Raw genomic sequence first — 124717 nt, 5'->3', positions numbered from 1 at the left:
ATTAATAAGAATCAATGTAAAAATATGCTAAGGTTACGAGATCCATTCTTGGATTCCAAATTATGGTTATAACAATTCTCTCATATTTGTACTAAACATTTATTTTGCCAGCTAGTTATTATGTCATTTAATTCTTAACTAACTATTAGTGTGATAAATATGGGATCAAGTACCTAATGTGCTAAAATTATATTGAAGTGTCAACATTATGTCAAAATATTATATAAATCTGAAGAGATTTAGATTTATAAATTAATGTGACATAAAAGAAACCAATAAATAAGAAAAATACAAACTAATAAAATAAACTTTAAAACTCACTTGAGAGAGTAATTAATTCAATAATTTAAACTTTTGAACTTCACACTCCACCTCAGCTTAGAAAATTAACAACTAATATTGAAAAACAAAACACTCATTTTATTTTAATAAACTTCTAAAATATATTATAAGAGAATGAACTACATAAAAGAATAATATTTTTCTAAGGCTCAATCTCAACTACCAAACTTCTCTTGCCCCCCCCCCCTCCCAAATTCTCTCTCCTTGCCTTTTGTAAGCAATGAACACATCTGTTTATTTTTATTATTATTTATTATTTTATTTTTTAATATATATTTACATAGAGAAGTATGATGGTCAAGTGGCAAAATGACCACCTAACCATCTTGAGCATGTTTTCTCACTTTCTTTATTTTTTATTTTTTATTAATTACATCTCTTTAATAATACATTCTAAATTGCTCCAGCAATTTTATTTTTTTTTTGTTCCAGCTTTCTGTTCCAATTCCCTCTTTATTTTTGAAATATTTACAATACAAAAATTAACATATTGCAAATTAATTTTAACATAAAAATTTATTAGGGGAGCATTAACATAATTTAAGAATAACGGGTGCATTAATCAATATTGTAAATAAAAAAACTGATAATTTTAGACTTATTAAATATACATTTTTTAATGTCAATCACTCACCCTCATATAACGATTCTACTATTTATAGGTTGCTGGTCCCATATCAACAAGAGCTGCACTAAATTAGTATATGAATAGTCATAACAATCAGAGTTTGAGAGTGTAACTACTTGAGGTTTGTGGTTGTGATTGAGTTTGAGATTGAGTTTCATTCACTGCTCCCTCATACAAAACCAAATGACAAGTACTCAAAGTTGCATTTGTTCAAAGATATTATTTTTAAATTTAAAAATAAAGTTAACACAAGGAAATTGTTATATGAGATAAGCTTGAAGGATTTGACATTTTACTATGCCCCAAGATGTTACAGTTAGTGCACTGACCGTTGCATTCTGCTTTCTTTTCCTAGTGAACTCATTGGGTTCTTTATTTCTTGTCATTTTTTGAGTCTACACCTTGAACTAGCAATTTAGTGGTTCAATCTCCGAGTCTTCAGTAATAGGCCATATTTTTTTATTAGGCAAAGGCTTTGTTGATTCAGAGTAAATGTCAATATATGCCCAAACTGTGAGATGTGGATTTATATAATCAAAAGATCATTCATGTCACATTACAATACGTTGTATGACACGTTTGCAACATGTCCTCATTAATTTGGTAGGCCCCATAATCATGAATCTTTCTTTTCAAAACAACCATAAATTTTTCATATGTCTCATCATCTAAAACCGCAAGATCATAATCATCAGCCTCAACACCTTGCATGTTCTTCCTTCTTACCTATTCACATTCAATTTCTTCTTGATGTTTAGAGGAAGTTTTCCATTCCATGTCCTTGCCTTCTTTAATATCTTTCGCAAGCTCCTTATCACTTTCACTCTAATGTACTCCATCAAAGTAAGTATTAGGCTGCGCCTAAACTCTTTCAATCAACCATTTCATAACTTTTGTCATATTATTAGTCACATAATCAAACTTAGGAAGACTGTTAAAAACTTACTTGGCCTATATGTCTTGTCAATTTTTGTCAATATTTGTATGCTTCTTTTTTTTTCCTCTTTAATATTTTTCATGTAATTATTGAAATCATCTTCATATGTTGTTCTTATTACTAACCAAAACAATGTTCTAAACATTAGTTCAAGCCATTTGCCTTTCACATTGCCAATGCATGCATAACATAGTACCTGCTACAACTACCTAGTAGTCGACTCAGACCAGAATTCCATTAAGCCTGCAAATATGCCTTTTTGTGTAGCTGTCATGAATGTAACAAGGCTGTTGTTTTCAATACCACGCCACTTCATCAAAATGCTCAAGAACCACCTCTCCTTCTGTTCTCTGTTTCTCAATGATGCAAACAACGATAAGGGAAAACACTATTGCGTAGCTTCTGACAACAATACTCCACTATAAGGGCCTGTCAAGTGACATCCATCAGCACCAATGAACCACTTACAACCATTGATGAACCCATGCTCCAAAACTGGAAAACTAAACATGAATCTCATGAATCTTAACTTATTAGTTTTTTCTTCATTAATATATTGTAGCTTCACAAGTAATCATGTATTTGTTTAATTCAAAATGGCTTCATAGTTCATTAAGATACAACAACCTTTTGAACTAGATTGTAATTTGACAACACATCATCTTCCTCAAACAACTCATTGTTCGTATTATCTGGGTATCTCCCTCATCAACATTTTGTACATCACCATTAACATTTTGTTCAACAAGTTATTCATCGTGTTTTTTGTCAACAATATCATTATCATTCGACCAAAATACTTCATCTTCTTTAAACTATAGTTTTACGGATAATTGACTATCAAAATTACAACCACATAAATTATAATATAGATATTTTATATTTTACAAGAGATTGATTTTTTTATATGTTTAAGAGGCTATTGTCATGTCTCCTATATAAGTTTAACAGAAATGAAAAAATAAATAAATTGAATTCTAAATTGCAACCATATTAAACCCTTTTTTAACTCTTTCCAATTTTACCATAACTCAATTTGAATCATTGTTTATCCATGAATTAAAAATGTATACAAATATAAAGAAAAGAAAATGCAATTTCTTAAAACCCCCAAATCAATTGAGACACAAATGTTACATTTTACTTACCTTTAACAAATTAATTGTGAATCCTTTTGGATCTCTTTTTTGACCCCAAGTTCGTTTGCTCACTATTTTAATTTATGTCCTTTCTTCAAAGTTATGTATTTATGTTGACGAAAAGACTATTAGACCCCTAACTTTTAGAGGAAGAGACAAAAAAATCTTTATCATTAAAAAAAAAACATTCATATCCTTATTTCATGACGGTTCCCATTTATTTTAATTGAAAATATATTTTCAATTACCAATTACCAATTGTTCTTTAAAGACAATTTAAAGCCTTTTTTAACATCAAAATCTCCTTTGCAAATGCTTAAGCAGTGCCCATGTCATTTCTATCGATAGCTTCTTTAATTGATTTTTGCACATTTTTCTCCTCTATAATTAATTTTTGCTAAACTCTCAATTGTTGTTGGTTTGGTTTTGGCTTCAACATACCCTTCACCTCATACATCTCTTGATCAAACTCTTATTTAACAAAATCTCTCAATCTCGGGATGAAGAGTAATAAAATTTCAAGGAAAAAAATGAAAGATTAAAAAATTGAAATAAAAAAATCAAATAGAATTTTCCTCAAGTTCAAAGCAGCTTGTGTTTGTTTTCCTTAATTCTCACTTTTTTCCAATAAAAATAAATGAAAGTTCTTCTTGTTCACCTAAGTGCTACTGTGGCTTAAGCAAGGGCTTGCTGCTTTGGGCAGCCAAGCCATAATTGTTTATGAGCAAAGTCAATAAGCCACCACTTTTACTCAAAAGACTTATCAACTTCATGAAAGGAAAGATTTAATAAACCAATATATTGGCTTGTATGCTAGAGGGGCATAATAGTAATTATAAGTTAAAAATACATTTTCAGTTAAAATAAATAGAATCAGTCGAGAAATTAGGGCTTGAATATCTTTTTTAAAATGTAAAGGAGATTTTTGTCCATTTCCTTAAATGTTTGGGGTTTAACCGTCTTTTTCCCTTTTATATTTTACGCGGTGAATAGATTAATTATATGTTTACATTTTGGATTCGGATTCTGAAGTGGGAAATTCTCATAATCAATTATTTACTTTTCTTTAGAGTGGAAAGACTAGGAGTCTCACATCGTGAGTCTCACTCATTTTTTTAGTAGGAGTAGTGGAGATTTCACTCCCACGTTCAATTCCAAAAATTCCCTTAACAAGTCTAAAAAATTACAATCTTACCATATATAAAATGGGCCAAAATTTTTTAATTTTAAAAAATTAAAATAAATTTAATAGAAATGTTTAACTTACATCAGTAAAAATACTAATAATTATTATTATTTTAAATAATTAAAATTAACAATAAAAATAAATAAGTTACTGTACAAATATAATTTCTTTTTATTTTCTAATTAAAAGTTACCTATTTTTTATATAATGGTAAAACTATAATTTTTAGCAATTTACTTCTAATTTAAGACAAAAAAAAACACATAATTAGTATTTTGATTGACAATCCACACTCTTCTTCTGGTATAAATAAACATGCTACTCTTACTTCTACTCCACTCTTATAATCCCAGAATTTCCACTACTCAAGGTTCTCACTCCCATTCAAAAAGTAACCATAGGATAATTCTAAATGTTCATAATGAAGGGAAAAAAAATGTTAGGGTAAGTTTAAGTTTTTTGAGTTTTATTATAGTAGAGAAGAAAAAAAGCCAAAAGGTGGGTTTTCATTTTTTGTTTTCTCGACTCAAACCCAAAAGCCAAAGGCATGTGTGTTATTTGATAATTTTAGATTTTCCACTAATTTTTTGACACATGTTGAGCTTTAATATGAAATCTAATGCAACGCACCAGTCAAACCATATTAAAGTTGTAAGTCAACAAAAGTAAAAAAAGTATCAAAATATACTTCTAACAGAAGGAGGTGTTAACATACATTCTTCAAATGGAAGGAGTCTGTGACTATCTCGACAAACTTTAGGGTGTTAGTGGCTTTTTCCCTTTCTTAATGTAAAATATTGAGTTCTAATTGGAACACTTGTCATAATGTAATTGCTCATTAAGTCCATTTCATTAATCATGATTATAACTTTGGTGATTACAGACTTTTGATGTGTGGCATAGGGCATGACAATCATGACCGCCGCACCCACAAGATTATCTATCATCGTTACGGTTTACAAAAGTAATTATTACTATTTTTGCCCATTGCGGGGGCAGGGGTGGAAATAAGGGCCCGATTAGGTTGGTATGTATTATTACTATTATCATGTGTGACCTATCATCAACCACCATGTGTTAAAATTTTATTATCTAATAGTGAAAATGTTAATTATTAAAATTGGTAATTGAAAGATACGTCAAATACCAAATCACTTCAAATGCAATTTTTATTTCCTAAGTATAACATTGATTTTTGTACCTTTTAATACAACTATCATAATCGGCACAAAAAACAAAAAAAAAAAAAAATTGTAGGTAACATAGATGACACTTTGGTTACTTTGATGTACCGGCTCACCCGAGGTGTTGGGCTCGTCCGACTTCCTGAGGTCATTTCTGGGCTTCTTGTTAGCTTATGCTAGGTCCTTCTTGTTTCTCCTTGAGGCCCAAGCACTTAAAAATCTTTTCAATTTACACTTTTTCCCCGGAACCGTGAATTTACAAGTTAAAATTTTACGACCTTCAAGTCTTCTCCCTGATGGCAGCGAATCCAGAATTGGCAGCCAGTCGATAACAGTCAGAAAGCAGATTCGGGAATCGAAGCAATCATTAGAGCAAGAGTGATGAAAAAATGGGGCAACAAGTGAACCTGACGTCCTGATGTGTTAAATAAGTATCTACATATTAATTTTTATAGAGCAAGCTTCCTTTTGTTCCAGTGTTATATTATTTTATTACACGAGAACGGGTTAGATTTCCACGTTGCCACTCGTCGAGTTCAATGTAAACAATGAACAAATTAGCTTCAAGGAATAGCAGGACAAATTATGCCACTTTAAATCCTCTCCGTTGATACAATTAGATGGAGAAACAGGAAAAAGAAATGAAAAAAACTTTAGATGAGTCTCTTCCATTCATTTGTTAGGAGGAGCTCCAGTTAAGTTAAAAAAAAGTACAAATTAAACCGTCGCCATATCTCATAAGCCTTGCAGAAAAGTGATGACTGGATAAATTGACATGTGAAGGGAATTTCATAGCACCACTTTTGCGGCATCATCATCAAATGGCAGATGGAATGACAGTAATGTGTTTCAGAGGCTGCGATACATCTGTGCCTCCAGCATGCAGCACAAACTCAGCCGGTGAGAATGAGGTTCCATGGCAGACACAGACAATGCTGACCTCCGTTTTCGTATATCTGTACAGAAACCCATTAATGGTTTTCCCATTGGGACCATTCCCTGTTGTTGAAACACATGGCATATGAGGAAGGGAAGGTGTATTTTGACTCTGAATTTGCGGTTTGGGAGGCTTGCCCACGTCCTTCTTCGATTCTTTTGATCCAGTGGGGGACAGATTTTCGGTAGTTGAGACAGGATTCTGAGAAGAGGCTCCATGAAGTTCTGTTGCAACTTCTTCCTTAGGTTTAGCCGGGCTGCAGTCCACCGCATTTGATAGAGCCGTTTGCTGCACAAAGTTTGTGGTACAGTTTGTAGGTGGGCTGCATTGGGCATCCTTAGATGATGTCTTTGGCTTGCCACTGTTTGAGGGACAATTTGTCATTTCGTCATAAACTTGAGCAGTCTTCCTGTGTGGGGATGTACTGTGTTCAGATTGGCCCTTCGTATCATCTGCCTTCGAATTTTGCAATTTCAATTGCTCTGGTGGAGAGTGACTTGAATGGCTTCTCGTATCACTACTGCCGCCACCTGAAAATATTAGCAAACAATCACTAGTCTTGGTTTCGAAGGTTGAGTTCTTCCAATTTGCAGCAAAGATCAGTTTGAAATATAGAGGTATAGAAACCTTGGTGAATCAGCTCATCTAAAAGCTGAATATAAATCCTTAGCAGTAATTCAAAGAAGAACTAACATCTTTGAAAAAAAGTAGTCTCCACTCTCCACTCCACAGTTAACCAGCATCTTAAGCTGGTTTGACGTGCATGGTTTGATCAAGTCCGCTTTATGACTCAAAAAAGTCTAAGAGGGAAGGAGGGGAGGCAAAAAAACTAACGTAAAAAAACTAAAATCAATATTCATCAAAGGCAGCACTATCAGCGTTGCAATCTAGATAGTGGGAGGGAAAGAAGTTCAGACCAGCTTACAGAGATAAGCTGTCATGGATGAAATTGAATCGTGGATGACATCTTGAACATATGGTTGCAACATTCAAATAATCATCCCTAAATAAAGCCACTCTTGCAGCAATATAAATGCCTCAGAACCTAAGTGCACAGATGGAAAATTTAATATCCAGTTTCTGCATATTACACAAATGCTTACGTATTCTCCTTTACATTTACAGCTCTTATGGGACGGCGAGTAAGAAAGGAAAATCCCCGTATCTGTGATGGCTGAGGGACAGAAGGGACAATGTTAGCCATAGCCCCTTCCAGATCACTTTCATTTATATCGGCTGTGATGTAATAAAGTATTAATTTTAAAATTCTACTGGAAAAACAGCACCACACAAACCAAGGCCATAGCCTAAATGCTACATTGTTTATAACTTATAAATTATAACAACGGAGATCTCAGATAAAAATATTTAATAAAGAAAAAATTGGGAGATCAAGATTGGTGTGGTAATCATCTCCAAAAGTTAAATTTCCTCATTTTCTGAGATCTTGGACTCAATTGATATCCCATTAAGAAATAATGCCTTCATTTTATTTAGAACACGAGAAATGCAGTCGAGTAATTCTTTTGGCACCAAATTAATAATTTATATCATCAAAGAATACATATAGTGATTGAAATAACGAAACAAGCATACCCAGTTTGAGGAATATCAAATCTTGAATATTTACATTTACCAGGTCCCGCTAATCGAGAGCCAGACAACTGTGTAAAGTCTAAAATTTTCTACCTTCTCAGTTTTCAGTTTCACAATTCAAAATGTTTTCCATTTTTCACGTGATTCTCGATTAGTGGGATTTACAAATGATATGAACGTCAAGGGTCCATCTAGATAGCATTTATTTGGGGGAAAAAAATTAAAACCAAAGAATGAATGAAAAATAAAAGGGAGAAGAAGCAACAGTTATCACAGATAAAAGAATGTACCTTCATGAGAAGAGCTTCTGTAATCCGAAACCGCAGAGGAACCGGGCGATCCATTGGACCCTGCTTTCCAACTATTCTGGTCGGAAGCACACCCATTACCCATATTGCGACCCGACTCCTGACCCGACTGAAAGGGCCTAAAACTCCGATTCACCACCGACTGCACCTGATAATTCCCAACACCTTCACCACCAGCGGGCCAGCACGGCACGACATTCAGACAAGGATACTGAAACCCATTTGCAAACTGCACGTACTGTAACGGCGGATACGGGTACATAACCGGACAGACTGTAGAATTGAAACCAACATTTTGTTCTACAGTTAAATTCAAATTCACATTTTTCATCTCCATATTGCTTCTGGGCCCCCTTTCTCCTTCTTCTTCGTCTTCTACTCTACTTTTCTTGCACTCTCGCTGTTGCTCTTTAGTTTCAAGCTCTGGTGATTTTAACCACATCTTGTTATCGAGGCCGACTCCATAGCCACTGCTATTAATATTGTTACATGATATTGTTCTTTTCTTTTGCTGTTTTTCTAGTCGTTTCCTCCTCGCTTCCAGTCTCCGTAACGCCTCAAACTCTCGCTTGCTTTCAACCTGAAGACGATCACTATTATTATGATGACTTTCTCTCAGATCTGAACCGGGTGGTTCGTTCTTCGTCATCGCGTGACTCGGGTTCTGCCTCTCCGACCTTTGAAAACCGCCGCCTATCGACAACCCTAACTCAAGCTCGATCTCTTCTTCCCGTTTTACCCCTATCATTTCAGAATTTTTCTCCATTCAACGACACATAAGCTTCCAGCTATAGCTTCATAATGATGCACGATATCCTAGTGTTATGTAACGTCTTAAAAGTTGAAATGTCCCCGATTCTATGAGGAGAGAAAATTTGAGAGACAAACCAGGGGAAGGAAAGAAGAAACAACGCCACGTGGCGAGATGGGAGAAGTCGAAAGGAACGGTGGTTGACACGTAACAGATACCATGCGGGGATATCTTAAGCGCTTTCAACGTAAAGCTGCTGGTTTAAAACAACTGTTTGCAAACGTTAATGACTTTTTTTAATCCGTCAAATTTAGCGGGAAAGCGCTTTTGGTGTTTTGTTAAACTCAGATGAATCATCAAACATGCTCCTTCAAATTAAAAAACGAAAAGTCCATCGAAGATGCCTGTCTGCTGTTTCCACGTGTCGCCTTTGCATGAAGACCGAAGAAATTATACACCTGTTTGTTTCTGGTATCGTTAATAACAGTACGGGTGTCTCTAGTATACGGACACGTGTTTTAGATCTTCCCTGTCCCCTCAAATCTCGACCATCGTTTCCTCTTTACGAAATTGCAGGCAGAGAAGGCTACGTATCGGCATTAGGTGCTGACACGTGTTCGGCAGTATGGTGGAAGTGGGCCCGAGTGCCCGTGCGCAGGTTGGTCTGAATCAAACACGTGGCTGGAACTGATTGTATCACAGCTCAGCAAAATCAAGTTGCTTTGCGTCTTTTCAGATATTAACGTGAACGTGTCGAGTTGTCCGTATCCTGGGGTTAAGGTAATACGTGGAACCAGCGGTGTGGATAAGGAGGCTGAGTGGTCTTTAGGGGAACGGACACGTGGAGATAATTTACGGGAAGGTAAGCGATTAGAGGATCAGGTTGGGCCCGACTAGACCGCGGCCTTTGAAAGTCTTGCGACTAAATGGAAACTGGAACGACGCATGGAAGACACGTGTTTTTGTTGAATAAGTTTAACAGAGGATCACGAGGTGCGGGAAGCCGGAAGAGTCTAATAGAGAAAATTAACCCTGCATGATGATTGCACATGTGGGCTCCACGTTTAAGTTCTCTGGGATAGCCTCATCGAACATCTTTTTGGATTTTTGTCATTAACGTCTGTTAAATTGAAGTTAAAGTTTTATTAATATAATTTTTTATTTATATGATCAAATTTTTATTATATATATATATTTTTTTAATTTTATTTAAATTATTATTTAAATTTTATATTTATTATATATTTTTTATTTTATTTTATAATTATAATTATAATTATAATTATAATTTTTTTCCACAATAACTGTAGTTTAAAAATTATAGCATCTCAATGCAAAATAAAACTTAGGTGGGCTTATTTCACATTTTCTTTACCTTTTGAATAATGATATAGCCACAAACTCTTGTACAAATTTATTTTGTACAAACTGATGTGGCGTTAATTCATTAGTTGAATTAAATATCTCTTGGCCCACATGATTTATTTATATTATTTTATATTTTCATTCAACTAATGAATTAATAACACATCAGTTTGTACAATATAAGTTTGTACAAGAGTTTGTGGTTGTATCATCACTCTTACATTTTCCCCATAACTTTTTAAATAAAGATTATTTAAGTAAATAATAAATTTAAATTATTAATAAAAGTTTTTATTAAAAATTATAAAAAAGTATTTTAATTAAAAATTTTAAAAGTTATGTTATAAAAAATAAAAAATAAAATAATTAATAGGTATTTTACATAATTTAACCTTTGTAAAAATTTCTCAAATCTTTACTTTCGAAGCCCTAAAATTCAAATCCTTTTGCTAGGCAAAATAACTTATTTAATCTCAAAAACTCTACTCAGTACTTATTTTGACATAGCCAGTGGCGAAGCTAGCACTATTTTTTGGGGTGGGCTAGATTTTTTTTAAATTCAATTACTTCCCAAAAAAAATTTATATATAAATGAAATTATTAAAATACAATAGACAAGTAAAAAATTAATAATAAAACTATAAAAGTACAATGTAAATAAAAAAACACTATCAACGAAATTTTATCCGATTCTTCAAAAAAAAGAAAAACTCATATATTATCGTATCTGAATTATATTGTGTTCGATACTAATGTATTAGAGAATTATTAATTATGCGGGTGCAGCAAAGGCTGACCGTCGATCATGAGATGGCAACTTGATGACTTGAACAACTGAGTTTTGGGAAATTTAGACTTTGGATAATTGGATCAATTAGTTAGGGATTTGAGTGAGTTTTTCAATTTAGAGAAAATAGATATTGACTCTAATTATTAGTTATATTTTTATATTTTACTATATATTTTTTTAAAAGAGTAAATTTATAATTAATTATTTTTTTTTCAAGAAACTAACCTGGGCTACAGCCCTGGTTAGCCTTCTTCGTAGCTTCGCCCCTGGACACAGCTTATCTAGTAGTCATAAGTGCTTATTTAATCTCATAAACTCTTATCAAAATTTTTATTATTATTTGAATGTTTTTTAAGTAAAGTTTTTGAAGATTAAATAAGTTGTTTTGAATTTACTAGCAAAAACTCAAATTTTGGGCTGAAAAGCTTTTTTTAATATTAAAATATTTAAAATATATTTTACTTATCTAACAATTTTATTTTATTCTTTTCATAACATAACTTTAAAAAAATTTCTATTAAAATAATTTTATAATTTTTAATAAAAACTTTCATTCACAACCAAACAACTAAAATATTTTAGGTAAAAACTCTACTTATAAAGCTCTATTAATAAAAGATCTATTTAAATAAATTATATTTGATAAGCTATATCAAATAAAGCAATGAAATAAAACTAAATACCAAAAATTTAAAAAGAACTTTTGAGATAAAATAATTGCATATAATTATTAAATAAACCATACTGAACATACGTTAAGTTGGGTACAAATACAATTTCTCATCTTTTGTTTTAAAAAAAAATTACCATCTAGAATATAACGAAAGTTGTTGCTTCATGACCAATGGTGAAGGTGAACCAATATTTTAGTTCAATGGAGACTATGGTACGTTTGTAAGAATGGATTAGACTGGATTAGCTCTTATAATTAGATTGGATTACATTGTATAACATAGTATTATTTTTTGTTTGGTATAATATCATACATAACCATGTTAAGTTTAATTTAATGAATCTAAAATAACTATTTAAATAATATATCATTTTTTAATCATATTACTATTTGTTAAATTTGATATTTAAGTATCAATATTAGGTAAATAAATAGTTGAATAATTTTTTAAGTTCAATATATTTCATAGTAGTTAAAATAAATGACTGAATTAAAATTTTGTATTAATAGTAAATTTAGATTATACAATACGCAGTCCTATCGAAACCCATGTGAAAATAGAAATTAATAATTTTATAAATGTTGGACAAAAATTTAAGCTAATTTATGAGTTTTTATAGCCGAAGATAACTCTAAATTAGACTAAACTTTTTTTCACTTTCAAATTAGTCTAATCTCACCTTATCCAACATTCGTTGCCTATAATTCAGAAATCATAAACTTGAATAAAACTGTTGCATAAAATCAGTATAATTTATAGGGCAAAGGATGAGAACTCTAATAGAAAAACCATAAATTTAGTAGGTCATAATACAAAATCTAGAACAATAAGACGGTCGAACATAAAATATACAAAAAAATGAAAAAGGTTGGGAAAATTTCAATTGGCATCTTATTGTTTCTGATAATTTTTCTTTAGCTTATCGCTGTATAAATTCTTATGCCTAGACCATGACTAACTATTTCGTAGCGACTTCTTATATTTTAGTTCAACAGTGTCATCATGCCTGAGCTGATTGCTCTTAATTAAAATAATTAGGAGAAAGTCATAAGAGATAAAACAAGGTATTTTGCGAATTTTACAAATGTTGTGTAAATCTCTACTTAGATGCGAGCCGTAACAAAATGTTTTGGCAATGAATTTTGCTACCGTTGATTTCTATTTCAAATGGTTTTACTAAAAAAATGATTAAAAGAGTTTAGTTTTTCATACCCCTCTAAAATTCTTATAAAATAAAATCCCATTTTTGTAAGCATAATTTTATTACTAGTTGAGATTATGTTAAAGGACAAATTAAATTAAAATGTCTTTACACTCAATTATAAAGCCTACTATATTTAAATTTTAACATATTATTATATAATTAATTTTTATAAAATTGAATTTAATTAGAAATCTATGAAGAAATAAATTCTCTATCAATTGATATTTATTATGAAAAAATATATTGAAAATTTAATTAATTTATTCTTAGATGATATTTGAATTTAATTAAAACTCTATTTTTTTTAATGTAAAAATGAAAATATATTAAACTGAAAAGTGAAGAGTTACAAAAGTATAATCAAAACTCTATTGTGTCTTACTAGAGTTTGATAAGAGTATTCATAAGATCATTTAAAGATCTTGTGTGTGTGTGTTTTATTAATATCGTATGAGTAGGACTAAATTTAATTATTTTCAAAAAATATATATATATATATATCACCAGAGCGAAGTATAAAAAATCACCAGCCCTTAATGTAGAATTAGAATTATTGATTTTCCACAGGATCAAGAGATTCATAAAGCATTAAGGGCTGCAAAAGCAAGTGTAGGATTTAAAAATAGAGATAAGTTTGCGACGCTTCTGTCAAAGGTTTTGTGGATATAAATTAATCGTTCATTCAGTCCTCATGAGCCATGAAAAGATGGTCATCTACTTTTCTAACGTAACCCAGACCGTTTATAAAGCCAGAAGCACTAGCAAGATTAAAATTTAAACTGCAAAATTAGGACGAAATGCCCCTTAACTGCTGCCCCAAACTTTGAACTAAAATTGAAAACAAGTGATCTAATGGTACATCACTGCATTTTAGTTACCTTCTCAAGAAACGGAAAATCAAAAATTTAAACAGGCATCCGCATGAGAAGTTGGCCTTCCTTTAAACTGCAAAATCAAGGATGGATAATTATGAACGAAAACCAAAATACACACTGTGCAAGGATTATATAGAAACCGAAAAAGAAAAATTAAGGGTATATACCTTTTGATGTAATAGTAACAAAAGTCAGCCAAGATGAATGTCTGAACCATTTCCGCAAGAAAAGCTGCTGGAAACCAGAGGTATCCGTGACCAAGTAAAAACAGATACCTCCCTCTTGTCTCAATAAGCTGCATATGAATCACAATGCATTGTGTTCTTAGAAATAGATTATCACAAGGAAAATTAAAAAAGGTTTATATATTGTTTTAGAAACTAACCTGCAAAATCCAATGAGCAAAGGACAAGAATCGAGCAACACCCAAGGCAAATACATAATGGGATGTAAATGGTTCAATCATCTGAAATCATGTAACAAGAACAGCACCAAGTTACTAAGTGTAACACAAACAGTTGCTAAATTTAGTGGTGAGCAAAAGTGCAGGAGATTATACTTTAGCATTCTGCATCAGTCGAAGTTGAGGCAGCACTGAAACAGATTCTACGTACACACAAAATGCCCACAGGATCCCGCTCAAGTTTATGAGTCGATTATAAGGGTGGACTATGAAAGCAAGGATAGCACTAGGCACCGCCTGTCATCAAGTTTGAAGAGAACTTGATTACTGCGATAAACTTATTTCATATATACACTCTTTGTCAAAGAGTTCGAGTTAATAACGATTGTTGTTCTTTTCCAAGCAGGCGGATGCAGAGCATACTACATAAAATTGAACCATCAATGTTGATAGTAATAAAATAATATTACGTTTACACTTAAAACATACCTCAACTCCTCAAGTATATAACACACATTAAGAATCCAAGATAGCTTTCATTATTATAAATGCATCATTATTAAAGAGAAAGTCACATTGAGATCAACACAATAGAAGATACCCAGACAACTTTCAAACAGGTAAATCAGCAACTCAAAAATTATGGTAAATGATAACACATAGTATCTCCTATTAAAAATTTTATTGAATTTATAGACAAAGGATAGGTTCTTTAGCATCAGTTGCTTTTGTTTGTTTCACACACAGCCAACTTATGGATTCACATCTGGAACATAGTCACACAAAGCTTAGTGAAAAAGACATATTATTTGACACTTTTTTCCCAATGAAATTCTTTGAACAGTTTTCAAACAAAATTTAGATAAATGGATCATGATATGACAATAAAACAATGCACATACTATGTAGTATATAGGAAAGTTATCTAGCTCCTTGATGTAGGTTGACTTCAACTTGAACCGTATCATATATATAACCCAAGCAGTGGACGCGAGGGTTGCAAAATCTAGCACGGTGTGAATATCAGCCTCCATAACTATGCTGCAGACCAATCTCAGAGCTAGGAACATAGCTGTGAGTTCTTGAGTCTTTAGCGAAAGACCTGATCAAAAAGACAAAGAAAACTGATAATTGAAAAGCCCATATTGACATTGTGATATTGCCAATTGAAACTTTAATCATGGGAAAGGTATTATCTCCTATTACTGCATCATCAAAATTATGATTCTACTTGTCATAAATGAAATTATCAAGATTTTATTCTGATGAGTCCAAAGATTTAGGATTGAAAGAAATTGATCATGGGATTTCACTTCAAATGATCCATGACCGGTAAAAATCAAAACTATGGATCTGTGCAATTGCTCTATTAGTCTTATACATACTACCAAGGAAGAACTAAGAACTGTTTTTTTTTTTTGGTTAATGTGTTGAACTATTTGAACCTCTTCAAGCAAAAAGCTTCGTGCCAATGCAGAGGATCCTACCAGTCATATTATGTAAAGGAGCCTAACAGAGTAACAGGTCTATGTAATCATTTATTTTCAATGAAAATTGAATGTAAAAATGTTGCCTTTACCAAGAATATGTTCATGGACTTGAGTTCCTAATCTAAACTCTCATTAGCCCCAAAATCCAGTCATCTACATACGAGACAACAATTAAATATTCTTAAAACCCTAATTCAGCAATCTGAAACTAAATTTCATGTTGACTAATGCATCTATTTTATTTTTACATATTTTCTTCATAAAGTTGTACCTTTTTCAGTGTGTGCACAGTTCGGTTTTGTTCGTTGGTTCGCATTCAAAAATATATATATATATTTAGAAAGGTTTGCATCGATGGGACCCAATAACCATCAAACATTAGCCCCTATTATTTATTATTCAAACTCGGGCAACCCCAGATGCGAAACATGGGCACATGTGTTTTGCTAAAAAGTATAACTGAAGCAAGAAAAGTAATCAATTTCGAGAAAAAAAAATCAAAATTCTAAATAATTGTAAACATAAAAGAAAAAAAGAATTAAAGGGGAAAATATTGATGTATATGATAATACCAGAACAGGTATTCTTGGTGGTGAGCTTGTAAATCAAGACCATGATCCCAGCAGCATGAATGGCTTCAGATGCAACGAAGAAATAATCATGATTTTTAACAAAAAGTTTCATGGCCACCAAAGAGCACACGGTAAAAACCACAGCCAGGCAGCTCTTCACCTTCGTCGGCTGCCTCATCAGCCATATTAGCACCGCATTCACAGGCGATTTCCCCCTCCTCGTCCCCATTTTCCTCTTCCTTTTTTCTTCTTCTAACGAGAGAAAAACTGATGATATTGGGATAACGATAAATTTAAAAACAACAATTAAATATTTATTTTGTGATATGCGTTTTGATAAAGATGGCGACGACGGAAGGGCCGTTTCGTAGAGACACGAAGGGTGCATGCAGTTGGTGAAGTGGCGTTTAATTTGCTTCCATGTTAGGTACCAATAATAGTTTGCCACGTGTATAATTTTTCTTGGGACACAGCAGATATGATCCCGAAGTAGGTGCTTTCCCCGTTTGGTAATGTTCGATTGGCACATTTACTGTTTATTAATTTGAATATGTGGGCCTGTTGACTTTTCGATGACTTTTCTTTGTTTTTCTTCTTGTTAGAGCTGATGTTGGCCTGCATGGCTGTGCTTTCAATGTACACCGTTAGATCTCTAATCAACGGTCATATGGATAAATTAATTATCACTGGCTGTAGAGATTGTACAACATTGATGGTCAACATTGGGGTCGTTGAGTGGGGTCATATATGGAATAAAACTTCCATTTGCCTTGACGGGGCATTAATTAGAGGGAAATTTATAAAATTGGCCATAAAATTTTTGTATTTTTTAACTTTAATTCCCTAAAGTTTTTTCTATCATAATTAGTCAAACACCTTATTTTTTGACTAGATTACCCTCATCATTTTCATCAAATTTACAAAGACATGCCACTTTTTTAGTTCCAGCACAACTAAATATGGATCTTCCTCAACAACTTAACAAACATTCATCACTCTCGATAAATCAATGGCATAATTGAATATATAATCATCAATGGGAGAGCTTCTTAAAATTAGTTTATGCTCTTATACAATGTAAACCTTTAATCTATTGATTTTATCAACTAAGTTCGAAATTAAAGTGGGTTTTGTTGCAAATGTTGTTATTTTTCATTCATAAAACAATGTGATTTGTTAAAGTACTTAGTTTGAGTTGAGAAATGAAGAAAAATCATTGAAAATACAGAAAAATCGGGCAAAAAACGAAGTTCAGAACAAGTGAGACAGGCAAGTGGGACAGGTGCATGTCTCACATAAACGTACTGCATTTATGTGCGACAGGCACTTGTCCCACTGCCTGTCGTACATAAATTCATGGATTTTATGGAGTACATGATTTTGGATTTGATTTGTCTCGTCATAAGCTTCGAAACGGTATATTATACGCCTAAAACGAACACATGTAGTTCAAGTTATAGCTTTCGAAACATATATGAAATTTAGTGAGACATGCAAGTGGGACAGGTGCATGTCTCACTAAATTTCATATATGTTTCGAAAGCTATAATTTGAGCTACATGTGTCCGTTTTAGGCGTATAATATACCATTTCGAAGCTTATGACGAGACAAATCAAATCTAAAATCATGTACTCCATAAAATCCATGAATTTATGTGCGACAGCCAGTGGGACAGGTGCCTGTCGCACATAAATGTAGTGCGTTTATGTGAGACATGCACATGTCCTACTTGCCTGTCTCACTTGTTCTGAACTTCTTTTTTGCCCGATTTTTCTGTATTTTCAATTATTTTTTTAATTTTTCAACTCAAACTAAGTACTTTAACAAATCACATTGTTTTATGAATGAAAAATAACAACATTTGCAACAAAACCCACTTTAATTTCGAACTTAGTTGATAAAATCAATAGATTAAAGGTTTACATTGTGTAAGAGTATAAACTAATTTTAAGAAGCTCTCCCATTGATGATTATATATTCAAATATGCCATTGATTTATCGAGAGTGATGAAGTTTTTTGAGAGTGATGAATGTTTGTTAAGTTGTTGAGGAAGATTCGTATTTAGTTGTGCTGGAATTGAAAAAGTGGCATGCCTTTGTAAATTTGATGAAAGTGATGAGGGTAATCTAGTCCAAAAATAGGGTGTTTGTCTAGTTATGATAGAAAAAACTTTGAAGGGTTAAAGTTGAAAAACGCAAAAATTTTATGGCCATTTTTATAAATTTCCCTTAATTAGATGTAACGTTTTAGATTTTATTTCATGAAAATTGATAATCGTTGTGTATCACATGTTACGAAATCACGTCCTTTTGGTTGTTATTTGAACAAAAAAAAAATGTAGTTTTCATAGTAATTTTGTCTTTCTTTCGTTCGGGTGTGATGGACGATCAAATATAAATGCCTTAGGATAATACTACGCATTTTAAAATTTTATCTCAATAAATAAGACATGGGATTTTAAATTAAATGATGATATATGTAATGTGACATTTATCGGATAATTGATAATTTTTCACTAGTTTAGTTTAGAATAGTTTGATAATATTGCAATTTTCAATATAATTGTTATTTACTGTACTGTAAAAATAATCATCTGTAAAGATAATCAGTTAAATATTTGATAAATTTTATTTTTAAAATTCAATGAATTTAAAAGCAGTTGTATATATTTAGTAAATTTTACACTTAAACTAATGTAAAAATATAAATGACTAAAAGAAATATATTGTTGAATACAATCTATTTGCACATTCATAAATATGTATATAAAATATTTTTATTGTGTATATATAATAATTGATAACTAAAATAAATATTTTAATATCATTAATTTCATTTTTATTTTATTATTCCAACATAATTGGTAATAATATTATCTCTTTAGACTTAATAATTTTATTTTTTATTAAATTAGTGATATTATCTTACCATCTATTTGATCAATGTTATATCATTCAGAATGAAATTTTAAAATATATGTCTAAAACTACTCTTTAATAACGATATTGAGTACTAAATGAACAGTCAGGAATTCAGAGCTAGGCACTTACATCTTAGACAATCAAGCTCCAATGTTCATTAATTGGATCTTCTTACAAAATGGCAAAAAACAGTATTGTGAAAGCTCTCTATAATTATATTATTGGACCAATTAATTTTATCACTACAAGGAGGTTATAACTTAGTATAGGTTTATTACTTAGACTTAATTATCCTTAATGCAAGTAATATAAATAAGAATGCATTAATAACTAATTAATGGAGCATGTCAATTCCATAAAACTCTAAACATGCTTGAAAAGTTAGAAATATTTTGACTGACATTAATAAAAAGGTGTTCATATTAACAAGTTATTATGTACCTACACGTTCAAAGATGTAGTAACAATTTAAAAAATAAATCATTATCTCAAAAAAAATTTAGAAAAATATTTTATTCTATATTAAACTTTTAATGTAGCAATTTAAAAAATAAATCATCATCTCAAAAAACTTTAGAAAAATATTTTATTCTCTATTAAACTTTTAATATGGCACATGTATTTTTGTAATATACATATTATTATTATTATTATGTGGAGACAAGTTATTTAAAATATAATTTTTATAACTTATTACAATTTAAATTTTATTTCTATTTGTAATTAGCCCAAATTAAAACTATAATTTTTTTTTATGATTAAACAAAGATTTTACTCATGTAAAATATTGCTGGAGAGAAATTTTACTGTACTTTTGGAGTTTTGGTTTCTATCATGCGGACGAAAGTTAACCATACTACCGTTGCGTGGTTCACATGTTATGAAAAGTTACAGTCGCCTTAAAGTCATCGTCTGTTTTGACATTTTGTGCCATTTCATTCTTGACGATTGACTTTGGTTCACATTGACAAGTCCTCTTGAAAACGACACGAGACCTCGTGGATCACAACATGATTTCTTGTATAAAACTTAAGTTGCAACTCGTTTGATCCAAAAAGGACAAAGTTATGGTCCCTTTGCGATTGTCGTAATGTATCTGGCTCCTTCTTTATTTCAAGCAATTAGAAATTTCATTAAAACAAGTAGTCAACAAGCGTTACAGCGACACAATAGTAGAACTTTGATAAATTTTTTAATACTTTGAGATGGTACTCATACAATAAAGCAAATACTACTGGAATATGTATATATTTATTTTGAAGAACAATCGTGTAATTAATAGTTATGTAAAACTTAATTACATATGTTATACATATATTAATTAATTATATTATTTTCTATCTAACTTCTTATAATAATAAAATAATTAATTCATAATCAATAAGCGCATAGATTAGTTGATATGAGATTGTTATATTTTAACTAAGGTCTTTGGTTCGAGATTTGATAATGCAGTTACGTTAAATACTTGTTGGAATAGTTTTGTCTCCCGGCTCGAATTTAGATTAGTTAGGGATACTAAATGATTTAATACAAAAAAAAAGTAAATGATTCATAGACATAAGGGTGATTTAGTATGCTGGCCGAGAGAGAGGGGGGGGGGGGGGGGTTCTTAATCGTTTCAACCTATTGGACGTAAATCACATATGAATCGGATTTCCATTCTTTCAAATGGATCGAGTCCATATTATTTTTTAAAAAGAAAAGTTTTATTATATTTTGTTGTCTTTAGACTGAGATACGTACATCCGTCGCAAACTCCAGGCAGTTAGGGCACAACTTGACATTAGTCAAGCAGCTTCATAAATTTTCAAACATAAAAAAAAAAAAAAAAAAAAACTTCAGAGGCGTTGATAAAGATCATCAGAAAGGCGCGGTTTGATGACAACTTCAAGAGGGTTCAATTTAGGCAAGGCAATGCCCAAGCCTTCCTGCATGTCAACGGGTATACCCCCTACGGTTGCCAAATCAAACCCCTGAAGAATCCGAGCAAGCGTTAATTGAACAATCTGCAAGCCAGATGTCATTCCAGGGCACGATCTTCTTCCGAAGCTGAACGGAATATACTCAAAATGTTGAGTGTTGACATCAACATCAGCATGAGTTGTCAGAAACCTTTCTGGTCTGAACTCGCACGGATTTTCCCACATCCGAGGGTCTCTGTGCAGCTTCCATATGTTCACGATCAAACGCGTGCCTTTCGGGACATGATAGCCACCAATTTCACAATCTTCCATGGCTTCCCGAATTCCTGTTACAGGACCCGGTGGGTAAATCCGTAGAGTTTCTTTGACAATGGCTCGAAGGTATTTTAGGTTCTTCATATCTGACTCGTTTACCCATCTATCTCTTCCAACATGGACGTCCAACTCTTCCTGTGCCTTCTTTAGCTCTTTCGGGTGATTGAGTAACAAAGACAGTGTCCAAATTATTCCGAGATATGTGCTTTCTGAGCCTGTAAATATTAGAATCTACGGAATAATTTTGATTAGTTGTATGAGTTTCCGTCTCAATTGTTTACCATTGAATAATTATCATTTATGACTAGAAAACAGAAAATTATACAATCAAACTTACAAGAGCTGTTGCTTTGATGACAGTATCCCTCGTATGACCACTCATCACAGTATTGTCTTCAATTTTCGATAGCAACACGTCCATGAAGTCACGTTCACCACTGTTACCTTCACCCTGTAATTTTCTCTGGGCATGTTCTTCAAGCCAGTTGCCGATCACGTCGTCAATTTTCTTTGCAGTCCTCCGCATAGAGCCTATGTGACCCTGAAAATCAATCCATTCAAGCCACGGTATGGCATCTCCCAAAACAAAAACCCCTGTCAGATACGTAGCTTCTTTTATGGCTCTATTGATACGCCATCCCTCGCTGCCTTGTTCACCAAATTCTCTAGCTGAAAATCTCTTTCCGGCTATCAGTTGTAGGCTTATATTGAAAGTCAGTTGTTCTATTAACTTGCTGATCACCACCTTCGCAGGATTGAATGCGTTTTCTGAGCAAAGTGAGTACAAGTCTTTGATGAAAGTGTCAACTTCTGAGTAGCGAACGTGCTTTAGCAATTCAAGCCGGTGACCGGAGAGCAGATCTGTGGTGGCTATTTTGCGAATATCACGCCAGTACTGGCCGTAGGGAGCAAGCGCAAAAACGGCGTTGTCGTAACCCAAGTACTTGCCTGCTGCTATACTTGGCCTTGTGGCCAAAACTCTGTCATTGGTAGTGAAGCAATCCTTCACAATTTCCCAACTGCTCACAATCAACGTTGGATGCTTGCCGAGCCTGAGGGAGTAGATGGGGCCATATTTGTCAGCAATGGCTCCGAGTATTTTGCAAACAGGTTCTTCGGCAATCAGAAGAGGCAAATGGCCGATGAGTGGCCATGCCCCAAATGGTTCGGGGGCTGTATTTTTCTTGCTTTTGTTTTTGGATTTTGCTACGATTCCCCATAAGATATAAAGAATCAGCAAAGCTAAGAGCTCCAAAATTGCTAGCTTGAAAGAAATAAAATCCATGGTGGTTTGGGGAGAGTATTGTGGCAAAGCTACATATGACTTGCACTACTATTTATAATAGATTTTGAGTTATTAGGTAGGCGTCAGTCAAATAATACTTTACATATTTCCTTATTTTATTTGTGAGGTGGAGATTTCGTGAAGCATATTAAAAAAAAAGAATTTGGTTACGTTGAAACCGATCTAAGATAGAAAACGCATTAAAATCTACGCGATTAAATTTATAATTTATTTTTTATTATTTATCACTTTATATATGTGTGGTTGTGATTTGTGTTATATTTTAAAGCAGCTCTAAGATAATGATTACCTAAAAAAAAGAAAAATTATTCATTGTCCACCCGTTTTTTCATCATTTTTTTAAAAATACACAATTTTTTTTTTACAGCGCTTCGCCCAAAGTTAATATTTTTTTCATTAGTCCACTTTCGTTATAACACAGTTAGAACTTTGCTGACATCATAAGGGTAAAATTATCATTTCACAATGATACAGTGGTGGATAGGTGCAAAATAATATAACTTTAAGTGAAGTTCAGCAAAAAAAAAAAAAATTAAGAATAATGCATTTTTGAAAAAATACAAAAAAAAGTGGTAGGTAGATAATTTATCTTTTATATTTGTGAGTAAAAAAATTATTTATACAATATTCCGTTAGTTTTCAAAACCGTCTCTAAATGAAAGTGGACAAGTAAAAAAATATATAACTTAAGATAGATTTTAGTAAAAAAAAATTATATATTTTTTAAAAAATTAAAAAAAACAAGTGGTACATAGATAATTTTCCAAAAAAATATCTTAGGCTATGGCTGTTGCGCAGATGAAATCATTTCTGTGGTAAAAAACGATTTGTTTTCTTCCAAGGCGGTTGTTGAAAGATCTGCTGTATGTCCATACTTCGTTGGTTTAGATTAGAGATTTTTTTTTTTTTTTTGGCCAAATTAATTTTATTATGCTTCGGAATTTGTGGTCTTGAAGGTTTGTTGGTCCACTTGCAATGAATAGATTATCTCATGGTTCGGCAGAGTAGAGAAAATCGAATAAAATGTGATGTTATGCTGTTTTAACATGTTTAACGAGCTAAATCTCATAATTATTGCACTTATAGGAGTTTACTGAATTTGTTGAAATTAGATCAACATTATTTCTAAGTAGCAATTTAAAAGGATAATCTATTAAAAATAAAAGTTAACAAATAAAGAGTGGGTGACTATTAAACTGGAATACTCTTTAAGATTTTTCTTGCTTTTTCTTCCTTCGGTTATTTCTTTCCCACTGTATAAACTAAACTGTGATCAATTAATATGCTCGTTGTTCAAAATAGCACTACTCTTAAAAAGTAAAATTCAAAAAAAAAAAAACACTGAATTACCATCGTATATAAGGTTTGAAAATTCAATTCCATTTATAGTAGGCTATTTTGAAATTAATTAAATAAGGCAAACAAACTAAGATAACCCAAAAAAAAAAGAAAAAAAAAACTCAAATACAATAGCTAAATAAGACAAACTCAGCTGGCATGGAAAGTCAAAATTGAAAAATACTTCAAGAGTTATAATTGCACATTAGTCGCCTTCACTTAGAAAAAAAAAAAAGAGTTTGTTTGTGATAACCCACTAATGTGCACATTAGTCGCATTAGTCGTTTATTATCATTTTAAACGATCATTTACATGAATAGCAATAACCTTTTGAGAAATTGAATTACGTAAATGAACATTTAATGATTGTTTAGTTCTTAGCAAAAAAGACACGTAATCAAGGTCCATTCGCATGGGAAAAAAAGTGTCGATAATTAATGTTGGATGGAAAAAATGTATTATGATAATTATATCTATGAAATGGATGCAAGATGAAAATATTTTATTTAATTTTACTGTGTTGTACTTAAGAGTAAATTACACAATAGGTAATTTAGTAATAATATTTTTTTATTAAAAAGTGAGTATATTAAGTACTTAAGTGAGTTCAACTAATCTTACTTATATATTAAAACAATTTTAGTGATAAATTCAATCATCAATAGACCTTAAATTGAAAAGAAAGTAAAATAAAGAGAGAGATTTAATTGATTTATTCTAATATAAAATTTTCAAAAATAACATTGATTTTTTTGCAATTATATTTTGATGCTGGTTGTGTTTACACTTTAAAGCCAAAGATCGTACGGTGTAATTACTCAAAACTCTTAAATAGATACAGACCAAGTTAAAACCCGCATCACTATCGAGTATGAAAGTGAGAAATGGCTATGATTGTGAACATGTGGCAGGCGACATTTTGGTGGGGCCATGGATCTATCCTGCGAACTGAAAATTGATGAAATTGAAGGATCATCTCAAGTATGGATCTTCTGGTAGTGGCTGGTGAAGCCCCAGCTGTCAAATTGGATCATCGAGTTATATTTGTGTCGTATTAATTTTGTATCGTGTTAAATTTAATAATTATGTCAAACACGATTTATTTAATAATCATGTCAAAATATTGAGATCTAAATCTGGTACAAAAAATAAACGAATTACCCAATAACTCGCTTAATAATTATATGTTTAATATTAAACACACACACTCACAAATATATTGATATTATAAATTATACATATGTACCAAAATATTACACATTTTATACTATTGAAGTTTTAATTATATATATGTAAATAATATGATATATCAATATTATAAAATATACATGTCTACTAACATTTTACATATTTATACTATTAGAGACTTAGAGTTCTAAATCTAAATAAAATTTTATAAATTAAATATTATATATGCTCATCCTTAAAAAAAATAGATAATCACATCCAATATTTGAGTTTTGATGATAAAAACCTACAAATTAATTTTGAATAAAAAATATAATATTTTCATTGATCAAGAATAAAAAATGGATTAAAAATTTTAACACTAACCCAACACAGAAAAAAATTGTGTCAACCAAAATCCAACTCATTTAATAATCATGTTAAATTTGACAACTCATACCTATTTATTCATGTCGTGTTAAATTTTACTAGCTCTATGTGGAGCGACGTGAGTTTTGGTAGTGTGTGGTTATCTTTAATTTGTGACCATGGAATTTATTAGAAAGAGTAGGACTATTGGCACCCCTCCAAAATTCTTCTGAAACCCCTTTTTCAATAATGCTAAGCTTAATGCCAAAAATACCCTTATTCTAAATAAACACATTTAGTTTGTGAATCTTTTAATTTTCTATTATTTTCTCCCTCCTCACAAATAAACTTTTATGGTGATAAATTTCTTGATAAAAATCAATTAATTAAATAAAATATCTATAAAATTATGATGTAAAAATTTTATTATGAGCCTTAAAAAAAGGTAGATAATTTTTTCAGAATGTGTTTTGTTTATTATCAATAGATTATCTTAGTAATTGAAGAACAATTTATAGAGAATTTGAGAAAAAAAATTATATGTGTGAGTTTGATAGAAGAGAAAATACAAAAACTTTTTTTTTAAGAGAGAAAATATAAAAGTTTAAAGTGAGAGTATTTGTCCTTAAATGTAATTGTAATAGAAGAGAGTTTTAAAAGGATTTTAGAAGGGTGCCAATAATCCCAACTCTATTAGAAAATGTTATTAATTAATGGGTTACGTTAGTTTCATGGGGTGGTGGTGCCCAACCCCTACTTCAAACGAGATTTGTTAAAAAAAAAGAAAAGAAAAGAAATGTTATTAATCAATGGACAGTCACCATTTTTGACCATATGTATAGAAAAAAAAAAAAAAAGAGACCAAATGTGACAGTGAGAACAAATTGAAGAAATTCTAATTAGATTGATATTTATAATATTTAGGAATGACTTAATTAATTTGTATTCTAGTTTAATTAGGTTTTCTATTTAGAGTTTCATTAATTAGGCCTAGCTTATTTGAGTTGTATTCCTCTAATCTAGATATATGTCTTATTAAAATAGATTTTTCTATTCAAATTAAGATAAATCTTAATTAATATAGATACGAATTTTTTGTAGCTTTCTACAAATGAACTTTGATTGCGTGTCTTTTGAATTACGTGTATTATCATTTAGTTCTTAGCGAAAAAGATCGTTCACTTAGAAAAATGTTATTGCGCATTAGTCGCCTTCACATTAGTTCTTTCTGATAATACACGTAAATGATCGTTTAAAATGATGAAATCTTCAAATGCATCGAAAAAGATCCTCAGCGAGGCGAGGTTTTATGATAACTTCAAGAGGGTTCGATTTGGGCAGGGCAAGGCCCAAACCAATCTGCATACCAACAGGTGTGCCCCCCACGGTTGCCAAATCAAACCCCTGAAGAATCCGAGCAAGCGTTAATTGAACAATCTGTAAGCCAGATGTCATTCCAGGGCACGATCTTCTTCCAAAGCTGAACGGAATATACTCAAAATGTTGAGTGTTGACATCAACATCAGCATGAGTTGTCAGAAACCTTTCTGGTCTGAACTCGCACGGATTTTCCCACATCCGAGGGTCTCTGTGCAGCTTCCATATGTTCACGATCAAACGCGTGCCTTTCGGGACATGATAGCCACCAATTTCACAATCTTCCATGGCTTCCCGAATTCCTGTTACAGGACCAGGTGGGTAAATCCGTAGAGTTTCTTTGACAATGGCTCGAAGGTATTTTAGGTTCTTCATATCTGACTCGTTTACCCATCTGTCTCTTCCAACATGGACGTCCAACTCTTCCTGTGCCTTCTTCAGCTCTTTCGGGTGGTTCAACAACAGGGACAGCGTCCAAATTATTCCAAGATACGTGCTTTCTGAGCCTGTGAGGATTAAAATCTGCAAATATGTGTACGGATTCAGTTATTGTTGCTGACAAGCAGAGAAAATTATAAAGTCAAACTTACTAGAGCTGTTGCTTTGACGACAATATCACGTGTATGTCCGCCCATCACAGCATCTTCTTGCAGTTTTGAAAGCAACACGTCTATGAGGTCACCTTTACCATTATGGCCTTCGCCCTGTAATTTTTTTTGAAGATGTTCTTTAAGCCAGTTGCCGATCACATCGTCAATTTCCTTAGCAGTACTCTTCATAGATCCCACATGACCCTGAAAGTCAATCGATTCAAGCCATGGTATGGCATCTCCCAAGACGAAAACCCCGAATAGGTGCGTTGCTTCTTTTATTGCTCTGTTGATACGCCAAGCCTCGCTGCCTTGTTCCTCATAATCTTTAGCTGAAAATCGCTTCCCAGCTATCAGTTTCAGGCTTATATTGAAAGTTAACTGCTCGATTAACTTGCTGATCACCACCTTCGCAGGATTGAATGCGTTTTCTGAGCAAAGTGAGTACAAATCTTTGATGAAAGTGTCAACTTCAGAGTAGCGAACGTGCTTCAGCAATTCAAGCCGGTGACTTGAGAGAAGCTCTGTGGTGGCTATTTTGCGAATATCACGCCAGTACTGACTGTAGGGAGCAAGTGCAAAAATGGCGTTGTCATAACCCATATACTTGCCTGCTACAATTTTTGCCCTTGTAGCCAGAATTCTGTCATTGGTAGTGAAGCAATCCTTCACAATTTCCCAACCGCTCACAATCAATATGGGATGCTTGCCAAGTCTAAGAGAATAGATGGGCCCATATTTATCGGCCAATGCTCCAAGTATTTTGCAAATTGGTTCTTGGCCATTTAGCAGAGGCAAATGGCCGATGAGTGGCCATGCCCCAGATGGCTCGGGGGCAGTATTTTTCTCTCTTTTGTTTATAGATTTTGCTATGATTCTCCAAAAACAATAGACAATTAGCAGAGATAAGAGCTCAAAAATTGCTGGGGTGAAAGAAGTAGAATCCATGGTGATTTTGCATGGGATTTGCAGTCCTATTTATAGTCGAGTTTATAGTTCAAGCTTCACCTTTCACTCTGGAAACAAATTTTGGCACCTAACATTTAGTTTTGTAGTTTTCAAATAAAAGTTGACAACAACAATAAATATGATTTTCAAATTATAATATTTTTAATAAAAATAATAAAGATGTTATAGATTTTTCGTCGTACAAATATAAGATGAAATTAATTTAACTTTTAAATCACAATAATAAATATTTATCAAACACCTTAGGTTTAAACTCAACCACAAAATTAAGCATTACCTTAAAAATTCAATATGTGGCTAAAATTAATCTAAAATTACAAAATTACTTCAAAATCCAACGTGACAACTTTGCGTATTATTATTTTTCACTGGTACTATACCTTCTTATAGTTTAAAACTAGTTGAATCATTTTATTTTTTATTCATTAGATAGTTAGAAATCAATAATCTTTTGTTTTTTTTAATTTCAGTAGTTGTTCAAAATATCAAATTAGTAGATTCAGAAAAGATGAAAATAACCCCAAAAATTAATAAGGAAAACACTTGACTGATCCGATGATTTTTCCTTTTGTCAAAATCTTTACATGCTAGCATTTTTTTTTTTTGTTTAATAATTTCCTACTTGTTAGATACTTTATTAAGGTGTATGAAAGGAGGAGTTATTATTATTATTATTTGGTTTCAAAATTTTTGAGTTGTCGGTGATGAAGAAGGGGCTTACGTTTGGAGTTTTGGAGTTAAGAGACGTCTGCGATTTTTTAATGTTCAAAAGATGTCTTGTATTTAAAGGCCAGTTAAGAAATTTTATTAATGAGGACATCTTAGCCGTAGAATCTTTTAAATACGACGACGTGTCATAATCGCATTAAAAGCTTTTAAAAAAATTATGTAGTGCATCCCTGCCTGACCTCACGTTATCAGTCAGATTCTTGTTTTATTTGTGAGTGATGAAGCCGTCTAGGCGTCTACTACTGCCTCGTGCCTCCTCGTGTTTCATGCTGGTAAGTTGAAATGTCAAAATACGAACAGCATGTTTAAGATGAGAAATACTTTGGATAAGGTCGATCACACATTAGAGTTTAGAGACGCTGACGGATGTTTTTATAATACTACATAGTTCCACGATAAAAATAATTGTCACGTTTTAACACCCCAAATTTAATGAGTTCAGTTGCCAACGACGTCGTAATCTATCAACTCAAGCCTAATGGGTTTTATTTAAAAATATTACATTTACGTAAGTCATATATTAAATACAAATAGTACAAGTTTTCTTTAGATAATTTGATCATTTTATGTTATAATAGTAAAATAATTAATTAAATTTTATATTAAAAGGTGGATCATTCGAACTTACTAAAATATTCTTGAAACTCGTTTACTTATTGTACCCACTATCAAAATTTAAAAATTAAATTTATACTCTACACACTCCCGTGACCCGCCTGAAGACCAAAACTAACTTCTAAAACTAATTTCCTATAATAATAATAATAATTTTTAAATAAACTCATTACAATTATTTACAAACCCATTAACCAAGAACATGAAATCGAAATGTTATTTATGATATGTTGAATTGACTTACTTGATTTCTGTGATTATTATTTTAGCTGACAAACAAAAATTGATTCAAATGCCCAAATAAAAATGGCTTCAAACAAAAAAAATTCATTCAATTATAGAAGTTGAAGAAATATTAGGAACAAAGTTTTCTCTCGTCAACATTTCTCTTTCTCATAAACTTGTGTGTGCAAAACTTTCTTCCTCAAAGTTTTAATTTTCGCCATTCAAATTACAGGAAAAAAGAAATTCTTTGTATGTAGAAGTTGATTAGTCAAGTTCGGATGTAGCCTTGATTGCGATTGTCTTGGATTTATTTTTGTAGGCAAATTTTGGCGGAAAAAGGATAAAGGGTCAGATTGGGAATGTTGTAACTTTAAAAATAATTATTGTTAATTGTGCTATAAAAATAATCAGCTGTGAAGAGAATCAGTTAAGTGTTTGGTAAATTTTATTTTCAGAATTACTGTGAGTTTTGAAAGCAGTTATGAATATTTGATAAATTTTACTGTTAAAGTGCTGAAAGAAAACAAATGACTAAAATGTACATAACATAAGATAAAATTTACTTATGCACATAAAAACATGTACATATAATATTTTTAATTGTGTATTATAAAAGTTTTTACTAAAAATCAAATTTATAATATACTGATTTTTTTATCTTAAAACGTTTGATAATTAAATTTATAATATAGTGAAACAAATTAAATAATAATTCGACCAACAAATTGATGTTAATAAATTCATATTGATGAATTATAATATGAATTATAATATAAATTTATTATAATATTGATTTTGTTTCCAATTTGAATAAGGATAATTTTGGGTTTAGATAATAATTTTAAGGATATTTATGAAATTGTATTAAATGATAAAATTGATTATCAAAATCAGAATCTAAAAGCTATTCCTTCCTAGTCACATTCCACCTACCTGGTTGATTAAGTTCCTGGTCGTTTAATAAACTTTTGTTTCCTTAAAAAAAAAAAATACCCCTTCCTAACTTTTCAAAATCAGTTGTAGAATGAGTTGGTTTTGACGAAAGTGATTTTGAAATTTTTTTACTAAATACTAAAATTAACTTTTAAATTTTCAAAATCATTTGTAAGACTCCCATAAGCAATTTCAAACAGGTCCAAAGTATTATTAAAATTCCGTAATTTTTATGGAAAAAAGTGTAGATAATTAATGTTGGATGGAAAAGATGTATTATGATAATTATATGTATGAAATGGATGCAAGATAAAAATATTTTATTTAACTCTACTGTGTTGTACTTAACAATAAATTACCACAATGGGTAATTTAGTAATAATTTTTTTTTGTTAAAAAATGAGTATATTCAATATTTCAGTGAGTTCAACTAACCTTACTTTTATAATAAAATAATTTTAGTGATCAAATTCAATCATCAATATACCTTAAGTTGAAAAAAATAAATAAAAAGAGAGATTCAATTAATTTAGGGAAATTATCAGTCATATACCCTTAAATGACACCAATATTAAACGTGCTACAACACTTTTCAAGTGTATCACTCGTATATCCTAAGTTGACAAAACACTTCTGTCGTCCACCAATCCGTTAACTGCCGTTTGCGATCCCTGACACCATAAGAGTAATCTAGTCTTTTTAAAAAAACGACATGTCATCCCATTTACATAGTAAAAAACAACATGTCATATGATATATTTTGATAAAAATGACATGTCATCATATTTATCAGATAATTGTTAATAATTGCTAAAAAAAAAGCTACTTTACAACAGAATATACTCCTCCAAAATTTAACCTAAATTATTGAAGATCTACTCCTCAAAACTCAAACTTGAATTTTTTATGGTATAATATGTATAATTGTAAATAATATGTTGTTAATAATTTTTTATGGTATAAGATGAATATTTTTTATGGATAATTGTTAATAATATGTACCATTAATAATTCATATTTTTTAATAAAAAAATGTATTGTTAATGAAAAAATAAAAAAATTGTGTACTGAAAATTTACATTAATTTTCAAGGTAAATTTTTTTTTACCTCATTTTGAGTTTAAAGGGTAAAATAGTTATTTTGCTCAAATTCTGTTAAGTTCTCAATGGTAGTAAACGGAAAGGTAGACGCCAGAATTCTTTTGTCAACTTAGGGTATACGAGTGATATAAGCGAAAAGTGTTGTAGCACGTTTGATACTAGTGTCATTTAAAGATATATGACTGATAATTTCTTATTAATTTATTATAATTTAAAATTTTTAAAAATAACAGAGAGATTTTGTAATCATGCCTTGATGCGGGTTGTGTTTACACTTTAATGCCAAAGATCGTGCCGTGTAAAAACTCAAAACTATTAAATACATTCGGACCAAGTTAAAACCCGCGTCGTTATCGAGTACGGAAGCGAGAAATGGCTATGATTGTGAACACGAGGCCGGCAACATTTTGGTGGGGCCATGGATCTATCCCGCGAACTGACAAATTGATGAAATTGAAGGATCTTCTGGTATTGGGTGGTGGGCCGACGTGAGTTTCGGCAGTGCGTGGTTGGATTCAGCCGTGGTACCATATAACTGTGGTACCATAACTTTGTCCTAATTAACGGGTAACGTGGGTTTCACATGTTGGTCTGTTTGGTGGTGCCCACCCCTACTTCAAACGAGAAAATGTTGTTTGTTCCAAAAAAAAAATGTTATTAATTAAAGGACAAATTGCCATTTTTTTCACCATATGTATAGAAATGGCAAGAGACCAAATGTATTGCAAAATTTTAAATTTTACAATAAAATTTCAATAAATAAATGTTTGATAAATGAATAGTCTTAATTAAATAATAAAATGTTTCGGTCTTAATTTGGATCAGTGCGCCAAACTAATAATTTTACTTAATGTGTAAGATAAAAAATTTTTAAATCCTTTAGGGCCCAACAAAAATATAAATTAATAATTAAAAAATGCAATCATTAAAAATATAAAATTCACAAGCTTCAAGATTTTTTTGTTACAAATTAAATTATCTAAATTCAAAGTTTTAAAATTACCATTTTGTTTGTGTTGTAAATATTTTTAACTTTTTACCATGAACATGGAGGAAAAATAGTATTTTCCCAAATTATTAATTGGTCCAAAGAATATGATCACATCATCGTCATACTTTCATTTGTTCGTCTAGCGTTATTAGTATCATAGAAAAGATCTCTCTGACCTTATTCTTTAAACAATAAAGAGCTCGACGATAAAATGGAAATATAATAAACTAGCTCAAAAATCGGTGGCCTGAAAGAAGTAGAATCCATGGAGATTTTGCATGGGATTTGCAAATCCTATTTATAGTCGAGTTTATTGTTCAAGCTTCACCATTCACTCTGGAGTCAAATTTTGGCACCGACATTTAGACTGGAGGTAATTTTTTTTTAAAAAAAAAAATTATAGTTGTCAAATAAAAGTTGACAACAACAGTAAATATGATTTTTTAATTATAATTTTAACCAAAATAATAAAGTTGTTATAAATTTTTATTATATAAACATAAAATAAAATCAATTTAACTTTCAAATCACAATAACGAATGTTTATCAAACACTTTAGGTTTAGATTCGACCACAAAATCAAACATTACCTTAAAAATATTTAATATGCGGCTAAGATTATCCCAAAATTATAATATTACTTCAAAATTTGACGTGACAACTTTGCGTATTATCATTTTTCACTGATATTATACCTTCTTACTTTTCAAAACTAGTTGAATCATTTTATTTTTTATTCATTAGATAGCTAGAAATCATTACTCTTCTTTCTAATTTCAGTACTTGTTCAAGATATCAAATTAGCAGATTCAGAAAAGATGAAAATAAACCCAAAAATTAATAAGGACTGATCCGGTGATTTTACCTTTTTCAAAATCTTTACATGCTAGTATTTTTGTGATTATTATTTTCCTACTTGTTAGATACTTTATTAAGGTGTATAAAAGCAAGAGTTATTATTATTATTATTTTTTTAGGTTACAAAATTTTTGAGTTGTCAGTGATGAAGAAGCGGTTTGGAGTTTTGGAGTTGAGAGACGTTTGCGATTTGGAATGTTGAAAACGATGTGTTCTATTTAAAGGCTGGTTAAGAAATCTTAGCCGTAGAATATTGTAAATACCACGTGTCATAATCGCATTAGAAGCTAAAAAATAATTATGTTGGGAGATAATTCTTTTTACGTCCCTGATCTTTCGTTATCAGTTAGTCAGATTCTTTGTTTTAATTGAGAGTGATGACTGATGAAGCCGTCTACTACTGCCTCGTGAGTCGTGCCTCCTCGTGTTTCATGAAATCTGGCTAGAATCTTAGGGTTGGTCTTGTTTTTTTTTTTTGTCGAGTTTTTTATTTTGTTTTATAGAACAAGAATTATTAGTTTTTGATAAAAATAAAAATATGTTTAGTAGTAGCTTATTTTTAAACTAATGTCTGAAAATGAAAACTGTAAAAATACTTTTGGTAGTTTGTACGAAAAAATAATAATAATGAAGACTTATTTGGTATATATTTGTTAAAAAATCATATTTCAATAATTACATTATAATAATATATGTCTCTATTTTAATGTTTTAAAAATAAAAATTTAGTCAAAATTTAAGAAAAATATCATCCATTGATTTTGTAAAGTTTCTAAGTTTTGAAAAAAATTAATTTTGTATTTAAATGATTTATGAGAATTTTAAAACTTATTTCTAATTTTTAAATACATAATTTTCCTATATTAATAATAATTTTTAAATAACCTCATTACAATTATTTACTAACCCATTAACCAAGAACATGAAATCAAAATGTTATTTATGATATGTTGAATTGACTTACTTGATTTTTGTGATTATTATTTTAGCTGACAAACAAAAATTGATTCAAATGCGCAAAAAAACAAAAAAAAATTTCATTCAATTATAGAAGTTGGAGAAATATTAGGAACAAAGCTTTCTCTTGTCAACATTTCTCTTTCTCAAAAACTTGTGTATGCAAAACTTTCTTTCTTAAAGTTTTAATTTTCGCCACTCAAACTACAGGAAAAAGAAATTCATTGTATGTAGAAGTTGATCAATCAAGTTCGGATGTAGCCTTGATTGCGATTGTCTTGGATTTATTTTTGTAGACAAATTTTGGTGGAAAAAGGATAAAAAGTATTATTAAAATTCCCTAATTTTTATGAAAAAAAGTATTGATAATTAATGTTGGATGGAAAAGATGTTTTACGATAATTATATGTATGAAACGGATTCAAGATAAAAATATTTTATTTAACTCTTCTGTGTTGTACTTAACAGCAAATTACCACAATGGGTAATTTAGTAATAATTTTTTTTTGTTAAAAAGTAAGTATATTAAGTATTTCGGTGAGTTAAATTAACCTTACTTTTATATTAAAACAATTTTACTGATCAAATTCAATCATCAATAGACTTTAAGTTAAAAAAAAAAAAAGAGAGAGAGAGATTTAATTGACTTATTATAATTTAAAATTTTCAAAAATAACATAGATTTTTTGTAATTATATCTTGATGCTGGTTGTGTTTACGCTTTAAGGCCAAAGATCGTACAGTGTAATAAGGTTGGCAGCGGTAACTTAAAAGCGACAATAGTAAAGTGTTTGTTAAACAATAACTGTTGTAGTTTAAAAGTTGTATTGATATGATTTTTCACTTGTATGATGAAAAATTTATTATATCTTTAATAATTTTGTCAAAATTATTATTTAAAAATTGTATTTACTATATACTATTAATTTTTATTTTATGGTTACAATTTCTTTCATGTTGCTTTTAATTTACAACACCTCAATCCCAAACAAACTCTAAATACATACGGACCAAGTTAAAACCCGCATCATTACTGAGTAATGGCTATGATTGTGAACATGATGTATGTTAGGAAATTGAACTTCCTCCCAAGATCACTCCAAACAATTTATCAAGCAACAAATTAATAGAAAAAATTAAATGGAGAATACACCTATCACACAACACAAGATTTACGTGTAAAACTCTAAATCCGGAGAAAAACCACGGCCGTTGTCACAAGACAACCAGAGAAAAATATTCACTATGTGGAAAATTATTACAACCACTCTCAGAAATAATTTTCTCTCACCCAAACCCCAAATACATAATCCTGAGAAATATCTCTTAACAAAGTAAACTCGTAATACCCATATTGAGGAGCCAAATGCTCTTTCAATATAACTACATGTTTAAGAATATTTCTCTCTCTTAATTTCTCACTAAAACTTGGATTCTTTCTCTGGGATTTTGGATGCCAAGCTCTCAAATGAGAGCTTCCTTTTATAGGCAAGATTTTGCCTAAAATCAAGCCAATTTTTCAACATTCAATAGCCACCATTTCAATAGTTTTGACCACTTCCAATTGCTTATCAAACTTCTCGACTATCTCCAAATTGAATTCAAATGATATCTTCTAAATTGACTTTTCAACTCTTTTTTTTTTAATCAATTTTCAACAATCTCCACCTTAATTAAAAAAAAAATTCATAACTAATGTTACAAAGCACTGTCTTCACCAACAGTCATAATTCTCAACATAGAGAATTATCATACTCCACCATAAAGAGTATACCACTTAGAATTAACCATTCTAAGATTATTTTTTCCCAGCACATGTCGAACATATCTGCTGAAAATTATGGTGCAATTCTCATGCTTAGTTTCCCTGAGAATTCTTCAGCCATGACATAACTTTTCCATCACACACCTTGCATTTAACCAAGCCAATGCCTGCGTGCAAACTTGTGGACCTCGCTGATCATAACATGTTCTCTTTCATGGCAACTTGGAGATCTACATACCAAAAAAACTAACCCAGTCTCCTATCAAAAGGAAACTCACCGTCTGCGAGAATATCGGTATCTCCTTTACTGATTCTGGAGTAATTTGCCGAACCCACTCCGCCTTCTTGACAATTTTCTTGAGGTGCCAAAATTGTCCACACCTTCAAATATTTCTGCATACCAGATTGGATACACCTTTGACTTGAATTCTCCACAAGCCAATAAAATCATTCTCCCATTAATTTTTCAACAACATCAAACTTCAACCAAGTTTGAAAAACACCAGCTGCTGACATATTTGCTTCCTATTCTCTTCACCACAGATTATTTGGATTGGCTCCCACTGCTTCACGTGAACAATACCATATACGTGAATAGTACCCCGACACCAAAACTTCAATCAATGGCTCTGATACCACTGTTAGGAAATTGAACTTCCTCCCAAGATCACTCCAAGCAATTTATCAAGCAACAAATTAATAGAAAAAATTAAATGGAGAATACATCAATCACACAACACAAGATTTACGTGGAAAACTCCAAATCCGGAGAAAAACCACGGCCGTTGTCACAAGACAACCAGAGAAAAATATTCACTATGTGGAAAATTATTACAACAACTCTCAGAAATAATTTTCTCTCACCCAAGCCCCAAATACATAATCCTGAGAAATATCTCTTAACAAAGTAAACCCGTAATACCCATATTTAGGAGCCAAATGCTCCTTCAATATAACTACATGCTTAAGAATATTTCTCTCTCTTAATTTCTCACCAAAACTTGGATTCTTTCTCTGGGATTTTGGATGCCAAGCTCTCAAATGAGAACTTCCTTTTATAGGCAAGATTTTGCCTAAAATCAAGCCAATTTTTCAACATTCAATAGCCACCATTTCAATAGTTTTGACCACTTCCAATTGCTTATCAAACTTCTCGACTATCTCCAAATTGAATTCAAATGATATCTTCCAAATTGACTTTTCAATTCTTTTTTTTTTTTAATCAATTTTCAACAATCTCCACCTTAATTAAAAAAAAAATTCATAACTAATGTTACAAAGTACTGTCTTCACCAACAGTCATAATTCTCAACATAGAGAATTATCATACTCCACCATAAAGAGTATACCACTTAGAATTAACCATTCTAAGATTATTTTTTCCCGGCACATGTCGAACATATCCGCTGAAAATTATGGTGCAATTCTCATGCTTGGTTTCCCTGAGAATTCTTCAGCTATGACATAACTTTTCCATCATACACCTTGCATTTATACCAAGCCAATGCCTGCGTGCAAACTTGTGGACCTCGCTGATCATAACATGTTCTATTTCATGGCAACTTGGAGATCTACATACCAAAAGAACTAACCCAGTCTCCTATCAAAAGGAAACTCACTATCTGCGAGAATATCGGTATCTCCTTTACTGATTCTGGAGTAATTTGCCGAACCCACTCCGCCTTCTTGACAATTTTCTTGAGGTGCCAAAATTGTCCACACCTTCAAATATTTCTGCATACCAGATTGGATACACCTTTGACTTGAATTCTCCACAAGCCAATAAAATCATTCTCCCATTAATTTTTCAACAACATCAAACTTCAACCAAGTTTGAAAAACACCAACTGCTGACATATTTGCTTCCTATTCTCTTCACCACAGATTATTTGGATTGGCTCCCACTGCTTCACGTGAACAGTACCGTATACGTGAATAGTACCCCGACACCAAAACTTCAATCAATGGCTCTGATACCACTGTTAGGAAATTGAACTTCCTCCCAAGATCACTCCAAGCAATTTATCAAGCAACAAATTAATAGAAAAAATTAAATAGAGAATACACCAATCACACAACACAAGATTTACGTGGAAAACTCCAAATCCGGAGAAAAACCACGGCCGTTGTCACAAGACAACCAGAGAAAAATATTCACTATGTGGAAAATTATTACAACAACTCTCAGAAATAATTTTCTCTCACCCAAGCCCCAAATATATAATCCTGAGAAATATCTCTTAACAAAGTAAACCCGTAATACCCATATTGAGGAGCCAAATGCTCCTTCAATATAACTACATGCTTAAGAATATTTCTCTCTCTTAATTTCTCACCAAAACTTGGATTCTTTCTCTGGGATTTTGGATGCCAAGCTCTCAAATGAGAGCTTCCTTTTATAGGCAAGATTTTGCCTAAAATCAAGCCAATTTTTCAACATTCAATAGCCACCATTTCAATAGTTTTGACCACTTCCAATTGCTTATCAAACTTCTCGACTATCTCCAAATTGAATTCAAATGATATCTTCCAAATTGACTTTTCAACTCTTTTTTTTATAATCAATTTTCAACAATGTAGGCGACATTATGATGGGGCCTAATTTGGATCAATGTGCTAAATTAATAATTTCGCTTAATTTTTAAGATAATATTTTTAAAAAAATTCTTGAGGGCCCAACAAAAATATTAACTAATAAGTAGTAAAATACAATCATTTAAAATATAAAATTCACACCCTTAAAGATTTTTTTGTTACAGATTAAATTATCTAAGGGTGCACTTGGTATTGAAGTGCTGCAGATTTTAAGTTACAGCTGATGTGAAAAAAAGTTGTAATTATGAAATAAAAGTTAATAATATGTAATAAATATAAATTTTAATTAATAATTTTGATAAAATTATTAAAGATATAATAATTTTTTCATCATATAAGTGAAAAATCATATTGATATATCTTTTAAGTTACAGCAGTTAGTGTTTACCAAACACTTTAGTGCTGTAATTTTTAAGGTACAGTTGCCTAACCTTAATTCCACACGCACCCTAAATTCAAAGTTTTAAAAATACCATTTTGTTTGTGTTGTAAATATTTTTAACTTTTTGCCATCAAGATGTTAGAAAAATGGCAATTTTCCCTAATTATGAATTGGTTTAGAGAATATGATCACATCATCGTCATACCTTCATTTGTTCATATAGCGTTATTAGTATCATAGAAAAGATCTCTTTGTCCTTATTCTTTAAACAATAAAGAGCTGGATTTTCAAACATATACAAAAACTACAAAAGCTTAGACCAAGATCCTTGGAAAACCACTGTAATAATAATAATAATAATAGTACTACAATGGAGGTCGAAGATAAAATGGAAATATAATAACTAGTTCAAAATGGCTCAACTGCTTTTTTGGTTGCCATTAGATCTTTTTCTAATTGTCAAGCAAAAAAATTAGAAAAACACTTTGAATTCTGCCAACTTTAAAAATGGATACTTAAGCATAGTCTTTCCCGCAGCTCTTATCTTGCTTCAGGATATTTACAGCACGAGGGCCAGGATCCTATGTTTCACGTATAGATTTTATTTTTCTTCGGTTGTTTCACGTATATATGTGAGTAAATTAGACATACACAGCCTATTTGCCGCGATATCTTAAAAAATTTTCCCCCTAGAGTTTGTAGTTCACTCGTTCTCCCAAGTGCAGATTTAACCTTTTAAAGAAGTTAGGCAGCTGCCTAAAACTCCACTTTAAATGAAGATATCAACTTGAATTTAGGTTAGTTGAGGAGGACTATGATCATGTTTAAGATTGGGGTGCTGTAATTTTTAAGTTACAATTGCTGTAAAAAATAATAATAACTATGAAACAAAAGTTAATAATATGTAGTACATATAAATTTTACATAATAATTTTAATAATTATTAAACATATAATAGATTTTTCATTATACAAGTCAAAAATTATATCAATATAGCTTCCAATATATAACAATTAGCGTTTACCAAATACTTTAATACTGTATCTTTTAAGATACAACTATTCAATTTCAATTTCAAACGCATCCTATATTGTGTTTGATGTGCTACTAGAATTGATTTAGGTTTGTCCTAATAAATTTCTCCCTGTATATATCAATAGATTTTTGTATGGTAATAATATCAGTTTCCTTAAAATGAAAAAAAAAATTAAGAAAATGGAGTTTCATTTACATAATTGATAATATGACCCATGATTGAAGTTATGACCGTGAATGGACGCCCAATGCTACGCCTTAGGGCCAAGCACTACGGAGCTCCGTTACAAAATTTGGGCCAACGAATTTAAAGCCCAAATTTCTTCCATAGTTTGATCGCATCACGGCCTTTAACAAAACTAGGCCAACCTTGTGGTTGGTTATGCCTTGATGGGCAGTTGGGCACAAGAACTGAAGTACGAGTCTCGCTCCTATAGATGAATGAGAAAGTTACATATATTATCAATTTGTAATTTGTAAAAATAATAATAATAATAATTTTATGTTTTCCCATGATATTAACCAGCTATGTATGAAACAAGTTTCACATGATATTATTTTATTAAAATAACAAAAAGTGTCAAAAGATGTCATAGCTCAATTGCTAGAGTGCACATGTTGTCTCGTCTGTTGGTTTCTCTGATAATTTGTTTACATACACGATATTATTATTTCATTTGAAACTAATCAATGAAAGTTTGATTTGTCTTTTTATAACCAAGGAGAGAATTAGAAACTTAAATTAGGTCACATTGAAATGGATTAAATGGTCAATTTGGTAATATTATAATTAAAGATGGCCAGTGGGCCAAACGACACGTATCCATACAACACGGCACGACAAAAGCACATTTCGGTGGAGCACGCGGTGCGGCACGACACGCACGTGAGCTGGATCGGGCTTAGAATCTTAGGCACGCAAGCCTTAAAAGTATGATACAATTAGAGATGGGCTAAACACGGTACGATAAAAAAAAAACCCACAATAAGCACATTTTATTTTTTAATAAAAGTAAACTTAAAATTTTATAATTTTACAAATTAACTTCAAATTGAATTTTTTTAAATTCATTTAATTCCTAGTTTAAAAAAATACTATAATTGATTTATATTTATAATTTATTAAATAAATAATTGATATCATAATTTTAATGAATAAAATTATAAATATCATGATTTTATAAATATACATTAATATTATTGTACACTATGGTTTATGACTCTGTTCAAGTCCAAGTTAACAATTAAGTTGACCCTTAAAAAAAAATTATTATTATTATTATTATTGTTGTTGTTAAGTATTAAAACTATGAGGTCAAACTTAGTAATAAATATTACATTCTCTTATATTATTAGTTTATTATTATTGAATATGGATTGGGTTTTGAATTTTTTATTTTATTAAATTTAAATAAAGGCATAGACCCCAAAAAAAGTACACATACTTGAAAGAAGTACACCAACAATTAGGCATGTGCTCTTAAAAAATAAAAAATAAAAGTTTAGTGAGCCTTTTTTTTCTTAGGCACGGCATGAGCATGAGCACGCGTGGGCCTTATTTTGATAGGCTGGCCAGTACAGCTTAATGATCATCTCTAATTGTAGTTTTTAAAATAATTATTGTTAGTTGTTTTGTCGAAATAATCAAGTTGTGATGAGAATCAGTTAAACGTTTGTTAAAATTTATTTTAAAAGTACTGTGAATGTTAAAACAATTGTATGTATTTGATAAATTTTACTGTGAACTCGGTATTTTAATAAAATTTATTTATACATTTAGAAATATGTATATAAAATATTTTTTTATTGTGGATATATAATAATATTTTATATTATTAATTTTTTATTTTCGTTATCTCGATATAATTGGTAATAATTTAATAAAAGTGATTTTTTAAAAAATTATTAAATACCGAAATTAACTTTTAATTTTTATAAAAATCATTTTTTACTCTTTAAAAAACAATTGCAAACGGGTCCTAAAATTAAACTATGCGAAATTCAACCGACCATCGAAAAAGGAGCCACCGCATGTAAGAAATTTCATAAGTGATTCAATGTTTGTATAATACGATGATTACATATACGACCTGGATTCGGCATCGAAGTTAGTTTAGTTAAAGAAATCAAATTCCAATAAGGGGGAAGCTGATTGACTGATATCATCATACCGGCAACGTGGCAATATGATAGCCAGTCGTATAGTCCGCGCGTGTAACTTCTAGAAGAGAAGAAACACGTGGGTAGGGATGGTAATGGGGAGGGGAGGGGAGGAACCAATCTCCCCGTACCCATTCCGATATTTTGCGTATGTCCTCGTTCCCTCTCCATTATCGTCAAAATTATTTAAGAGAATCTTCATCCTCTCTCCGAATAATAACAAAGGATCCCCGAGGGTCTCCGATCCCCAAATAACTAATACATTTTTTTGTTTTCAATTTTGAGTTAATCATATTAAAATAAAAAATTCAAATAAAAGTAAAATTCGAAATATATCTTACATTAATATCCATTACAAAAGTCACATACATTAAATTAGTAAGTAATGCAGCATGCAAGGAATACAAACTATCATGAACAAATTAATAGCCTAATACAAAATTGTTACAAATAAAATCAAATTTAGATTCAAAATTAACTTTTCAATGGTGGCGTGGGCACTTTATAAATGTGAACTATTCTCTTTACAACACAATAGTTAAGTCGAAGTAAATCAAGAGCAAATGTTAGATTAGATTAGATATTAAAATTGTGATTTGCTGTGGGCAATTATAACATCTAAAAATAAATAAAAAATAGATTTAAGATAAATAAAAAATAAATTTAAGTTTAAAATATTTAATGAATATTAAAATGAAAACAACAGTTTTGGGCTAATAGAATCTGTCCGGTCTTTTTAATGTCTTGAATAAAAATTTAGGACTTTAATTAGTTAATTAGGCCTAAAAGTTTAATAATATAAATATTTTAATATTTTTTATTTTTACCAGTACTTATAATTTTATAATTCAAACTTTATTATTTATTTACTAGTAATTTTAAAAAATAAAAATTAAATTAAAAATTAAAATGGGGAAATTGGTAGGGGGTGGAGATTCCATCCCATCCCCGTCCTCTCCCTGAATAAGAAATTGGGTATAAAATTATTTTCATACCCTCCCCGAATGAGAAAAATCTCCGAAAATATCCGTGTCCGTGGGGATTTTTGCCATCCTGGCGGTGCGATATTTCTCTAAATACTTAAAGTGAACACAACTCTATTGCTAACATTTTATTTATTTATTTATTTCTTTTCTTTCCAAAGCAAATTCTCTACTTTCTTAATTTGAAAGTTGCCGAATCTTCTAATGGACAATGGATCTTAACGACAGGGAAAAGTCTTTGGGTCCATGTTTAGTTGGGGGTAGAGGGGACGTTGGAAAGGAATCTTCTCGTCTTGTATTGTCCGTATTATGTTTGGTTTCAAACTTTGAATATTGAGCTACAAAATAACGATGATCTTCGAGATCGCCAGATCGGTGAGGTTTCCACGGTCAATTTCTGGGCCAACAACCCTCATCTCTTGCCCACTTTTGAAGGCCCATATTTCCTTTAGCTGCTCAACTATAAGTTACTAAATTTGAAAACCTAAAAGGAGAGAAGGGACATGAGACGTCTAATAAGGTTTGGTTTGGTTTGGTTTTGTTTGGTTTTGTTACATAATGTGTGTTAATAAATGTACGTACATCCGTAATATTTTAAGAATAGATATACAATTTTTTCCCCTTTAATCTGTGTTATTAAATTCAATGTTATATAATGTAAATTTTTTATTATTTCTTTTAAGAAATTGATATTGTAGTTGTGTAAGTTTTGAAAAATACAGAGTTTGATAATATATTCAATTTTATTTTTTTTGTACATAAGGACTCCTCAAAGAGAGATAAGAAAAAATAAAATAAGGATAAACAACTCCGTACATATCATGAAGGACAATATAATTAATAAAAACCACAAGAGGGCTAAAAACGTGTACCCAAAATCTTTAGATAATCATAAAAGGATAGATTTAAGAATTCAAGTTGGACACAACTCTACTTTCCAACCAATATCCAGCTTTTACGGTCCCAAATGAGAAAACATTAATGCACGCACTCTTCACGATTTTAATTCTTTCATCGCTTTTAGTTAAGTGTAACACATATTTTGATTCATTCTTATCTCTTACAATGTGAAATTCCAATTTGCCGATGAAAAATAGAAATCAAATTTCGGTTTATGTAAAAGTCTGCATGATTAATTAACGCGTATGCTTGATTAATTCTCATAGCCCTCAGCGCTGGCACCTTCCCAATTTCTAGTAATTATCTATTCGTGAATTGTGACGTGCGTCAGCATCGAATCAACTCTGATGAAATACCAAATTGGGTCGGTGTCACCAATCTCGTAACATTCTAATCAGCCATTTGACTAACCCTTTAGGTCCCCTAACTACTAACCTGTCACACGTTCAACTCATGCTACCCCAATTTAGATCCTTCTTAGCCTATATATCTAGCTAGCAACTAAGGAAAAAAAAAAAAAATACTCGCGTCGAAAGTTGAGATATTATATCCAATGTAATTTCATATTTTATAATTAGCGTAATATTAATTTTATCACCAAATAGATGAATATTAACCTTCAACGTGTGTTATTTTACTATTCAAAAGAGCATGGCAATAAAATAATATCTAACATATTCAAATCAATCAATCCCTCACCGAGTCGAAATCTTTTACTAGAATGAAAATAAAAAATAACACCTCGATCTTTTTTTAAATTATATTTATCAATTAAGTCTTTAATAAATGTATATATATAATATAGAGTAAATGACGCTTCAGTTGTTTTTAATTGTATTTATAGTTTTTTTTTAAGAAGTAATTGTGTTTATAGTTTTTTTTTAATACTGATTAATCATCATATTACTGCTATTATAGTTACAACTGCTATTATAGTTACAACTGCTATTATAGCAGATATATTATACTGATATTTACAATCAGAAATACATGATTGAGACTTATATTATTACATTGAATTCTGTGAAGTACATGCCCAGACAAATAATCTCTTACAGAAGAGGGATGCCCATACTCCACTCGTATTGCACGAGGGAGAGGAAATTTTTGAAATATTAAACAAATAAGCACGTTAGCCCCCACAAAAGTATTTGTGGGGGCTTGAACCGCTGCCCTCACAATGCTTGTGAGGGCAGCAGCCCACCACTCTGACCAAGGCCGAAGTGGCAATTGTGTTTATAGTTAGGTCTTTAGTCTTTTACTTTTATTCTCCCATTTGTGACGGTGTTAGCGGCGGCAAACTCGTAACATTTTAATAACTCATTTGACAAACAATTTAGGTCCCGTAAGTTGTCACAATTACGATTCATGCTACTCCAATTTAGAACCTTCCTGGCTGTCTAGCTAGCTACTAAATCCAACTGGATTTTCAAACGAATCAAACCATTATAGTTAAACCAGAAATTCTCGTTTCATCTACCTGGCATCAAAGTTACCTTGATTTATAAAATAAATGTCTAAATAAAAAATAACAAGCACGCGCGTTGAAGGTTGGGGGTATTGAACCCAATGCAGCATCGTAAAGCCTTATTAAAAAAAAAAAAAAAAAAAAAAAACTCATTTATGATTTTTGGAACAATGATACTCTTAATAATATATTATTTAGTTTTGATTTGAGTCTAACTATTATTATATATAGTTCATATATATCGATTCGTGAAATTTTATAATTGATCTAATAAATGAATGACACCTCAATTGAAATTTAAATATTAAAATATCTAATATTATTGACTTATTGCTACTCGAAAGGACATAACAATAAAATAACATTTCACATATTCAAATCAAACAATCTCTTACATGTTGAAATCCTATACTAAATTTTAAAATGGAAAACAACACTTTGGTCCCTCCCCCTTTTTTTCAAATTGTATTTATCATTTAAGTCTTTAGAATATAGAAAACGACAGTTCGTTTTTTTTTTCAAATTGTATTTATCAGTTAGTTCTTTAATTTTTTTAGTATCTTATTTTATATTTAGTGTTAAAATTATAATAGAAAAACAAGAATAAATACAATGTTTTAACAAATAAATAATGTTTTAATTTACAAATATCTCTGATAATTGTTTTTCTAAAAAATTATTAGTCATCCACTTAAAAATTACGTTGTCATAAAAAATATTATTAAAGTTTGAATTTGTTTGATTTTCCATATATTATTTATAAGAGTGATGAGACGGTCACAAACTGTTATATAAACTTATTTTGTACAACTGATTTGGTATTAACTCATTAGTTGAATAAAAATACAAAATAATAAAAACAAATTATGTGAATCAAAAGCTATTTAATCCAACCAATTTAATCATGTAACATCAGTTTGTACAAAAAAAAATTGTACAAAAGTTTATAACTATATTATTAATCTCGAATGTACCAATTATTCACAAAAAAGATAGAATCACTATTACACAATAGAGTGATGATACAACTACAAACTCTTATACAAACTTATCATTTACAAACTGATGTGATATTTTATTGGTTGAATGAAAATATAAAATAATAGAAATAAATCATGTGGGCCAATAAATATTTAATTCAACTAATGAATTAATGTATGTCACATCAGTTTGTATAATAGTTTGTGGCTATATCATTACTCTACAAAAATAACTCTATTATAATTTGTGCTTGATAACAAGCTAAACTTAAGATAACTTCGGGTGATGATTTTTTTAAATTTTAAATAAATAATTTAAATTTACTATTCAGTGATATACTTTTTTCTATGTTATTATTTAATGAGTATTCAAAAAAAAATTATTGGTTAGGACTTAAGAGATAAAAATAATATTTAATGGAGACTAAAATATTTATTCTCCAAAATGAAAAATATATACAGTATCTGAAATGCACTCATAGAAACTTCCATCCCTAATTTGATTTGTACCAGTCATTGCTGGTTTGTCAACCCGTAGATATCTTATTGTCCGACTCGTGGGTTTCTACTTTTCAACTTGTTAAAATCCATTACCATCACTTGTCTCCATCACAAGAATAGAAGCTTCAACTTCGATCCACGCTTCTTTTGATTATATAAACATTTCAAAATTGAAGATTGATGACAGCAAAACAAGCGCATCACTCAGAAGCAAAAAAATGAGTCACGGAATAGTCTCACCTGCAGCCCAATCAAATTTCCTAAACCACTCCAAATCCAGCATCCCAATCGCGAGCTCCATGCTTGCCGAAGCTTCTTCTTGTCTCAGCTTCAATCCCCATCTCCCAAAACTAAGCTTTTCTCTGAAAACTCAATCTGGGTCCTTGAGAAGAGGACCAATCAAGGCCTCTGCTCAGAGCTTGTCTGCCGCAACAGAGAGTTTCTATGACTTGTTGGGCATTCCTCAAAGCGTGACGCCGAGAGAAATCAAGCAAGCTTACAAGCACCTTGTGCTGAAATACCATCCTGACGTGTCACCTCCAGAACGCATAGACGAGAACACTAAGAGGTTCATTCGGTTACAAGAAGCTTACGAGACCTTGTCCGACCCCAATACAAGAGCTTTATATGACAATCATTTGGCCACCGGTTCATTCATAGCTTTTTCATCTGGGAAACCGTCCCGTTACAAGGAGGTACATATTTCTTGTTCTTGCTTTCCCGAATTATGTTCTCTTGAACTTCGGATTGATCGTCTGGGTTGTGCTCATCTTTTAAAATTTTTTATTAATGTGGGTGTCACTTTGTTGATCTCAATTCCAGGGTCTGGATGATTACGGGACTTGGAGGATCCGATGGCAGTCTCAACTGACAGAGCTGAAGAGAAGGAGCATGAATAAGGATTCAAGGGACCATATGTCGTGGGGATCTAGAATCCGCCGGAGCCATAGAAGCAAAACAACAGCTGACGATCTTGACAGAAGCTCGACTATAAAAGTCTGATGTTATAATTAGCTCATCTCGTATTACAGTATAGCTAAGCTAGAAGAATATGCTCATTATGTGTACATTATTAATTTGAATGCCAAATCCAATGAAAATCAGAGTTCAAGTCTTGTTTTACGTAATGTTCAATACATGATTAACTATCATGCTACAAAAATAGATGAATCATTTTCCACAGTGTTGTAGAATCATCATATGAACAGGAGAAACAAGAATGATGGCTTCAAAGCTCAAATGATGGACTGGTGAGGACTCTTTCGAATATTAAGAAGAGTTTGTTTGCCTAACTGATGTGCGAAGTCATTAATTATTTCAACAGAACCTGGACAATTCTACATTCCAACCAACAACCATGGAAAGCGTTCTGAATCTTTAATACATATAAAAGACTTTCCGCCAATGGTTTTGAGAGTTAGGACAAAACAAAAACGTTTTTTGCTTCCCAAATCCCAAAGAATGTTCAGTTGCTTTACACTTTTAACAAGTTGTAGCATTCTTTATGGGGCCAGGCTTGTCCTAACCATGGTTGCTGATTTGCTTGTTCCCAGCTATAGGCTAAAATATAATTGAACCTTCAAATCCAAATATTTTAAGCCAGCCGAACGCATCTTAATTATAATTAAACGCATCATTTTCAAAGGAGGTGTGATTAATTTTGGGTTGGCTGACACAGACTTGTTTCTTTTTTTTTTTTTTTTTTTTTTTTGCCCCTTCTAGAAAATCTAGTAACCTAAATTAGCCTTATCGCGTCTCAATTCTCATCCTTTTTAACATACGCGTAACGAAGGTCTGCGCCCACTTGACGTTGACGACAAGTGGATTTAATTACTTTATATTCTCGTTGAAAACAATCCACTTGACGGTAATACCGGTATGTTTTCTTTCACTTTCGGTCCGAATGTCTAGAACAATTCAATTATACATTATGTTTTCTTTGGAGTCATTACTAATTTGGCCCAAGCAACGTCCGTGCCGCGCCCTAGCCAGACCATGTCAACGACATAAATTAGCAATTCATTAAAATATATTTAGGAGCGACCACTTGTGCTCTATGAATATACCTAGAACACAGCTATGTTTTAATACATTATTTTATCACAAAAATGCATATAAAATAAAATTAGAGATGTGCATGGGTTTTTATTTTGTCACAAAAATAGAGCGATGACAATGGGGTGAGGTAGGGGTGGGGAGGCCTACCCAATTTCTCACCCCATTAAAAATTTTGTCTCTATTTATCACCTCATTCCCTAATAAATTTAGTGGGGGTGGGGACAATCCTCATTTACATATTTTATAGTAGGCATAGATAAATGATTTCAGTAAATTAAAAATTAAATAAAATCATTACCGTATTATAAAGTATTTAAATTATTTAAAAAATTCTTCAAAAGGCTGAAACAATATCTTGAAATAATTTCAAAACTAAAAAAATATTTGAAGAGAGCAGCACCTTGAGAGAGAAAAGAAAACATAACAATGTTTTAGAATTGAATAAGAATTATAATGTAAGATTTTCTTTTAGTTATAAGTTATTTATATTAGGTAAAAATAAAAAGAAAAATTATTAACCAACATTGCAATTGATAAAACAAAAATTATTGAACAAAAATTAAAAAAATTCATATGTAATGGGGATTGAGGTGGAGAGTACAAAACTAAACTCACCCCATTAAGAATTTTGGGATTATTTTTCTTTCATTCTCCTCCTTATTTTCCAAAAATTATTTAAAATTTACTTCATTTGGGATAGGCCCCATGGGGCTCGGAATTCATAGAGGATTTTGTTATCCTACAAAAATGCATGTGAAATAAAATTATGGGCGGGCATAAGTTAGGTTGGATCGAATTTATAAAAAAATCCAACTTAACTCACTATTGATTGGATAAAAAATCAATTTAGCCCAACTAAAATAAATAATTGTAACCCTTAAAATAAAGTATTAACAATGACAATTTATTACCACTAAGTTAATAAAATACTATTGTTATTAGCCTTGGTAGAAAAGACAAGACCTTCACATGGGGACCTAAGAAAGAACTTAATAGTAAAAGGAAAAAGACAAGGCAATTTGTATTTTTTAAAAATATAAATTAAAAATTCCTATGTTATTGATGATTCAAAATACTTAAAATTATAACACTAAAATCTCTTTCTCTCTCTTTTTTTTAGAGAAGTATTAAACTCTCTCTTAAGTCTTAATTAATTAAGAGAGTGCTTCAATTAGAGAAACTATTACTGAAAAATTAAATATGTAAACTTTTATTTACTTATATTTATTTTAAAATAGACTTTTTCTTCAACTCATTACAAGTTATACAATAATTAAAAAAATAATTAAAAACTATTTGAAAGCCTAGCACGTCCACAGGCCAGCCCTGATGCTTTCTCTGGGCTTGGACCGCGCTTGGAAATTTGCCCATCCACAATTACTATTGACGCTCATCTAAGACACCTGTTCTATGTAGTTGAAAGATATTCAACGGATTCTTGCAGGTCGGATTGAGGATTTCGTTGACTGCTGGCAGGACCCAACTCGATTAGTTACCCTCCCTATCGCTGAAGACATTCATACAACAAGGCTAATGAGGCAACCAACGTACAGGCGCAAACTTTATGGGCCTCAGCCAGGCCCATTAGCGGAAGGGAAATCTGGAAAAGGAAAAGCACTTAAGACTTAGGAAATTAAACGCAGAAGAACTCAAAAAGATTATTCCAATTCCGGCAAAGGTGGGGTGAAAAAATGGCTGCCAATTTCTGGACATCGTCGCACTAGTAAGTTTCAGCTTATAATTATATCAAACAAATTGTTTCAGAATCAAATTCGTAAAAATTGATTTTGTTATGATGGTGGTTTTTATGGATTCAGCAAACAGCTTCTGGACCAAGAAGACGTGGATGTGGCGCAACCTCTTGACAGAGAAAAGGGCATCACTGTTGAAGATTACAAGCTCATTAAGATGCAGATGTCCAACTGTATGCTCTCTCTCTCTCTCTGTGTGTCTGTGTGTGTGTTTGGATTTCTTATTTTGTTGGGTTTTAATTTAATCGCCAAAATTTTATTTAAAAAAAACAATCAAGAAGTTGAGCATCAGTAGTAAATTGTTTTTGAAACGAGCAGGGTTTTGGTGTGTAATCATGATTGCAATTTTGTTGTCATAGGAGTGTTCCAGAAAATCGATAGATTTTGTACCATGTTAATTGAGCTAAGCCTGTTGTTATTTACTCAACTAGCTGATACTTGTGTGTTAATTGTATTTTTTTTTTCCTTCCAGATATATCGAAATTGGCCCAACATGTCAAAGTGAGGCAAAGGTTTGACCTCATTCTCCTGATAACCCTTGCTTTCACTATTTATAGGAAAATATTATAGCGAGGGAAATAATAATCGATATATTGAATAACATCGCAGAGATATTCTTGTTCTCCAAACTTTTTGTTTACACAATGAGATGGTATTGATAGGTCCATGTTCATTTTTATACAAGGAACTTGGGCTAGTGAGTAGGGCTCAATGAGCTAATTCTTTGAGAATCTTGTTCGTTTAAAATTTGATATGATATTAATCTTACATCGTTAAACTTTCTTAATATCTCTGATGTCGATCTTTCAGGGTTGTAGCCACTGCAGTTACATATATGAGACGCTGTTACACCAGGTATATTACATGATCTTCTGATAGAGCGAGATAGAAGAGCACGGTTAGCAACCAGATACTTGTGACTCATGGCTTAACTGATATATATTGGTTCTATTCTGAGTCATCCTCATTTTTTTTCCCTCATTTATTAATCATTCCCTAACCTGCACAGAGGCTGCTTAAGGCAATTTTATGCCCCACACAAAATTTGAAACTTGGCCTTGCCATATATTCTAAAGGAATTGAAATTGCCTTTTTATATTCAAATTTGTGCTTTATTACAAATAGTCGTTACTCAAAATCAATTGCAAGCATTTTAGTTTTATCATGAACACTAATATAATAGGAATGATATAAATTTCAAACCATAATAGATGCATAAAAGTTGGAAATGAAAAAGAGTAAAATTTGAAAATGAACTTGCAAATGGTGATCATAGATATTATTGGGAGAATAGAAGGGAGGAGACTAGGGTTAAAGAAATAGTTAGGAGGAAAGAAATAAGTTTTTGTCTTAATTTTTGAAAGGGATAAGAGAAATTTAGCAAAAGCATCCAATTACTAAAATTACCTTCAACTTCAAAGATTTTATAAACAAAAATTAATAAATGAAAAAAGTTTTGACTCTTTATCATAGAGCACAAATATTTGACGAGATTGTAAAGAATATATTTTCATTAAATGCTTGTTAATCGGGTGCCTTAACTCAACAGGGGCTCGGCTCGGCTTCTTCACCTTGTCATTTCCGACAGTTGTACTGATGTGGGAAAATTGGACTATTAATTAGCTAGTCTGTTTTTCCTGCTTGCTTTTCTTAGTCTTTGATTCCTCTCTATCTCTGTTTGAGTAGCCATAATATCAAGCCAAATGTGGATTATCTCTTGCTAACCAAAACTTCCTTTTGTTCTTTAGAAAGAGTATGACAGAATATGATCCCCATCTTGTTGCTCCAACCTGCTTGTACTTGGCATCAAAAGCAGAAGAAAGCACAGTGCAGGCCCGACTTCTTGTTTTTTACATTAAAAAAATATGTAATTTCTTGCTTCTGGACTCAATAGATCACATTGTATTCCTCTAAAAATCTGGTTGCTTGGATTCTATATTCTTTTAACAAGTGCTGATTGTCTGCCACTTTTAATTTGCAGATTCTGATGAAAAGTATCGTTACGAAGTCAAGGATATACTTGAAATGGAAATGAAGATTTTAGAAGCTCTTAACTATTACTTAGTTGTATTCCATCCTTACCGTTCACTTGTGCAGTAAGCACTTTTTTTTTGGTAAAAAAAAAAAAAAATTGCATTTAATGTGCTCTCTTGTTTGCTTTTTCATTTTTGCTAATTGTTTGCACAAGACTATTTTTATGCATGAGTGATGAAAAGAGAGAAGAGAAAAATATTTTTTTTGGGGAAAGGTATGCCCTCATTTTTTGTCATATGACATTACTGTATTTGCCCTGGACCTTACTAACATATCTCTGTTAAGTTCAAGTGAGGTCGTTGTGTTCCTTGAAAACTATCTGGATATTTTTTGACTGGATGTGTATGATGTATTAACCTTAGTGCCCATAAGGTTCTTTTGTGATGTCTTCCAGTAAATCTTATCACTTTTTGGCTGTATTTAACTATCTTCTTAAGGGAATATCTTTATTTTGTTAATAGCAATATTTCTTCTCTTCTATGTTGCTAGGTTTTTGCAGGACGCTGGCATGAATGATATAAATATGACCCATTTATCTTGGTAAGAGTCTAAGATAACCTTTTCCAGCTGTTTTTCATGAACATGGGATACATGTCAACATTCTTGTTCTCATTCTTTGATTTTGAAATAGCTATGTTTCCTTTTTATCTTTTTTTTAAAAAAAGAGTAATAGTAGTAGTAATAATAATAATGATGATTAATATGTTACCTTAAGCAGTATCAATTGCATTTCTCAGAATTGACAGGTTCTCCCGTTTTCTGTTCCGTGTTTGGTAAGGGTGAGCAAATTTGGGTTCAGATCAACCAGATCGGTTTTCAGGATAATCGGGTTAGGAAAAAAGTTATCCGAACTTGTAATTTGATATGATCTGATCCTAATAGGATTAGATAAAAAATTTCAAGCAATTTTTCTTTTTAGATTGTGTAACCTGATTGGATTTTCAGCCAATCACAAACCGATCTGACCAGGTTGGATGGATTCCTACCCAATCGGGTTGAGGGGTTCATCTGCATCTGATCTGAACCTGAATTTTTTGGGTCGGGCTGGGTCGGATTGTTTGCCCACCCCAAAATATAGGTAGGTTTTCAAGATTGCTAGATCCAAGTTCCTGCTGTAGTGTAAAAAAATTAGTTGAAAGATAACCTTTTAGCTTGCAAAAGATGATCCTATATGGTTTGTTTATGCAAATTACAAAATGGTTAATTTAGGAGAATTCTGGTAAAATGATTAGTTTTATCCATCTTTCTCACAATACCTGGGGAAGGCGGTTCAGACTTCATGTGGCTAAAGACATTCATTTGAATGATGACAACTGGAGATGATCTGTGATAGCATTCTGAATATAAAGTGCTTGAGAGATGTCTTTTCTTGGTGTTAGTGCTCAGCCATTTTTTTTTCTTTGCTTTTTTGGTGTGTCAGATTTTTTTTGCAGTTAATGAATACAAGAATGCACTAACCCTGACATATTAAACAGGGGAATTCTGAACGACACATATAAGATGGACCTTATTCTTGTACATCCTCCACATTTGATTGCTTTGGCTTGCATATATATTGCCAGTGTATATAGAGAAAAAGATAACACCGCATGGTTTGAAGAGCTTCGTGTTGATATGAATGTGGTGAGTTTCTAAGCTAAAACTTTTTTCCTTTTCCTTATTAAAACTCTATAATAATTGAATCTTTATTAAAACCTAAGTAGCTTTCTGTTTGGTGATAATAACTAGTCAGAGAGAAGCTAATTAGGAATGATTTTCTTAAAAAGTGTTATTTTATGAGCACTCTGAAACAAGATATGGACTTGAAAGCGATATGTTCTTACAAGGGCTTTATTTAGGGGTGGGCAAACCCAACCCAACCCAATGGACCCAACCCAATGCAATCCAACTCAATTTAATTTTGACTGGTTGAGTGAATTATTATGGGTTAATTAGGTCAATTTTTTCAAATCCAATTAATAATTGGTTTTCTTTTTTTTTTGGGGGGGGGGGGGGGTGGGTTAATTTAAGATAGTTGGTTTTTTAGTTTTCTTTATCGAATACTAGATTGTGATTATAATTTTCATGTTATAATATATTTATATTTGATTTCAGTAAGTTTCAATTGAGGTTTCATATCTTTTCCTTTATGTAATTTTTAATTTTGATTTAACCTTCAAATCGTTAACCCAACTTGATGATCTAAGGATTGGGTTGAACATGTGTATTTAATTAGATTTGGTTGACTTCATTTCAATTCATTCTATAATGGGTTGGGTTGGGTTTTCACAAACCGTGTCCAACCCAACTCAGGCCCACCCCTACTTTATTATCTGTTACACAAGGGATAAATGAGATTTTGTGAACATTTTTCTTTTGGTTTTTAAGTATTCCTTCCTTCCTTCATCAACCCCTGTTTGGTGCTTATAGTCATTAAGATGGAACAAACACAATTGCATAGTTCTTCATAAAGCTCTCAGAATTTTGTAGGGTTCCATATGGCTTGCTTTTACAGTATACGAAAACATACATGGTGTGACGTACTAGTGTATGCTATTTAAATATTCAAAAGAATAAAAGAATTATTTGAACAAAGCATTGGGGCAATGTTACGTCTATTATAAACCCTGAACCTAATAAGCATTCCTTTTTGTTATACGTACTGCATGCAATCATGCATGACTGCTATGAAGTTTTCTTGCTATCACTATTATAATCTATTGTTCATAAAATTTTTAATGGGGCAATTTTACTGGAGTTTAAACTAATGTTAATGTATGTTTTGGCAGGTGAAAAACATCTCAATGGAGATATTAGATTTTTATGAAAACCAAAGACTGGTTAGTGAGGAGAGAATAAACGCTGCCTTCGGCAAATTGGCTTTGAAGACTTAAATGACTAGGTGACTCTGCTGCTTTGCTAGATACCACCCTCTGTGTTGTATCCAAAATAGGGATGATTGATTAATATGAAGTATCTGGTCGTGGTGTAGGCAATCGTAAAATCATCAATCCTTTGATTCTCTAATCCTTTGAGCACAGCTATACGCTCCTGGTACAGGTGGCATTTTCCATAAGGCAGTCATATCATATATGAGGAACAGTTAATGTAGTTAAAATTAGTGTTAATAAACTTTTATAACCTTTTATAATCTGCCTGAAACGGGAATTTGTACTGGCAATGTGTTTTCTTTCTAAATTGATTTATTCGAGAAACTGCGTGCCTCATTTGTATATGCACATAATTGTTCGGTAAACTTTAACTTTTACCTTCCAGCAGCTAGGCAGCTAGCTATCAACTGTTCTGTTGTACAGATGTGGGTTCAAAGTCAGCACACCACAATCTCAAGGAGAAAACTATGGTGCAACGGTGGTATCGTGCCATTGTTGTACCCAGCCGTTGAATTCTAATGGATCCATCCATCCAAGTGGATCCAACGGCTGAATACAACAGTAACACGGTACCACCATTGCATTGTAGCTGGACCCCAATCTCAAACATCAAACCCTCTGGGTTAGATGACAGAACCCACCCACAGACCCAAATAAATAAGGCCAATCAATAATTCTGAAATGTGCTAAAGGGACCTGACTTGGGAAATCGAGGTACTTCTGGGGTTGAAAACAAGATTTTTTTAATGATTGCAAAATTAAACATGAGATGCATTGATGATCTCTATAATTGAAAAAATATATTACCTTCGGCTGAACCACTGCCAAATTTTGCTACACTTAACAACTATAACTTCATTTTGCACTGTAAACTCTGAAGTAAAACTGGGATGTCTTAAAGTTGCACATTATTTTCACCAACCTTGTCAAAATCCAATATTCCAATTCCTTTTTATGAGTCTCCAATAGTATTTCAATTCAATTTGTTTTCATCTTAGTTTCCTCATCGTTAAACAATATGATAGCTGATAGCATCAACTAGATAACTTGGAAAGTACACCAATGGAAAACAACAGACGCCAAAGATAACTCATTTCAGTAAGACAAATAAGTTCTACATTTGTGTGTGATACAGAATAAATGCATGTATCTACGCTATCCTTTGCGTTTGATTCCCATTAACTACCTGAACATAACTGCAGAAACAGTGGTGCAAGAGATTGATATAAGAAGATTCAAATAAATGACATATCGAAGAAAAAAAAATCTAGCTCTAAAGAACGTGAACACAACAGAATTACTCTCAATAAAAGAGGATAATCTGTGAAATAAAGTCAAGCAAATTCTATTTTTATATGGCATGTACTTATCCTCCAATCTTGAATGCTTGTAAGGTTGTGTTTATTTGTTGGAGTGGGAGTGAGGAGTGTGGATTCCTCCCACTCCAGTGTTTACTTGCTTAAAATGACCACAGATTGGGAATCCCACTCCGTGGGCCCCACTCATTTTTGGAGTGGGGAGTGGGAGTGGGACTCCCATTGGGGGAGGTGGGAGTGGGAATCCACTCCCACCTCTCCCATTTTTACCCTTTAATTTAATTTAATTTAATATTTTATAATTAATAAAATAAAATAAATAATATTTATTTGAATAATAATATTATATTTAACTAAATAATAATTTACATTGATTCTAAGTTAAAATTGTTTTAAAATAATACTATTAAATTAATAGAGAATTAATAAATATAATATTATTATATTTATTTTAAAAATAATAGTACTATATTTATTTAATATTAATAATAATAAATAATTTATTCTAAGAAAATATTAATTTTGTACTAAATAATATTATATTATTATTTTATATAATAATAATAAATTTAATATAATTATATTAAATAAAATAAAATAAGGTTTCATTTTATATTAAAATTAATAATTTATTGTTCATAATTAAGAATATTAATAATTATAATAAATTTATAAATATAATAAAATAAATATTATTCATTAAATATATTTTTTATTAGTTTTGTAATTAAAAACTATAATTCTTTAAATAAGAATAAAATTATAATTTGAAACTATTTACTCCCAATCCAAGACAAAGTAAACACATAAATTGGATTCTGATCTCTATTTCATGCTTCTATTCTAGTGTAAGTAAACAACATACTCCCACTCCCATTCCACACTCCTAATCCAAGGATTTCCACTCCTCAGGATTCCCACTCTAATCCAAAAAGTAAACGCAGCATAAATCTTAGACTGTTAATTGAGCATTTCCATCTCCTCCATTCATTCTGCTATTTCCCTTTAGTCTGCTTTTTCTCTGTGAGACAAGTAGATACAATCAGAGACAAAATTTCCAAGTACATAACATGGATAAGAAGAGAAGTAAGAGTAAGGGACCTAATTTTCTCTTAGCTTCAGATTTTGCAAAGAACTCTCTCCATTCATCGGTTAGAACAAAGATAGGCTCATCATCATCTTCCTCTGCCTCCTCTAAACCCCAGTGCTCCTGCTCTTGCAACATATTCCTATTCATCAAGCAAGACAACATAAAATAAAGGAAACAGAGCCCCAAAAAATTGAAAATAACAAAGCGGAATAAGTGCATTCATGTAATAGACAACAAACCAAAGGCTTCATTAAAATTCCCAAGTAACAAACTACATTACTTGAAGAAGGTAGACCTCTAAGTGCATGGCATAACTCAAAAAGAAGATTTTGTTTCTGCATGATGGCACTCCAAGAATCATAATGACACTAATATCCATGATTTTAGTATCGTCTAAAATCAAATAGAACAAAGTATCTGCATTGCAAGAGCAGTACAATTAGCCTTCTTTTGACTCCTTTGACATAATGGCATCAACCAAATTGGGCCTAATCCAAAGGAATATCAGAAACTGACTGCTCCATCCATTGGCAGTTAGCAAGTAAGATATTGAAATTGAATGGAATCTGAGTTTACTAGACCTAATGCTTGTAACCTCACCGAGCGGAAATTAAGCTAAACACCAAAGAGTAAAGTAACCAAAAGTTCATTACTTCCCCTGAATTACAATCCCAGAATGAACAAAAGAAGCAAGCAAGTTGAAGCAGGCTTACTGAGAGTCATCATCTGTAGCATCTTTGAAAAGGGTAGCCTCATCATTTTGCAATGGAGGTGGAGCAGCACCCACGAGTTGTGAATTTGGAGGAGCAAAGCTCGCGCTTGCAAGCCCATGACGGTTTAAGTGGTTGTGAGGATGATGATGATGGTGTTGATTGTGGTGCCGGCAGAGGAACAAGTGATGGTGGTGGGGAAAGACAATCAAGGGATGGTGATGGTGATGGTGGTGGTGCAGCGAGCACGATGTCCACGGCCTTGCGCTGCTTCTGCCCGAAGGCTCCATTAACGGCGCAATACTTTTTCTGCTCTGTTGCCTTTAGGGTTTATATAAAGCCCAAACATCATCGGGCCGGCCCATGACTTCAGGGACACTGGCATACACACGCGTACACATTTTTAATACATGAATTTCCACAAAATTATTTATTTGTTTTTTTTCCTTAAAAATCTTTTCTGAATAATCCAAGCTGTGTCTTCACAATTTTTAAAAATGATTACTTTTATCTCATTGTTTAATTAATGAATGTCACTTCATTTATAATTAGAAAAATTGACATAGTATTTAAAAAATATAACACTACTCAAATTTTATATATCAATATCATCTTACTAACACAATAATCCTAAAATTGTTGATGTTGGGTTTGCGATTTCGAGTATGAGTTTCCCAGACTTCAATCTAAACTTTGAGTCTTGCTAATGGATGTAACCAAGCATGGTTCTTACTTGATTGAATTGAATAGACCAATATAAAATACTATTATGATCGCATTTGGCGAATTTAAAAAAAAAAAATACTCGAAACACTCAACATCAAATCGACAACATGCAAATTGCAACCATTGGCCTCTTCTTCTACTTACTTTATGAATGCTGAGGAATGAGTTTGGTTCCTTTTGAAAAAATTAAAAAAAATAATAATAATGAAATCTTGTGTTGGTTCATTCATGCCTACTCGAGAGTCAAAAGACTCAACTCATTTTGGTTGGTGGAAATAACATTGATCGAGATTTTCACACCCTTTAGCCGCCTGCTCCATCGCAATCGTTAGCTTCTCACTTCCCATTTTAGGCTTACTTTTTGCGATTCGTCCGTCTGGTACACCCCCCCCCCCCCCTCCCCCCTCCTTCGGCCCTTCGTCTTGGCAGCGGCAAAAGGAAAAATAGTAATCAAAGGCGTATTTGTTACAGTACTAACAAATTTCATAGCAAATAACAATGACCCAACAAAATTAATGATCCATCTTAGTGGTTAGATTGATTAAACAAACTATTGACAATCTCTTGCTCTAATGACCCTGTTATATCTTATTCCATCTTCGTGTTAAAACAAGGACAAACTTGAGTAGGTGAGTCAATGATGTAGTACAATTTATTATGTATTTGTATCTTGTAGTCTATAGATAGTTAGTATTTATTGTAAAATATAAGTTATCTACTTTTAAAAATTATTTATATAATAAAATCATAAAGATATTTTCAATCTACAGAAATTATAAAATAACATTATTTTGGCAAAATTATTAAAAAAAGGACTTAAACTAGATTATATATTTATAAATAATGGGCTGAAGTAGCAAGTAAACAAATTTTCTCCTCATTCTATTTAGAAGTTAGGAGATTGCATGTATTATTTATAGAGATCTCCTATGTTACATTTAATGTATATGTAACATAAACCCACATACAGCAACAGTACCTATCGATGAGATCTACTATTGTTGCTGTGTGTGCGCTAAGTTATGTTAACAAGTGTGGTAGGTCTAACACTGGTCTTATTTGTATGGCCTAACAAGTGTGGCAAGTGAAAAGTTTAGGGTGGCCAAAGATGAAGACCTTTAAAGAATAGTCAAACCAAAAAATAAAACTAAAAATAAACTTAACTTAGCACTGGTCTTATTTGTATGGCCTAACAAGTGTGGTTGGTGTTTAGGGTGGCCAAAGATGAAGACCTTTAAAGAATAGTCAAACCAAAAAATAAAAACTAAAAGAAAGGTGCAGTAAAGCATAATGTATATGGAAAATGCACCAACCAAAGCATCTTAGATCCAGGAAGTGCGGGTCTATTTTTCCAATGGGAAATTTTCATTTTAGCCCATTTGTATTAACATTATTCAATCCGCCTTCATCTTCAAGCTTTAGAAAATAATAACACATCCCATCAGTTGGCAATTTTTGTTGATTACAACCGTTTGACTGATTTTATCTAAAACGAATTAAGGGGTGGCTGAAGTATTATCGTTAGGGTCCAACTATCTTAAAACCACTTTAAGGTATCATATTTTTTTATAACCATACAATCAAAGTTATAATAAATTTTTTATTATTTAACATTTTTTGTGTGTAACTAAAATTTGTATTCCACTATATATTAGCTCCAACGCAGGCATAGCCTTATCATTATATCAGAGGTAAAATTAAAATATTTCATTTCTCAACTGGTAATGAGAGGCTGACATTTGGGTCCAAATACGTTCAAACACGATGGGAGACTGATATCGAATCAAACTAGTTAGGTATAGAAAATTTACAAGAATAACCTTAAAACTTTTGTAATTTTTAAATTTAACCCACCTAATTTTTTTTCTATCATAACTAGCCAAATACCCTATTTTTGGACTAAATTATCCTCACCGCTTTCATCAAATTTACTAATGCATGCCACTCGATAAAGTCCAACACAACTATAATGCTCTCAACCTTAAACAACTTAACAAACTTTCATCACTCTCAATAAATCAATAAATTTCATCAAACAAATATTGGATAATTGAAGATATAATTATCAATTAGAGAGCTTCTTAAAGTTAGTTTATACTCTTACACAATATAAACCTTTAATCTATTGATTTTATCAATTAAGTTTGAAATTAAAGTGGGTTTTGTTACAAATGTTGTTATTTTTCATTCATAAAAATAATGTGATTTGTTAAAGTATTTAGTTTGAGTTGAGAAATGAAGAAAAATCATTGAAAACACAGAAAATTTGGGCAAAAAAGAAACACAGAACGTCTCACCAAATTTAGTGAGACAGACAGTGGGATAGGTGCTTGTCTCACTAAATTTCAGATATTTTTCGAAAGCCATAACTTAGGCTACATGTGTCTGTTTTAGGCATATAATATACCGTTTCGAAACTTATGACGAGACAAATCAAATACAAAATTATATACTCCATGAAACCAGTGAATTTATATGCGACAGACACCTGCCCCTACTGCCTGTCTCACTAAATTTGGTGAGACATGCAGTAGGATAGGTGCCTATCGCACATAAACTCAGTGCGTTTATGTGAGACATGCACATGTCCTACTGCATGCCTCACTCATAATGAATTTCTTTTTTTGCTCGATTTTTCTGTATTTTCTATAATTTTTCTTTATTTATCAACTCAAACTAAGTATTTTAAGAAATCACATTATTTTATGAATGAAAAATAACAACATTTGCAACAAAACTCACTTTAATTTCGAATTAAGTTGATAAAATCAATAGATTGAAGGTTTATATTGTGTAAGAGTATAAACTAACTTTAAGAAGCTCTCCAATTGATAATTATATCTTCAATTATGCAATATTTATTTGATGAAATTTATTGATTTATTGAGAGTGATGAAAGTTTGTTAAGTTGTTTAGGGTTGAGAGCATTATAGTTATGTTGGATTTTATCAAGTTGCATATATTTATAAATTTGATGAAAATGATAGGGGTAATTTAATCTAAAAATAAGATGTTTAACTAGTTATGATAAAAAAAAATTAAATAAGTTAAATTTAAAAATTATAAAAATTTTAAGGCTATTCTTATAAATTTTCCGTTAGGTAGGAATCAACCACCTCCTTTCAGACACAGAGATCTCGCCCTCTCCCTACATGGCTACACCTACCACCTAGGCTGCCATACTACGTGTGGGTCCCATTCCTTTTTGCAACACGATGTCGTATTCTAGAGTGAGGAAACACGAAAAACAAAATCGCCCAATAAATAAAATGACAGGAGGGAGGAACCCTGCCTACGGCCAGTATCCACACATTCCAATAATCAACGGCAGCCCTACGTATCCTCTTTCTTTTCCCTTACCCTCTCCCTCTACTGCTTCTGCTTGCTATCTCTTCACATCTCTCTTCTTCTCGCTGTTCTTATTGTCTCTGGCTACCTCTTCTTTTCTTTTTTCCTCTCTCTCCCCTTTTTTTCTTAATTGACAGTTTTACAAAAATTTGATTTTTTATTTTTTGTGTGTGTTCCAGAACCAATCTCTTTTCGAGTTTCCAATATCAAAGTTGTTTTGTGTGTACTTTTTTGGGTTTTTGTTTGGTTTGTTTATCTGGGTTGTTGTTATTTTGTGTGTCTCTCAATCAAATGGGCGCTTTGGATGAGGGACATTTCGATTTGGAGCTTGAGAATGGAGTGAAACTGAGTAGCCTTGAGCTTGGCTTTGAGCAAGAACCAGACGCGCTCGCTATTGAGGATGCCGTCAAAGTTCTCTTGCAAGGATTAGGTGAAGATATTAATAGAGAAGGCATCAAGAAGACTCCTCATCGCGTTGCCAAAGCTCTTCGTGAAGGAACCAAAGGTGCTTACCATTGCCTCCCTTTTTTTTTTTAACAGTTTATTATTTTAATTTGGTTAATTGATTGTTTTGGGGTTTTACTTGGGAGATTTTGTTTTGTAGGGATCGTCATTTTTTTTTAACATTATTTAGTTTTGTGGCGTGGTATTTACTAATCTGTGCAGGGCAAAGTCATCAATGGTTTTAACGTTTTGCGTATTACTATATTTTCATGCTTACTTTCTATTCATTAACTAATAGAGGCATCAATCTGGTTGTTTTTAGTTCCTTTCGTCACTACATGTGCTGGTTTGGTTTCTGGGGTCCTTTTCATTGTGTTTGGTGGGTAGCTGAGCCTGAACAAACGGCTTTGTACTTGCCAAATCCTGGGATTGCCCTGTGTGACTTTCTTAAATGAAAGCTAGCTTTTACAGTATTTTTGCTTTTTGCCTCACGATTGCATTTGCATCATCTAAACAGGGCATACTGCATTCATATAGACACTTCCTGATATCTCTGTGTTTTCCTTCCAGTGAATGCGTTGGTTGTTTTCCATTGTTATGTTGTCCTCTTGTGAAATGCATCTATAACTAGTTGCTAATAAATGTATTTGTCTACATGAGTCTAATGTGGGCCAAGGTGGTATGAACCTTAATGTTATTGAGTAATCCTAGCCTAGCTTTTGCCTATACGCTAATTTATAGGACATTATGGCCATGAATGCATTATTAGCTTCCAACTCATCTGCACACCAAAATTTGTTAGGCAATTAGGAGGATCTGGTCATGTAGAACTGATTTACGGTGCCCAAAAGTTGGTAAAGGATGCTCTATTAGTACATTCAAACATCATATTGGTCAGTTTGGATTCTTTATATGGCTGGCTGGGAATTAAATATTATTCAACTTTGAATAAGTAGAAGCCTTCAACAGTTGGATAAGTGGGGAATGCTAGGGTGAACCAGAGAAGTTTGGGTGGAACCGGATCTAAATGTTGGCTAGGTAAGCCTCCTGTAGTAAGAGGAGTAGTTATGAACCCTGTAGACCCCCTAGACCCCCCCCCCCTCCCGGGATGGGCCTTCATTCTTTCGTAATATGTGATACTAATAACTTTATGATCTTTTTTCCTCTAATATTTTCTGTTTCTTTCTGTATCTTCATTGCCTATTGCTTATTATTGATTAAGGCATTTTTGATATCTGTTTCAGGTTACACACAAAATGTAAAAGACATTGTTGAAGGTGCTTTGTTCCCTGAAGCAGGTGTGGATCATGGAATTGGTCATGCCGGAGGAGCAGGTGGGCTCGTGATTGTTCGAGATCTTGACCTCTTCTCATACTGCCAGTCTTGTTTGCTTCCTTTCCAGGTTAAGTTTCATGTAGGCTATGTGCCAGCTGGTCAACGAGTTTTGGGACTAAGCAAGTTCTCCAGAGTTGCTGAAGTCTTTTCAAAACGACTCCAAAACCCACAGCGTCTAGCAGATGAAGTGTGTTCGGCTTTGCAACATGGTATCAAGCCGGCAGGTGTTGCTGTCATACTTCAATGCTCACACCTTCATTTCCCAAATCTGGAGTCAGCCTTTCTTGACCCGAACCACCAAGGATGGGTAAAGGCACTGGTTTCTTCAGGTGCAGGAGTTTTTGAAAATGAAAATGCAGATATTTGGAGTGATCTTTTGAGTCTTCTTAGATTCAGAGGCATAAATGTGGATAAAACTCATATCAAAGACTATGCTGAACGATGTTGGTGTCCTTCTATGTCTTCCTCAAGTTCTAAACATTCTTCCAAGATAGAATCAGCTAATCAAGGAATGGTTGCTGCAGTTGTTTCAATTCTCAGATCGCTTGGGGAAGATCCATTGAGGGAAGAACTTTTAGGAACTCCTAGACGGTTTGTGAAGTGGTTGATGAACTTTGAGAACTCTATTATAGATATGAAGTTGAATGGCTTTGCTTTCGGTAGAATGGATCTTCTTAAGCCCAATGGAGAAGTCAGCCGTAGTAATGAACATATACATTCTGAGCTTAACTTGTCATTCTGGTCCCAATGCGAGCATCACTTACTTCCGTTTCACGGTGTCGTGCATATTGGATACTTCTGTGCTGAGGGACTTAATCCAATTGGAAAGTCACTTTTACAGTCAATAGTACATTTTTATGGTTTCAAGCTCCAAGTACAGGAAAGGCTGAACAGGCAGATTGCTGAGACTGTTTCATCGCTCTTGGGTGGGGATGTAATAGTCGTCGTGGAGGCAAGTCACACCTGTATGATCGCCAGAGGGATTGAGAAGTTTGGAAGTAGCACAGCTACAATTGCTGTGCTGGGTCGATTTTCAACCGACCATTCTGCCAGGGCAATGTTCTTGCAGAATATTCCAAAAACTATATTCGATGGATGATAATTGAAACGGCCGATCAATTTATCTTCTAGAAGAGATCAATTTATCTTCTAGAAGAAATAGTAGATTCTATTATTTCTTTGGCATTCTTGATGGTAACTATATCTGCAGTGATTCAAGCATGAGGGGAATAAGATAAGATAGACCTGTCAGGATTGGGACTGAAGGCAAACTGCTTTGCTCAAGTTTCGTACCAATGGAGCTGCAGTTTTGCGTCGGTCACAGTTTTACGATAATCAAGGGCCCAAAATCACCTTTCTTTGGTTCAACTTCGGCTTATTCGTCTGTAATGGAAAATTTCAAGGGCATTTCATTTGTGTCCTTCATATTTTGTCGTCTCTATTTTTCCTACTCCAAAAATGTTACTGATATTGGAAAATCTGAGAACATTTACTTCATTCCTCCCATTGATACAAAGAAAGAAGAAAGGTAAAAATTTCTCGGTCGGTTATTAGCATTCTCACAACTCTAGTCTCAGCCATTTTATAATGCATTTAATTTTGACCGATAAAGCTATGTAAACTCTTGGAGCGCGGCTGTTTTATTTCCCGCATTTCGTCTGGAAACAATATACAAGTTTTAACGACTGAGAATTGCTATTACCCTTGTACCAATCCAACTCTTATTTTACAAATGCTGGCAGTGGGGCAACAATCTAAATGAAAATGGCAGTCAGTAGTATATGCAAAATCAAAAGGTAAGACGAGGTCTAACTCCAATATGCAATTTAAGTCAGAAGGTTCTGAGGCACAGAGAAATTAGTACTGTGCATAATCTCATTGTGTTCCATTTAAAGACGATTCACTGTTACATCTAGCGTATCACTTCAGCTGCAATAGCACAAAAGTTGTGCAACAATGATTACCATAGACTCAGTATGGATAATGAGGCACCTTAAATAATAAAAGAAAAGCATTTGCATCAATGGGGTCAATCAGATTGTTTCTATATCTGATGTGATTCAAACCTTAACCATAAGCTAATAACAATCCTAGTCTAACCACAAATGCCGGATAGCACGCCAATCAACATTACTGTTTGATTTCGGGATACAGTGGGCATTCAAATGTTGCATTTTGAATGCTATAATGGCAATACCCAGGACTAGTAACAGATTTAAGAATGCCATTACAGAGACTCTAAAACCCTGCACATAAATAGCTGTAGTCAGCTCACTCTTAATTAAACAAAACATTAAACTAAACTAAAAAAAGCAGAGAACCGAAGTCTGTCACAAGCAATTACTCAAATCCTAAAAAGCAGGTTGAACTTTTGATGTCATTTATTATAAGGATATTACATTATGATCGATAAACCATCAGAATAACATCACTTACCAGGCATTAATTCACACAATCAACAACACAAAGTTTCAGACTGCTTATATAACTAGATTTTTATGCCCTCTAAGATTTCACTTTATTACAGTTTGCAAAACTCAAAGGATTGATTAACAGGAATAATCTAGGACATTGGATTTCCTAAGAACTTAAAAAAAAAAGGTTTTTATGTCCCCTCCTTAGCTGTAATTTTTATTTTCTTCGATCTATTCGCCTAGTTCTGCCTAGGTTTAAATAAAAGAAACGATAAAGGAGGAGGAGGTGGGGTGCATGGTAAGTACATGTATTTTAAGGGCACTTATAATCAAGAGGTGGGGTGCCATTTCAACTGGAAGATATATGCAAGAAAGAAAAGTTTGCAACTCTAATTCCATTTCTTGTGTGCTTATAATCAGAAGACAATGAAAATACTAAGACCTAGAAGTTCAACAAAGCCATTAAGCAGCTAAATCTTTGCAAGAAAGACTAAACCTTGTTCCTCGCGCAGCTTTTACAAGATAGATTTCTATCGGCATGTTCAAGGCAGTAGCGCAACATATCAACTATTATCAGCTCGTTTTCTGGATCAGAGCTTTCTGCAAGCAAAAGGAGATGGAACTTATGGTTTATACCCCCGCCTTATAATCATGAAAAAAAAAAAAGACAAAAAAGCCCAATAGATAAATTATGAGAGCAATAAAAGGATCAAAATAACTTGATGCGGATCACCTGGAATGTCGAATATTTGTTTTGCAGGTGGTATACCCAGAAGCTCTCCCAGATAAGTACGGATGCGAGCACGGTCAGTGAGTGAAAGTAAATCACCATGTGTGACAACAACAACAGGTTTATCATCTGAAACAGAAGGAGAAGAAATCGCCATGAAAAGGTAAATAAGAAGTTATCATAGAAGTGTGCAAAGAGAAAATGTACAAGGAGATTGTAACAGATGTCATATCTAGAATAATATATTATGCTTAAAAAGCAATGTTATTCCACCTTTTCACAAGAACTCCATCAATAAACAAATAGATAAAAATAAAGAGACTAATACCTCTGAATGACAAATATGGGCAATTGAAAGTTGTAGCAACAATCTGGTTATACTGCTTCTCTACATCACTGTCACCTTCCATGGATTTCAGAACTGCTAGTCCATCGACAACAAATATGACAAAATTAACCTTCCTAATCACACTCGGTTCACAACCAATCTTGTGAGCTTTGCACCTCATTCTGTTCCTTAAGCTTGAACTATCTGACCTTCTGAAAAGCACGTCACAGGATTGAACTAATTTAAACAATGTAGATTTTGGGCCTCCGCAACCCAACCCACCCAACAAAAGGAAAAAGCTCTCTGCAGTTGCAAAATCATACCTGATAACAAGTTCCCCGTGACGAACACCTTCCATAATCCAAAGCTTTATCATATTAATATTATCAGATGCGTCATCAGACAAACTGCGGGTATCGTAAAGAGAGAAGGAGTTTGAACCTCTTGGCATCGTGTATTCCTGAAGGAAGTAGGTTCCATCTCCAACAGATGAATTATCTTGCATTAAAAGAAAACACAGGGTAAACATTTTAGTGAAATGACTGCAAAAAGTCTGTCACCACACTCTTCCAAGTGAAAATTGCGCTCATTCCACCACATCATACTTCAAATCTGAAAAGCAAAAGTCAAAGCTACATGTACATGTTACTTGAGCTCTTTCTGATGCGAACTTGTCGTTTTCAAAAGCCTTGGAAATTCTATTGACCAGACTGCTTTTGCCAGAACCTTTTGGACCAATTAAAAGGAGGGATGTTGTCTTTGGCACATCATAATCGCTCAATGTCATGCCTCCTACATTCTCAATCCATGCCCCAGGGGTATAGCTGTCAATATAAAATTACACATCGATTCAAGCACAGCATAAAATCAATTGCCACATAAGCCTTGTACAACAAAATATTACTGCTTAAATAAAGCAGTTTAAGCTAACCCGACTCCTGTTCGAATCTGTGAAATAGTAAAATGCACGCATTCTTATCAGTAAGTACCTCAAAATTTTGTTCTTTGCATCTGTCAAGCTGCCAATTCGGGTCCGCAATTGATCATAACTCTGCAAGACCTCCCTAAAAACAGCATCTCTCCTCCGCTGATCCACCAGAGAATCCCAAGAATCTCGACTTCCCTCATCATCACCACTATTCATGCTTAAATTATTATTATTATTATTACTATTATTCCTAACCCAGTTCACAAAAATAACAATAATACTAGTACTAATAATAATAACAAAAAAAAAAAAACACCACAATCAAATTAAATTTAGTAATAAGATGATGGGAAAGACATAATAAGAATGTTAAAATACCTGAGCAGAGGGATATCAAAGTCATCAACGGGAGAAATTATTTCCTCTCCTTCTAAAGCAGGGACATATTAGAACCATGTGAGTTTAATTACCAAGATTTTTTTTTGGTGGGGGGAGGGGAAGTGAATTAATTTAATTTAATTAATACAGAGAGGGAAGGGATCATGTACCAGGAGTGAAGAAACGAGAGGTAGTTTTCTCGCCACCCATGTTTGATGTTTAGCTATGCTTGTTTTAGTTAATTTTGCCTGCTCTTCTCTTTCAGTTTTATTTATCAACGGGGTGAGAGAGATGAGAAAATAATAATAAAGCAATTGTCTTTTTTCTTGTCAGTTAAGCTTCGAGAGAGAGTTGAGTGTTAATGGGACTGCTGACTCTGCACCACGTCCAGGTGGAGCCTTTCAAAGTCACTTGAAAGCTCGTGCAGGGTGCCAACTCTAATCGTCAGGCTCAGGTGAGTCCTGTTATGGAACTCACTATTTTGCTTTCTTTTTCTTTTTCTTTTTTTAAAAATTAGATTTTGACTTGATTCCCCAGACCCACTTGCACTGCTAAATGGCAGAGCCTTAATCATCAAAGCATCCAAACTGCTGAAAGTCAAGTAGTTAGCGTGTTTTTGTAACAGCGGATGACGACTTTCAATGCCTTCAGGGTTAAATGAAATTTGTCAAAAGATTCGACTGTGTAATTAAGATTAACCCGTTCCTTTTTTTTTTTTTTTAAATTAAGGTGTTATAATTATAAAACAGTTATTGTAAAAAAAAATTCTAAAATTCTAAAATAAAAAATTAATAATATATAATAAATATAAATTTTAAATAATAATTTTGATAAAATTATTAAATATATAATAAAATTTTCATCATAAAAAAATAATATCAATATAACTTTTAAACTACAACAGTTAATGCTCAGTAAATACTTTAATATTGTAACTTCTAAAATACAACAGCTCAATCTCGATTCTAAACACACCTGATATAGGATAATAACATTGATTTACTATTTATCAAAATTATTACTTGACAATATATCATTTGCAAATGAATTTTCCATGTAAAGTTAATCTTTCTACTTGGTGGTTACTTACATATTAGGTTTGTGATTTTCTTTAACCAAAAAAAAAAAAAAAAAGAGGAGGAATTGACATGATTAAAAGATGGGCACATTTACATAAAAATTTAGAATATTCCTAGCGTTTAAATCCCGCAAGAAGACATCTCAGTTAGCCGCCAGACGATAACATTCTGTGGGATGCCACAGAAGCATACCATGAATCTGAACACTTTGGCAGTAACGTGCCGTCTTCGTTTACTGCTCTCCAGACCCCCATGCACTAAAAACACGGATATATTACAATGAATTTCCGCAGTTCAGTATAATAGATACAGGCCCATACAAAATTCTCTTTTTAAGTTCTCCTGCACATCCTTCCAAAAGAATCACCAGAATATCTACCAAAGCATACTTAAATGACTACTAAACTCTCTTCCCTTCCGCCTTCTAATATAAATTTTACGTATATCATCTTTACAATATACAAATCAAAATTGTTTGCGGAACAAATACCAGAAAAAAAAAGGGGGAAAAAATCCTATGTTTCTCATTTCTATAGACTTTAGTCTAACTATTTTTAGCTCTAAGCTAACAAAAAATGACTCCTAACCAGTACCATATCGGTATTCTCAATTAACACATCCCTTCCTCTCTCTCTCTCTTTCTCTGTGTTGTGAGTATCTCTCTCCAGTTCATTTTGGAGATGTTCTTTCAATAACACCCAATGAGGGTTCTCACACAAAGCACAAACAGTGATAAAAATCACTCTTTTAACAGTCCCGAAATAATGAAAACTCAGTGCCCTTTAAAGTCCTGAAAGCAGAGTCTGATGCCAAACATAATAGTTCCAGGACAAGGTAAATTAAACACCATTAGTAATGACTGCAACAGAGATTTGACCACCGCAACGAAAAGCAAATGCAGTAATAAATCGATGATCTCTGGACCCAGGCATGCCTTCGTGGAAGGTCAGTTTAGTTACGGTAACAGCTGATTGGAGATGATAATGGAAGGGAAACTAATAACAATCCAGTGTTCTTTAGAAAGGGATGACATACGGCAGAACTGTTACATCAGCAGACTCTATCTGCAGAGCTTCCGCCCACACTTGTGTCCCACCGACCTCGGGAGAACCCACTTTGGGCTTCTTTGACTGCACGCAGTCACTGTTAAACAGCCACTCTTGGTTGTTGCAATCATCAAAACAATCCTCCAATTTGGGTACAGAAAGAATCTGATTCAAATACTTGGAATCAGGATGTGGTGGCTTAACTGATGCTTCACCATTCTCAATAATTCTTGCTTTAGTTAACAAAGGCCCAGAAGAGCATACAATTGGTTTTTGAACTTCCATCAAACCATTACTCTTGTGTTCCTTCATATCCACTTTACGACTATGAACTCCCCCCTGCCCCTTAGATTCAAGGTGGCCAGCAGTATGGCACGGTTCCAATTTCCTTCCATTTTCCATGACTTGGTGGGAGGATGAGACAGGTCTCGGCAATTTATTAGGCCTAATTCCATTGTCTGTCACAAAGTTGAAAGAATAAGCTACAAAAATAAAAATAGCTGACAAAAAGCTACGTATTTACATTAAACATCTTATCCCGGACAAAGGCAGAGATGAAAATTTTATGACAAGGTTCTTACCAAATTATGATGTGAGAAAAATTTCACCTTAACAAAATTTTCAAAATTCAATCATACCACTTATATCCCCAAAAAATACAGGGATTAAGCACTGGACCATCCAAGTAGTAAAAAGGGTTTGTGGTTAACATAAATTTGTGTTTCCAATCACCAGATAGATATAGAGGTGCTGCAGCATGATCATTGTACGATACAGGAAAGGACTCACCATGTGAAATTCCATTTATCTCAAGCTCCTTACGTTTGCCAAGATTTCCCTCACCAGCAGGATTGTTGCTGCTCGTCTTTAAAACATCTAACGGTTTTGTATTGCAAGAATTCAGGAAGCCTTTGCCATTGTTTTTCAATTTTGTACTGCTATCTTTCAACTTCGGACTGCTGTCTTTCAGTTTAATCTGGTCTTTATTTGTTTCAGTTACCTCCTTCGCTTTCTCCTCCTTTTTCTTTTCCTTATCCCTGTTTTTGTCTTTTGATCTGCTTTTGTTCTCCCGGTCTCTATCCTTCTGTTTACTATCCATATTATCGTTTTCCTTGTGTCTATTTTTATCTTTCTCCACCTTCTTCCCAAAATCATTCTTCTCCACTGGTTTAGCAATTCCTTGAAATCTTTTTTGATCCACACTGGGAAATCCTGGGACAATTGCATTTCCAGAACTTCTAACCTCGACGTGGTTCCTTTGCCCATTGACTTTCCTATCATTAGCTTCCTCTTTTTCTTCCAAACGACTGCCAATACTATGCTCCACTGTCCTCCCTGGCAATTCACCTCTTCTTGGATCTGTAACAATAATCTTCTGACCAATTTGGCTTCCTGTTGCTCTATCATCGTTCCTGATTCTCCTAGCCAAATCCTGCACATACTTGGAACCACTGTTCTCAGAATTTTGCAAGCTGCTTGGACCAAGCTTATCTCCATTGTTGCACCCTGGCTGCCCTCCAATTCTCTTCGCATCTGAGGTTTGGTTCTTATCTTTTTCCTTATCCGTATCTTTCTTGTCTTTGTGCTTCTCCTTTCGATCCTTCTTATCGCTATGTTTTTCTTTACTTCCCTCTTTATCTTTGTTCTTTTTTTCTTTACTACCTTCTCTCTTGTCCTTATCTTTCTTATCTTTCTTATCCTTTTTATGCTTTTTCTCCTTGTGCTTTTCCTGAATATGACATTTCAATTGTAGAAAAATATAAGCAAGCAATAATGGAAGAAAATAAATAAAATTATCTCAGGTGGATGGAGAAAAGATGAAGGAAATAGGCTATCCAAACACCATAGAGAAAAATTCCAAATATTGTTTGTCAAGACTGATATGTCACCTGATTGATAAAATTCATCGTCTCTACTTAAGTCTTTCATTTTTTTAACTTATAAGTTTAGTAAGTGAGGAATATATAGTCTTTCCACTTACTTGATAAACAAGATACTTCAAACAACAGAAGGAAAGCAGTCATTAAAATTTAAAAGAAGGAACATAATTTTCTCCTTTTTGGCAGCTGCCATTAAACTGCTTGGTTTTCCAAACGTACATGAATTACAACGAAATGAATAGGAAAATAAATGAAAAATTCATTTTCATTTTTAATACTCCAGAGAACATAATACTAATCAATATACAGTCAAACAATTTAGTATGGAGCCAGGGAGGAACCAAGCTTACATTATCCTCAAATCTAATAAACATAGGAGTTTGACTAAAAGCTCAGCAACAGCAGACCATTGAGTCCATATGTATTTTATTCAAAATAAACACACACACACACATGCACACACAAAAGAAAGTCAAATACCAAAAATGTCACATTAACAATAATAATAATTTTTGAAAAAAAAAAACAACAATGTAAGCTTCATACACAGAAAGGGCAGAAGAGAGAGCAAATGACTGAAGATTTGAAAGATAATTGGGATCATTATCGTAACACTTGAGTTTCATTTGTTATTATGAATATCTATAACACTAGCATGAACAGGTAGAGATACAAGTAGCTATAACAGAAATTTTTTATTAGGCTCAGTGATGCTTGTGGCAGTATGATAGTTTACATCATTACTGTCATTATTTGGAAGAATACAAGACATACATAGACAGAGTTGTGCTTCGTGTTAATAAACTTCTAGTTTTAGTGCCTTAATTTTTATCTAATCCTCAATTTCATTTTCTTTTACTTTTAAAACATATTTTACGCATTTATTATTCTCTTGTGGCAACTTTTTCCTTACCAAACAGACCATGCTTGAAGTAAATGATGTGAAATGGTTTTTATGAATCTAAAGCAACATTAGATTTATGTCACCGCTGTTTGTTATAGTTGCATATCCATTAAATTATATCAACATTGTTTGTTAATACTACATACCCTACATTTGGAGTTTCTTAATCGTCAAGCATACAGGATTCAATTATAGAGAACCATGTCCTATGCCTATAAAGATGCTCGTACTCATATAACAAAACATCCTACGTTTAGGAAGCCCCCATGTCATGTCATTTATGGGAGGAACATATGCGCCTAGCACATAAAAAAATGGCAAGCCATCAAAAGAGCTTCTCACCTTTTTATCTTTTAAATACATCAAATCACATTATGTATACCATAATTTTCTTAAAAAATTGGGCTTGATCTGCAATGAGTAAATGGACAACAAAGAAATTGCATTTTCAGAGTAAAATCTCAGAAAATATATGGAAAAAATGTATGTTGGTTTATTAGTTTAGAAGTCTGTCTTCATGTAGTACCACAACTTTAATATGCGTAAAGTGTGACAAAACAATGGATTTTAAAAGGAAAAAACTCATACGTGTATTTTACGATATCAAAGCATATATCAATTGCTATATCATTATTGATTTCTCTGCAACTGAATTGCACAAGACTTTGAGAGTAAACAGCATCAATATCAATCCAGGAAACAAGATCAATATCAAACCCACAACTTCATCTAATCTAACTCATGTTTGTTTATGAGCGAGAGAGAGAGAGGGAGGGAGGAGAATTACAAAGATGGACCAGATATCCACATCACATTAGCCTTAAAGTCATTGTTTATCATAGTAGGCTATTGTGTGACATTATAAAAAGACAGTCTCCTAGGATTTCTATAAATGTCCCAGGCCAAAAGAAACGGAGCTCCTTTTCTGAATAAACTGCTCCATGTTTACCCCCCTCACATAGACACAACTCTCCATATGGCCCCAATTGTGTTAGGGTGAGAAATTCATCAAACAAGTGTTCCACCATAATCTCAAAGTTCAATGAAGTGTACATGTGTAAGGGGGCAGGTCTAACCATATAATAGAAGGGGAAGAAGAAGCATTCAAAAATTCGAAGAGTTTGTGCCATGAGATTTGTAGTACAAACATACACTTCCTTCTTCCTTCATAAATGGACATGTCCATTGGGTGTATCAAACCTGACACATATCCCACAACCGGGTGATCATACCCATGAGCAAGAGAGCATTTTATGAATGTTTAAACCGGCAGCATAAAACTTAGTTTGAGTTAGTGAAAAGATTTGCCAGAAAAGCAGTAAATATGCAAAGTAAGGGCAGTTTTGTGCTACAGCTCAGTCCTAGCATCCTCCTCAATTGAACCATCTAACATAACTCTGATGGTTTTGCTAAGACTTCTCTAACTACATCACCATCTTGCCCAAAATTGAAAAATGTTAACCAGGATTCACCAGTCAAAATACATCATAACAAATATTTTAACAGGAAAAATCGATGTAGGAAACTACTTTGTATACCGTTAACCCTAACATAGTACTGTAAGTCTATGCTTTCAGGACACAAGATCATTCCCCCTAAGCTGTTTCAACAACTTTCTCCTCTATATAATTTTTAATTGTTCAGCATACATGCCCTAGAAAGCTGCAAAAGAGTTGCAAGGTTTTCCCAAATTCAGCCATACATCTATTTTTGTATCTCAGGTCAAAAGTAACTTGATAACAAACTCTAAACCAAGTCCAATGATTAGCAATTGCCAGAGCCCCATATAAATGAAAAAAGCACAGAGAGTACCAGACAAGCAAAGCAAGATCCCACTGAAACAAGCATAAGCATGCTAGCAGTGGTGATTAACTGAAAAGATAATATATAAACCTTTGTTAGCAAGTCTGTATCTTCAATTCTGGCCTTCTTTTCATATCCTGGAGGCGGAAATGGAAAGCAGCGAGACATTGCATGTACTCCTTGAAACAGCAAAGTGGGATCCTTCCACCAACCAAAAAGCTTCTTTTAGCTTCCAGTATGTTTGTTCCAACACAGGAACAGACCAGAGACTATGCCCTTGCCCATGCACCATGTCCTTGCAATCATTTCCAGCTTGAAAATCACTTCATGGTCATCCAAAGCCACCTCCCAGACAAAAAATCCTGATACCCAGCAATTAGAATATTCTCTTATTTACATTCAAATCCTACGAATTGCAAAATGATAACAAAAAATTTGCAGGGAACTAAGAGTACCCACAACGCTCAAATGCTTAACTCACTCCTACAACCACTGAACTAACACAAATGCGGCCAGATAATCCAAGTTCCACCCCAAAAGATTTGTTGACAAGAGAAGAAGTCCCAATACAATTTGAAAATTTCCGTGTTAAACTCTAAGCCAAAAGGGGTATCACCACCTGCTCATCAGCAAAAACTAACTGAAATCAGGAGAATTTCCTTATTACAATGATCAAAAACTCATAACACGATACCAAAATACACCATAACCTTAAACTTGCAATCAAGAAATCTCCAGTTCCTTGATTCCTCCTGGTTTGTTCTCAAAAGCAATTCTCAAAATAATCCCTTTCACAGATTCAATGTGAAGCTTTAAAGCAATCAACTGATCCCAATACCTCAAAACTCAAGATAATATACTTAAAAAGGAAAGCTATACAATCCAATCCTCAGTTTCTATGTACACTGTGTATTCTTCTTATGATCATAACCCTAATAGTACAAAAACTGCAATTAGGGTTGATTGAAGTAAGGATCCCACCAAACCCTAGATAAATCAAAGCAACAAAAATACGTCAACAAAACCGCCCACTTAACTCAGTTTTAATTCTTCAAAGAGAAAGCCTGAATCTTCTGGAGAAAAACGATTAAACCCACGAAAGCAAACCTTTGATAACGAAACGTTACAAAATTATCCACCAAATTGAAGTGAAAACATGAAAGATAAATTATGGGTTTTAGGAATTTTATTAAGTAAAACACAAAGTAGAGAGTTTTAATTAGAGAAGATTGCAAGATCTTCAAAGTAAATAAGAATATAATTTTAATAAATAAATAAAAAACAGTGTCTGGTTTTTGTATTGGCTGGTGCCTGTACAGACACCTCTCTCTCTCTCTCTATATATATATATATATCTAAAAACTTGATTTTGATTGAGGGGTTTCGGTTTTCGAAAGCTGATCGATGTTATGTTCTATTGAGATCTCTGCTTGCTTCAATGGAAGGAAGTCTTAAGAAAATGGGTTCGTTTTTGGGGTTTCTCCTTTGTTCTTAGAAAGGGAACTTCGCTCTCCTGTCAATTAATTGATAGAAAAAAGGAAGAAAAAAAATTATATACACCCCAGCAAAGGGTAGAGAAGTTATAAAAAGGTTTGTCAAATGGTATTTATAAGAGAGTGAGAGTAGAAACGTGTCATTAAGAAGCATCCAGACCCATCACTTTACAAATTTGCACATTACATAACCTTAGACAATAAGAGAATATAAGATAGAATAATTCACAACTCCCCAGTCCACACCAACACTATCACCATCTTCTGTTTCTAAATTTTAATTTCACTTGTCTTCGATACCGTTCTTGCTTGGTTGCCTGATGTTGTGGACCGCCCAAGTTGTTAGCTTAAATATCCATACTTTCAGGTCAAAAACTTAAGATCAAGAGTGTTAACTTAGCTTGATTGTAGAATTTTTTAGCTAACTCTAGCACATCTCAAGTTTGTACATATTTAGAATTCTCTACACAATTTTAGTACATGTAAATATTTAGATATTTAGGTAAGTTGGTAGAATTCTCTATAACTCTAGAGCTTTGCAAGCCTTTTTATAAATAGGGCATGGCATTTGTCATTTGAGCATCAAGCTTAGAGCAAGCAACTCGAGCTCTCTTGTAATCTTTCTTACGAGTAGTACAATTTCTCTTATTCGGCACCATTACTCTCTTCTCTCTAACTCTTTCAAAAACCTTCAGGCTTAACTAGTCGAGAGACTCAAAGACTTACTTAGCAACTTTCGGCAAGAGTTATCTAAGTGCCGCACGGATTCGTTGCGCAAAACACCCATCCCGTGACACTGAGTACACTTAGCTATAAAATATAAAATACAAGCAAATCTTGTTCGTGTGTTAATTTTTTGAGTGAGTAAATTAGATGATAAATTTTATAATTTATAAGATTATTTGTTGAATTAATTATCTTTTGTCTCGTCAGTCGTCACTTATATTAAAATTTTTTAATGTTATGTTGACCGTGTTTTTTAAGATATCAATCAAGTAATTCACAAAAAGTCAAATTGAATTTTGTGCTGTTAATCAAATTAAAATTCTTTGTATAAATTGCGTTTGATGATCAAATTACCGGATATCAATTCGTGGTATTAAACATGAAGTAAATGCATTGATCACGCGTTAATTAGACAGTGCAGTAATGCATGTCACCACAAAAAAAAAAAAAAATTGATTTCTATTACATTGCGGTCTTTAAAATGTTATTTGTAGAAGATCAATAAATAAGATGTTATTAATTATGCAATACAAGATGTGCATGTAATTTGGCTCATCAAATGGACCAAATAGATTTATCGATAGAATGAGAAGAAGCACTGATTGTCTATAAAAGGGGTAGTGGAAGAGAAGAAAAAGAGGGGAGAAAAGAAATGGAAGACAAAGGAGAAAATAATATCTTTTCTTTCTTGTGCAGTTAATTTTCTTGTAATATATTTTAGAAATTTGTTAAATTAAATGAGTTTTTATTTATCAATTTGAGTGGCTAATTTCCTAAACTAAAGTAAAAGGTAAAACTCAAAAATTTAAATTATGAAAGTGATTACTCTCTCGAGTAAGCTTATAGTTTATTATTTCACTTATATATTTACAAGTTATATTAGTCACTAATTATTTTCATTTCATTTTGATCTGTAGATCTGGATCCATCTAGTATTTAGACCTAATGTCGGCACATTATTATGGCTATGAAGCAATATGTACTTTATCCCTATTTTTATCCATAAGTGGTTAATTAATAATTAAGCAATATGATAATTAAATAAATATAAAATATAATATGAGAGAGTATTATAACTATAATTTGAATACTAAGAGTAGATCTTGTAATCTTAGGATTTTTTAAACGTATAATTTCTTTTTTTACAAATTAATTTTATTTAATAATTGATTACTAGATTCTTAGATTTCCTGTGATTCTACCTGTGACTCACTTGGCTATATTACAAATAAACACTCTTTTACTTGAGCGTAATTAACAGTTTTGAGTCATGTCATTTATTTAATGTAATTTAGAATTAAATAAAATTTATTCACTGGCCCATTTGATTTTACTGTTATGTTATCTATTTTTATACAAAAATTATCTAATTACAGATTATAATAAATGTAACTTAAGAAAATTCAATAATATAATTTTGGGTGAATTTAATTTTTTTCTGACAGGCTTCAATTTGACAATAATTTTTCTAAAATAAATGACATGCATGGCATGGGACAAATGGCTTTGCATCGATATAAGTACAAAAGAGTGCGGTATGTCAATCTGGTTAGCAATTTTAATCTCAACCAAAATTTTGTAAATAAAAATATCAAATAAATAATAAATAAAGATAGAACTAATTACACAACATAAGAATTTAGTTGTATAAGTCTATATCGGAGAAAAACCACGTCTACCAAAGACGACGAAAGAAAAATTTATTATGTAAAAAATTATTACAATCATTCTAGTATTTTTCATTTCTCACACTCAATAACACCCAATCTCTTAACAGACCTATCATTTCTCTCACACTAGAAACTGTCTATTTGCACAAAAGTGATTGTTGTGTTATAAAAATAAGTAAATCTAACCTCCCTATATATAGTGATTATTTCTTATATGAGAAGTTTTTCTTTTCTTATACTAGTTATATTCCTCCTTGAATAAATTAATTATTAAATAAGAAAAGCCTAGAAAATATCATAAATTAAGATTTACAAATCCTCATTAAAAAAAGGAGAAATATTTTTCCAACACATTGTACACCACATAATCAACTGTTCTAAATCTATGTGATTATTTTGTTTTATAAAATAAAAACTCTCTCTATTCTATTTTATGAAATAAGAGTGCATATTACCTTTTTCCTATATATTGTTTAAAAACAGACAAAAGGGAAATTGTCTCCAGAAATAGCCAGGAGGTCCTACCCAAAATTTAATTTTTAAAATTTTTAATAAATAATTAAATTTAATTTGAGTTATTTTAATGAAGAAAAATTTATACGGGAAAAAACACATCATCTCACCATATTGAAATAGTATATCCAGCATTGCCACTTACTCTCATCGGTATAATATCCGAAATAAACCGGTACTACTACGAGTACAGCTGAACCGCCCATATCAGCTTCTTTCATCAGCAACGAATTTCTTGCTTACGTGGGTAAAAAGGTGGTGGACGATTAGAAGAAATTAGTTTCTAAAGCTGCCTTTAACAAGAGTCCTGGCATTTAACAAGTTCAATTGACTCCGTCAGAGGACCACAAATTAAATAGTTAAATTGAGATTATCTTTTTTTTTAAAAAAATAAAAATAAAATTAGGATCTCACCACGAGACCCATTGTACCTGCTGTCAAGTCCTTAATGGCGGGGGGGTGGACCCCCTCTTCCCTAGCTAATATGAGCGACCATGACCAAAATTTCGTTGACCACATTGTGAAGTATTATCGAAAGAATCAACTTGTCCTTTTAATAAATGAATGCAGCCCTAAATTTGTGAATTGTGATAGCGGGTCACTTTATTGAGTAATAATAAATTAATAATGTTTAGTTAAAAAAACTTTTAATTCAATTTAGGGGCTCAATTCCTGTAACTGTTTGCGAGCAGTATTTTTTTTCCTTGATTTCTCATAGAGGAGGTTTGGGCTGTAGTTAAAAGGAAAATTAACAGTTGGATCCGCCCATGTCTACAGGTAAAACTTTGTATACTAAATAATTGTAAAATAAAGTAATTCCTAACCTTGGAAAAAGTTTCTCACAAGAAACCTGATGGCAACTGCAGTTATATTGCTTTTTCCTAGGAAATAATGATTGTAAATTGAGAATACAATGGCCGGAAAAAAAAAAAAAACAAGAAATTTCCAATTAGAAAATGTGGATAATACAGAATTTTCCTATGCTACTTAGTAATTGCTTTCCAGTAGCTCCATAACAAAAATTACTATGTAGCCAGAACAAATACAACCAAGGGATAATCTGGTGTACTAAAAATTTTCCACAACAAAATTGGGAATAAGGCAACCATGCTTTAAGAGACCAGGGTTGGATTTGAGTAAACATTGCCATTCAGTAATCCCTGTATGATCTCACATTTCCATGTGAAAGATGGTACAATTCAAAGTCAGAAAATGACCAGGGCAAACAACACCAGTCAGGCAACAGTCAAAGAACAACTACCTGCATTTTAGCAACTTTATACCTGTCAGGAACATAATTGTATGACCTAATCCCCTAGTTTGAATATTGCCATAGAAATGAGAGTTGAATGTCAAGAGTTCCCAGATTGGGTCAACTTCACGTACAACAGATACTCAACAAATTTGTTGAACCAACGAATTTACTGTACTTTTAAAAAAGAGATTCGAGTATTTTCTTCTTTCTAATGTTTATTGTCCAAAAGATGTTTGGAAGGTGAGAGTCAGATATCAAGTGATGAGCATGGAACTACACTCTATGCCATACCATAATTTTAAGACAATTTGAAAACAATCAATAGAAGATTTTACCTTGCCATGACTATCTATCATAAACCCCGGCGGCATTCCAACTGCTTGGTATTCTCTAGCAATACCTGTATAACAAATGAGTTAATGATTCCAACTATTCCTATGAATAGCTGGTATGACTTTAAAGCAGCTAACCATGAAGCATGCAGTAGATACTATTTGGAATGGTTAAAACACAAAGGTTATTCTAAATTTAATCACAAGGCAAAGACCAACTATATCAACAGCTATCAGCAAAAATTTTCTTACTTCTCGAATGTAATTTGCCACTGCCTTACAGCCTTCAATTGCAAGTTGCATGACATCTTCAAAGGTATTTGTGGGTAACTTGGCATCCATCTGGCCGAATAAGCATCATAAATAAGATGTCTATGACTGAAAAATGAGACTAAATAATAGGAAAATAGTGCTTTCTTTTTGTTTCGCTGCCCGCGGGGGGGGGGGGGGGGGGGGGGGGGGGGGGTTGTGGCAGGCAGAAACAAAATAAGTATATTAAGACGTAGGAAAAATGTACATAGAGGAGCAACAAGAAGTCCATATAGTCAAAAGTTAAAAATCCCCAAGCCCCAAGAACTATCCTATAAGATAAAAATTCTAATTAACGAACTTACACCATAGCTGCTTCCCAATTAATCAAAATAAAGAAGAAAGACAAATCTATAAACTCCAGAGAGATAGAAGCTAAGAATTTAACTCTGTCCCAAAGAAACATGTAACCCTCCACCACTTTGTTCTTAAAAATTCTTAGGTTTCTTTCAATCCATAGGACCCAAAGTATAGCCATAAGTCCCACAAGACAGAAGCCTTAACCCTACCATTAAGTGCAAAATCAACATAGATAACCTTATCTAGAAAAATAATACTGTTGGACAAGAAACAGGATAGAAATCAACAGCCTGGATTATGTTCTTCCTTCAAAAATACGTAATACCATATAAAAAAATTATAGAGATTGAAGTGTTCAACTAAAAAAACCAGAACCTTTATATCTTGTCCATATTAATTGTGACTAATTATTATATGCTTTCTTTCAGTTTGAAAGTATTTATGACAGCCTGAGAGAAGGTCTAGCATGAACCTATAGAGATTCAGCAATTAAGATGAAAATTTCAAATAAAAGGGAAAGGAAAGTAGTGGAGAGCATTATTGTTCAATTTTTCTTTTTGCTAAGTAGATAGAGTTATTTATTCTATCTGCAGAATTTGCATTCTAACATGTGCAGTACTGATTTAACACATTGTAGCATGGTGGAAGATCCGTGCTGCCTTTCACTTGATTACTCTATCAACCTGGGTTATATTGCCGGTACTTTTGACAGAGATGCAGTGCAAAAAAATATCACCAAAATAATTTCAACAACATATCCTACAAACAAAACATAATGGTTCATAAAAACAAAAATTCATAAAGACCATCGGCACCCACAAGTCGGTATGTCTCAGATTTGAAATGAAACTAAATTACAGCATCCAAAACTTGCGCATGCAGGGAACCATTGGAATATAAAAGCACGGATTAAGGTAGTTGAGAAATTAACAGAGAGAAAAAAGAGGAAGAGAACTTTAAACAAACCTGAAGAAGAGTAACTTTGTCCAATGTAGGTAAAATACCTACAGTGACATCAGGGCCTCCAGCACTATCTTCAACATAATTCAAATCTGGCATGTGATAAATCTTAATCAAATAATCTTTGGTAAAAACTTTCATGCCATACCATGTAGTAATTAATGGGGAAAAAAAAAGCACATGCGCTCAAAGGGGAACAAGGAAATGAATTTACCAAGAAGAGGAGTGCTATTGAGGTATCCAGCACTACATGAAGTAACAATATCGCGCATTGGAATACCAGCATCTTGAAGGGCTAATGTTGCGGCATTAATACATGCGGATCTTGTCCCTGTTGACCACACATTACAAAATCAGCAAGAGACATTTCCTATTTCAGAAGATGAACTACTCAATGTCGTGGCAGAAAAAAAGGAAAAAGAAAAGGGAAGTATACAAATGCACTGTCAAGCAAACACACAGAATCAGAGGATGAGAGAGAGATAATATAAGAGGTTCTTGTCGTCTAGGGGATCATCAATAGGGACTTATGATTGAAATATAAGCTACCTCCATCTGCTTGGAGAACTTGTACAAAAATATCTATCTGCAAAATCCAAAAAGAAGCACTCAGAAAACAAATATTGTGTTTCTGAAAAAAAAAATCTATCTGCACATCTCTGAAAAAAACCTGGGAACGAGGCATTAAGTGGGTCAAAATGCACGCTTCCATAGTCTGGCGAATAACCAAAGATATTTCTGTCGATCGCCTGATTGTACCAGAAAAACATCAAAAATTAATGTTTTCAAACAACAACATAAGCTGCCTATAAACAATTTGCATTTTTTTTTATATTTCTTTCACATCAGAAGCTAAATCCCCTCAGCCCCCATATGAAAGGTTTTAAAACTTTCAATCTCAGACTGTTTGTACCATCTTAAAAAATTTTACCAGTTAAACCAAATAGCAAATACAAGCAACAACAATATGCATAAATTAAGTAGCATAGAAAAAGCAGTAATCGCTCATAGCCAATAGTTCTAAAATTACTTCCTAACTCCATACCAGAAGGAATCATTCTCTGTGTGTACCCCCAAAAAAAAAAAAAAATCCAATGATAAAGTTTTATAAAACATTTCAAAGGAAAATTGGTCCAACCTGTCACCCTTGGGTTTTCTCATGCGATCCCCCGTACTAAAACTAGCCATGCTGTACTCACAGCGTACCTGCGAAAATATATTTATATAAAAGAAAATTTGAAATTAAAAGAAAAACAAAATCATCGAGAATGGTACCAGTGCTTGGTCAATCATTTGTTGGCTCTTATTTTGGACCTGAAAAATCGTAGTAATTTAATTAGCTTAAACAAAAGGCATCACCTCTTAACAAATTATATGTACAAACGATAACTAAAATTGAAGTTACCTCTCTAGGGCCATAAACAGCAGCTATGACTTTAGTGTTACCCATTTCGAACACAGCAGAACTGTTAAAAACGTAGTGAGGCAAAGTAAATTAAAAGGTAATCCTATTAAAAAAGAAAAATTCAATTTGTTGAAGAAAGAGCGAACTACCCGTCAGCTTTAGCAACGTTACCAATTTCTGCTCGAAGTTGCCTCATCTGAGATTGTGAAAGTACATGAGTAAATAAGAAAAATATATGAAATAATTACGAAGTATAAATTTAATATTCGAAATCTTTAACCCAAAAAAAAGGACGCTTAATTACTTACTTCAGTCGGACGGCGACCGTCCAAACGAAGTCCTTCAGGGCTCACGAATTCCATCTCCGTCAACTAAGCGAAGCAGAAAGCGGCAGAAGAGATGGAGGCGCGCAAAATTGAACACTCTGCCGAGTGCCGATGAATATGATTTTGTTCTGGATGCGACCGGGTTAAATCAACACGGGTTTCCGGACCGGGTTTTAATCCGGAACCAGAAGCGTTAATTTCAAACGCACATCGATTTATTCATTTTTTTAATTCGAAATTTGATCACAGCTCCTTTTTTTTTTTTCCTAAAAAACAACTGACCCTGCAGTGTCATCGGCCCTGGTGTTCAGATATTCATATATTATGATGTTATTTGTTAAATGTCTGAAATTTAAAATTTTATTAATTTCAAATATTTTTAAATTTTTTTTAAATTTATGTCTAATTTTTAGATATTTATATCTGAATAAAAAAATAAATTTTTATAACTTTTATCTGAATGTGAAAATATTTGAATCACAAATAAATATTATATTTCAAAAATATCTCTGTAAAATAACTTATTTCCTAAACTATATAATCTAATCATTTTTTATTTTAATTTATAAGAATATAAATGTCCAATAACTAAATTTAAGATGTTTTTTATTATAAAAACAAACAAAATGTCACTTAACTTCAAATATTAAAAAAAAAAAAAACATTATCATTTAAATTTTCATATTCAGACTCATTTAAATTTTAAAAAAATTCAAACCCATTTAAATTCCAAACAAAAAAACAAACGCTAGCTAAGTTTTAACCAACCAAACCAGTATTTGTCACATCTTCCAATTTTGTATACAAAAGCTTCCAATTTAGATTAGTTGAAGCCAGAATGAATATAATAAACATTTCTAAAATGAAATAAAAGTTGGGGCTGCAAAGCCAATCGCCCAATCACCAATTATCCATTGTTTCACTATTTTGTTTTTTCATACAATGTTTATACCTCTTAAGAGCAGAATGGGTACAAGACTTTATATATATACTCTCATAACTAAGAATTAAAATATCTTAGCATTCGACATATTTTCCCCCCCAAAAACTATGAAAAGTGAAACAATTTTCAACAATCTTTGTTTAGACATAATTGTCCGCTAAGAGAAAGGTTGCTAAAATCTTTCCTTTCTAAAAACTTTTGCCAGGATTTGTAACTTTCCCAGACAAGTGCTCGCAGATGGAGCAAACAATAGAAAACATGACAGTCACGGTGCTAAACAGCTCTTTACAAGAAACAAATGTGATAAATTACAGTATCTTCTTCTACACGTACGCCTTATTAGATCATGTCAATCAGCTCAGTCAAAGGCAGTGACTTTGCTGCAAGGGGGAAGACACAGCCAAAAAGGGACAATCTAGGAGGTTAGGCTGTAATGATGTGATTGCGTATCCAGCTGATTGTGGAACTCCGGTTGATGGATGTTGGATTGAACTGCCATGCAAAATTTGAATAAATCAAGTTTCATGTCAATTGGAAGCCCTTACGATGAAACTTATAGGGGTTAGAGAAAAGCAACCATGTACAGACAATTGTATCTTATTTTATGTATCTTCTACGTATGTACATGCAAGAACTATTTTACAACAAGTGATTCCCACAATATGAATATGTGATTACCAAATTTAGATGAACGTAAATTCATAATTATTGTGCCAAAGACAAGCATATAGAAAATAAAAAAATAATTTAGAATTATCTGGAACACTGCACACACATACCCCATGCTCCAACTCTTTAGTCACTTAAAACAAGATTCATACTAAAGCATGCAATGTAAAACAGGGTTCATACTAAAGCATGCAATGTTGTTCAGCAATAATGATTTGATAATTCTTGGTATGGTTGCATGGGTGATGATCAACAAACACTTATCTTGGCCCATGGATACAACAGAAGCATGGGAATGACAAAATCAAAGCAGTAAAACAGGGTTCATACTAAAGCATGCAATGTTGTTCAGCAATAATGATTTGATAATTCTTGGTATGGTTGCATGGGTGATGATCAACAAACACTTATCTTGGCCCATGGATACAACAGAAGCATGGGAATGACAAAATCAAAGCAGTACTGTGAAGAATGTTCAATTGCTGACATCTTTTGACCTCTGTGATTGTTTTACCTCTAAAGCCAAGACACATAATAATTCTACCTAGATCAAAGATTACAGCACTGCATAAACTAACCTGAATGACAGAGACAAGGAAGATTCAACTGGTGCGCGCATTCTGTTTTGATCAGGAGAAAGTAGAGACCAAAAAACTGGGACATCAAAAGTTATAATTTATTAGTAAGAATCATTTAATAAGAGCAAAACAAAATTTGATCTCTTTTCCGGAAATGATTAAAATGATGTAAGAAAATAACTCCTGTTATTTAAATGAAGCTTGAGCTTTTATGACTTTGGACAGTGTGTTACAAGCTAAGTTCATAACAGCTTACGGTTGCCTTATTACGATAACTGATCTCAAATTAGTCTATGCTAAGTCTGTTATTGACATTTCATTTTCCAACAGGCTTTCTTCCAATAGTACACTACAAAAAATTTCCTCAATCACACCAAGAGGAAAAATGGAAACAAACACCAAGTCTACTCACAATATTATAAGACTTCTTTTTTCTTTTTTTTCCCCCTAAAAAACAAACTATTTTCCAACAAAAACAGAAAGACTGCATTTGAATTTCCTTATAGTCTTCCCCTTAAGACCAAACCCACGCAAGCATAGAGCACGTAGGAGAGATATCAGAGACAAAGACAACAAATTACCTGTCTGTTCCGAATGATCTTTGAGATCAGAGCAAAACAGTATATCCTGCATCATGAAATTCACTATATTTCAGGATATGGCCTACGATATATGTAATTTCAGCCACAAAAAAGAAGTTGTGACAGTATCATCTCAGATAACAGCATTCTAAACTCACCTCTTGCATACCTTGAGGTACATTATGGACCATTTCTGCAGACAATCAATTTCAATCAGATAACTGTCTGATCTCTCAATGTAAACCAATACAATAGAAGAGAGAGAAACACAAGTACTCCAAAACCAAGAGTAAAATCTAGCAAATACGGGCTTGACAAACACATTACTTGAAGATTCTTCAGTTAAGAAATCAATTTTAGACATCACCAATGATGGTTTAAAAAGTAACACTAAAGGATAATATAAGCAGCCCAAGGATGCACTGCAAAGTTTACACATCAACTTTTCTCCAGGGCAAGTAGCAACCTAAGTTTCACATGCATCACCTTCTACCTCCCTATCCATAAATAGGATAAGAAGAAAATTCTTATCAAAACAGTCACTGAATAGGCAATTGGAGCAGTCCAAGCAGAGATTATGGACACTATGATATTATTCTATTGGGCAGAAAAAACATGCAAGAGATGGTAAACGTGCACATCTAAAATTAAAGGAAGAGAGATGGTGGCAGATGAAGCAAGTTTTAGATTTACCCTGCCACATGACTGCCTGTATCCACAACAAAAACAACATACAAATGCACTAATTTGAAATACAATAGGCATAATAATATTTACCCAAGTTGGAGGGCTTGACTGCCAGTGTTAAGCCAAGAAAACAGTCATCAGGTTCAGTGCCAAAGTCCCAAAGATTCAGCTCAAGATTTGGCTTAGATCCTGCAGAAGAGTACAAAATGAGAATTATATTTTTAACTTGACAAAGTAGACCAAAAGCCAGATCATATATACATCGTGAAAACAGATGGTGAACTCCAATAACTTACCCATGTTATTTAGCCTGAGCTCAAGTGGATCATGGAGTGGGTATGGGACCCATGTTTCAACCTATAAGCCACATGTTAGTAAATAAACACAGGAAGGTGCTTAAAAAACACTTGAGAAAGAATATTACATTGAAAAATGGATGTTGTAATGCTTGATCTGCAGTTGGCCTCCTCAAAGGGTCCCACGAACAAAGTTGCTGAGGACGGTCAAAAAGTGAGGGTATAAGAAGTCAATAATTCAAACTGGTAACACTTGGAAAGCTAGTCGATGATAATCAATAATTTAAGAAATGAAAATATAATGCAATGGAAACACGCACCCAGATCAAATCAATAGCTTCCATGCTAGCATTAGGAATGATGTCAGAAAGGTTGATAGGTAAAATCTATACAGAAAAAGTTATGATGGTTAGAGAGAGGGCGATGTTGAAGCAGAGGACTTTTGGAAAGTAATACCATCTGACAATTTTACCTCTGAATAACTAATACTGATCAACCGAGAGATATTAGTTGCCTCAGGAAAAGCAGTCCAGTCTGGGGCGCCAAGAATGCAGCATACCTTGTACAACTGATCAATTTCACTGCCATCACAAAAATTACCAGCATCAGCAAAACCAAAGTGCATGATCGGCCATCTCCAAATTTTATAAAATTAGCGATTCTAATATTTGCCAACTTTACGCGAATGACCATAAACATGCCCCATAAAAAACTTCAATCCTTGAAAAATAGACAATAATATGGGAGTAGCAATAAAATATAAGGAGTACAGGTTGGTGGTGAAAATAGTCACTCCATTGTAAATTCCAAATGGACCTTTTCAAGCCTAAAAGTACATTTTTCATGCCAATGCATGCAAAAGGGAAAATGATTACAGATAGGAAATTTTTTTTTTTTTTTTAAACATGCCCTTCTGACCCTAGTGTGACCAAGGTTCCTACTCTTCTATCAACCCAAGATGTTTTGAACTAACTGACACCCATAAATGATTAAAAAAGGTTCTTAGAAAATAGACTTGTACAAACTTAAAATAATTGCCTTTATTAGAATCTTTTCCCACCAACCATTAACTAAGAAGAAAAAAAACGCACTTAAAGCATAGGACAATAAATTCACCTGTCGCCGGGGAAGATTGGAGACAAGGTGAAAAGCTCAGCTAATATTGCTCCAACTGCCCACATATCTGCAAATAAATTCGTTTGTTAATCATCAACCAATGGAAAAACAAATTTGGAAGAAGTAAATCTCAAGAAAATGTGCTAAATAGAACAACTATGCACTAGCATAACATGAATTGTATTCAGATAAATCGTTCAAAAACATGCTCATGACTGTAAAAGCAAATAAACGTACACAAGTGTGTGTATGCACAAACACACTCTGCCATTAAAGCAATCTTTGGCCAAAACCATCAACATGCCCAAACACACCAGAATATTTCACAATTCCCATGGCCTTCTCCACCCTTTCGAAAAATTAAACAATTTCCATTTAAAACTGATATAGACTGGGTTAAATTTCCAGGACAAAACTGATGGTTATAGTCTAAACCATTTCAAGTAATGCAACAAAGTAGGATGTTCTCCACTTTTAACTTATTTGTTTTGATGTCCAAAAAGGCTAGAATGACTTTCCATTATTAAACAGTTTGATTGATATGTTGGAATCATAAAATTGAATACAATTTAAAACTATAGTTTTATAATTCAAATTTTGTGAAAAGAAGGAAGTTTAGAAGGCTTTCCTTAAAAAAGTAAGGATAGTTTGAATGTGGAAAATGGCTACCTACCAGTTGATGGGTTGGGTTCAAGTTGGAAAGATAAACTTAACTGATCTACCTAACCAATTGCCAGTCTTTGCAAGAGAGCAGAAGCATTACAGTTACAAATTAAGATAACAAAAGTAATTTTAGATTGAATATGTGAAGGCAAAGAAACAATATATACCTATTGCAGGAGTGTAAGATGAGGACTGCAACAAAACTTCAGGAGCTCGGTACCTGGCAAATTATTATCTCAGCTCATGAAATAATATTTCAAAAGTATTGAACAACCGACATAATCAATGGGATCACATGCACAAGTGCACACTGATCTGCATGTGTACGAAAAACTTATTAAATGAGATGACTCACCAGCGTGTGGAAACATATTCAGTATATGGAGGCATTGATGACAATTCTCTAGCAAGTCCAAAGTCAGCAATTTTGAGAACATCATTTGTTACCAGCAAGTTTTCTTTAGAAAAGAAAAGAAATTTGATTATTAACTTGTTAACAAAATCTAGAAACAAAAATATGCAATACAAAATCTGAATTGTAGATTCTACTAATACGAATGGCAATTTTAATGTAACAAAAAACATAACAGGTTTAAGTAAAACTTTTACCAGGCTTTAAATCCCTATGAAAATAACCATTCCTGTGCATGTGAGCAAGTCCTTGCAGCATCTGAGACATGAAGCTCCGAATCTCTCCCTCCGAAAATGGTATTTGTCGTTCTCTCATTATATGGTAAAGATTATGTTCCTGGTGAGTTGAAATTCAAAGTCAGGCACTATTTAATAATGATAGAGACTCATCCAACCTTCACTTTCTGTACAGAATACTGCTTTCCCTGAAAGTATAACAATACGAGATCCCAATTCTAATGATGATAACTTGACAATCTTTTTGTTGCAAGGGAAATATGGACAAGACAAGTTTTAAAAGTCATGTGCACCTCAGTGCTTGTAAACCATAACATGAATTCCCAATCACACAGGTTTTACCTGCCTATTTGGCAGATTTCAATATTGGCTTGTTTTGAAGAGATTGGACATCAGTAAACAAAGGGTACCAATATATGGTGAGCAATTGTAAAGAATGCAAATGCTGATGCTACACATATTATCTAAAGAAACAGCTATATTTTTGTTATCCATCATAGACGTCTGTTTGTCTATTATTATCCAGTTGAAGCAAACAAAATATTTTTTCAGCCTAATTTCCAGTAATATTTCGTTGCAATAACTAACTCATCTAACTTCAGTGAAAGTAAAACCACATGATATTTGCAGCCTAATTTCCAAACTATAAATTTACACATATACCTAACCAGCCACTAGGGTTGCAGTTTCAGAAGCTATTCAGGCTGCTAACATCAATGATTGTACATATGTATCAGTTAATTAAATGTGGTATTTAAAAAGAAAAAATGAAGCTATAGAATCATATAGTTAGTGAACTCAATATGTGAGAATAGCCTGGAGTTACTGCATATTGCAGATAGAATACAAGAACTGTGAAAAAATAGAAAAAGCAGGAAAGCAAGCAATCTCACCATGTATTCAAAAATGAAAAATAGTTCATTATTTTCCCTGACAACCTCCTTCAACTTTATAATATTTGGATGATTCAGCTTACGAAGCGCCTGCAGAAATACAGATCATGAAAAAATAAGTAGAAATACATGATTTATAATCAATGATATGTTTTTTGATTTATAACCTACAGAAAATATGCAGTAAATTACTATTCAATGACAATGAAAACACATACCTTAACTTCTCGCAAATTCATACACTCTTCCCAAAAGTAGAATTTTCTCTTCATTTTTTTGACTGCAACCTAATATAAGGGAATAGAACCATAAGGGGATGATTAAAAAGGACCAAAATACCTCAAGCATATGCAAGATAACAGTAGAGAATTAACATGTACTATAAAAGTTCAAAAGTTATTCATGGATGGAGTTCCCTACAATTTCGTACGTTTCGACATTGAAGGCCTTGTATACACAACCACAAGTACCATCTCCAAGCTCTTCCAAAATTTTATACCTGGGAAAAAGGGGAAGTGAATAGGATCAGATCACATCCACAAAACTATTGCCTAAAAATCTCACATAACCAGGAGCACTGTCAAGAAGCTCACCTCTCCATTAGTTAGAGATGTTACAAATTATAACCAAATTTGTCAATGAACTTCCAACAACCTCCAAATAGAGGTATCAACTATATCAACAGAGCCTTGCTCACGATTTTGAGTATAAGGTTTAGTGCTAAACTGTAGCTTGAAATGTAAGATGTCGAAAGGAACCCACTTTTCATTGTAGAAGTAATTGAATACCAGCCAAAAAATAATCAACATTCTTTAGATGCAGCTTCTACAAGCTGCAATCAGCTGGTATCATCTAAAGAGAACCACTGCATGAGTCCTTCAGTAGAACTCCTGCACAAACAGAAGACAATTTAATGCAAAAATCCATTTCCAATAGCATCTAGGACATAGCTGCAAAAAATAGATCATCAATCAATAAAACTCACACGGCCCAAATCTTTCAGTATAAGCGCCAAACACACAACTGAGAGTTACCAAATATGAGGAAATACACAACTTGATATGAGCCTGCTTTAATCCAGTTTACTCTTAAAACTATGGATCCGGTCGTCGATTCCAGCAACAATAAAATATATTTTATATTTACAAATACCAGACAGTGTAGAGATTTAAAAGAAATTTATCAAAAGGTCATATGATAATCACTGGTCAGTGAATATTAATTACTACCATTAACACAAATTAATTGATATTTTTCATAAAATATGATGAAGATAAATAACATCACCAGCTTACCAACTCAGGAACTTAATTTTCCCAAAAAAAAAAGGACAGAAAGAAAAGAGATAAATCGAGAATTTCAAATCTGATGATTAAAAAAAGAAAAAAGAAAAAAAATTGTAATAGGATAATAGTAAATAATTTAAATTTTAAAGTTATTCTCAATGTTTGAACAATATGTATTCCTATTTTTTGGTTTAAACGAAAGAAAAAAAAAAAAAAAGCAAAACCACAACCGAAATCATCAATTGATATTTTTTTTCCCTTTTTTTCTCTATAAAAGTTTCTTTCGGTAGCTGAGAAATTGCGGAAGGAGGAAAAAGAATCAAAATTCTGAAGTAAACTTATTATTAACGACCACCGCTAGTCACTGAAAGCTTTTCTTATAAGCTAAAAAGCAACAGAAAACAAAAGCCGTTCTCTCGGCAACCACACACAGTTTCATTAACTGAAAACTCCAACTGCATTTCAATGAAGCAGAAGGATTACAGCTGAAACTAAAATCAGAATAAAAATTCTAAATTGAAGAGCTAAAATACACAAAAAATAAAATCAACAAAAGTAAAAAGATCGACTCACCCATTGATGCTTGATAGATAATAACAATAATAATTATATCAACGATCTGAGGAGAAAAAGAAAGAGATCACCAACAATGGCTAAAGCAATTTCGTTGGAAACAAGAAAATGGAAGAAAATAAAATTTATGGAGAGAGAATTTTTGGATTACTGGTTAAGCCATGAAAGAGGATTCCGCAGAAGAAGCAAAGGAGAAGAAACCAAATATTTGTTTTTTTTTTTAATTATTAAAATATTCTAAAAAATTTTAAATTTTTTTATTCGTTTTAAAATTGAAACGAAGAAATGCTTGGTGGTTGTGGGGAAGGGAGGTGGTCCCCGGGGCGATAAAATATTCATCGGTACGAAATGACTGAACCATCCCTCAACTACTTGGATATTACGGGAATTTTTTGTTCTTGTTGACGATATTAACCCTACTTAATGGATAAGGACGAGGGGTTGAAGGTACATGAGATGGGACTGAAGAGTGATTTCGGATAATTGTGTGGGTATTATAGTGAATTCAGGTGTTGCCTGGTATCCTTGGTCATTAGTTTGGCTTGTGGTTGATGCGGTTCAGGATTCGGGCCATTGACTTGAAGCGCGTAACAATGGGGTCGGGAATCCGGAACCGGATCGATGGGAATTGGCCACGGTAACAAAGAAAGTATAGAACACTCGTGCTTTCGGGATCTAGAACTGACGCGTGTTAAAAGCAAAAAACCTGAAGGAAATTTCTAGCTTAATTACAAGTTAATTAAGCGAAATCTTTCAGACAAATCTTGGAAAATAAGTTTTGTCAGATACATTAATTCGGTAATTTGTAAGGAGATGCCAAATTACCAATTGTCTAATTCAAGAATTCTAGCCAAGAAAGCTGTTGGTTAAGGCAAAAGAATACGGACAATCTTGGTCTTAATTTTGATTATTATAAAATTTGGTTACGTGCATCTTTCTTTGTCGATTTGTTCAAAATATTCTCTATTAAATCACTGATGCTGATGTTAACCTATTTCATTGTAAATTGCTTTGTGTAAATCCTTAGTCACAAATGTATTATAAGATTTTTTATGGAACAATGGTCGAGTCTTAATCATATAAATTTGGTTACATGAATATCATTCTCCCTTACAATGTGATTAAGGTCTAATTATCGAATAAACTCGAAATTTCCAAAAAAGTGCATGTACAACAATGAACATTCTTGAGAAATTTCTCTCTGGCTATTGTAAAAAATTTACAAGCATCAGCATTGCAATGCAAATTGAACTAGATAACTGGTCTCTGTCTATAATGTACTTGGTCAATTAGATTCAGAAGATCAATAGATTTGCCAAGTTCATCTCCCGTCAACAAAAACTCAATATAAGGTAAAACTGCAGCTTTTTCCTCGATGCCATTGTATCTGAATAGGTCAGAAACCAGGTTTTTAGCTTGCTTATTCCTCCCTTCGCTCTGAAGACCTTGGATCACCGTACAATGAGATTCGAAAGAGGGAACAAATCCACTTTCGAGGATTAGGTTCATGAACTCTAGGCAATCATCATATTTCCGCTCCTTGCAGTAACATCCTATGATAGAAGTAATGGCCTTGGCAGGAAACACGCCAGATTTCATAATATCTTTCATTATGCGATCTGCTTCAACAATTCTCCCTGCTCTGCATAATTCCACGACTAAAAAGTTGTAAAAATCTGTTGTAGACCCACCACAGCTCTCGATCCTATCTCTGAGTCTGAAGGCATGTTCAACATCCATTTCCCTTAGAAAATTTTTGGAAGAACGCTCATAATCATCATCATCGTGCTCCAACCGTGATGAACTAGCATCAGAATGACAACTGGTGCTAATACTTAGCGCTCCACTAGCCTTGTTTGAAGAAACTAGCCCTGCTAATAGTGCAGAATATACATTACTATTGAGTTGACAACCATTAGCCACCATGAAACTCACAATTTTAAAGGCATGATCCAATCTACCAGTACTAGCATGTGCTCTCACTAAAATGGAATATGTTATGTGGTTAGGGGATACTCCTAAATCAAACATTTTAAAGAGAAGCATTTCCGCCTCCTTAAATCTGCCCCTTTGGCACAGTCCATTAATGATAACAGTGTACGTGTGGACATTGGGGGGGCAGCCAGCTAACTTCATCACTTCTATCATGCTCATGGCAAGGGCAATGTTACCTGCTCGGAAGAGCCCATCAACTAAAATTGTGTAAGTCACCACAGATGGAACTAAACCGAACTTTAGGATCTTTCCAAACATTGCATATTCCTCCTTCAACTTGTTTTCTTTGCAGAGAACATCAAGAAATGAGTTTAAAACATGAGGAGTTTTCAGATCAGTATTCTGAACCATCCTCTCAAAAATCATTAATGCCTCTCCAGTTTTACCATTCTTGCAATGCCCATCAGCTAGGGCTGTAATTGTTGCTTCATCAGGGGATATTCCCTTCTTTACCATCAAACCAAAGAATCCATTTGCCAGCTCTGGCTTTCCCAGCTTGCAGAGCCCATCAATTATTGAGGTGAAAGTAAAGCCGTCTGGTACAAGACCAAAAATGCTCATTGAATTAAAAATCTTTAGAGCTATATCGAGTTGTCCTTCCCTGCAGAATCCATCGACCAAAATATTGTAAGTAATCTCGTCAGGAAATAAGCCACCATCAACCACTCGTTTCAATAGGTGAACTGCTTTGTAAGATTTATTCATTCTACACAATCCTTCCATAAGCTCATTGTAGGTACGTATATTAGGTTTGCAGGTTCTTTTTTCCATAAGAGCAAGTAGCTCAAAAGCAGCAATAATCCGCCCTTGTTTACAATATCCATTAATCAACACATTGTAAGTTACCACGCCAGGAAAATGCCCATCTTGTAGCATCTTTCCACACATTCCGTTCGCCTCATCAATCTTCCCTTCTCTACAAAGCCTATCAATCAAAACAGTATAAGTATGAGCATTTGGTTTACATCTCTTCACAACCATTTCATCAAACAAACTTAAGGCTTTATCAGTCAATGAAATATCACACAAAGCTTTGATAAGTACAGTGTAGGTGCGAGTACTTGGCTGCCAACCCTTCTCACACATTTCATCCTTTAAAGAAAAAGCTTCATCAAGCCTACCAACTTCACATAAACCATGTATCAGAGTTGTAAATGTGACCGAATTGGGTCTATAACTGGCCTCTTTGGACATTACGTCAAACACCTTGAATGCCTCTTTGAGATCATTTCCTCTACAATGACCCAGCACCAAAGAAGTACAAATATGAGTATCTAAACAAAACCCATGTTTCAAAACCCTGCAAAAGAACATTTCACCAGCACGTACAAGTCCACTCTTGCATAAAGCATTAATCACACTTCTGTAGTCAATAGCACTAAGAACAAAACCATCAGCAATCAGTTTTACAAAAACTGCATATGCAACAAAACCCAAATCTAACTTAGCCAAAGACATTAAAAGACAGCTATAACAAGGGTAATTAAGCTTAAACCCATCCTTGCTCAATCCATCAAGCGCGACAATTAGCTTCAAAATGTCATCTTTACTATCACTACACTCCTTAATCAGTTCAATAATAGCTTTATGTGCAACCCCATATAAATTACAAGATACAACTAAATTCAACAAATGGATTCTGCTATTTACATCGTAGCAATAAGTGGATTGCTTACAAACCCACTTGAAAAACCGGACACCCAACTCGGTGTTTTCACCATGAAGAAGAATAACTTGTGAAGCGGCATGTGGAGGCATATGAGAAACAAGTGATTTAAGGATGTCGTTTTGTTGCCAATTTGGTTTGTGAAGCAAAGCAGACACTTGACACGCGGTGTCGTTTATGGTTTCTGGGGATTTCAGGTTGTAAGAAGAGAGAAGGGAAACAGAGACGAGGTTGTAAAGAGAATGTAACCCATGAGGTCTGAGCCCGTGTTTGGCGAGCTTTGTTAAATGAATCAACATGCAGAGAAAGAGAAGAGGCTCCTGGGCACTAAACCCAGAAGGGAACGATGTCGTATGGGCTGAGCATGAACCGCCGTTGAGAACACAGGCGTATTTCTCTCTAATTATTTCTTTTTGGCGGGCAATCTCGAGGGAAAGAACCATTTGGTCAAAAGAGTCATTTTCTTAAATTTCTATTTATTTTGCAACGTTGTTTTTTCTCAAAACATTTTGCAACGTATTTTGTACTGGCTCTCATTTGAAGTTTTGCTTCCCTTGCTGAGTCAAATGATTTACCCAAATCCACATATCACTTGGACAACATATCGTCTAATAGACACAAACGATCTAATCACAGCATCTGGTTGAAAGAAATTACACGATGAAACAGCACATTTGCCATAAGCTTTGTCCTACAGACAAATTCTTCAGTGACATAAAACTTCAACAATAAACCAAATCATATGAAGTTATGGCTCCACAATGATCTTCCCTGTAGCATGGCCATCAATACTCTCAGCCCAAGCATCTTCAGCCTTGCTCAGGGGATGCTTTGAGTTGATTACTGTCTTAAGCTTTCCTTCCTTCACCAACTTAACTAGAAAATCTAGGTTCTCACGCTTGGGAATCAGCAGCAGTGGTACCAGCTGCTTTTTGGAGAAGGTAAGTTTCTTCAAAGCAAAAGTCAGCATCGCACTAGGGCCAGGAGTGATATCTATCACCTTCCCATTTGTGCCCAGATTAGGCTCAAAAGTAGACCAGGGAATCCCTGTTGCACAGTGGATCACTGCATCGTATTTTCGACCAGATGGACTCTTTAGAGCTGCCCCGTCAGGTGTCTTGTAATCAAGAACCTCATCAGCCCCTAAACTCTTGACAAATTCAATGTTGCGAGCCCCACAAGAGGCAGTCACGTGCGTGTTTCCAAGCTTCGCCAACTGAACAGCATAGTGACCTACACCCCCTGAGGCAGCAGTTACTAGAATGTTTTTCTGTTGCCCACTTCCATCAAGCTTGACACCTGCAGATTGAGTAAGGGCCTGGTGAGCAGTGAGACCAGCAACAGGTAAGCCAGAACCTTCAGCTGCTGAAACCTCTGGTGGCCTGGTAACTGTCGAGCTCTCCTTAGCCACAGCAAACTCAGCTAGTCCACCTCCATTCTGTAATCAGGCAAAACAATTAATAACTGAAACAAAGTGGACATGTGAGATCTAACATTCATGGTATGGTGTTATACATGTGAAACATCAATTCTCCATAAGTTGCACATTCAACTAACACAAAACTAGGAGGAAGAGCCTGGAAGCAGCAACCCTGATGTAGCAACGTCACATCTCCGTGCAAATGCATGAAATGACTGAACCTTTCACATGCCAAAGATATGGTCGAATGAGTAGTTCAGGGCAGTAGGCACTGAGGTATCCAATTACAAGGCCCAAAAAACAAATAAAACTTCAAAACAAAAGTTTGCAGTTTAGTTGCATAACTAGAGATTTGGGGTACATGCCTAAGACCCAGTCCAACAGTTGCAGCATGGGGTTCTTCCCCCCCTTCAGAATCTCATCTGACAACAAAAAAATCTTTGAAACATTGATGTGGGTTCAATTGCCCATACTGGCACATTCTTGCTTTTCATGATTGACCCAAGCACCATAAGAAACAGAGAGAAACCCAAAAGAAAAAGAAAAAACGAAGAAGAAGAAGAAAGGAAAAATCCAATTCACGCCAACAGCTGATCGCAGGTACCAACAGAGAGTTTCAGAGAGAAAATACAGTTGCTAGCATGGTGAAGAACCTTAGCAATGTAAAGACATGCTTTTTCCACATATTATTAATTATTAGTAGATGCAACCATAACCATATTAATTGGAAGGAAGTTTAGGACTTAGAGTTTAGTGTTTGACTGGTGTTAGAAAATTGAGCTTCCTCTCAAGATCACTCCAAACAATTTGTCAAGCAACAAATTAACAGAAAAAATTAAATGGAGAATACACCAATCACATAACACAAAATTTACGTGAAAAACTTCAAATCCGGAGAAAAAACCACGGCCGTTATCAAAAGACAACCAGAGAAAAATATTCACTATGTGAAAAATTTTTCCAACCACATTCTCAGAAATAATTTTCTCTCATCTAAGCCCTAAATACATAATCCCGAGAAATATCCCTTAACAAAGCAAACCCGTAGTACCCATATTGAGGAGCCAAATACTCCTACAATATATCTATATGCTTAAGAATATTTCTCTCCTCTCAATTTGGATTGCTTCTCTCCATGGCCAATATTTCATGTCCATTTTCTTGAGCAATGCCGAAGCTCATTGTTGCTCTTTTGTCATCAAATGACACTCCAATTTATAGCCAAACTATCACAGCAAAAATCTAACAAGTCGGCAACTACTTTCTTGTTTTTTCACAAATTCATGCATGCAGTTCCAAATTGCCATCTTCCAAGTTGTTTTTCAAAGTTTCCAGCCACCAATTTGAATGCAGTCCATGTGCTTCCATAATTCTCAAAACATTGTCTTCACTAACAGTCATAATTCTCAAAATTGGTCAATAAATTTGGTGATTAAGCCACCAAATTTGAAGCCACAATTTTTGACTTTTTTTTAATCACATTTTCAACAATTTCCACCATAATTAAAAAAAAAATTCATAGTCACTGCTACAAAACACTGTCTTCACCAACAGTCATAATTCTCAACGTAAAGAATTATCATACTCCACCATAAAGAGTATACCACTTAGAATCAACCATTCTAAGATTTTTCTCGGCACATGTCGAAATATCCTGCTAAAATTTATGGTGCAACTTCCATGTTGACTTTCCTGGAAGTCCGTCAGCCATCGACATAAATTGACCTAGTTTTCCTTAAAAAAACGAGTGATAATATAAGAGATACTATCAAGAAGATGGAGCGGATTCGGCAAATTGCTCCAGAATCAGTAAAAGAGATACTGATATTCTCGCAAATGGTGAGTTTCTTTTTAAGAGATTGGATTAGTTCTTTTGGCATGTAAATCTCCAAGTTGCCATGAAAGAGACCATGTTATTATTAGCGGCGTCCACAAAATTTGCACACAAGGTATGGTTGGCATTGATGCAGGGTGTGTGGTGGAATTTATGTCGATGGCTGACGGACTTCCAAGAAAGCTAACATGGAAGTTGCACCATAAACTTCAGCAGGATATTTCGACATGTGCCGAGAAAAATCTTAGAATGGTTGTTTCTAAGTGGTATACTCTTTATGGTGGAGTATGATAATTCTTTATATTGAAAATTATGACTGTTGGTGAAGGAAGTGTTTTGTAGCAGTGACTATGAATTTTTTTTTTTTAATCATGGTGGAGATTGTTGAAAATGTGATTAAAAAAATGTCAAAAATTGCGACTTCAAATTTGATGGCTTAATCACCAAATTTATTGACTAAATTTGAGAATTATGACTGTTAGTGAAGACAATGTTTTGAGAATTATGGAAGCACATGGACTGCATTCAAATTGGTGGCTGAAAACTTTGACAAGCAACTTGGAAGATGCCAATTTGGAACTGCATGCATGAATTTGTGAAAAAAAAATAAAGTAGTTGCCGACTTGTTAGATTTTATTTTTTTTCAACAACTGGAAATTTATCCAGACAAATTAAAGATAAGATGAAACTATAAGAGTATCTATAAGAACTTACAGTTACGAGGTAGTTAAGAAAAGCTACAACTTTGTCACCAGCTTTGAAAATTTTAACTTCTGATCCTACCCCTACGACCTCTCCTGCTACATCAGTTGCTGTCTCAAAAAAAAAAAAAAAAAATCCTCAGCAAAATAAATAGCAGAAATGCAATGGTTCTAATAAATTATACATAGAGAAACAAATACAGCAGAAACCAGAATAAATTCATTGACATTTGATAAAAAAATAAAACAGAAAAGCAAACTTTCAACAAGTATTCTATATCCAAGTTTGTCGCAAAATCAATCAGTATCATCCAAAAACAGTTTTCTTAAGGCTTTGAATCTTGAGTGATGTACGATACAATGATGTATGTCATAACATATCCTGTTTTAAAGTTGATAGCGTTTGAATGACAAGTAATTTGTCCGATAAAAAATCAAACAGAAGCAGAAAAAGTTTAAAATAGAAGTTGGAGACAAATCCATAACAAGATTCCAAAAATCATCATAGGAGTAGGACAGCACAATGGAATGGACCATAAGGCTCCACAAACATATCACATAGCATCTTGAGTAAATTAACAAATAGAAACTGAAGTAATTTCGAAAATTCAGTATGATGAAAAACAAATTACTTGATTTATCATATGAAAAGTATGTTCGAGAAGGACAAAAGTTATTAAAAGATTCCAGTTCACAGAAAATCAGAGGCAAAACTAATATACCAGGTATGCAAGGAAACTTGCGAGGCAAAAAAGGGCGTAACTGGCCCTTCTGGACTTTCCAGTCAACCGGATTTAGAGCGGTTGCTTCAAGTTTAAGCAAAACCTCATCTTTGCTTGGGGTAGGAACCGACAGTTCAACATGCTGCAAAGGGAAAGTATAAAGATACTATCATGCTAACACCCCAAATCAATGCTGAAATTTAATCACAGGTTTCTCCTTACTTTTAGTATTATTATTACAACATGGAAAAAGATTATCAGAAATTAAAACTCCAGAAAAAGGAAAATTTCCCAAAAAATTTCAGGAGTAAAATAAAAATGATCACAAACAAGCAGTATCACTTAATTATAAAAGTAAAGAGAATAATTCTTCACTCCACAGTTCATACCCCTTATTTAGCTTCCTTGTTTAATACTAATAGTATTGTAAAAATCTTTGAGCTAGGCATAAGAGCAACTTAACATGCCAAAATCGCTATAAATTGAAAACAAAAATATAACCAAAGAATATAAGTGAACCTTCAAATCAGCAGCTCCTCCACCATAAGAATTATACTGAACCGCGTGCATAAGAGGCTTTCCTGCCATTTTCACAGCTAATACACGATGCCGTTTCTGGGATTTCGAGTGTGCTATCGATAGAATCAAAGAGACCACTCTGCATACGATTATAATATGTATGTAACGCAGTGACAGTGTACTCGCTTCCCTTTGGGTGGCCGCTTACTAGTAGTGGGTGGTAAATGCCCGGAATGTCACGCGCGCGTGGCTCATAGTGGCGGCATCTTTAAGGCTTAAAACTTAAAGACGTGAACGGAAAGCGTGACGCGTGGCCGCTTCTTTCGCAAGGAAACGACAATTGCGGGCATCCACAAATTAAACGCCTTTTTCATTTCCTTAATTTTCGTTTTTCTCAAATGGATTTTAAGCGACTAATAAAAATACTTCTAGAAATAAAATAATAAAAATTTTAATTCTCTCCGTTATATCAACTTTTCTTTGGGCTTGCGAAGCCTAGTCATGTCGACTACTTGTAATGCAAGCCAAAGGTTTGATTGTTTATTTTTTAAAATTATGTTAAATTTTTAGGCATTTATATTTAAATAAAAAAATATTTTTTTATAATTTTAATCTGAATGAAGAAAAGTCTGAATGATAAATGAATATTTTATTTTAGAAAACTGCTATAAAATATAATTATTTTCTAAATTATAAAATTCAATCTCTTCTTTTGTTTTAATTTATAAAAATATAAATGTCAAATAATAATGTTTAAGATATTTTTAAATAAAAATAAATAAGATGTCATTTATATTTAGATGTTAAAAAAATAAATAAATGCGTCATTCAGATAATCATACTAAAATCTATTTAAACTTTAAAAAAATTTAGACTCATTCAGGTTTTGGATTAAAAAAAAAAAACAAATGCTACCTAAGCCAAGGCACCATTGTTTGGTCTTATTTTCAAATCATTTTTCTTTTATTTTTTAAATTTGGGAAACCCCAGACCCGTGGATGTGAGCCAAAAAATTGTAGAGTTCGCATAGATTGGGTTTGGATAAGAACCTTTAATTTATCAATAAAAAATGAATTAAATTTAAATAAATAAAAAACTCAAAATACTAAATTAATATGACTTTCTTATATTAATATTTGTGATTTATTATGTTGTATTACTAATATTTTGTGTATTGAACTATTATTCTATTATGTATCAAATAATTATTTTTAATTTAAATTTTTTTAGTTTATTAAAAAACCCAAGCCTGCCCGTCCAAATTTGAAAGGACTTTCGAAGGGCCTAGGTTTGTGCCAACCCGATTAAATTCGCATTTAATAAATTATTTTTAAAAAAAATTTAATATTAAATTCATACACTTTTAACAAAGGAAGCAAATTATTTTCATTGTTTTCCAATGTTAAGCTCCAAAATAAACAATTTTGTTCCACCGTCTCTCAAAACAATAATAATAAGAAGAACATCATCATCAACAACAACCACAATAATAATAACCACCATCATCATCATCTAAAAAATCAATTTCCCTCACAATAATCTTTTCATTTTTTGTTAAACATTATAATATTTATGTTTTTGTATATTAAATCAAATATGAATAGTTGATTATTTTTCTTTAAACAAATAAAATTAATAAGATCACCTAATTTATTCTTAAAATTAAAAATATGTAATTAATTAAATAATAAAAATAATTAAAAATTACTTAATATTTAGTTAATGAAAATTATTCTAATAATGCTTCTTTAAAATATTCATATTGAATGTCTTTTACTTCTTTTTGTCTTCAAGATCATATTTAGAAAAATTAGACCAAATACATTCATACTGCTATACACTGAACTTAAAAATGATTGGAGAACTAAACCCTGTCCCAAAAAATAAAATAAAATAAAATAAAAGACATCACTTTAGATGTGTTTAAAAAAAATAGAATATACTCACCTAAAATAATGTCAATTTTTGGGGTGTATTTTTGTCGGCATTTAGTTTTCACTTCTCACATGAGTGCTATAATATTTAACTCATTAAACGCCTATTGAAGTAATAAGTATTTGGTGGATTTTAATTTTTGAATAATTATTAACCGATCACTTTTTTTTAGCTTTTTAAAAAATAAACAGATTATTATTTTGTTTGCAGCGCTTCACCTGAAATTAACATTTTTTTCACTAGTCCACTCCCGTTATAACACTGTTCGAACTTTACTGACATCATAAGAGTAAAATTATCATTTCACAGCGACATTGTTTGAAGACATAAGTGGACATGTGCAAAATAATATAACTTTAAGTGGAGTTCAGTAAAAAAAAAATTAAGAATTGTGTATTTTTTGTGAAAAAATGTGGTCGATTGATAATTGTTCTTTTTCATTTAGGATAAAAAAATTATTTATATAATATTCCGTTAGTTCTCTTAACAGTTTGAAGACGGAAATGGACAGATATAAAATAATATAATTTCGAGTGGAGTTTAGCAAAAAAAATTTAAAATTATGTAGTTTTAAAAAAGTACAAAAAAAATGATCGTGGATAATTGCCTTAATTTTTTAGGGGTAATTTTTACCATTGGTTTCTCCAAATTTTACTATAAAAAATTGCATATATTTTGTTTTTATAATATATTACCAATTCAACCCACACACATCACCTGCCCAACGAATATTTATAAAATAACATTGCCCTTGTTGAACTGGTTCAAGGTACCACAACTTTATCCTTTTCTGTAAAGTTGTTCGGCTAGAGATTGTTCAATTGATTTTTAACATTAGAGTCCCTATTCTTTATTGTAGAATCATAAATACCAAAGTTTTAAAATATTTATACACAAATCACATTGTTTTTGAAATTTCATCCATTGACTTAGTTTGCCCAAAAAAAATAGTAATAATGTAAGAGCAACAATGTAATCTTAGATAAATAATTTTTTATTATGTAATATAGATTTAATATAAAATAAATAAATTGAATATGTATTGAAAATATAAGTTATTAAAGGACTTTGTGAAATAAATAAGTGTGGAAATTAAAAAAGAAGAAGGTTATAACACTTTATTATTTTACTATCACATTTCTCTTTCCAGCATTAGCTGACATTTTAGTTTATCCATACACACAATTTGTTAGTTCATATATAAAATGCCAATGTTGTCCTTAAAATTTAAAAGAGCCATCTTGAAATTTTAAATGTAGCCAAATAAATTTATATAAAAAGACTACAATAAAAATATAGAAAAAGAAGCTAGTTTAAATTTAAAAATAATAATTCAAAAGCTTATGAGTTTTATGTTTCCTAATAATTACCTGTGTTTTTTTTTTATGTTTTAAAATTTCGGGCATGTGAATCCTTGTAATAATATTTTATTATTGATTAAAGGAGATTAAATAATAAATTTATTAGTTTCTACGCATTCTTTTAATTGTAGGTGGGTTTTTCCTTTTTTTTTTTTTTCCAGGGTAGTAAATCATTGTAAAACATTCTCATTGTCTTGAGCTCATTGTAACCAGTGTAAATTAACGTCGTTAAATGCTATACTTCTTATAGTAATTAATTAAGTGTTTGATGGCTCATTGTTGTCTCCTCTACTGCTTTGCATTCCTCTTGGCTATCATCACTTAAGAATCAAGTGCTAAAAACAGCTAAAAGTTTCCTTTTAAAATGTCATTTTATCTCAAAAAGGACTTATATGTACGAAAATTAAACTTTTGTTCCTTTATTTAATTTTATAAAATATCAGGAACTGCTATATTATTAAAACGCAACAAGACGAAAGGGCTGTGGTAGGTTGCCGTTGCAACATAGTTTAATTCTAAAAATAAATCACCTGCACAACAATATTTAGAAAATAACATTAAAAATAAATTATCAATTTAATGTTAGGTATCGTGCTAGTGAGGCATCTCGTGGGAGAGATCATCCTTGATCTTCCTAAGAAGTAGGAAGCCAGTTAGTTTCTTCGGAGTGAGTATGAAACCTACATGGGCTTCTATGATAAGCTCCAAAAAGTATCCAAGACCAAGGCAGGCTCTTTGTGGCTTCTACTATTTGTTCTATTTGATTGCCTTTGAATGCATGGATCATACATGATTAATTCAAGAAGACATTTTTGTTCGAACTATTCCTTAAGATTGAAGGAACGTATCAAATGAGGGTTTTACGCCGGTCGAAGAGTGGTAGGCTGCCCGTTTGCGTATTAAGAAGAGACAGATGCATTGTCTTTTTAAACATTCATATAGACTGTGGAGTAAAAGATGCATGCTAGTCGTTTGTCTCTAAAACATACAGACGGCTTCTCGTCCTTGAGTTGAGTAAACAGACGTCGGGTCATTTCAATGATCCGTTAAAACTTTTAAGAACCTCTCTCAGCATACAAATGCAGTTCATTCGACCCGGGTACTATAAAAGATGTAATTACAAATGATATAAATTACAGTATACTAGTTGAAAATTTAGCAAAATGAAACACCACATCGTCATAACCTGTGTCCTGCATACAAATATTTTAATGACATACACGAACTTACAACAACAACAACAACAACCAAGTCATATTCTTATGGCTCCAATATGATCTTTCCAGTAGCATGGCCATCGGCACCCTTAGCCCAAGCATCTTCAGCCTTGCTCAGGAGATGCTTTGAGTCGATTAATGTCTTAATCTTCCCTTCTTTCAGCAACTTAACTAGAAAAACTAGGTTCTCACCCTTTGGAATCACCAGAAGTGGTACCAGCTGCTTTTTGGAGAAGGTAAGTTTCTGCCAAGCAAAAGTCAGCATCGCACTAGGGGTGGGAGTGAGATCTATCACCTTCCCATTTTCCGCTAGATTAGGCTCAAAAGTAGACCAGGGAATCCCTCTTGCACAGTGGATCACTGCATCATATTTTCGACCTGAAGGGCTCTTAAGAGCTGCCCCATCAGGGGTCTTGTAATCGAGAACCTCATCAGCCCCTAAACTCTTGACAAATTCAATGTTGCGAGCCCCGCAAGTGGCTGTCACGTGTGAGTTTCCAAGTTTTGCTAACTGAACGGCATAGTGACCCACACCCCCTGAGGCAGCAGTGATCAAAATGTTTTTTTGCTGGCCACTTCCATCAAGATTGACACCAGCAGATTGAGTAAGTGCCTCGAGAGCAGTGAGACCCGCAAGAGGCAAGCCAGCACCTTCAGCTGCTGAAACTTCCAGCGGCCTTGAAGCTGTCAAGCTCTCCTTCGCCACGGCAAACTCAGCTAGTCCACCTCCACTCTGTCATTAGGCAGAGCAAATTAAAACTTTTCATGACTGCCGGAGCACCATTTGAAACACAGAGCAAACCAATAAAATAAACCATCCAATTTACTCCAACAGCTAATCTTGGTTCAGAGAGAAAATACAGTTGTTAGCATGGTAAAGAATCTTGACATTGTGAAAAAAAGACATGCATTTTCCACAAATGACTAATTATTGGTAGTTGCAAATTGTAACAATATTAATTGAAAGGGTTTACAAGTTTTAGAGCTAATGTTTAACTAGAATTTTGTTTAGAATAAACGAAAGATCCAAAAGAGAATCAATGAGCACTTACAAAGTGGTTAAGTATAGCTACGACATTGTCACCAGCTTTGAAATTTTTAACTTCGGATCCAACCTCTATGATCTCTCCTGCTACATCAGTTGCTATTATAACAAAACACTTTCTGTTAGAACACAACAATGTAATGGTAGGACATCCATAACAAGAACTTCCAAAAATAGTAATAGGAGTAGGACACCGCAATGGATAGTGCTTCAGGAAGATAAGTGCAGCTCAATGTTGCAATTTCCTCGAATGAACAATAAGGTTTACACTGAAGTTAAAAAAATTCAGTATGATGAAAAAAATAACTTGTTTCATTGTATGCAAACTACATCATCGTATGCAAAATACATCATCATATTTAAGCAAAGATGAAAGGATCTTTAGTAGTCACCTTACGGGAGGGGAAACTGAAAAATGGCCAACGCATGTAAGAACCACACATATCAAGATACATTCGAGAAGGACATCAGTTATTAAAAGATTCCAGTCCACAAAATTCAGCACCAAACCAAATTTACCAGGTATGTAAGGAAATTTGCGAGGCAAAATAGGGCGCGCTACTCCCTTCTTGATTCTGCAATCAAACGCATTTAGACTGCTTGCTTCAACCTTAAGCAAAACCTCATCCTTTCTTGGAGTGGGAACCGGCACGTGAACATGCTGCAATTAGATCAAACTTCAGACAAGGTGATATCCTACATTTGTTACTGGAAAGCAGGTGAAAAACTGGAGAAACTTCTATAGAGATACTATCACACTCACTCCCTACATCGATACTTTCACTATTGTTAAACATGGACAAGATTATCAGAAATCAAAAGTTAAAGAAAAAGAGATTTTTTCCAAACAAGCTGGGATTAAAATAAAAAGGATACCATTCATTATAAAACCATGATAAAGACAAAGAAAGTAAGATCAAATGCTAAAATAACGGAGAATATTTTCTAAATACATACATTTGTAATAATATAACCAGAGGTCTATCGAACATAACTAAAAAAACTACCACTCCCGCTCAAAATTGGGAAGAAACATCCAGCTCTTTTCCACCTCTTATGCAAAATAGATTTATATGTAAAAGAGCCCTCACGGCTCAAACTGTTGCCCTCAAACCAAGAACAAATTCAATACTAGCAAAATAACAATTGGTGCCACTTAAACGATAAATTTAAAAGGAAAAAAAAATCGAAGTGAATAAGTAAAAAGGGTCTCCACTATCTTATTAATTCGTTTACGTAATCAAATGTAAAAGAAAAGAAAATAAAATAAATAAACCTTCAAACCAGCGGCACCTCCAGCATAACTATTATACTGAATGGCACGCATAACAGCTTTCCCTGCCATTTTTTAATAGCTCACAAACGACGCCGTGTCCGGGATTTCGAGTGCGCGCTAACAGAGAGAATCAAAGGGACTCTACATACCAATTATGATTAACAGTGTTAAGTACAGGACTGTCCCTGGTGTGGTTGCGTGCAAGGGCATCGTAGCCGTTACAGGTAGCTTAAAATGGGAATTTTTTTGTGGCTTAAAAAGAAAAGCGTGGCGTGGGAAATTTAAACGTAAACGCTCCAGGTTTGAACATCATTTTCCCTTCGGTAGCTTCTGGCGCCACCTTTATTGAAATCTTTCGAGTTGACTACCTCCTGATTCGTGATGACAATTCTTTAGATAAAGGAACTTTGGTAATAACCTAGAAAGCTTCATTTCAAAGCTCACTTGTTACGTATATAGTTTTGATTCACTCCTGTACCTTACCAACAAGCCCATGTATCATTTGTTCAGGACAATGGATATATATTACAGTATCCGGTTGAAAGACAATTGCAAAATGAAACACCACAACATCAGAGCCGAGCCTTTGTCCTAAATTACTATGCTATAAAGACATACATTCGATTACAGCAATAACAATCAAATCATATGAACTTATGGCTCTACAATGATCTTCCCAGTAGCACGGCCACTGATACTCTTAGCCCAAGCATCTTCAGCCTTTCTGAGGGAATGCTTCGAATCAATTACTGTTTTAAGCTTTCCTTCCTTCACCAACTTGACAAGAAAATCTAGGTTCTCACCTTTAGGACTCACGGAGAATGGTACCAGCTGCTTTTTGGAGAAGGTAAGTTTCTTCCAAGCAAAAGTCAGCAGGACACTGGGGCTAGGATTGAGATCTATCACCTTCCCAGTTGTGCCCAGATTTGGCTCAAAAGTAGACCAGGGAATACCTGTTACACAGTTTATCACAGCATCATATTTCCGACCAGATGGACTCTTTAGAGCTGCCCCATCAGGGGTCTTGTAATCAAGAACCTCATCAGCCCCTAAACTCCTGACAAGTTCAATGTTGCGAGCCCCACAAGTAGCAGTCACGTGTGTGTTTCCAAGCTTTGCCAACTGAACAGCATAGAGACCCACAGCCCCTGAGGCAGCAGTGATCAGAATGTTTTTCTGCTGGCCACTTCCATCTAGCTTGACACCTAGGGATTGAGTGAGGGCCTGGTGAGCAGTGAGACCGGCACAAGGTATGCCAGCACCTTCAGCTGCAGAAACTTCTTGCGGCCTAGCAACTGTCAAGCTCTCCTTGGCCACAGCAAACTCAGCTAGTCCGCCTCCACTCTGTCATCAGGGAACAAATTTAAAACTGAAACAAAATGAACAGATGAAATCAGCTTATACAAAATTAGACTGGACCCTGATGGAGTAGCATCTCCTCTTCACTCAAGTAGATGAAAAGATTGAACCCTTCACATGCCAAAGATGTTTGAACTTTGAATGAGGACAGAAGGCTCTCAGATATCCAACTACATGTACCAAAAAGTAAATAAAACTTGGAAATAAAGATTTATAGTGGTGGTCGCTTTATACATGCCTATAACCTGATCCAACAAAAGCAACAGAATGCAGTTTACGACTTTACTTTTCTTTTTGAATCTGATCTGACAACACTAAAATCTTTGTAATGCCACGTAATTATTTTCATTGACTGACCCAAGCACAAAACAAAGAGAGTACCAAAAATTCATTCAATTCACTCCATCACCAGATTGCAGTAACAAAAAGAAATTTTCAAAGGGAAAGCAGAGTTGCTAGTATGGTCAAGAACCCGAACCGTGTAAAAAGGAGAAATGTGTTTTCGACATATTACTAATTATCATAGTTGCAACCACAACCATATTAACCAAAATGGGGTTTCTCTTAACTCGAAGAAATGATATTTTGTTGCCTATCATCACAATAACCGGTCACCCAAATTTCTCCATGAACTTAATTTCAGTCTTCCTAGTAGTGAAAGAAGACTAGAAATTTATTCAGAATAAATTAAAGATAAAATGATAAGAAAATATATATAAAAATTAGCACTTACAAGCACAGCTACAACTTTGTCGCCCACTATGAAATTTTTAACTTCTGATCCTAGCCCTATGACCTCTCCTGCTACATCAGACGCTGTTCCAAAAAAAAGCTTTGTCAGCAAGAATAAATAACAGAAGCGGAATGGTTCTCATGAATTTTACATATAAGCATAAGATAAACAAGTACGACATAAACCAGAATAAATTCACAGAGAACAAACACAAAAGCCCATCTTTCAATCAAGGAATATCTATCCAAGTTCGTGCCAGAGATTGAAGTACTCAAATCAATCAATATCATCCATGAACTGTTTTCTTTTCAGGTTCTTAATCTTGACTGATACTCTGTTGACTTTTAATGTCATAATAACTAATACAACTTGTTTGAAGGTTGATATCTATTAAATGACCCACAGTTTGTCTGAACCAATCCCATTAGCACAAGACTAACAGAAGCTGAAAACAACACATCCATAGCAAAAAGAACTTCCAAAAATCATCACAGGAGTAGGACAGCACAATGGGTAATTCTCTGGGAGGATGATTGGAGCTCAATGCTACACATCCATCCAGTGACTTATCGAAGATCCTTTTTATTGAGCACAATGCTGCACTTTCATAAGGTTTTACAAACACATCACCCAACATCTTGAGCCAATTAACAAATAGACACTGAAGAAAGTTGGAAACCTATGGTATGATGAAAAACAAATCACTTGTTCCATCACATGCAAAAATACACGATCAAGTTTAAGGAAACAGCAGCAGCAAAACAAATTTACCGGGTATGAAAGGAAACTTGCGAGGTAAAAAAGGGCGCAGCATGCCCTTCTGAAGTTTCCAATCAATAGGATTTATACTAGCTGCTTCCACTTTAAGCAAAACCTCATCTTTATTTGGGGTGGGAACCGGTACTTCAACATGCTGCAACAACCATATGTTATTTGTTATTATCAGTTAGAAAAACTCCAGACTAGTTGATTTCACTAAGTGCCTTAACGCTATACACACACACACACACACATACGTAATAAAGTAGTAATATTGCAACCCAATTTTGAAACTGTATCTTCAACTTGAAAAGATGAAGCTCGTCCCATGTTCTCTTTATTCTCAATGCTACTATTATTAAATATACAAAAGGCTATCAAAATTCAGAATTCAACGACCACAAAATTTTGCCAAACATGCATAAATAATCAAGAATATACAATAATCAGTACCAGTTAAACTGATTAAAAACTACAAATAAACAACCTTCAAACCAGCAACTCCTCCACCATAACTATCATACTGAACCGCGTGCATAACAGCCTTCCCTGCCATTTTCACAGCTCCAAAACGACGCCGTTTCAGGGACACTCGAAGATCTGTTAGCTCAATGCAGAGTGTTATTAATTTTGACTTGTGGAGGAGGAAATTTGATTGGAATGCTGTGTTTTTTGTCAACGGCTAATATAAAACACAAAAACAGCTTTCGCGTCAACGTACGCACTGCTGCAACTTGCATGACAAATGAGCCCAGGCCTGTTTTTCGGAAGACTAATTTTGCCCACGTGGGTCGGGCAGCTGGGTTTTGGCCGGAGATATAGAGGCCCAGATTTTTTTTAACAAGGCCCAGATTTGTTGATATCGAAAGTATTGATTTGGGCATATTTTTGATACCCAATTCGTAAGGTTAAATGAACTCAATTGGAATCTCTATCACCTCCGAGTGCAACTGCGTGCATGATGAGTATTGCACAAATAACACAAGCGCCAAGTTCTACTGAACACAATAGAACTACATATGAAAGTACAGTACAAACTGTAATAAATATGCCGCATGCATAATATACATTTATGAAATCAGCTTGATTGAAACAACCTTCAGATATCGGTTGACTTTTTGACTCATTATTGGTTAATCTAGATCAGATAGACCTTTTGCTGCACTTGATGATCAATTTAAAATTGTTATTGCCATTTTATTAAGTCTAGTTGTACAGGTAAAAGACTTCTCTAACTCATGTTGTTTAATATTTATCAAAAAAATTTCTCTATCTTGGGCGTAGCTTTACTAACTATAACTCTATAAGTATACCTTACATGTTACCTGAGTTCGAGTAACTGGAAAGATAAAAGTATTGATGTTCGGTCAAATTAAAATATTGATCGAAAGAGAAATCCTACTATGAAAATTCTCCCAAAATTTACTCTTTGAAAATTTTATATTTAAAGTATTTTGCCAATGTAGATTTGAGTAGAAAAATTTTGCTGCACTTGATGATCAATTTAAAATTGTTATTGCCATTTTATTAAGTCTAGCTGTACGGGTAAAAGACTTCTTTAACTCATATTTTTTAATCAAAAAGATTTCTCTAACTTGGGCGTAGCTTTACTAACTATAAGTATACCTTACACGTTACCTGAGTACGAGTAATTGGAAAGATAAAAGTATTGATGTTTTGTCAAATTGAAATATTGATTAAAAGAGAAATCCTACTATGAAAATTCTCCCGAAATTTACTCTCCAAAAAGTTTAAATCCAGAGTATTTTCAAATGTAGATTGAGTGACCTACTCTTGGTGGAAATTAAGGGTGAAAAATATTGTCCAAACCGACTCTATATTTTGTTTCTTGTGCTAGATTCAATTGTTAAAAGTGATAGTAATTATGAAATAATTACAATTACAACAAAAATATTAATTGCTCACTCTGTAAAAGCTCAAAAGTAATAAAAAATAATAGAAGTGTCAAAAATGACTGCCTGGTTATCTTATTAGACAAATAAACTGAACCTAGCTACATACTTGTGTACTTGTAACGTTTAAACTGCCCCCGAGAAATAATTTTCAAGTGTTGTGGGACATTGAAACAAATTTGTTCCTCTAACTTTAATGCATCTGTGTGGCGTTGTTAGGCATGCTTCCTTTTTTTTTTTTGCCCCCCAAAAGATCCATTCCCTCTGTTGCTAATGACAAACACTTAATTTTTGACAATCCCATTTTGCTAAAAAAGACATCTCTATAAAGTCAGAAATTCAAGTGTCGTATCCATTGCTAATCCTTTTTACCTTCTATTTAAACTTTTGAGTCAGACTGATAGTGTCATTCGACACATGTACGTAGTGTTGGAATCTGTTTGATAATAAAAAATATATCATATTCGAATCTTGAAAGCTGAAACCATCTTTCTATATATATTAGTTAATCGAATAACATTGCAACACATATGGTAAAATTTTATTATAATTGCATCATCTCTTCGGAGAGAGACACCCAATAATTTTAATCACATTGACTGTGATAATTAACGAACGATTATACATGGTAAAAATTGAAAAGCTATAGGTATATGATAATCAATGCAATGAATATGGTTGAATTAGGTATGAACATAGAAAATAAGTTCATAAAATGCCCTTCTTTCTTTCTCTTTTTTTTGTGGGGGGGGGGGGGGGGGGGGGATTACAGAATAGCAAAAAAGAACGTTTTAGTAAAACACACACACTCACACACAAAAGAAACATAAATATCTAAACAAATAGTTGGGGAGTCCATCAACGTTATTACAAAACAACCTTTGATCATCAATAAGAGAATTTTATCGCCATGTAAAATCATAAGAGTGAAGACCAAGATTTACAATACGATGATCAGCTTATTATTTGCTAATACGATGACTAATCATCGTATTGAAAATCTTGGTCTTCACTCACCTTATTATTTTGCTCGGTAATATATAAGAAGCAGTAGAATGCCCGTTTTATATTGTCGCACAGAACACATGAACAATAAGTAATATTAAATTGATCATCAACCGAAATTGCTCATCCATCGTACATGCATATGATTTGGACGGTGTAAATGAAAATGAACCCAAGTCATTTATATGCATACACATACATATGTCTATCATTGTATCACATAAGATAAATAAATAAATCAAGACCTGGTTAATATTTTTAGTCAAAAATTTATAAATTAAAATAAACCTAGACACATTTAATGACTTTATATATCTTCTTTCTATGCATTGCTGACTGATTATATATATTGAGGATCAATAATGCATGTAATAGCATGTTTTTGTTATGTAACATATTTCCTTGTTTGTTTATGGGAACTTCTCTTATAAAGAAGGGCATAGACATTAGCATTTAGTCAAAAGTGAGGATAAATTTGCGGAACCCTATATATAAAGCATTGATGAAATTCAACAAAGGCTGCGGTTGAGTTGCTTTTTAGCTACAAAAAGAGACATTTCCAACTAATCTCAGACGGTGTCAATAACCAAAATTAACAAACCGTTCTGTCTAATGAATGAATGAATTGAAGGCTTCTCTCTCCACTTTTGAGTGGTGGCCGCCCATACTTTTGGCTCTTATTGTAATGTCTTTCAATTCAATTGTTTTTTTTTTTTTTTTTTTGTTAATATTTTGATAGCTCATGTTTGCCTAACTTTGATTTAAGATAAAGTTGCACCACTCCCTGTCATTTGAAACAGCAAAGATTTTTCAAATCTTCTTGACAAATTTTGCTTCCAATGATTTAGATCCCATGTTTGATTCATTACATTTGAATCATTAATTAACTTAATGTACAACCTTTTTTTCTGATACGTAATTATCAAACAAATACAGAGATGAATATTTTGCAAGTATTAAAAAACTTCTTGATATGCATTGAAAAGTCCTAGCTACCCGTGCCGTGAGTAAACCTACTTGAAAGTTAAAATTCCACACCGCATATTCTTGGAATTGGAAGTGCATGAATGTAGAAAAACCTAATTCAAGAAAAAAATAAAAAGATGAAAAATGTGTTTGATGTTAACATGTTACGGATTTTTACTACTCCCAACCAAGCTTTTATTTTGAACCCCACAAATTATAACTCTAGGTCTTCAATCATTTAAATCAAAGGTCTTTAAATGGGGTCCACTAATCAAAATCATGTCCATACACAGTTGATGCATGCTAATTATTTGAAATAAATCATCAAATAATTCAACCTCGTTTTGCAATTTTGATACCGCATTATCAATTAACTACCATGATGGTGACTTTACTTTGGTTATAGCCTAACTAATTAATATTTATTATAATTATCATGGTGTCGGATGTCTAAATTAATAATTTAATTATAAATAGAACTATCGGCCGACTAGATGAACAGCTAGATTTAGGACATAGCGATTATTTAATATATATGTAGAAGACAATTGGGTTAGTTGAGCAACGAAAAAAAAAATTATTTAAAATATATACCATAGAATCATACTTAGTTTAGTTAAATTATATAGAAATTTACGCTGGCCCTCGTGCTGAGAGTCATGGTTTGGTTTATAGGATACGTGCATTTTCACCTAAATTTGGAATTTTTTTTTTTTGTTGTGGCTAATCTGATTCTTTGGAATAGTTTATATATTTATTAAATTAATCTAATTGGTTAGGTAATGGAGATTCTTGGAAATGAAACGAGGGCGGTCTTGGTTAAAGAACAACAGTGAAATAACCGATATCTTGGTCGTTTAATTGCTTATAGCCATGGAAATAGGGCAAAACTACATGTGCTACAATAAACATATAGACTATATATATGTAATAAAAATTAAGGCAAAATTACAGATTAATGGAGGATGTTATTTTAGAAAATTTAAAATTTTATTATTTTAAGAATTTTTATTTTAATTAGAGTCAATTATGATATTTTATTATTTTAGAACTTTCTATTTTCATTAGAGTCAATTAAGGTACGAGATTTAGTTAACTTAGAAAAGTATCTTTTATTTCCATTATAATTGTAATTTAATTTCTCATTTTTAAGTTAACTTAGGAAAAATATATTTTATTTCCATTATAATTGTGATTTTGTTTCCTTTTTTAAGTTAACTTAGGGAAATTGTCTTCCTTTTATTATAAATAGAGAGGTTTTGTCATTATTTTAAGAACTCACTACTAGAAAAATGAGTTTTACTGACACTTCGTTACTGACACTTTGCAAAAAGTGTCAGTACTTATGTACATATGCACCATTTTCCGCTTTTGACAAATAGGAATCAGGGATTAATGATACTAGGGTGTCAGTAAACTAAACATCAAAAATCACTAACACTAAAGTATCAATGATAAAAAAATTCATAAAAATTTTGTTTTAGCTCCAACTCGAACCTGGGAGCTCTAAGATTTAAAGCTTTAATGTTTGAAGCACATACCATCAAATCTCGATGAGTCAAAGTCATAATAATATTTAAATTATTAAAAAATGAAAATATAAATAACAATAACATAAAACACACTTGTTCTCCCCATCTAGACTATATCGATTGTCTCTATCTTGCTTTCATCGTTCACTTTCGCTTTCGTTTTTCTCTTCTCGATCTCTTCTGTTTTGCACTATCCATTTACAAATTAAATTCAATTAATTTAGATAGATAATGAAAACCTAAAACTCTGATTCGTTTTTCCATTTTCCCCAAATTGAAACACAAACCAAAACCCTAATCGCTTGTTATCGAAGGGGTTTTTCTCCAACTTAACCATCCTATGGCTATACTAGGCAAGCAAGTAAAAGCCATCGACAAGGGGTGAAGTGGCACCATCGGTTCGGTATTCAGGTAATCTCATTCTCCCTGACAAGTTAAGTCCAGAGAAAGAACTGTAGAGGAGGTTATCAGCTGGTAATGGCGGAATGTTTTATTTTTTTGTGCAATTTAATTATTGGGTTTGTTTTAATTTGGCTTATGAATAATATTTTTGAATTTTTATTTTTGGGTTGTTTCAGATATTCAGAAATTGAACAGTCGTGCAACCCTGGTGGGTTTTGTTTTCCAAATATTTTTTTTATTTATTTATTCGTAACTTGAAATTTTTGTTCTTATTTTTCTATATCTTCACTCACATGCAGTCCAAAAATACAGGCATTTTAAGTGGTGCATTACTTAAACTCAAAACACTTGCTGCTGCGACTCAGTTTTTTCTGCCACATTTGAGGTCAGTTTCAAACTTTTGTGCATGTGATTTACTGTCATTGTTATTTAAAACTAAGAATGTGCATTTTTTTTAGTTTCTGAAATAAACTGTTAGCTCTGTTTCTTAACTTTGAGCAATAAGTTAGTTGATTTTGAATGTACTAAAATATGAAATTTGATTTTAGCTTTTGCCTTTGTGATTAGGAGATGATTGTTTGGGTGTTATATTAGCTGAATGACTGTGTATTTAGTGGTTACAAACTATTTACATCTCTGTTTCATGTAAAGAGAGGCAAATTTTGTTATATAATCCTACTTGTTTATTTATTCTGTTTTGGTTGGACGATTTGTAATAGAGACAATGACTATGATATGAATTAATTAAGTTCGTGGTTGTGAGTATTTTGAGATTGTATAAAGTTGATGATTTGTGTTTGATTCAATAAAGAAATGCTTGTTTTAAAGTAGTTCTGCATGTTGTATTTGAAGTTAAAAAATGATTTATAGAATCTTAAAAAATGGCTTGCAAAGTGGTATGAAGACATTATTTATTTGAACTCTTAACTTTTGTTAGTTACTTGACTTATGAATTAGTTCGACTACTTAAAAAGCCATTAGCACCCATCTTACCTATTAATCTCCTATTTAAGTTTCAAAACTTATTTTGTTTCAATTTCAGGATTTTGTCTAAATTATTATTATAATTAATGATTTATAGGGCTATTAATGATTTTCCAGAATTATAAGTTTATTATTACAACTATAATCATAATAACATTGAACTTTAAATTAATCATGCAATTTAATTAAACTTAAACTAACATTACATATGTGAACAGGTAAAATATTTGAAATGGACAGAAGTTGGATAACTTGTGATAGATTGTCTGTAGAGTATCGTTCTGGAGTTGCTGATTTCTTAGATTTTGCCATTTTGAATGCTGAAAATCGAATGTCAATTAGATGTCCTTGCACCTTTTGTTGTAATATGGAGTTTCATACTCCTCAACAAGTGAAGGATCATTTATTTGAAAAAGGTTTTCTCCCAAGATATATTGTTTGGACTTGGCATGGTGAGACTGACTCTAAATCTACATTTACAAACTGTGAAGACCATTCACATAGTCAAAGATTTAGATGTCATGATTACAGTAATATAATTGACATGGTCGAAGATGCTTCTGAGCATTGTGATAGAGATCCTAGTTCTTTTAAGGATATGCTTGAAGATGCTGAAAAGCCTTTGTACCCGGGTGCAAAACATTCAAAGTTATCTAGTTTAATAAGACTTTACAATGTGAAAGGGAACTATGGGTGGTCCGATAAAGGGTTTTCTGCTTTGTTAGAAGTCCTTGCTGATATTTTGCCAAATAATAATACTCTACCTATGTCAATGTACGAGGTTAAGAAAACAATGAAAGTGCTAGGCTTAGAGTATGAAAAAATACATGCATGTCCAAATGACTGCATTTTGTATAGGAATGAATTTGCTGATCTTGCTGAATGCCCAAATTGTGGAGCATCTAGGTATAAAAAAAAAAAAGATAGCTCAACAAAATTTAGGAAAGGGGTTCCTAAAAAGGTATTATGGTATTTTCCACCTATTCCTAGGTTGAAAAGATTGTTTCAATCACCACAAACAGCTCAAAATTTAACATGGCATGCTAATAAAAGAATTAGAGATGGCAAACTTCGCCACCCAGCAGACTCACCAGCCTGGCAACTAATTGATAATAAGTGGCCAAAATTTGCACAAGAACTTAGAAATCTCCGTTTAGCTCTCTCAACTGATGGGGTTAACCCACATAGTACACTTAGCACTACTTATAGTTGTTGGCCTGTTATATTAATAACATATAATCTTCCTCCATGGTTGTGTATGAAGAGAAAGTTTTTGATGTTGTCACTTTTGATATCTGGCCCTAAACAACCTGGAAATGATCTAGATGTATACCTAGCACCTTTGATTGAGGACTTAAAAACTCTATGGGATGTAGGTATTGATGTTTATGATTCTTATAGAAAAGAAACTTTTAATTTACGGGCTGTCTTGATGTGGACAATTAGTGACTTTCCAGCATACGGAAACCTCTCTGGTTGTACTGTTAAGGGCTATTATGCTTGCCCAATTTGTGGGATAGACACTTGTGCATGTTGGCTGCCACATAGTAGGAAAATGTCATATATGGGCCATCGCCGCTTTCTACCACTCGGTCACCTATTTCGGAAACTGAAAAAGATTTTTAATGGGAAGCAAGAGTGGAATGAGCCTCCTAAAACTTTGTCTGGTGAGGAAATCTTTAATATGGTGGAAGATATAGATATTAAGTTCGGGAAAAAGAAGGCCAAAAAGCGGAAACATGATGGCGGTGGTGGTGGTGGTGGTGATGAGAACATAACTGAAAAATTGTACAAAAAAAAGTCAATCTTTTTTTAATTAGATTATTGGAAGCATTTATTAGTTCGCCATCAATTAGATGTGATGCACATTGAAAAAAATGTGTGCGAAAACATATATGGCACATTACTTCATCAACTAGGCAAAACAAAAGATGGGATTAATGCTAGAAAAGATCTTGAGTCTTTGAAGATCAGGGGAAAACTAGTTCCTGATGAAACAAACAAAAAAAACAAAGTCCTACCTCCAGCTCCTTATACTTTGAGTAAAAAAGAAAAAAAACAGTTTTGTGAAACCTTGCTGAGTGTGAAAGTCCCTGATGGGTATTCTTCCAATGTCCAAAACCTTGTTTCAATGGATGATTGTCGGCTTCAAGGCCTTAAGTCCCATGACTGGCATACTTTGATGCAACAATTTCTACCACTAGCCATTCGAAACTGTTTGCCTATAAATGTGAGAACGGCCATAATCAGGATGTGCTTCTTTTTTAATACATTGTGCTGTAAAGTGGTAGATCCTAATACTCTTGACCAATTGCAAGAGGAACTTGTAATCACTTTATGCTTACTGCAGCAGTACTTCCCACCTAGCTTTTTTGACATAATGATCCATTTAACAGTCCACTTAGTTGAACAAGTTAGGTTATGTGGGCCTGTTTATCTTCGATGGATGTATCCTTTTGAGAGACAAATGAAAACTCTCAAGGATTATGTTCGTAATCGCTACCGCCCTGAGGGTTGTATTGTAGAAAGTTATATTGCAGAAGAAGCACTTGCATTTTGTGCTGAGTACCTCTCAAATTGTGATGTTATTGGGCTGCCTACTGGTTGTCCAACTGATTTATCTATCGAAAAGCCTTTGGGAGGTGCAAACATAAAGGTGGTTGATGATCCTTTGTTGGCACAAGCACACCGGTGTGTTCTAATGAACACCCCTGAAATCCAAATATATATCGAGTAAGTTGTTAATTTTTCAAAAAAATATTACTATTGTATTATTAGATTAATATACTAGTTTTTAAATCTTAATATGTTTCACTGTAGGGAGCATATGCATTATTTGGCATCAAGAAACCCCTATAAGGCAAAAACAAATCTGTGGTTGCAAAATGAACACATACGAACATTTTCTGGTTGGTTACAAGCAAAGGTTAGAATTACTTAACTAAATACAATATAGGATATAAACTTAACAAGATTTCTCTACATGTTACTAATTACTGTACTTGTTAAATTAATTTATAGGTGGCACATGATAAAGCAAATAATGTGCCGATTGACGAAATAGTGTGCTGGTTAGCAAACAAACCACGCTCAAGCGTGGTGACCTTCTCTGGCTACGAGATAAATGGCTTCAATTTTACAACGAGGGATCGGGACTGTAATCGTGTGACCCAAAATAGTGGTGTTAGGGTTGTTGCTAACACTCTACAGATTTCAAGCTCAAAAGATAAAAGTCCTCATTTTGGAGACATGACGTTTTATGGAGTCATTGATGAGATTTGGCAGCTTGATTATCTAATGGTTAAAAAAACACTTTTCAAGTGTGATTGGGTAGATGATAGAGGGGTTTGCACTGACAATTTAGGTTTCACTGTAGTTGATTTAAATCGGATTGGCTATAAATCTGATTGCTTTATTCTGGCTTGTCATGCAAAGCAAGTATTTTATGTAAAGGACCAGCTAGAGAATAATAAATCAATAGTTTGTTCAGTGACCGACAAAGCTTATAAGTTAAATGGGGAAAGATGTGAAGACGTGGATGTATTTTCTCCATTATCTAACAAACTTCCAGTATGTGAGTTGGATGAGAAAGATGATGAAGGAATTTATGACAGAAAAGATTGTGATGCTATTCCAATAGATATTGATTTAGAAAATCAGTGAATGTATTATTGTAGTTAGTTTCCAGCACCAATTTTCAAAGTTTTCCAGTAAGTGATTTATTTATTTCATTATATGCTATTGCTCTTGTATTAACTTATTAATCTAAATGATATACTTATTTATTTTAATCATTTTCAGGATTGTAGGAGATGGCTGACGATGTTGAGTTCACTCTTCCGGAGCTCGACGGAAGACCAAGGAGAAGAAAACAAAAAAAAAAAAAAGGTTTGCAAAAACAAGAAGTTAGTCATGAAGCTGCAATTGAGTACAATTCTTATGGTGTTCCGGTTGGTAAGGGAAGAAATGATCTTAGGAGTTACATTGGAGTCATTGTACGTGAAACAATTTCAATTTTACTTGATGATTGGAGGCGTGTGCCACTGGAGATGAAGGAAACTTTGTGGGTTCATTTTCAGGTTTTGTTTTCTTGTTTCATAGTATGTTTAAAGATTTTATATAACTTCCAGATTTTTTTAAA

The 124717-nt window shown here is 33.1% G+C and overlaps 17 protein-coding genes and 1 long non-coding RNA gene across 28 annotated transcripts; 5 read left to right on the top strand and 13 right to left on the bottom strand.

The window, feature by feature from the left end:
- Positions 1-5978: 5978 nt before the first annotated feature.
- LOC102627272 (uncharacterized) lies at positions 5979-9362 on the bottom strand. The gene is made up of 2 exons (XM_006479163.4): positions 8240-9362; positions 5979-6883 (listed from the first exon to the last, which is right to left on the bottom strand). Exons 1-2 carry the CDS (start codon positions 9021-9023, stop codon positions 6234-6236), a joined length of 1434 nt encoding a protein of 477 aa, XP_006479226.2. The 5' UTR covers positions 9024-9362; the 3' UTR covers positions 5979-6233.
- Positions 9363-13684: 4322 nt separating this feature from the next.
- On the bottom strand, positions 13685-16695 carry LOC102626803 (uncharacterized). 2 transcript variants are annotated; one of them, XR_008052788.1, is made up of 7 exons: positions 16382-16695; positions 15222-15421; positions 14476-14616; positions 14302-14382; positions 14084-14211; positions 13879-13986; positions 13685-13841 (listed from the first exon to the last, which is right to left on the bottom strand). XR_008052788.1 is itself a non-coding variant. In XM_006479161.4 (6 exons), the coding sequence occupies exons 1-6, from the start codon at positions 16608-16610 to the stop codon at positions 13947-13949; spliced, it is 819 nt and encodes a 272-aa protein (XP_006479224.3). In that variant the 5' UTR covers positions 16611-16695; the 3' UTR covers positions 13685-13946. The 2 variants fall into 2 exon arrangements, 1 of the variants encoding a protein (XP_006479224.3); XM_006479161.4 differs by having other exon boundaries at positions 13685-13986.
- Positions 16696-21006: 4311 nt separating this feature from the next.
- LOC102626017 (dimethylnonatriene synthase-like) lies at positions 21007-22870 on the bottom strand. Its single transcript, XM_006479158.4, has 2 exons — positions 21882-22870; positions 21007-21775 (listed from the first exon to the last, which is right to left on the bottom strand). Exons 1-2 carry the CDS (start codon positions 22827-22829, stop codon positions 21146-21148), a joined length of 1578 nt encoding a protein of 525 aa, XP_006479221.2. The 5' UTR covers positions 22830-22870; the 3' UTR covers positions 21007-21145.
- Positions 21470-27701, top strand: LOC127900994 (uncharacterized). The gene is made up of 2 exons (XR_008052972.1): positions 21470-21619; positions 27468-27701. It is a non-coding gene; the product is annotated as an uncharacterized LOC127900994 (long non-coding RNA).
- On the bottom strand, positions 26907-28700 carry LOC102626501 (dimethylnonatriene synthase-like). The gene is made up of 2 exons (XM_006479160.4): positions 27692-28700; positions 26907-27623 (listed from the first exon to the last, which is right to left on the bottom strand). The coding sequence occupies exons 1-2, from the start codon at positions 28637-28639 to the stop codon at positions 26994-26996; spliced, it is 1578 nt and encodes a 525-aa protein (XP_006479223.2). The 5' UTR covers positions 28640-28700; the 3' UTR covers positions 26907-26993.
- Positions 28701-47981: 19281 nt separating this feature from the next.
- On the top strand, positions 47982-48960 carry LOC102625731 (chaperone protein dnaJ 20, chloroplastic). The gene is made up of 2 exons (XM_006479157.3): positions 47982-48533; positions 48661-48960. Exons 1-2 carry the CDS (start codon positions 48057-48059, stop codon positions 48838-48840), a joined length of 657 nt encoding a protein of 218 aa, XP_006479220.2. The 5' UTR covers positions 47982-48056; the 3' UTR covers positions 48841-48960.
- A 2491-nt stretch (positions 48961-51451) lies between these two features.
- Positions 51452-56889, top strand: LOC102625453 (cyclin-C1-2-like). The gene is made up of 9 exons (XM_006479156.4): positions 51452-51619; positions 51714-51820; positions 52120-52159; positions 52458-52502; positions 53396-53514; positions 53629-53743; positions 54171-54221; positions 55157-55304; positions 56450-56889. Exons 1-9 carry the CDS (start codon positions 51588-51590, stop codon positions 56552-56554), a joined length of 762 nt encoding a protein of 253 aa, XP_006479219.1. The 5' UTR covers positions 51452-51587; the 3' UTR covers positions 56555-56889.
- A 737-nt stretch (positions 56890-57626) lies between these two features.
- Positions 57627-59984, bottom strand: LOC102625169 (uncharacterized). The gene is made up of 3 exons (XM_006479155.4): positions 59671-59984; positions 58969-59096; positions 57627-58888 (listed from the first exon to the last, which is right to left on the bottom strand). Exons 1-3 carry the CDS (start codon positions 59955-59957, stop codon positions 58863-58865), a joined length of 441 nt encoding a protein of 146 aa, XP_006479218.2. The 5' UTR covers positions 59958-59984; the 3' UTR covers positions 57627-58862.
- A 3673-nt stretch (positions 59985-63657) lies between these two features.
- On the top strand, positions 63658-67085 carry LOC102624889 (GTP cyclohydrolase 1). The gene is made up of 2 exons (XM_006479154.4): positions 63658-64246; positions 65430-67085. The coding sequence occupies exons 1-2, from the start codon at positions 64033-64035 to the stop codon at positions 66617-66619; spliced, it is 1404 nt and encodes a 467-aa protein (XP_006479217.2). The 5' UTR covers positions 63658-64032; the 3' UTR covers positions 66620-67085.
- Positions 67086-67497: 412 nt separating this feature from the next.
- LOC102623837 (uncharacterized) lies at positions 67498-70828 on the bottom strand. Of its 6 annotated transcripts, none has more exons than XM_052437184.1 (9): positions 70469-70828; positions 70299-70347; positions 69982-70206; positions 69635-69816; positions 69316-69490; positions 68993-69204; positions 68668-68793; positions 68431-68534; positions 67498-67766 (listed from the first exon to the last, which is right to left on the bottom strand). In XM_052437184.1, exons 1-9 carry the CDS (start codon positions 70506-70508, stop codon positions 67611-67613), a joined length of 1269 nt encoding a protein of 422 aa, XP_052293144.1. In that variant the 5' UTR covers positions 70509-70828; the 3' UTR covers positions 67498-67610. The 6 variants fall into 6 exon arrangements, with proteins under 6 accessions (XP_052293144.1, XP_052293143.1, XP_006479212.2 ...); XM_052437183.1 differs by having other exon boundaries at positions 70299-70350; positions 70469-70827; XM_006479149.4 differs by having other exon boundaries at positions 69982-70137; positions 70299-70350; positions 70469-70826.
- Positions 70829-71651: 823 nt separating this feature from the next.
- On the bottom strand, positions 71652-78592 carry LOC102622758 (uncharacterized). Of its 3 annotated transcripts, none has more exons than XM_006479146.4 (5): positions 77715-78592; positions 77470-77629; positions 77101-77372; positions 73213-74152; positions 71652-72881 (listed from the first exon to the last, which is right to left on the bottom strand). In XM_006479146.4, the coding sequence occupies exons 3-5, from the start codon at positions 77176-77178 to the stop codon at positions 72394-72396; spliced, it is 1506 nt and encodes a 501-aa protein (XP_006479209.2). In that variant the 5' UTR covers positions 77179-77372; positions 77470-77629; positions 77715-78592; the 3' UTR covers positions 71652-72393. The 3 variants fall into 3 exon arrangements, with proteins under 3 accessions (XP_006479209.2, XP_006479207.2, XP_006479211.2); XM_006479144.4 differs by having other exon boundaries at positions 77721-78592; XM_006479148.4 differs by having other exon boundaries at positions 77492-77629; positions 77721-78592.
- Positions 78593-82337: 3745 nt separating this feature from the next.
- On the bottom strand, positions 82338-86513 carry LOC102622275 (exosome complex component RRP41 homolog). Of its 2 annotated transcripts, none has more exons than XM_006479143.4 (12): positions 86282-86513; positions 86123-86169; positions 85974-86034; positions 85844-85882; positions 85707-85774; positions 85239-85317; positions 85118-85154; positions 84783-84899; positions 84575-84660; positions 83252-83341; positions 83003-83067; positions 82338-82572 (listed from the first exon to the last, which is right to left on the bottom strand). In XM_006479143.4, exons 1-11 carry the CDS (start codon positions 86333-86335, stop codon positions 83020-83022), a joined length of 726 nt encoding a protein of 241 aa, XP_006479206.2. In that variant the 5' UTR covers positions 86336-86513; the 3' UTR covers positions 82338-82572; positions 83003-83019. The 2 variants fall into 2 exon arrangements, with proteins under 2 accessions (XP_006479206.2, XP_006479205.2); XM_006479142.4 differs by having other exon boundaries at positions 82338-82673; positions 86282-86508.
- A 649-nt stretch (positions 86514-87162) lies between these two features.
- LOC102621975 (serine/threonine-protein kinase MHK) lies at positions 87163-94115 on the bottom strand. The gene is made up of 17 exons (XM_025098654.2): positions 93967-94115; positions 93794-93872; positions 93592-93660; positions 93374-93463; positions 92442-92580; positions 92188-92290; positions 92000-92052; positions 91170-91236; positions 90526-90634; positions 90374-90439; positions 90182-90250; positions 90054-90114; positions 89848-89946; positions 89229-89263; positions 89071-89116; positions 88490-88565; positions 87163-87734 (listed from the first exon to the last, which is right to left on the bottom strand). The coding sequence occupies exons 1-17, from the start codon at positions 93972-93974 to the stop codon at positions 87605-87607; spliced, it is 1299 nt and encodes a 432-aa protein (XP_024954422.2). The 5' UTR covers positions 93975-94115; the 3' UTR covers positions 87163-87604.
- Positions 93965-99336, bottom strand: LOC102621200 (pentatricopeptide repeat-containing protein At3g07290, mitochondrial). 2 transcript variants are annotated; one of them, XM_052438993.1, is made up of 3 exons: positions 95384-99336; positions 95233-95278; positions 93965-94263 (listed from the first exon to the last, which is right to left on the bottom strand). In XM_052438993.1, the coding sequence occupies exon 1, from the start codon at positions 99334-99336 to the stop codon at positions 96484-96486; it is 2853 nt and encodes a 950-aa protein (XP_052294953.1). In that variant the 3' UTR covers positions 93965-94263; positions 95233-95278; positions 95384-96483. The 2 variants fall into 2 exon arrangements, with proteins under 2 accessions (XP_052294953.1, XP_052294952.1); XM_052438992.1 differs by having other exon boundaries at positions 95233-99336.
- A 90-nt stretch (positions 99337-99426) lies between these two features.
- On the bottom strand, positions 99427-104340 carry LOC102621681 (chloroplast envelope quinone oxidoreductase homolog). Its single transcript, XM_006479140.4, has 4 exons — positions 104090-104340; positions 103571-103712; positions 102862-102959; positions 99427-100331 (listed from the first exon to the last, which is right to left on the bottom strand). Exons 1-4 carry the CDS (start codon positions 104156-104158, stop codon positions 99642-99644), a joined length of 999 nt encoding a protein of 332 aa, XP_006479203.2. The 5' UTR covers positions 104159-104340; the 3' UTR covers positions 99427-99641.
- Positions 104341-108400: 4060 nt separating this feature from the next.
- On the bottom strand, positions 108401-111204 carry LOC102609111 (chloroplast envelope quinone oxidoreductase homolog). Its single transcript, XM_052438817.1, has 4 exons — positions 110924-111204; positions 110167-110308; positions 109655-109746; positions 108401-109335 (listed from the first exon to the last, which is right to left on the bottom strand). The coding sequence occupies exons 1-4, from the start codon at positions 110990-110992 to the stop codon at positions 108646-108648; spliced, it is 993 nt and encodes a 330-aa protein (XP_052294777.1). The 5' UTR covers positions 110993-111204; the 3' UTR covers positions 108401-108645.
- A 125-nt stretch (positions 111205-111329) lies between these two features.
- Positions 111330-114443, bottom strand: LOC102620917 (chloroplast envelope quinone oxidoreductase homolog). The gene is made up of 4 exons (XM_006479137.4): positions 114262-114443; positions 113787-113928; positions 113016-113098; positions 111330-112267 (listed from the first exon to the last, which is right to left on the bottom strand). The coding sequence occupies exons 1-4, from the start codon at positions 114328-114330 to the stop codon at positions 111578-111580; spliced, it is 984 nt and encodes a 327-aa protein (XP_006479200.2). The 5' UTR covers positions 114331-114443; the 3' UTR covers positions 111330-111577.
- Positions 114444-120808: 6365 nt separating this feature from the next.
- LOC127900833 (uncharacterized) lies at positions 120809-124239 on the top strand. Its single transcript, XM_052436086.1, has 5 exons — positions 120809-121482; positions 121567-122339; positions 122496-123309; positions 123397-123502; positions 123598-124239. The coding sequence occupies exons 1-5, from the start codon at positions 120809-120811 to the stop codon at positions 124237-124239; spliced, it is 3009 nt and encodes a 1002-aa protein (XP_052292046.1).
- The last annotated feature ends 478 nt before the right edge of the window (positions 124240-124717 follow it).

Source organism: Citrus sinensis, chromosome 3, assembly GCF_022201045.2.
Source record: "Citrus sinensis cultivar Valencia sweet orange chromosome 3, DVS_A1.0, whole genome shotgun sequence".
Lineage (NCBI taxonomy): Eukaryota > Viridiplantae > Streptophyta > Magnoliopsida > Sapindales > Rutaceae > Citrus > Citrus sinensis.
The sequence above is the reverse complement of the archived record's forward strand: the minus strand, read 5'-3'. Positions and strand labels throughout refer to the sequence as shown.

What these genes read in the sequence shown, in the direction of transcription:
- LOC102626501 (XM_006479160.4), bottom strand. Translation starts at nt 28,639, where the DNA reads ATGGATTCTACTTCTTTCACCCCAGCAATTTTTGAGCTCTTATCTCTG. An exon ending in TCGTCAAAGCAACAGCTCTA is followed by an intron (nt 27,624 to 27,691) that starts GTAAGTTTGACT and finishes ACATATTTGCAG; the next exon opens with ATTTTAATCCTCACAGGCTC.
- LOC102625169 (XM_006479155.4), bottom strand. Translation starts at nt 59,957, where the DNA reads ATGGAGCCTTCGGGCAGAAGCAGCGCAAGGCCGTGGACATCGTGCTCG. An exon ending in GCTACAGATGATGACTCTCA is followed by an intron (nt 59,097 to 59,670) that starts GTAAGCCTGCTT and finishes CTTGATGAATAG; the next exon opens with GAATATGTTGCAAGAGCAGG. An exon ending in TGAAGCTAAGAGAAAATTAG is followed by an intron (nt 58,889 to 58,968) that starts GTCCCTTACTCT and finishes CTTGTCTCACAG; the next exon opens with AGAAAAAGCAGACTAAAGGG.
- LOC102627272 (XM_006479163.4), bottom strand. Translation starts at nt 9,023, where the DNA reads ATGGAGAAAAATTCTGAAATGATAGGGGTAAAACGGGAAGAAGAGATC. An exon ending in CAGAAGCTCTTCTCATGAAG is followed by an intron (nt 6,884 to 8,239) that starts GTACATTCTTTT and finishes TAATATTTTCAG; the next exon opens with GTGGCGGCAGTAGTGATACG.
- LOC102621681 (XM_006479140.4), bottom strand. Translation starts at nt 104,158, where the DNA reads ATGGCAGGAAAGCCTCTTATGCACGCGGTTCAGTATAATTCTTATGGT. An exon ending in CAAGTTTCCTTGCATACCTG is followed by an intron (nt 102,960 to 103,570) that starts GTATATTAGTTT and finishes TTTTTGAGACAG; the next exon opens with CAACTGATGTAGCAGGAGAG. An exon ending in TTCTTAACTACCTCGTAACT is followed by an intron (nt 100,332 to 102,861) that starts GTAAGTTCTTAT and finishes GCCTGATTACAG; the next exon opens with AATGGAGGTGGACTAGCTGA.
- LOC102626803 (XM_006479161.4), bottom strand. Translation starts at nt 16,610, where the DNA reads ATGGGGACGAGGAGGGGGAAATCGCCTGTGAATGCGGTGCTAATATGG. An exon ending in ACTTTCCTATATACTACATA is followed by an intron (nt 14,617 to 15,221) that starts GTATGTGCATTG and finishes ACTTGATGACAG; the next exon opens with GCGGTGCCTAGTGCTATCCT. An exon ending in TGTTACTATTACATCAAAAG is followed by an intron (nt 13,987 to 14,083) that starts GTATATACCCTT and finishes TTGATTTTGCAG; the next exon opens with TTTAAAGGAAGGCCAACTTC.
- LOC102620917 (XM_006479137.4), bottom strand. Translation starts at nt 114,330, where the DNA reads ATGGCAGGGAAGGCTGTTATGCACGCGGTTCAGTATGATAGTTATGGT. An exon ending in GAGGAGTTGCTGGTTTGAAG is followed by an intron (nt 113,929 to 114,261) that starts GTTGTTTATTTG and finishes TGGTTGTTGCAG; the next exon opens with CATGTTGAAGTACCGGTTCC. An exon ending in CAAGTTTCCTTTCATACCCG is followed by an intron (nt 113,099 to 113,786) that starts GTAAATTTGTTT and finishes TTTTTGGAACAG; the next exon opens with CGTCTGATGTAGCAGGAGAG.
- LOC102624889 (XM_006479154.4), top strand. Translation starts at nt 64,033, where the DNA reads ATGGGCGCTTTGGATGAGGGACATTTCGATTTGGAGCTTGAGAATGGA. An exon ending in TCTTCGTGAAGGAACCAAAG is followed by an intron (nt 64,247 to 65,429) that starts GTGCTTACCATT and finishes TATCTGTTTCAG; the next exon opens with GTTACACACAAAATGTAAAA.
- LOC102625731 (XM_006479157.3), top strand. Translation starts at nt 48,057, where the DNA reads ATGAGTCACGGAATAGTCTCACCTGCAGCCCAATCAAATTTCCTAAAC. An exon ending in AACCGTCCCGTTACAAGGAG is followed by an intron (nt 48,534 to 48,660) that starts GTACATATTTCT and finishes TCTCAATTCCAG; the next exon opens with GGTCTGGATGATTACGGGAC.
- LOC102626017 (XM_006479158.4), bottom strand. Translation starts at nt 22,829, where the DNA reads ATGGATTTTATTTCTTTCAAGCTAGCAATTTTGGAGCTCTTAGCTTTG. An exon ending in TCATCAAAGCAACAGCTCTT is followed by an intron (nt 21,776 to 21,881) that starts GTAAGTTTGATT and finishes ATTATTCCGTAG; the next exon opens with ATTCTAATATTTACAGGCTC.
- LOC102623837 (XM_052437183.1), bottom strand. Translation starts at nt 70,508, where the DNA reads ATGGGTGGCGAGAAAACTACCTCTCGTTTCTTCACTCCTG. An exon ending in CACGGGGAACTTGTTATCAG is followed by an intron (nt 69,205 to 69,315) that starts GTATGATTTTGC and finishes CGTGCTTTTCAG; the next exon opens with AAGGTCAGATAGTTCAAGCT. An exon ending in CCCATATTTGTCATTCAGAG is followed by an intron (nt 68,794 to 68,992) that starts GTATTAGTCTCT and finishes CTTCTGTTTCAG; the next exon opens with ATGATAAACCTGTTGTTGTT.
- LOC102625453 (XM_006479156.4), top strand. Translation starts at nt 51,588, where the DNA reads ATGGCTGCCAATTTCTGGACATCGTCGCACTA. An exon ending in TTCTGGACATCGTCGCACTA is followed by an intron (nt 51,620 to 51,713) that starts GTAAGTTTCAGC and finishes TTATGGATTCAG; the next exon opens with CAAACAGCTTCTGGACCAAG. An exon ending in ATGAGACGCTGTTACACCAG is followed by an intron (nt 52,503 to 53,395) that starts GTATATTACATG and finishes TTTGTTCTTTAG; the next exon opens with AAAGAGTATGACAGAATATG.
- LOC102622758 (XM_006479146.4), bottom strand. Translation starts at nt 77,178, where the DNA reads ATGTCTCGCTGCTTTCCATTTCCGCCTCCAGGATATGAAAAGAAGGCC. An exon ending in ATACAGACTTGCTAACAAAG is followed by an intron (nt 74,153 to 77,100) that starts GTTTATATATTA and finishes TGTCATATTCAG; the next exon opens with GAAAAGCACAAGGAGAAAAA. An exon ending in GATAAATGGAATTTCACATG is followed by an intron (nt 72,882 to 73,212) that starts GTGAGTCCTTTC and finishes ACTTTGTGACAG; the next exon opens with ACAATGGAATTAGGCCTAAT.
- LOC127900833 (XM_052436086.1), top strand. Translation starts at nt 120,809, where the DNA reads ATGGACAGAAGTTGGATAACTTGTGATAGATTGTCTGTAGAGTATCGT. An exon ending in CCAAATTGTGGAGCATCTAG is followed by an intron (nt 121,483 to 121,566) that starts GTATAAAAAAAA and finishes ACCTATTCCTAG; the next exon opens with GTTGAAAAGATTGTTTCAAT. An exon ending in GAAATCCAAATATATATCGA is followed by an intron (nt 123,310 to 123,396) that starts GTAAGTTGTTAA and finishes GTTTCACTGTAG; the next exon opens with GGAGCATATGCATTATTTGG.
- LOC102622275 (XM_006479143.4), bottom strand. Translation starts at nt 86,335, where the DNA reads ATGGAATTCGTGAGCCCTGAAGGACTTCGTTTGGACGGTCGCCGTCCG. An exon ending in ACGGTCGCCGTCCGACTGAA is followed by an intron (nt 86,170 to 86,281) that starts GTAAGTAATTAA and finishes TCACAATCTCAG; the next exon opens with ATGAGGCAACTTCGAGCAGA. An exon ending in CAATAGCACTCCTCTTCTTG is followed by an intron (nt 84,661 to 84,782) that starts GTAAATTCATTT and finishes ATCACATGCCAG; the next exon opens with ATTTGAATTATGTTGAAGAT.
- LOC102621200 (XM_052438992.1), bottom strand. Translation starts at nt 99,336, where the DNA reads ATGGTTCTTTCCCTCGAGATTGCCCGCCAAAAAGAAATAATTAGAGAG.
- LOC102621975 (XM_025098654.2), bottom strand. An exon ending in TACCTCAAGGTATGCAAGAG is followed by an intron (nt 89,117 to 89,228) that starts GTGAGTTTAGAA and finishes TTCATGATGCAG; the next exon opens with GATATACTGTTTTGCTCTGA. An exon ending in TCCTTGTCTCTGTCATTCAG is followed by an intron (nt 87,735 to 88,489) that starts GTTAGTTTATGC and finishes TTTGCATGGCAG; the next exon opens with TTCAATCCAACATCCATCAA.
- LOC102609111 (XM_052438817.1), bottom strand. Translation starts at nt 110,992, where the DNA reads ATGGCAGGGAAAGCTGTTATGCGTGCCATTCAGTATAATAGTTATGCT. An exon ending in GAGGTGCCGCTGGTTTGAAG is followed by an intron (nt 110,309 to 110,923) that starts GTTTATTTATTT and finishes ATCTAATTGCAG; the next exon opens with CATGTTCACGTGCCGGTTCC. An exon ending in CAAATTTCCTTACATACCTG is followed by an intron (nt 109,747 to 110,166) that starts GTAAATTTGGTT and finishes TTGTTATAATAG; the next exon opens with CAACTGATGTAGCAGGAGAG.